Source organism: Chaetodon auriga, chromosome 19 (assembly GCF_051107435.1).
Source record: "Chaetodon auriga isolate fChaAug3 chromosome 19, fChaAug3.hap1, whole genome shotgun sequence".
In the NCBI taxonomy this organism is placed as follows: domain Eukaryota; kingdom Metazoa; phylum Chordata; class Actinopteri; order Chaetodontiformes; family Chaetodontidae; genus Chaetodon; species Chaetodon auriga.
In genome coordinates, this window is record NC_135092.1 from 12,137,826 (window position 1) to 12,239,973 (window position 102,148).

General features: G+C 41.0%; 4 protein-coding genes across 4 annotated transcripts; 1 reads left to right on the top strand and 3 right to left on the bottom strand.

The window, feature by feature from the left end:
- Nucleotides 1–590: 590 nt before the first annotated feature.
- gnaz (guanine nucleotide binding protein (G protein), alpha z polypeptide) lies at nucleotides 591–29,185 on the bottom strand. Its single transcript, XM_076757657.1, has 3 exons — nucleotides 28,899–29,185; nucleotides 11,502–12,841; nucleotides 591–2,680 (listed from the first exon to the last, which is right to left on the bottom strand). The coding sequence occupies exons 2-3, from the start codon at nucleotides 12,222–12,224 to the stop codon at nucleotides 2,336–2,338; spliced, it is 1,068 nt and encodes a 355-aa protein (XP_076613772.1). The 5' UTR covers nucleotides 12,225–12,841; nucleotides 28,899–29,185; the 3' UTR covers nucleotides 591–2,335.
- Nucleotides 29,186–36,635: 7,450 nt separating this feature from the next.
- sppl3 (signal peptide peptidase 3) lies at nucleotides 36,636–62,268 on the top strand. The gene is made up of 11 exons (XM_076758121.1): nucleotides 36,636–37,163; nucleotides 51,338–51,415; nucleotides 53,782–53,873; nucleotides 53,967–54,086; nucleotides 54,322–54,400; nucleotides 55,355–55,467; nucleotides 56,496–56,602; nucleotides 57,873–58,036; nucleotides 58,147–58,337; nucleotides 58,445–58,554; nucleotides 59,196–62,268. The coding sequence occupies exons 1-11, from the start codon at nucleotides 37,138–37,140 to the stop codon at nucleotides 59,265–59,267; spliced, it is 1,152 nt and encodes a 383-aa protein (XP_076614236.1). The 5' UTR covers nucleotides 36,636–37,137; the 3' UTR covers nucleotides 59,268–62,268.
- A 16,421-nt stretch (nucleotides 62,269–78,689) lies between these two features.
- On the bottom strand, nucleotides 78,690–86,385 carry nt5c2l1 (5'-nucleotidase, cytosolic II, like 1). Its single transcript, XM_076758122.1, has 18 exons — nucleotides 86,049–86,385; nucleotides 84,722–84,795; nucleotides 84,511–84,628; nucleotides 83,858–83,953; nucleotides 83,339–83,430; nucleotides 83,159–83,216; nucleotides 82,968–83,061; nucleotides 82,809–82,862; nucleotides 82,645–82,728; nucleotides 82,522–82,557; nucleotides 82,336–82,443; nucleotides 82,189–82,255; nucleotides 80,654–80,824; nucleotides 80,519–80,570; nucleotides 80,191–80,251; nucleotides 79,400–79,576; nucleotides 79,202–79,295; nucleotides 78,690–79,112 (listed from the first exon to the last, which is right to left on the bottom strand). Exons 1-17 carry the CDS (start codon nucleotides 86,105–86,107, stop codon nucleotides 79,203–79,205), a joined length of 1,494 nt encoding a protein of 497 aa, XP_076614237.1. The 5' UTR covers nucleotides 86,108–86,385; the 3' UTR covers nucleotides 78,690–79,112; nucleotide 79,202.
- Nucleotides 86,386–87,963: 1,578 nt separating this feature from the next.
- slc2a11l (solute carrier family 2 member 11, like) lies at nucleotides 87,964–92,242 on the bottom strand. The gene is made up of 12 exons (XM_076758732.1): nucleotides 92,219–92,242; nucleotides 91,881–91,979; nucleotides 91,558–91,718; nucleotides 91,287–91,411; nucleotides 90,933–91,062; nucleotides 90,161–90,309; nucleotides 89,874–90,061; nucleotides 89,064–89,174; nucleotides 88,729–88,830; nucleotides 88,534–88,609; nucleotides 88,280–88,407; nucleotides 87,964–88,179 (listed from the first exon to the last, which is right to left on the bottom strand). The coding sequence occupies exons 1-12, from the start codon at nucleotides 92,240–92,242 to the stop codon at nucleotides 87,964–87,966; spliced, it is 1,509 nt and encodes a 502-aa protein (XP_076614847.1).
- Between the last annotated feature and the right edge of the window lie 9,906 nt (nucleotides 92,243–102,148).

Below are 102,148 nucleotides of genomic sequence, written 5' to 3' on the forward strand. Positions count from 1 at the left end.
CATTGTCTCATGTCTTGGCTAAACGTCTTTCAGAAAACGTTTAGCATGCTAAGTGCTGCACAATTTCTCAGTTTTTATGCATGTAGAGGTTTTCAAAACCTCACTGCAAAAATATTGCATTAGATAAAACCTAATTTGTCTAGCAAATCTAACACTAACTCTTTATAGGTTAGAAAAAACTTTTATTTGGGGACTGACAGAGCCGTCAGCTGACACGTTAGGTCATCTGGGGTTTATACAGTAATTAGAGGGGAATCTGTACAGCACCGTACGCTGTCACCCCATCACACATAGACCAAGTTCATTCAGGAGTAATTTAATTGCATGCTCGATGTCTGAATTATTCTCGCCCCAGTGGCTACATTGTATGGCGAGGACAAACACTTTTTATGCCATGATTTTGGACACTGAGGACGGCAACGAGGATTTCGGACAGTACGTTCTATTCCATGTCGCAAATCATTTGATGCAGCGTAATTATGAAAGAATAGGATTTGTGGCACGGAGGCCAATCATCTATGAAAATTCCCAAACACATTTAAAGCACTTTTGACACAACCACCACCCAAAAACACATTTACTACACCATGAAAATTTGCATAAGTTGTTTTATTCATAGTTATTGTCCTTTTTATATTTCTTTTTTTACTTGTTTTGTCTTTTGTTGAGGTGGACATCCCGTAAAGTCAAGCCTGAAGCCCTTAGCTGAGTTGTTTGCACATCACCTCTGAACTGAAAAGAAAGGGTAAGAGGAGGAGTGGAGTGGGGTTTTCCTCCTTCTCTTTCTCTCGCTCTCTCTGTATCTCACTTACAGTATCCCAACTCAACCTTTATTTTCATTTGTTTGAACAAAGAGTGTACCTTACAGTATATTTACACATCATACTGACTGGCTGTTTAACAATTTCCACTTAGATAATGCAAGGAAGATTGAACTTTCAAGGTTTGCTTCTTCATTTTCTTGTTTTTCTACAGTCTTGTTCACCTTTGACCCACTTTGTCCTCTCATGCTAACTTTGTAGTGAGATTTTCGTTGTGATCATTGTGATCATCATCATCATCATCATCATCATCATCATCATCACATCATAATAACCGTCATTATATTGATATAACTCTTTTCAATAGATTCCTCTCTGACAACTGTACAATCGTACACAGTGTTTGACTTTTATATATATTTTTGGGAATATATTATTTAAACCTAAGAGGAACATAATCCCAAAGAAAATATATTAGTATCCCAAAGTAACAAAATCATGCATGTTTTAATGTATTTGTCCATAAAAACAAAACAAAAAAATTAACGTAATGGATGGGATCTGGTTTTATTTACAAATTGAACTTGGCACTGTTTTTGTTGTCTCTTGCTGGAAACTGGAATGATCATAAAGAATACTTTAGACTCTATGGAGCATAACACTCTCCTGGTATTATAAGTCAGTGACCTGCTATAAAAGGCAGGGTTGAGAGACATGTTCTTTTTTTTTTTTTAAAGCACAAAAAAAAGACAAAAGAAAGAGGGGAAAAGAGCAACGTTAGAGAGTCGACCAACGGGCAGAACAGAAATAGTGTGTAGAAAACGTACTCCACTTAAGCTTTACAATGTGGCAGTTTCCTCTTTTAGGCAGAAACCCTGTGACATCATGTCTACTGATCATTATTTTTTTCCTCAGAAATACAGGCTCTACCCACGTCTCATCAGGTGCACTCACTGGTTACCATTGCTAGGGTGAAGATCCAAAAGAGAACATTGATTCTGTCAAATATCTTCTTGAAAAGCAGCATTAATTGACTCTGGCAAATAAAATAAAGTAGACAAACGTAACTGAAAACCACCAGTACAGACCTACTACCTCAGGTTTGGCAGGCAGGTAGGGGTAGCTGTCTAAAATTTCCAGTGTTGCCTTGTCAAACAAGTGCTTGACTGCGGATCCAAGGATCTTATGTGTGAGCAAACATAAAGATGTGCGTCGGTGCGTGTTTGTGTGTGTGTGTGTGTGTCTGTGTGTGTGTGTGTGTGTGTGTGTGTGTGTGTCTGTTTGGGTGTCTCTGCATACTCAAATTCAGTGCAAACACATTGGGTAAAAATCCCATCTTGACCATGGCCAATCAGCTCTGTTGTTTCAATTGAAACACTTGAATCTACAGTATCGTCCCTCTCTGACCGTCGTACAACCTCATTTCATTTGCAGTTCTCTATTGCACCTCTTCAAAGAGATAAACCGTCAGGCAGACTGACATGCCTTTTGTTTATCCAGCCTGATGGCGGGCCAACCGCTGCCAAAGCAGCCCGCTTCGCTCACCCCCACCCCCACCCACCCAGTCTCAGGTCCTAGCACAGCCCAATGTACTTGAGATTGTTCTGGATGATCACGTCCGTGACAGCGTCGAACACAAACTGGATGTTGCTGGTGTCAGTGGCACAGGTGAAGTGCGAATAGATCTCCTTGGTCTCCTTGTTGCGGTTGAGGTCCTCAAACTGCCGTTGCACATAGACAGCTGCCTCCTCATAGGTGTTCTGACCTTTGTAGTCAGGGAAGCACACTGTCAGAGGAATGCGTTTGATCTTCTCAGCCAACAGGTCCTTCTTGTTGAGGAAGAGGATGAGTGAGGTGTTGGTGAACCAGTTGTTGTTGCAGATGGAATCAAACAGGCGCAAGCTCTCAGCCATGCGGCTCTGTTTGGATGTGGAAGGAGAGAGGAAATAAAAAAGATCAGACCACGAGGTAATGACTTCACAGATAAGAAAAATGTAGTATTTACTTTGAAGCAAAATCTGAAGTCAGCCCAATTTGTTACACAATCAAATCTTATTCACACAAGCCAGACCATGTGATTTGGCAAAACCTGAGAGAAAATTAGACCATGTAAGGTCATGGCAAGATTTGAGAATGAAAATAAAGACAAGATAAAAGGAGATCTTAAGTCATCCAACACAAGGCACAGATATCCACTTGACTAGCCAAAGGTACAGCTTCTCTGTTATGTCAACAGAGACTTGAGCCTCAGACAGATGCAGACCTGAGTTTGAACTTTCACATTCTCCTTTGAAACAGCTGATTGCATCTTTTACTATCACTCTCATTCCCCAGGGCCAAATCTGTCCATCCGTCAATGATCAACATCTTATGAAGAATAGTTGTAAATGTTGCGGTAATTATTATTGAAACCCCAATTCCAAGAAAGTTTACATGCTGTGTAAAACATAAATAAAACAGAAGGTGATAACTTGCTAATCTTTTTTGACAGGTCTCAGCCACTGACATGTTTCCAGTGCTTGATGTTGGTACATCATTGTTTATCTATAGCCAACAGGACCACATTAAGTGTCACATTTTATTCTCCAAAATTAAGTTAAAATCAAAGAATTATTTCTATACTCTAACTCTATAATGGAAGTCACTGATGACTTGGCTGGTATCAGCATTAAACTGACCTTTAACACTGTACGACACTGTACAAGGACATGACATTACAAAAACGAATTCTTTTAAATGGAAATTCAGCATGTAATATGCAGGATGGTAAAATATGCTGTCTTTGGTACAGAAGAAAAGACAAGAAAAATATATGAATCAGTGTGCATCCATAGAATTTGTGCTCATGTGACACTGAATGTATAAGAGACAAAAAAAGGAAAAAGAAAGTTGATCTGTTCATGGCAGCTGCTGGCATGTGGCAACTGGCCAGCAGCTTGTGACTGGGAGGTTGTCAGATGAAAAAATGCTCTTTTAAAGGTTACGGAAACAACATGATGCTCTGAGCGAATCACAAGATCTGCAAAGCATGAAAAAAAGGATACTGAGGCGAATAGCAAAGGATTAGCCAATCCCAGTGCAGACTCAAAGCTGATTAATCAGTAGTGTAAGTGCACTATTTTTGGGCAATGATGAAAAGGCTATAGTTAGAGAAAGCAAAGTTGCATGTCATCCATATATGTAGCCCAAAACATGTATGAAAGGTTAAAAAGACTGCATTAATATGTTGGGCTGTTTATGCCCATAAAAGCTGCCTCTTCATCATAAATGATTACTGAAAATGTAAATGTTTCTTTTAATATATATATTTTAACTTATGTTATTTTGCCATGTGGGTCCCTTTTAATAGAGGAAAGTTTTTTTGGGCAGTCTGTCAAATTTGACAGAGTATCCCGCAATAAAAAATCTCCCTGAAGGAAAACTGTTGAAGGGACAAAAGGTTTCCAAAAACACACTGAAAATAGATTTTAGGTCTGCTCAACCACAAGCACTGCAAGCTTGCCACTGGATACTGTAAAAATAAATCTCTGAAAAGACTTGGCCTGCTAACAAATGAGCTGATTGTTTAAACAACTAAATGACACACAAACTACAACAAGGTTTTTCTCAGTGCAGACTGCATAAGAGTTTGTTTGCAGAATCCATTACTTCTACACTACAACTGCTCTTTCTTCATCCATACGTCTCCCATTCTCTCACATGACCTGTGACCTGATCAGATTGAAACAGAAGCTCTCCTCTTTCTGTAAGTATGTGTGTCTGAGGACAAAGACTGGCCCCTAAACACTGTAGGCAAAGTCATGTCAGGATTTTTGACTTCACCTCTCCTCTTTCCAGGGTGTCAAAACAAAGAGCCCAGCTGCTAAGAGAGTGTCGCAGGAGACAGCCAGCTGAGCCCAGGGAGTCCACGGTCTCTTCACCTGGACACTACAGCGCAGTAAGAAACAGTAAGAATTTCTCAATGGGGGAGCGGGAGGAGGGGTAGAGCACCACCCAGGAGCACTAAAACATGCAGACCCCCTTCCTTTGCTTCAAACACCCACTGATTCACAGATACGCACACACACACACACACACACACACACACATATATATACGTACCCACACACACTGCTTTCCCCCTGGCTGCCTCCTGTCAGAATAGTCCAGAGGCGCAGGCCTTAATTAAGCTTAAGTATTAATGAGGAAGTTCATCCCGGTGTCATTGCTTTGTTTCCCATAAATACAAATCACTTAAGTGTGCAGTCACCCTTTCGTAATTCATTAAGGTTCATTTTAAATGTCAGTGCTTAGCAAGAAGGGGGTGCTTTGTGTTTATCTACAAAGGTGATTTTCTCTGTCGCCGCGTTTTTTTCTGCTGTACCTGAAAGTTACATTATTCAGGCTGCTCCCTTTCTGTTTTCGCTTGCTGATTAATTACTAATGGCTCTGTTACTGTGGGTGGCAACACCGCTGGGTTAAGATTGGAAAACAAACACAAACACATTACAATTGTACATGTGATTATTCTTGTGCTAGATTCTCAGCAAAACCACACAAGTTCACGTTTGCTCTGTCTTTATTCTTTTGTTATGCGTAAGTACGGTGAGCTACCTGAAACCTGCAGTGTGGAACTGTTGTCCCCCCCTCCTGTCAGTGAGAGTAATTACAAAAAACACAATCGACACGCTTATGACAAGCTTATAAGATTTACCTGACGGCGATGTGCTTAATCAGCATTGTGGGAACTTGTTTGGGAAACATGGATAGTTGTGTGTAGCACTAAAACTTCAGACTGGAGGTCATTGTATAGCATTTCAGTAACATTTAAGATAAACAGAATCTGGAAAACATAAGTAAATAAATAATAATAATGAATAATCTTAAGCTATTAAAGCAATGGCTTGGTAGCAAGGGGGATGCATTGAACCTGACTGCATGTGAGCCAGCTAACGAACATGACATGACAAGATTTTTTTTCACTCGGCATGTCTTTTAGCAGTTCTGCTTCCTGTTTCCTGGAAAGCCCTTTTTCAAAAAAACATTATGTCATATGAACCAATTCAATGACTTGATAGCAATGCTGTTGATATCCCACTAATTGGTTAAGATGCTGTAGCTGTACACTTTGTGAGGCACCGTTCTGACTCTTGCCTCTGTTTCTGGTTGCTGTGACTTAGAGCCATTTTACATTCAGATTCAGTTCATTTGACATGTTTTCTCTGGCTTGAAATGAAAAGTGCAGATGACAAAGTTTGACGTAAAAAAAACATGAAACAGCAGTAATTCATTTCCATTCATCTTTCATGTGACATGTAATTAATCCCTGTGTGGGGGATGAATGAAATAATAACTGACACTGCAGTCAGTGTCTGTCCTGATGTTTGGTTAACACGAGCTTAAACAACCGCTAACCTCACCTATAGGCTTTTCATTTTCACCTCACATACACACAGAGAAGTCACTGCAGTTGCTCAGCCTCTGCCAGTGCATATAAACCTGCGCTACACATTCATAATAGCGCACCCACAAACAGTCAGGCAGGCACACAATGCACGCACACACACACACACACACACACACACACACACATACACCTCGTATTTGTTCTCTTCAGCGCTGCCGTTTGTTCCCCCTCCCCTCCTCTCACCCTCCTCTCCCCTTCTCATCCTCCCTTCCCTAGTCACAGCTCACTGTCAACAGCGCAGGATTAGGAGCATTTGACTGGCCTGTTGCTAAGCAACGGTAACCATGGCAACCGATTCATTATGAAGACAGGGATGGGACAGGGAAAATGCATCAGGGAATGGGTTGATGGGCAAATGCTGTACTGTAATTATTCTGGTGTATTTTCTATCTTGTGTGAGCTGCTGCATTGAAACTGAACTGCGTGGATCTGCTCTGATGAAGTTTCTTTTCTGCTTGAGACACTGACATTGTGTAAAGCTTTGCGGGCGGAGATCACTACGATGATCACCGGACACAACAAGCCATCATTATAAAAACGACAGCTTCTCTAATCAGGACCTTCGAAGTGTTCCACATCCATTAATCAGTGATAATCATACATATCCACACACATGAAAACTGAAAAGTCCTAATGACACTTGCATGGCTGACTGAAGCCTTCAAACATTGTGCTTTTGCCACCTTTGGCCTTACTGTCCAACTTCCATAATCAGTGTTTCCAAGACAGAATTCATGGAGCCTCTACTCAGACATGCTCATGTAGAAAGCATCATGCTGCTATTGTTTCAAGGGCTTGCAACTTAGCCCATGAAATAAAACAGCCAGAGTTGCTCTTGAGCTAAAATTGATGAGTCACTTCTGGTCCAGAAAGTTGAATCAGTAGATTTGTTGTGCTAAATTATTGTTTCATCTTTTATTTCTCATCAATAATAAACTGTTCTCATCCATATATATTAAATAGAACATTGTACTTAACTCAGTTGTGTTAATGTTAATGTAAAGAAGGTCATAGAAATCTTTGCTGGAGGTTCATGTTACGCTTGCATAGGGATATGAAGGTCTCCTAATCAGATGTCAGCGTTTTCATTGAGTGAAAGAGTAAATATTACTGATGCTGGAGGGAAATTACCTCTGACTGCCCAGGCAGTTAAAACAAACGAAAACGACAGCTGGCCTTAACAATTCAGCAATGGGACTTCTAGTTCTAATGCACTGATAACATTATCGTAAAAGAGCCATTAATTAGAAATCAATATATACAACTTAATAAACACAACATTGCCAAAACCACTTTTCAGTTTAAGCTTATTTTTCAGGTTCCAGGTCAGATTAGGGTATTTTGTTAAAGATTAAGACACAATAAAGAAAAGGATGCGGTCATGTTTTTCTTCTTTATCTAAAAATCTGTTGAGTCTGCACAGTCGTCTGCTTTTTGTAAGAGCCGACCAAACAGATGGAACACATTTTCTAAGAAGTATGTACACGTTTCCCCTGAGATCAATCTGCCTAATATTCTGCTGTTTAGCAGAAGCTTTTTCGCTCTAGACAACAGTCAGTATCTGTTTTCCGGTAGATCGCAGTATGTTGCATAAGTAAGCATGTTTTCTGCCTAACATGCAGACAGCTTAGAGTTGTTCATACTGTAGGTCACTGCGACTTGTTAGTGTAATTTGTATTCATTTTTAAATTGTGTGTATATCTGCTAATCTGTTGAATTTTTCTTTTCTTTTGAATGTTTTAAACAACAGAAGTTTGCCAGTATAATGCTCTCTTTGCTCTTGAATCAGGGTTAGCTTAATGACTGAATCCATTACCGTCACATTGTACTGACCTTCAATCCTTGGAATTCATGACCTTAATTATAACCGATGCTTAACCCAACATAACAGGAACCACATTGTGTTTCCCCATCAGCTGGTATATCATGTAAAACTTTGTGACCAAACACACATAGAGTACACAGACACAGACACTCTTCTATGTCCCACATTGCAGGTGTATTGAGCATGTAGAGGCTAGACTATGTGTTAGGTAACAGCTGTTTGGCAGCGTTGTGTCAGCTGACAGTGGTTATAGAAGCGGGCTGCTCCAGGATGCAGGAATTCACTCTGCAGGCTTCTGTAGATGTCGAAAGAACAACGACATACCTACACTCAGTCCAGTAACAACTAGAATTACATTAGTCGTACAGTAGCTGTGGCTTTTAGAATTGCTGCTGCAGTGTGCCGTCTGCCTGGTGGTCCTGTAGATTTGTCAGGGTGTGGCCCGATGCCCTGTATGGCCATCAATATTTTCATTATATATGCCAGCACAGACTCTCTTTCACAGATGTGCATAGGGCTTTTGTATAAATGTTCGATCTACATTATCTCAATCAAGAGATGTAAGTGTTTCTGTACGGGTACTTTGTGACTGATGGGCTCAAATTTACACGTTCACTCAGCATTATTGCGGTGTGATTGCATCATACTAAAAAACACGCCTCACACACAGTGTGATATTCACTTTAAAATATTTGTGAGGATATAATCTCTGTAGGCCATACTTTAACAAGCCCTGCGTCGCAGTTGCAATATAATGTTTCACACTGAATATGGCTATCAAGCTAGCCTTTCACAATCACTGGATTAATTCATGTCACTGGTATTCTATCACTTGCATGTTGTCATGAATAATAAGTAAAAGTATTGGATCTGGCTCAGTAATTGGCAGTGATCAAGGTTAGGTGATGCCTGCTCAGGGTGCACCCACCTTCACTTGGTGGAATAAGATCCTAACCCCTCATTCTGAGTAAGTTGAGCAGTTTAGAAAACACATAGACAATTATCTAAAGATTCTTTTCACCCTCACACAACTGCATATCTAAAAAAAACTTCAATTATACATCTAAATCTAAAATGTAAAAGATTTACCACATGGGTCAATTCAGTTGATGTCTGGCGAGTGTCTGTGTTAATGTGGCTAATGGGAACGCAGTCTATTAAGTTTCACTTAAATCAGATATGGCAGCAAGTCATGGTCTGGTCACTAAAAATCGTAGCCAACATTAATGTCAATACTTCTAAATCGCAAGTCAAATTATGATCAACCAAATGAAAAAGCCCTGTAGGTGTGTTCAAAGATGTGTTAAAACACATAAAACTTTAAAGGCAGTCAATAATTCAGCCTCAAACTCACCATTAAAATGTCAGTATTTGCAGAAATCTTATCCATCCTCGTCAGCTCTGCAGCAGGGTGGCTGCTCTAATTTCAGGATGCGTTTCTGTCGGGTACTTAGATCCATCGCTTTCGTCTTCCTCTCCTATCTTAGAATAATAAAAGTTTTTTTTTTTTTTTCTAGCACCTGCGAGCTCCCATTGCTACACAGTGCCTTCGCAATCTACTAATTCTCACAGGTACAGCCTCACACTTCATTCTGTGAACTCAATTAACACCATACTGCATTCTTCTCCTCAGACTTTATTTTTAACCTATAAAACTAATTGATTTCATGTTCCAACCTGGCACAGTGTACACACTGCTTTATCCGGGTAACCCATGAATTATCAGGCCAGTTCAGTTACAGGAATGATAAAGTTTCCTCTGTGTTATTTCTGTAGACTGTATAAAGACATCAAGGTGACCACGGATACTGGAACCTCCTCTGGAAAAAAAATTTCATCATGTCTGTGAAGGAATAGAAAATAGCTGACCCCTCATAGTTGGTCGAGACATAAAAAGTAGAATAGTATCTATTGTTGACCTTCCATTATCAAAAAGGCAGTTAAAACAAGCAATAACTACCCAGTTATTCCAAAACACTCAGATAAGAAGACAGATATGCTATGGATAGCAAATTGTTAAAATTCCTCAACCATGAAGGGGAGATGACAAACACCAGCCATTCTCTTTATTCGGGCAGATTTAAAATAGCTTTGCTTCCACATTAAGGCAGAGTGAATGCATTTCACTCATTTCTACAAAATCCGTCTACTCATGCCCACAGCCAAAGAACTTTGGATATGGACCGTAAAATTTGGTTATGGCTCTCCATACTGCTTATTAAACAAAGCTGAATAGGGATTACAATACGTAGTAATATTATTTAGGATCTGAATGAAAAGGCTGCATAGAGTGGTCCTAGATGTGCTGTGGGGATTGTAGGAAAACCACCCCCTGCAATTATGTCTTTAGCACTTGCCTGTAACAATAGGAACATTTGATGAAAATAAGAAAAATATTATTGATAGAGTAGGCGATCAGCACATTACTAGAATAAATCCAATCAATAGTCTGTGCCATAATGAATATTGGGCAAAAAAAGGTCGCATAAATTTTCTGGCTTTCTGTGGTAAACCTCCCAATCAGGTAGACGTTTCTCCAACAGTAAAGGTCATTCACACAACCTCTGACATGTGGGTAGACATTTTATTTTCACCTGTTCACCTCAAGGTCCACTAAATAGCCACTTAGTTGAATGAACTTTAACACTGTGCATGTTTGCTTTGGCGTCTATTTTCCTACCTGAAAAGATAAGCCTCTGTGCAGTTTGGTGGTTTAAAGATTGACATTGTATTGTTCCCGCGAAAAATTAGACAGACATGATGTGTTTGATCTACTGAAATGAAATGCTGGTAAGACAACTATATTTTTAACTCGCAAATGCTGCAACTGAAATTCAATATCCAAAATCTTTCCTGTGTTCAAAAATACAGTTTTGCTAACTGGAAGTAATCACTGAACAACACAGTTCCCCAAAACGATTCTGGAAGTACCCCTAATTCATTTCAAATAGCCACTGTCTTAAAAAAAAAATACAGTATGTTGTTGCAAATAATGTGTGCAAGTGTGTGAAGCAAAAGAAAAATGCAATCCCTGTATCTTTAACCACAGCACGGTTGTATTGAAGACGGGGATGTACGCAGAGGAAATGACATGACAGAACACGCCTGTGTTTTCTTTGCTTCTCAGAACGATTAAATCATATAATACACGTTACTTGTTTGGTGGTATTAACACCTCACAGCGTCTTGCATGTCATTATCTGTCTCACTGAAGAGATATATTCTTGCCACTTACATTATCTGGTGGGATATAAAGGCTGCATTTCTTCCCACGAATGGTGTAAAAATTAGAGGGAATATTTGTGTAATTTGCACTAATTGGGGTTGATATCTGCCTTATTCCTCTTCAAACTGCTGTGTTAAGGTGATTGGCTACTATGTACAATCATGTATTTGGGCATACATGTGGGCACATGCATACATTTACTGTGAGTGAAAACATGGGCCCTTTAAAACTTATTTTTCTTACCGTCTGGTTGTCCTCGTAGAGTTTGAGGTCATAGCCACTTAGCTCGACACAGAAAATGATTGCAGTCACGCCCTCAAAGCAGTGGATCCACTTCTTTCTCTCCGAACGCTGTCCACCCACATCTACCATCTTGAAGGTGAGCTCCTTGAAGGTGAACTTGTTCTCCACAATGCCAGTCGTCATGTCGCGGGATCGCAGGATATCCTCTACAGTAGGGATATACTCAGCGGCAGAAATGCGGTCTAGGTCATTCAGGTAGTAGGCAGTGTTGTCCTCTAAGTGGTACTCATTGGATCGTTGAAAGCACTCCTGGACCCCTGAGTCAGCCCAAAGCCGTTTCATGACCCCCAGTAACTCTGGAGTGATCTCCCCCTTGCTCTCAGCCGGCCCTGTGAGGGCAAAGAGCTGCACAGCGTCATAGGCGCGATCAGGATTGTGAAAGTCGATCTTGAGAGTGGTGAGGGCACGGATGATGCGGGTGAGCGAGTCAATGGCATTGTACAGGATGAGCGGCTTGTACTCCTTGCAGGCCTCTAGGTTGAAGCCTCCGCTGTGGATGATCTTCATCTGTTTGACAATGGTGCTCTTGCCAGAGTTGCTTGTGCCCAGCAACAGTAGCTTGATCTCACGCCGCTGCCGCTGACTCTCTGACCGTAAGTGCCGGTCAATTCGCCGCGAGCGCCGCGCCGCTTCCTTCTCCTCCGAGCTCTGACGGCATCCCATGGTCCTCCACCACGTGGTGAGCACAAAGGAACTCGTGCTGCTGCTTGATGGGAAAGCAAATTATAACGAAGTGGGGTCCGCAAAGGAGTCGGTGGAGGAGTTGGGCAAGGTTTTCACTAAAGGTACGAACTTGCTGGGGAAGAGGCAGACAAAACTTCCACACAGACTAATTACAAACGAACAATAGAGCCACCACACAAAGGAGTGACTCAGGAGTATTTCATTCTTTTTTTTCAGGGGCAGTCAGTGAGTCCTGTGTGGGCAGAACCCAGACTTGTGGGATGCCCACACAGCGTCTGGCACTGAGGTTGGACTGCCTGCTGAAGCCAAAGGAGCTGGGGTTCATAGCAGGGGCTCCCCCTGAGGAAAGGCTCTGGAGGAAGGCTGGGGAATGTTCAGTGTATGTCAGTAGAGAAAGTGTTTGGGCTTGATGCGTGCGAATAACAAAACTCCCTCACTCTCCTCCCACATGGCTCTTGCGGTGCGTTGCCCTGTTTGGCTTCTGCAACCATCCACCTCAGTTCAATATTTGGCCTGTTCTGCTTGATCTTCCTGATAAAATCTTTTCTGCTTCTTCTGTGGTGTGATATCTTCCCGACAACTGAAGGCCTCCGAGTCTGCCAACACAAATGACAGAGAAGAGACATAAATAGCATGTTTAAGACAAATAAGAGCAGTTTCATCACTTCCCATCCAGTTATTAGCATATATGTCAAAGCAACAGTTCAACATTTTGGGAAAAAAAATGCATATTTGATTTCTCTTGGAGAGTGAGATGAGATGATTGATACCACAATACATCTAATGTCTGTGCATTAGGCATGGGTTGGAACTAGAAGATAGTTAGCCTAGCGTAGCAAACAAATAGCCTGACTCTCTCCAATGTCATTTCTGATGCTCACTACATGACATGTAACTTGGTTTTAGGTTGCCTGATATGGTAACATTGTGGCTGTATAGACCCACTGACAGATGTGACTGGATAAGCATGTTGTTTAACTTTCGAGAGAGCCAGGTTTGCTGTTTGCTCCTGCTTTTCAGTCTTTTGCCGTGCTAGGCTGATTACCTCCTGGTTCTAGCTACGCACTGATATGACGCTGACAACAACCATCTTATTTCAATCTTTGAAATAAAGAAAGACAGTATTTGTATTTCCCAAATTGCTGAAATATTACTTTAGTAAAAAAATCAAATTTAATACTATACCTTTATTCATCAAATGGAAAAATACCAAAAGCAGAAAGCTGTAACGAAAGCAGAAACAGTCACATGCATACTAACCTGCACACTTCCCATTCAACCACTGCCATGCTACCCTTATTCTGTGTGCACTGCCTCTTCAGATTTCTGCTCCTAACAGTCACACACCCCAGCTCTCTTCGTCTGCAGTCTTGTGTTACCATAGACTCTGAGCCAAAGCAGTTCTCAGACAACCACGCCTACCCATTTAACACCACAGCACACACAGACATAGACTCATTATATACACAAATCAAGGTCAAACATACGCATAGAAACAGGCAGAGAAAAACAAACTCCAGTATTTGAAAGGAAACTGATGTTGGATTAACACGATTAATGTGTTTCCTTGTAACCAATAGCATCTTCTGCTGCTCACAGTACAACACAGCAGCTCTGACTGTCCTCTTTTTGGCCTGACATACTCCCAGAGCTACCTGGCAAAACAACATCAGGTGAAATGCTTATTTACTATTGCAGTGGAAAATAACAGGCTCAAGTCAGCAGGTGCCTCACATGCTTTCATACCGCTGCAAAGCCCCTTCTCCTTGCTCAGACATCTGTGTTTTTATCCTTAAGATACTACACCGTGATCAGAGAAGAATAAGGTTTCATTCTGCTCTTGCTTTGATATATTCGCTGTTCAGGAGACGGCGCTTTTACTTGAATAAAACATATACTGAATTTTAATATGTTTTGTGACTTTTTGTGTAATTCGGACAAAATGTTTCATAGTAAGTGATAATTTTAAAGCTAAAAAACAAATTTGGAGCAGTGAATGCCTTTGGGATTCTGTGATAAATAGATGCACATTGAAACAGGCTGCATGCTATTGGCTGAGTAACAAATGTGAAATCATACTGTGGCCTAGTTTTGTTGGTGAAACTATACTCTGCAGACCTGTCACATAGAGAGGGAGAGGAGAACAGAGAGCATTCCTCAAAGCTCGGTGAGTTAGGTCCACTCTTCAAATGACTGAGAGGACAAACAGAGCAGAACAAAGCCATAACAAAGCATCACAACACAAACAGAGTGGAGAGCATTGTTTCCTGGCTCCAGGCACCTGACTACCCTCTTAAAATGGCATAGCCAGCCAAACTGGTTAATGCACATCACTGATTTTGTGAGCCTATGAAACACATTAAAGCTGCGTGTAAAGTCTTTTCAATTTGCTCTTACAGAAATATGCAGCACTTGCATTTCTGCACTTTTTGAAGTTATATTACTTGAGAAAATTGCTAAGGAAATAGTGTACGGGCTGTGCAAAATCAGTGTATATTATTGCCACATTAAATTTGTCATAATAATATTTCCCATGCTGTTCCACTGCATAGAATAAAACGTGGTCTGTTGCCTCCCTACACCCTAATAATTAGAGCATAACACAGCGGGATGAAATGCCTGGAAGTTAGAAAAATTCCCCCAAAAATAAACAAAAATTAATTAAGGAAGTGCCTACAGCATGAAAACTTGCTTAGTCTTTGTAACAAATTACATAGCCTAATTTAAAGTTGAAATAGATCTGGATACAAGCAGCAACAAATAACTGACTATGTAAATCCAACAAAACACTGTCTTTATGGCACGATTATTTACTTACTTGCTTTACTCAATAAGAATACGTTTCCAGGCTAACCTCCTCTGGTAACTCATATCCTCATACATGTCAAACCATCCTCCAAAAAAAGACCGTTACAAGGACATCTGTGCTAGCACACAGTTGGCTCTGGTACGAAGAAGAGGGGCGTGTCACTTTAAGAGTAAGTGAGAGGAGGTAAAGCCATGGGGGCCACAGAGAGAGGCCAGCATCTCAATGTATCATGCGGGCTGAGGTAATGTGATAGCCAAGATGAGGCAGAGTCGCTCTCCTGTCTTTCCCTCACAGCTCCTGCTGCACACGGCCCATCGGCTCTCCCTCCATCACTCTCCCAGGTGCTTAACTCCTATTATTAATTTACCATGCTGAAAATAATTACAATCACAGCCTTTATTAGACATGAGTACATGTAGTCAGTGTCTTTCTATTGTATAATGGTCTTTACTTTCCTGCTGCGGGTTTTAAGTCCACAAAATGCTATTACAAACTGTCATCAGTCACATTAGATTGAGTGGTGATTTTAATTCATCAGAGGCCCAGTGTTATTGCTCAGACACAAACGTCTTTACAGAAAAACGTATTATACGGTATCTACAGATGTCATGCCACTTTGGTCTGAATACACTCACAAAGATAGGAAGCTCACGTTGATGATAAAACACACCAGTATGTTTAAATAGTGTAACTACTTTCTATATTTCTTGCCACTTAACACCTGAACTGATAAGAAAACTTGTTAAAGTGTTCAGCCAGTTATCAAGATTATATTTAAACAACCACAAAGAGCATAACTTTTAAAAAGAGGAAATAGATAGATAGGTTGGCTGGTGCACTCTCATGTGGCGCCTCAGTGAGAACTTCACCAGGTAGATGGTGACAGTGGCCTTGGTGTTCCAGGTCAGTTCAGCCACTCTTAAGCAAATATAGAACATTCAATTGCATCTCATAGAATCTGTTTTAAAGAGCAACACAAGCGTGTGAAATCCATTATGCGTTGTGTGGAATCAATCTCAGCGTGCTTTAAATTAAATTGAATTAAATCACATATGAATGCAGGCGATGCTCTGGCGCAGTGGTATAATGTGTCATGATGAGACTGCTCAGGTGTGTCAGAGGTGAGGAAGAGCGAAGGCAGAGAATGTTTTGTTTTTATGAATGAAGCGTGCGTGCGACGTTAAAAAGGAAGGTGAAAGGCACAGGTGCACATTTAGTCCTCTTGTAATAGTTTATGAATGAGGCGTGCAGGTGTGTGTTAGTGCTGCGGTCAGCAGGCTTGCATTTCAAGAGGGATCAGATGAGGCGTTCCAGTGAGGATAATCCTGCCGTGGACAGGCAGAAAGAAGAACTCAACACTTCACAACTTCTGTCACCCATAAATAGCTGTTGTTTTAAACAGGAGGCCAGCAGGCAATCATGTTCCCCATTTATGAACCACTTAACCAGTTCCCATTTCCATCAAAACTAACTAAAGCAAATAAATAGCCCATTCATCGCAGCTAAGCAGGCCAAGGACTTTTGAATAGCAACCTGGGGACTGGCACCTGTGTTGGGAAAGTGACATTCAGTATTCTCATTAGGATTATACAGAAAGGCATATGTAAGGCCAACTTAGTCGTGACTATTCAGAACAGTGTGGTGCTAAGGAAAGGTGACTCTTTGACGACTGCAGGGTAATTCATGTCCATACGCCCCAATGCCTACCGAACTTTGTGTGTCACCATCACTCACTGTGAAGTAAACATGTTATTATTTAAATACTAACAGAAAGTCCAATGTTATTTCTGTCTTAATGATGCATGTTAGGATAACATAAAAGTGGATTCCAGCATTTAAGGGGCCCTCCAGCAAACTAACATACAATACATGCACACAGGGCAACAAAAAAAGCTCACATGCTTTACGATCAGCTGCACAGAGCTCATGCGTTCTCATCCAAAGGCAGTTGTTTTAGTGGCTGGGAGTTTGCTTCCTGCTTCTGACTAGCTCTCCCCTGGCAGCAAGACAAAAACAGGTTACTGAAAGACTTAAGGCAGTCTGGTTAGTGTCCATATACAGTGTCAGAGTCTTACTGGAATCTAGCAGAGTAATTTTTTACAATAATATCCAAAACCCCGGTAGTGAAACTGAAACTAATCCCCAGATCTGTACTAAGTCCATGCTATTGTGTCAAGATTAAGTAGTTAGAGTGAAACAGTATCAAACCTTTGGGCGGATATTTATGAGCTCTGCTGTCAACACCAACAACATGCAACTTTTCAGTTCAAGCTTCATAATCTTTGTTTTCAGAACTGTATAAAGCTGTAACTCAGTTATATACAATAGAGGCTGTGCTGTGGCAGACTAAGAGGTGTATAGAAATCAGAAGATTAAAAAAAACAGCCCCGTGAGATTCCTGGGACAGAAAGTTGCCCGGGCCGAGAAGGCCTCTAAATGAGACGCTGCTGGAGAGACATTATTAATTTATGTGATGCCACAGAGGCAGTGAATAAGCAATGCATTAGTGAGAAAATCTGAGGCCATCTGTAAGCATGCTTCTCTCAACTACTGCTGTCTTCAACAGCTCATAGTCACCACAAAGTGCTAAGAATGGTATGGACAGTCAAAGGAGGAAATTTGACCCACAGTTGTTTGAGTTGACTGGACAAAAAGGAATAAGTGGAGACCTTTCGTTTCCAAATCAAGGTATATATAAGGGAAAATCTGGTGAGAGGATGTTGGGGCAGACTAATCCTCTTTCAGACAGACATGATTGTTGGCACCTTTCCACACTGAGCGGTGATTTGAAATGTCACAAGGAAGAAAAGGCTGACGACTTGAAGACAAATGAAATGAAACAAAAATGATCCAAATGCAATGAAGTGCGCACGTGAGCAAGGCTGTTGACCCTATGTTGAGGTGGAGGTTGGGGTGACATTGACTGCTCCGTTTGAACTGTGTTGATGTTATTGAGCTACAGCAGAGCAACGGCACCACACACCTGCTCAAGGTTTAGTGAAATTTCCATTGACGTTAGCGTTTCCTTGAGAGGGGTGAGAAATTTAAACTCTGGTAGTGACACTGTTGACAGTTGAAACACACACTATCAGAATATCATCTGGAACTGCAGAAGCGTAAACAGAAGAGCACTCCTTTTGAAAGAGCAGACTTTAGTTTCATTTCATTGTGCCACCTACAAAATAAAATAAGATAAAATAAATCGCAGAATAAAATGTGTGAGGCTTAATGTTGAATGTTGGTATACGTTAGCACCGCTTGGTTGCTCATTGACAAAGCAATCATAGTCTTGAGGCTGTAATCGCTGGAGGTTTTTAAATATTTAATCAGGCGCAGACATGTTCCAGCAGCTCTTGCCTTTTCAATAAAGCACAGAAACTGTGACTTCCAATTTTCAATTTGCATATTTTGAAACAAGGGAGTCTTTATTGCTTTGTGACTGATTACTGAATGAACAAAGAGAACCAATATTAGATTCATCTGCGAACAATTTATAGCTTGCTTGAACTGAAACAAACAAAATGAAAAAAAATGTAGTGATATTATTATAGTATATTAATCAGTGGTGTTGCTGGAATCTCTTGCAGCTCCAAGCAAGAGATCCCTGGGGTCCACACCCCACCCGTGCACACCACAAAAATTTGGTTTGTGCACACACAAATGCACAATTTCTAGGACATTTGAGATGAACACTGAAAAAATAGATTAGTGGTTCTCAAAGTGAGGTCCAGGGACCAACAGAGGTCCCTGAAAGCCCAGGCCTATCAATAATCGTTGTTGTAAATAAGTGGCCGGGGCCCCCTTAGTGGCCGGGGGCTCCAAGCAACTGCCTGGCTTGCCTGTCCACAAGCCCCGCCCCTGATATTAATTGATGAGAACAATAAACCCGTTATCATAAAATGGACACAGAAGGCATCAATGGCATCCAGAAATAATCATTTCCTGTGAAATGATTATGGCCACTCACAGACTTCACATTGTCCTTAAAATATGTTATTAAACACCAAATGCCGCCAGTATATTTAGTCTAAGAGGTATATTTTGTATTAAAAGGAACTGGGGGCGAGATTGAACTATTTTGATGTGTCTCATGTTTTCATGTACTGTCTGAACATGAGGAGGACATTTGCAACACCAAAAGCATATAGCTTCTAAACTGACAACAGAGTTGAATCAACACCTGTCTGACACACTGTCAACACAACTAAACTCGACAAAGGAAGGATGTATCATAGGTTTAGTGTATTGGACTCCATTAAATACACATATACCTTCTTAACTGGTGACTCACTGTATTTTGACTGGTTGTCAGTGTCAATATTAACCAGTTTGACAGAGGGCTAATTTATAACGAAAGCTAATAGGGGCAGAATTCATTAATTTTAATTTATTTTTTAAACTTAAAAAAGGCGAAATTGTATAATAATCTGACAGATTCTGAGCTATTCATAAAACTACCCGTGGCAATTTGAGATGTCTGTCTAATATTTCACCCACATATACAGGATCTATCTATGCAATGTTTTTAAAGAACTGCGGCTATGATTCAAAATAACAAGGTCACCTTTCATTGAAAAACACGATGGTATAACTGCTATGATATCAGTAGCATTTGCTTCTGATTTAACTGTAAGCTTAGGTGAAGCCTTTGTCTCTGAAATAAGAGAATGATATTGAATCAGGCTTTGTAAAATAAAAAAAATAGAGACACCAACGCTGACAAATTAGCGTGGAGCAATATAATCAGTTATATAACCTAATCTTATAAAAGCTTAAACTCGAGGATGAACTGATTAGAGTTTGGCGGCCAAAGGTCTCCACTGCTTTTCTACAGTCTGATACAACTCACTGTAGAAAGGGCGAGATGGTTATACAAGATGGCTTTGATTTTGTCCCGTGTCCTCCTCTTAGCCACTGCCTCCACACTGCAGGGTTTGGCAATACAGTATGTTCAAGTTTTCAAACCGGTCACCATCAGCCCAGCAGCTGGTGATTGACGATATATTTGTGCAGGTATGTGTGTGGTGCACGCAGGTGGTCAGCGGAGTCCTCACAAAACATAAGAGTATAAGACAATAAGAGAATAAGTTGTTAATCCTTTTTAGATCATTATATCACATGGCACAATGGATACGCTTTCATTTCTAGTGATGACTGATAACATGGTTGCTGTTATCTGCTGCTTCTGTGTAGTTGTCTCGTACTCATAAGAAGATGTCTGTGAGTGATCTCAGTCGTCCCGATCATGGTTAGACCATGGAGGGTTGAATCTAGGGTGACTGGACTTGGTTGTCGCTGTTTGAAAACTCTCCGTGAAAGGTATTCATAAAGAAACTTCACGGTGTTCGTGGGCGAGCGGTGAGTTTGCTATGTTTCACGTGGTCTCTTGTCTTTTTTGGTCTAATAAATAAACAAAATAAACTTAAGAAAAAAAATTCATTAATTCAAGTTTATCTCTTTCACTGAATTAAACCAGGTTTGACTGCCTGTTTAACTCATCATAAAACAGGCTTCATTCAGACTCAACAAAACAAAATGAAAGTCACCAAAAACATATTGGGTAGTCTCTAAATAAACCCTTAATTCACTGAGTTAGATGTGAAGATATTCTGGCTCTGCATGCTGCTTTTCCTCGCTGCCTCTCGGCTGTTTCTGACTCTTTGTGCTACTGGGTTAGCTCATTCACCGAGTGTGTCACTCTCACTTATTCTTCAGAGGCAGACCATTAAATTAGCAAAATAAAATGACAAAAAGGGTTAGGGTTACACCCCCCCCCCAAAAAAAAAAACAAAAACCTCAACTGGCAATGGACTCAGCCAGTTGCCAATGGCCTATGTATTCATCCAATCGCTCAACCCGACCACACCGTGCATTTCCAAGCTGATCACCGAGTGGAGTACTTCCTTAAAGGCTTGTTGAGACTGCTGACCACCCCAGCACACCACCATGAAGAACACAGCACTGGCCTTTGCAAACTGATATACAATCTGCAGAGTCTGATGCACAGACTGAAGGATCTGAGACTCCTCGGGAAGAACAGTCTGCTCTGTCCCTTCCTGAAGAGGGCTTCACACTTGTTAGTCCCATCCACGTTTTTTTATTGATTTGGACCACAAAATGTTTTATGAGTCAGCCCTCTTCACTCCTCCTCCTCCTGGATAACAACTGGTGGGGCTTTTCCATTGGTACTTTTGGACATATAGAGACACATCACACCCTGTTCATTTGCCTCTGAGCGCCTCCAAGTGGATGGCAGTGACTTCAGATGGGCTTCGTCATCATTCAGGGACGATTCAGCAACATGCTTGAATAGCTTCTGTTCCTGTTCCTCAGGTTGTCCCCAACAGGTTTATTGGTTTTGCTGATATTGAGCTTCAGGTGATTGTCATTGCACCATGTGACAAAGCTCTTTATCAGTCCTCTGTGCTCCACTGTAAAAATTGTCTCTAAGTGAAGACAGCATGTCTCTTATAGTGATTACTTCCATTTTGCCAAAAAGTACACTTAATACCTTTTATTAAATCCCTTCAAAGTCTTCACTACCTATATTACAGAGTCTTGAAAGACGTGAATGCAAACTGCAACTTGTCTGGTTGGTGGAGGCATACAGCCACAAGGCGGTGATTCTAGTTTGTATGAGTATCCTGTTAAATCATACTCTCTTGCTCGTGTGCTCCCATCTATTCCAGCTCAAATCTGTTTAGGCCTGCTGCCTCAGAGTAGAGCTGAGAGCAGTCTGAATCAGTTGTTGTAGAGCTATTGGAAAGAGTACTGAAGATGTCTGACAAGGTTTCCAGGAATTCCTACATCTAGCAGCTAATACTGTACAACACAAGAGTTCCTGATAAGATGGAGGTGGCTACTTTGGTGATTATAATCTTAATCTGTCAAAATCCTTTTGCCACCCTAAACAGGGCAACCTTCAAAAATAAATAAAAAATGCCTGTTGTCCTTTAATTCCTTCCACAATGCCTGGTAATCTTTTTGCCACACCATATTTACTGTATTACTAGGTGTTGACTAAGAACAAATGACTGGTGGCATTTTGAACTGGATGTTTTGTTCCAGTTTGAAAGGGTAAAGACAGAAGCTGAATTGATTTGAATTGACAGCTGACTTTTAACTGTAATCAGTGTTGAATTGCATGTAAAGTGAATCAGTATATGCAAGGCAGTCGTCCAGCTCCACAAAACAGATCATGCATATAAAGAGGTTCCTGAGTTACAGAGGGAGGCTTTAAATTAATCTGTGGGTAATCAGAAAGACACTACACTGAATGCTGAATGCTCTTTGTGCAACTCATAAACTGGATGTAATGCAACTATAACATTGTGGAATCTGGGACTCTAAGCATGTGGTCAATTTCATGCTCCAAGCAGCACAATGATAAATCAATGTTACCCCAGTTGCTAACACAGATCCTGTAGACAACACTGTATCATGTGATGCTTTTGAAAAACAATACTGTGTCTTGATGCTAGTGATATATAAAATGCATGTTTTTCTCTGGCCATCTCAGTAAGTCCTCCAACCTGGAAGGCCTGCGTCTGTGTGGTGAGTCAGAGCTTTGTGGTCGCCCCATCCTACGTCAGAATCATATGAGATATAGGTCGCAGACAGAATGATCTTCAGCAACGTTCAACAGTTTGCACCACTTTATGCAAGATTTACCATTTTATTCTGTAAGAGCTGTATCGGGACTTTTTCCTACAATCATGCAGTCCAGAGTGAAAATTAAACAAGGAGTGGACCTTGTCCTTCAGGCTGAACAAGGATACCTAGTTAACCACGTTTATGCAGTGAAGACACATTTTAAATGTGCTGTCAAGGAGTCTCAATACTGAACCTGTCAGAAACCATGTGTCAAAGATTTCTCTACACAAAGATTCCTGGGGGAGGGTGTCTGAAAGCATCTCATGTCAAATAGCACCTTCGCTTCAAAATCATATGTCAGGTAACATCGTGTCTAATGGATTACCCTGGATTCTTGTCACAATTTAGATTTATATTGGAGAATGGCTGCAATAGTGAATCTCCCAAGATCAGTTCTGTGCACAGTCATGAAAAACACTTAAACCTGTTTTAAACTTTTGATATGAATCAAATGACTCAGTGTGATGTCAAAGTGGGTGCAATCATGGAGAACTATCATGTATCTCTGCATCTTTTATTGAATTGTTTTGGTTCTGTGTCCTGTCTATTTACTGTATGATTGAGTGTCATCCACTCTCATCAACGCCAACAGGCAAATAAATAAATAAAACTGGAAAAGCCCTGCATCAAAATGTTAGACATGCAATGTTAATGACTAGCTGGTGAAGTGAGTCAAACAACTCACAAAAAGTAGTTGGTTGAGACCAAAATGGAGCTAAAAAGTGTATCCACGAAAAGGGCAGAAACACGACAATCCATAGCATCCAAATGGATGCTGGATGTGTAAGTAAACAGCTGTTTGCTAACACTTCAGCCACAACAGCTTCATTAACAATGCTGGTGCTGTAGTGGTCAGTGTGTGGCCTAGGGCACATTTTTGTGTTCCCTTGAGGCTAAATTAATTAACGCAGCTTTAAGTGAAACAGCTTTAATTTAACCTTAAGTGCTCTTAGGTCAGGACATGTGTAACATGGAAGAAAGATATTTGTTTTTCCAACAATGTGAATCTACCAATTCCTTATTAATGCACCACATTATCTGGGAGCGGGATCTGAATCCAATATGAGCAAGTCAATTCATCATCTGCTCTATGTGATTTAATATTCAAACCTACTTATTGTAAACTCTTCATTTAGCTCGCACAATTGTTTGTTCAATGTTTTGTTTTATCGCTCCCTGACATGCTGTCCTGAATGCAGAGTTCAGAGAAAGATGCCAGTATACTGTACACATGTGAGGACACTACTCATTCATTATGGAAAACAATGATGGGCAGTGTTCTCCTGCTTACTCCCCCAAAACAGTGGGCTGTTTACAGGGTGGAGACGGGGTGGTGGGGGGTTTGAGGTCTCTTTATGCGCGATGCTTTTTCGTGATAATGCTCTGTTTAACGTTGCTGCTCTCAATGGCTGTGTTTCCCCTTCTCCAATCCAGCGGGTCACACTGAGTCACAAGGCCAGCCAGCGATGACAATGCCATGTTTGTGCACAGGCTGAGCTACGGGTAGGCCGTCTGATGTGAAGGGATGAGATGGCACAAGGTGGACACTAGAGTCTGATGTGTGTGTGTGTGTGTGTGTGTGTGTGTGTGCGCGCCTTGGTATACACACAAATGCAAGTACACGTTTGAGCCTTTGGATGTCTGCCTGTTATGTATGTGCTGCTGGTGCATACAGACGATTTTTAGAGAGAGAATTTCTCTCACTACAGTGTATATCACATAGATCAAAACAGTTCAGGTTAGTACTATAAACGTTCTAATCCACATTCAAACACTCACTCCAACATAATATTCATTTGGGTTATGACAGATAAGATAAACGCTTTCTGTACGGGAAGGAAATTGTGGGTAACAGGCACTTTCAGGCTTCTAAAACCCACAGACATTATCTGCAGTTGGTGATCCGATAACTGGGACAGGAAAAGAAAAAATATCTCATCCTGCCGCAGATGCAACAGCATAACAGCCATTAACCCACTGGATCAGCACTATAACATAAATGCTGTAGGGGCAATGGTCAGTAAAATAGGTTCCAAAAAGAGTGATAAAGAATGAAATATCCCACTTGTTGCAGCGGGGCGGAGGCCCCTGCAGAGACTTTGCAAAACTTACAATAAATGACGGAATCATCTTCCAAAAAAAGCCAAACCTATTTTTTATGTATAAACTTGCTCTATCGCAAAGCCCCCAGTAGATGCCAGCCAACAATGCCAGCACAATTTAACTATATGTATTGTGTTAACGGGATGAATATGTGTGGAAGGGAGAGATATGAGAAAAATTAGACATGAGAATATGTCACCTGTTCAAACAGGGAAAGTCAATTCTGCTGCATGTTAAACATTGGATTACTCTGAACAAACACTGTTCTATGAAAGGAATGATCCCAGAGGGCTGTGGAGGTCATTGACAAACATCACCAGCTTCACTCCAATTTCATATATTTTCTTGGAAAAACAGACCTGCACGCCCTCATCAAAACAAGCTAATTGTTGTGCTATAAACTTTATTTTTGGCTGTATAAATATCGCTGAATGCAGCTCATACCGCATGTGGGCATATAACGTGCATCCATGCATGCTTAGACAGACACACACACACACACACACACTCCTTTCATTTCTTTCACTGCAGACCAACATCCCTCACCAGTGGGTAGTAGGCCCTACACTCCCTCATCATTCCCCCCTCCCTCTTGTCCACCTCCTTGTTGTCATATGACCGCTGTTATGTGTGTGCAATGGAACACAAAGTTGCTCTGTTAGTCCCCTCTGCTCTGCCCTCTCAGATTTGAGTGCTGGAAGTAAGGCCCTCTCACTCACTCGGCCTCAGGAAAACAGACAGGCCCCTGTATGAGACTACCGGCAAAGATTAGACAGGAGGGCAAAGAGAAAGAGAGGGATGGATTGAGCTGATGTTATTTTACGTAACACCAAAAGATAACTTAATCTGTACTCATTCACAAAGCCCCGCCCAAAGATTTTGTTCAATTCAACTGACAACTTCCCTTACTGAGGCTTTACTGTTAAGTAATTTATTAGTCCTCTCTACATCAGCCCCTGTCTGAAAGAAACAGCGTCTTACAGCCGTTTGTGTGGAGATGACTCTTTGTCCTAGTACCTGGCAAGGATTATGAACCCAAAACAAACACAAATGCTGAGCCAGCTGAATCAGAGCAATGCCCTGTCTGAACATACAGAGTAACAAAGCAACTGGGAGGCCTGAACTTAATGGACACAACCATCCTCTGTGCTTTTATTGGATATTTCATAGGCACCGCATGGTGTTTAAGATCAATTTTTACGTTAAAAGCAAATGTATAAGCCTTGTGTGGTCATTCTGGTACTCCCTCTCCAGGAAATAAATGACATCTCAGATTAATCATTTTATTAAGCAGGCTGCCGAGGGAACTAGGCATGGCCCCCCTGGTACTCAACTGTAATAGAGCTGAGTTTAATTGTCCAAGTCAGCGGTGGGCTCACCTACAAGGTTAAAGATGGCTGGAAGTGCACCGGACGGTGACATTGGCCCCCTCAGTGCAAGAGCTGCTACCTCAACAGCCACTGTCACTTTAAAACCAAGTCTGTCCCTGCTGTCCCTTGCCATTATGTCAGCCAGTGGAGTGGATGTGGCAAATAACAAAAGAGGTGGAAGGAGGTCAACTCAGCATAGGTTTTGTCACTCTATTGCTCTCGTTTTGATATGCATAAAGGTAACTTGAGTGGCAGCATACTGCGTGCTAGCATTTAAACAAAAAGAGAAATAAAGCATTCGCTGTTGAGAGAGACTGTGTAGTTAATTTATGTGATGTGTATCCCACCGATTTAAGAATTCATGTTGACGTTTTTGTGTTTGGCTCAACAAAAACATTCAAAATCAAATCAAAATCACAGCTATTCTCTTTCTCCTAATGTTATGTTCAGACAGGTATCAGGGCATGATGACATTATTCAGTGTGTGCGTGTGTGTGTGTGTGTGTGTGTGAAGCTTGGCGAAGGCCCATTGTGTAAGCACGTGATTAACATTTATATTTCGCACTGGATGTTGATCATCGATCATTTTAAAGCCAAGGTCATCAGTGACCTGACATTTTTTGACATGTTGCAGTGGAAAGCATTACAGCTTTGCATGTTAAATCTAAATTTAATTCAAGTTAAATGTAACACTTAAACTTAAATTTGCAGCTCAAATGATAAAAATTGATCAGATATTAGTGCAGCTCTCAGGGTTGTGTATAGCTATTGTTACATTGAATGTGACCTTGGTTTGTCTACCAATGGTTACTAACCAGTGACTGAGACTGTAGTAGTTGATATTTAGAGATTACAACAGAACTGGACTCTGAATTGTGGGTGCAAAACATGAGACAGTAAGACACTGCAAAATGTTGTCTGAATGCAAAACATTTATTGCTATGCCCCCAGTTCTTATTCTGGTTGCTAACTGTTGCTGGATGTGATATTATGAGCCACAGCTGAACACATGACATGCATCATCTGTTGAGATGGCATCATGAAGATTTAAGCCACTGCAGATTTTGGTTACCACCTTAAATCACAACTCAGACCCCTTGAAGTTTTAATGAAACCAATATTGCTTCAAGTTATGGCCTGCTTGAAAAACACATGGATAATAAGAAATATTACATGACGCTTCTGAGCTAAGGGTGAGTTCCACATGCTGAGGAAATATGGTTTGTATTCTGCAAAAACTGCTTATCTGAATTGAGTGAGAACAGTAAATGGAACTTGCAGCTACCCATAAAGGCTTATCCCAATCTGTCAGCATTACACTGTGACAGCGATCAATATTCCTATCCCAGTTTTTCCTCACAACCTCCAATCAGGCAACATCACACAATGTTCATCATAAGTATCAATCTAATATTCCTGATCCATTTTGGTATTAGTAGTGCTGAAGAGATAAAGGCATGGTGGAATTTATCCACCATCTTTGCCTTGATGCACAGATGTCTGAGGGCCTCGATGTGAACTGCTGCCGGTGGAACTATCACAGACACATTCAGCATTCTTTCTGTGTCACATGCTCAGAAAAGCACGTCTTTCTACCCCTGTGAAATTATCACGGTCTTCCCCCCCCCCTTCATCCAATCTGTTTCAAATCTTCTCTTTTCCTTCTTTCTCTCTCTTGCTCCGTGCTGCATCAACCTCCGCCCCTCTGCCCCATCTGCCTCAAACCCCCCAGCCCCTCGACCCCTCCCTGCACTGGTTCTCTCTCTCTCTCTCTCAAACGTGTAATACAAACACACATACAGTACACACAAATTACACATACTCTCCTGATGCTACACAACCAATCCTAACCCCCATTGAAGAAAAAAAAAATACAGTCACACTCTGTTCACAATATGAAACATGAAACAGAAAATGTCACAAATCATCTAATTTTGCCTGCTGTGTGACGAACACGCTCTGCTCTCTCTCACCGTTAAGATTTACATGCATAAACACGGGCAAGCAACTGCACACAAATACATCCCAGTTTGAGATTATTAATGACTGCCGACGTAAATTTCCCCCGTAGAACAGTGGACAGCGAGCTCCGCTGTCAGGCCACAATTTGCCTGCTTATCCCAGTGCCTGCAGAGCCAGGCTCCGTGGGATTTGCACACCTCCCACTGCAAATTCACATTCAGTGTCTCGTAAAGCCAGTTGTAAGTACCAAACACCTGATCGTTTGTGATGGTGCTTTTACTCTCTCATTTCCCCCCTTACCATTTCATGGCTTATGGCTTGGACAGAAACATGCACACAAACACACACACCCACACACACACACACACACACACACACACACACACACACACATCTTTGATGCATCCTTCACTTGTCCTACATACAGTAATTACATGAACTGAGCAGTGTGTTCAGATAAAAGCATCCTATAAGAATCGAGGATGCTCTGGGGAGATGATGAGTCAAATTGCAAGCAGAGGATAGCAGCGTCTGTTGGCACAGAGCTAGCAGGGTGGAGGAGGGGACTGGACAGGCTGCCTGCCTTGGTGCCATCTCTGAACATCACCTTCCCCATTTTATCAGGAAAACACACTCGCCCTATGCAGAATGCCTGTAAATAAAAAGCATCTTGCCCCTCCTCTGTGTCCAAAGCAGGCCAGCCTTGCGGTGATTACAAAAAAAAAGCTGTGTCTGTTTGAGAGTAGTCAGGCTTACCGTGTTCACAAGCCAGCATCCATTTACAAAGGATACTGCAGACAAGCCCTTGCAAGGAGAGAAAGGCTCTGTGCAATCCACCTTTAGTCCTGCTGCTTCATCTTCACGTCTTCCTCATATTCACAGGGTCTCACACACACACATACATCTCTCTCTCTTTCAATGCCCCTCTTTCTCTGTCTTATTAACGTCTGTATTCTATATCCTCTTGTTTGCTCTGAGGCAGTTGAGACACTGCAGCGATGGGGGTGGAGGGCGTGTATATATGTGTGCGTGTGTTCGAGTGTGTCAGAGACAGAGAAGCAGAGAGAGGGAGTGCAGGACAGAAATGGAGGGAGGAGTCAGCAGGGATAGAGAGAGAAGGGGGAAATGGTCAGGATTAAATCATGAGAGTAGCAGAGAGAGAGAGAAAAACAGGCTTTGATGGGGTAGCTACTGCATCCAGTGTATCTTTATTTCATGCTGTAATGATAAAATATACATTGGCCATTAAGGAATCTGAGCCCTACCGGCTAGAATGGAGGTGAGGATGTGGTATTATATGCTTGCTGACAGGCCAGCAGCAGGATTGGTTGTGATTTCATTGATGACTGAAAAAACATACAAGATAGGGAGAGAGGGAGGAGGAGGAGGAGGGGACTAGAGAGAAGAGGAGAGGAAGGGAGGGGATGGGAGAAATGACGACAAAGGAATGGGAGGGGGATTGGACGATGGTGTAATGTGCTGTTTCTGTGCCAACTGTTTCTGTGACAGTGGAACCACTTCCTTTATTGCTATTGGCTATAACCAAGAACTGATAGAGGCTCGGGCAAATGAGGCAGCATGCCACAGGGTGTGAATGGGTGGTTCCTTTCATGTGTTTCTTCCACTTCTTGTTAACCTCTGGGAACAGCAATAAAAAGAAATTGTTTTGCTTGACTGCTGCCACAGAGAATACACATGCATGAGCACACAGAAACATAGTAATCACAGCGCTGGAGCATGATGTGAATTATCGCTTTGTCATTATGGATGCCACCAGTGTGTAAAGAGACTCCTCCCCTCCTCTTGACACACACACACACACACACACACACACACACACACACACACACACACACACACACACACACGCTGTCCTGCAGGAAAAAATCCCCAGATCAGGTTGCTCAGGGTGTGTAGTGTAATATAATTGCCTGGACACCAAACCTGTGTCATGAACTGTGAGATAATTAATCGGCTATAGGCCAGTGTGAGTGCACATCTGGTCTTGCCTCTCCCCGACCTTTCATCTGGCCCTTTTAATCCGGTCTGGCAGGCAGGTGGTGTATCGTCCCCATTCTTTCTCCCTGTCACTATCTCCCTCACTGTCTCTCTTTATCCCTATCACAACATTCAGTGTATATCATTAATTACCGCTCAATCATAACGTCCCCTCTTCTCTAGTACTGGTTTGATAAAGCAGAAATGTACCATCTCTCAATTTCGGTGTTCATGCAGAGTGAGCTGAACTTCCCAAAAATGAGTAACAGAAACCACACAACAGCGCAATAACACCATGTAATTCAGGCATATGAAACTAACACCTCCAACCACCAAAAACACACTCTGGGATGCCCCTATCTGGAGACACGCTCACAGGGCCTCTCTGATACACGGAGAAATGTATGATAGTCTCGGCTCTAAACTAGGGTGTTTCCACTGCACTCAACAGCTATTGTTGACATCTCACCTTAAATGTCAAACCTGTTATGATCTACCTGACCGCATCACACAGCAGCCAAATGTCCAGGTGTGATAGAAACATTAACATCGTGCATGTTTTGATTTGTTTGAACAGGAAAGACTTCAGTCTCTGTCCTGAATGAGAAGATGTAGTGGTGGGCTGATAGAAGTACAAAACAACCAGCAGTTAATTTCTGATAATCGTCTGTGATGATGATGGTGATATGCCAAATTGCCATGTTAAAACCCCTTTATCCCTTGAAAGGATTTCAATACTTCTTAGCTTTTTGGTAGTGAGGTCACACACTTTCGTCATCACTTGGTGACCTTAAAAACATATTGTATTTTTTATATTTAGACTGCAATGATTCCAGTCAGATTCCCTTTCCTGTTTGCAAAACTGCAGCAGCAAGGCAAATGAAGCAAATGACGAACAAAAGATGACCCCCTGTTAAGCAGCCCTACACTGGTTGCCTGTTAATTTAGAATTGATTTCAATATTTCACCATTAAAGCACAGCAGGGTTTGTCTCCCAGCTACATATCAGATTTAACTCTTTGTGAGCTGCAGCACAGCCCGGTCCTCTGGAAGATTGTCCTTTAAATCACTCCAAGAGACATTCTTTATGGAAAAACCCGTACTTTTTGTCCTCCATAAGAGTGTACTAATTTATTTGTTCTGTAAATCTCTGACTTTATTCTCCGTTCTGTTTCTCAAGATGTTCTCTGCCAGTGCCTTATGACCCCTCTGTCTCCTTCAGCATTTTTCCATTCTTTTCACTCTCACTACCCTCACTATCCCTTTTTGTCTCTCCCAGATTGTCTCTGTGCCTCTCCCAGCTTCCTGTCTCCCTAATCCTTAATCCTGTGGAAATCGGTCAGGCAGAATGAGCCAGCTTTGATCAGGCTCTCATATCAGGCGTGCTAACAGTGTCAGCACACCCGGATCCCACAGAACCCTGGAGCCCAGGGGGAGAGCTTCAAACAGGCGTTCACCCCCTGACTCTGCTTGAGAGGAAGGGGAAAGAGACGCTGCAGAGTTCCTGCTTCAACTGCCAGCTACAGACTCTGACACCAGTCTTTCTTTTTTGATTTAGCAAAGATTTGCATTGTGATTTGACACCATTTATCTTCGATGGCTCCTTTGCTTTGGTCTTTTTTTTCCACATGAACTCAACTTGCTGTGGGAAAAGAGGTCAGCAGCCACTGTTACACCATTTGCGGCTGAGAGCAGTGTTAAGTACAGAGATGAGGAAGATGCTTCGACTTTTGTCAGCGGAGTCCTTGACAGCAAGCATGGAATCTGTGTCACTGGTGTTTTGGTATTGTGATCCACGGTCAGCGATAATACCTGCCTGAGTGGGAGACATGTCACAAAACACCTGGTGATCTTGTAGCACAAATGCATCATGCAGGAAAAACTGGCCTTCCTTAAAGGTCAGCTTTGCGCAAAGTCAGAAAAAATACACAAACTGAATTATGTCAAAGCAATTTCTGCTTTGTGCCCATGTTTTAATCCAACATCCTACCTTGAAGATATGTTGGAATGGAATGGACATGCTTTTTTCACTTCATATTGGTATTTGAGGGGGCTACCATTGTAAAGCACACATTTACTGACACTGAATTGAGTGCCATGCGGTACATAAGAAAGTAACACTGCAAATACTGAAATAGCCAGTTGAATTATCATTCCATTCATTTAGCAATACTTTGCATGCAGCCTGTAAAAGGACAGTACAGACATTCTGAGTGGAAAGGTTATCCTACAGATTAGGATCATACCAAAGAATAATTTCACAGAGGCTATGATCTTGCAGAACTGACAGAGATGGCACATAAACATTTTTCTTTGTCACAACCTCGTGATCTGGAGGTCGGATCTCTCTGCAGATCTACAGCAATACTGACAGTGTAATCAGGTACTTTAAAACAGACAGAGAAATTAAGCATTCAACAGTTCATGGACAGGATGTGCAACATCTGATGTGTGACTGCATGCGATAATGGGCTCCACTTTTCAGCTGAGGATGGAAACTCTTTTGGTGATTGCATCACTATGTTCATAGTCCTGGTCTATAAAATGGAAGAGTAAGGTGTACATTTGGCAAACAATACCTCTGTGAAAGTAACCGATGTGGCGCTTGCATCAGTTATAGCACCCAATAATGTTAAAAAATAATATAATAATAATAATAATAGAAAGGTTTGAGATGAAAATGGGATCATGGCAAGAAGTGGATATATCAGAAAAAACATAAATACTCTTTATTTTTAAATATTCTGATCTGATCAGATCCTCTGTGTAGCTCATCCACTGTTTTCAAAGCAAATGCTGACATCTAGTGGCACATCCTATGCACTACATATTAAGAGGAACCATAACCTGTGTGTTTGATCATAGAAATGATTTAGTAAGAAGAAATGTAAATAATTTGAATTGTAACATACATTTTTTAGTTGTTGAGAAAAATTCTTCTGTATTCAGCAATATTTTAAATTGTGTCATTGTGCTATGCAAACCAAGCTGAATTTTGAAAGTGACAGAAGGAGGCTTGTTGGTTTTCTTTACTAAAGTGTAACACTGGACTCAGTAGTTTGTTCCAAATGTAGGACTTTATTATTTAAGTTGCTCAGGTATTGAATGATTCATTCATTGTGGCTACGCCTCTGTGCTTATCTTTAGTGTGCATTACAGTTACAGAGCTGATCTTATCTACATTTTTAATGCCTTTTATTTGGACTTACATAATAGCAATGCATTTTTGTAGCTGTTATGTAACATCAGTATGAAGTCAGCGCAAAACAAATTCAAGAGTTTTTAAAATGAATATCATCCACCTGAAGCCAGGAATCTGTCTGCAATCAAGACTTCATCCATAATCTTTGCACCTTAATTTTCTTTGTACACTAATCTAATCCGTAGCTGGTGGAAGCCAGAAGAACTGGAAGCTTTCAGTCTTCAGTATTTGATTGAGACTTTGAGGTTGAGACTTTGATTGAGACATCAGATGGTGTTTAAATGCCTTGTGTTTTTCAAATTTGTGGCTGCCTGTTCTGTATCTTCTCCTGCTTCTGTGAACAGCTTTTGGATCCAGTTAAGTTTTGTGGTCACAGCTGCTATAAATACTCCTGACATCTTTGGTATTACTCTCTTTGTAATGTTGTGACATCTAACAATTTAAATAAAGACTTTAATAATAGATCCAACAAAGACTAAATTACCAAATAAGGGGTTCCGTGATATCTAGAGTTATTCACAACTTAACCACATATAACACTTCAGTAGTTATTATAAACGCCCCTCTTCAAAACCGCCAAACATTTAGCTTTGGCTTGATGTATGATTCAGAAGAACCCTATTTGCCTTGAATGAATGAGGCCTTTGATCAATGCTGCTCCTGTATCTAGTGAATATGTGGTTCTGTTGTTGAGAACAGATTGTACATAATCTGTAAGAAAAGCAGCTCTTTGCAGGCTTTAGTAATCCCCACACTCTTTGGCAAGAAGGAATTCCATTGACCCCTTTCTAAACCCTAATGCCATCTTTATCTACAGGAAAGACACTGTCTTGTCTGGCATCAGATAAGCCCTAATAGGAAAATTTTCTATTGTCAAGTGCGATAATTATTCCACTGGACTTGAATCAGTGTGTAACATTTCCCCAAATCAATACACATATTTAGCAGCGGAGATGCTCAAAAGGAACAGCAATGGTCAAAATAGCCATATATACAGCACAGATAGCAATATATAGAAATTAGGACTTAAACACTCTAAATGTGTGAACTAATATTTGCAAATGTAATGTGAATCTGCAGCTAAATTTGAAGGTGAGTACTGAGACTTGTGAACCTTCAACCTGATATGTAAATGTGTGGACAGATTTGTAAAAGGGTAAAGTATCTCATCTCTCTATGTCTGTGTGAACTGATGCTTTCACATGTTTCAGGACACATGCTCAAATGTGGGTGCATTGCACACCCAGAAATGTCTTGCCAGGGAAGGATCTGACCTTGTTTCCATATGCGACTCGGCTGTGCTTTTCAGTTATCCGGCGTTTGTCGTATTAAATATGTCGTTTTGTTGGTTTGTCCACAAACAGGGGGCTCTTAGTCATTGCACACTTTGTGTTTAAGGATATGTATCCTTCCTTCACTTGGTCCATCCACCCATGCATCCATCTGAGCATGAGTTTGTGTATTCATTCATCCAAATCAAGATATTCCAATAGCTACTATCCAGATTACCCAGTAATACTGCATCGATATTCGAATCCGGAACAGGGAGATTCCAATGAACCCCTGCAACCTTTTGTCCAACGCTGCTATCAAAGTTTCCCCCTGACCAACCATGACAATGAATCTCAAAAACAGGTGAATTCCACAAGACTTGCTCTCGATATGATCCCCAGAGAATTAGTCTTAATGTATTTAGTGATCACTTGATTTCCGTGAAATTTCCTCTTTCTGCAGAGGATATACCATTTCTAATGTGGACACTGATTCTTTAACCTCACCCCCCAAATCATACTGTCAGTTTTATACACATGAAACTAATAGCTAGATCTGGATGAAATTTTCTGTAGACTTTCATGGGCTCCTGAGGATGAATCCTCATATTTTTGGCAACCTCTTGATCGTAACTCTCTCACCAGCCACCGGCCAAAATATCCACTCGATCTTTCTAACAGGTAGATTGTCACTGAATTCAGTGAGCACATTTATGTTGCACACAGGATAAAAGTTAGCCTTCTTTTTGTGCACTTTCAGTCAAAATTTCAACAACATTTTCCCACATTATATTTCACAATCTGATCAGTATAATGTCTGTTATGAGCTGTTATGAACCTTGGGCTGCGTTTGGAAGGCCCTGATTTTAATGGCCCCTTGATCATTTAGTTGCACACTGCACACTGATAACAGAGCAAGACAAAGAGTCTACAGCCAAACTAATTGCTCTGTGAGGCGGCAATGCTCATTGCTATGGTAAGCAAACTATTGCTCAAACTGAAACTTTGCATGTGTATGACACTGACTGGCACTGCCACCTGCTGAGGCATGCCTAGCATAAAGAAAGCCCTAAAAGCTAATAAAACACTATATGTTGTTTGTTACTTCCATCATTTTTATATTGAAGGTTGTACATTGCAGCCTCGAGGGATTCCAGTGGGGCTTTAGTCCAATTGGCTTTAGTAGAGAATCATAATGTTTGTGTAATTATTTCCTACACAAAGAGTCTCTGGCAGTGCTGATCAATATTTACAATATGTTTACTAAAGGACCTGCCTTTCTGCTGAAGGTATCTTTAGCTGGAGTACAGTGATTGGCTGCACAAGCACTCAATCAAAAGCTCAACCACCATGAAAGAACATGGTGGTTGGACGTAAACATTTTCAATAGATTTTAATTGATTAACTTATTGCAACACACCACATTCTTTTACATGTATGTGTTGTGTTTATCTCACTGTGTTTTGTTGTGTACTGCAGCCTTGCTTATCTGTCTTTTGATTAGGGCGTTCAGGCCCTGGAGCATGAATTCATCTAAAATGAAAAAAACTTAGAGATTTTAATTAACAAATTGTGAAAATGACTCTGTAAACCATCTCTGTGAGAGGACTCTGGGCCTCTTCATCTGTGGACGACTATTTCTTTTAAAAATAATAGAAAAAGATCTAAAAGCACTTCATTTACACCACTTCTTTTTATAAACCTTATCTTTATCCATTTTTTATTTTATTTTATATTTTTGGTTCTCATCTTAATAGTTAATTAAATGGGTCTAATGTGAGAAATTGTGTGTGTGTGTGTGTGTGTGTGTTTTTTTTTTTTTTTCAGTATTTGGTCAGTAATTAAAATCATGTCTCGCGATTACATCAAATGCTTCGTCAGTTAATTGAATGTATAACCATAAATTGCATTTCAGAGTAGACGTAATGCCCGCGGCTTTAGTTGTAGGTGTACATGATAGGCTGCACTGCTGCCAGCTGAGGGGAAGCCATTGCGAGCATTCTCAGTGCACAAAAGCGTTTCAGTGCACGTCCTACTTGTAAAGCTCTACAGCAGGGCGATTTTGCGCGTTCCCGTGACTCTCGCCATAGAAAACAAAGCTTGAACGTCTTCCATAACAGCTAGGGGTGCAGACTTGAGGAATATCCGAATCTATGCTGGATACATCATGTTGAATATGGATTTACAGTGGGTGTAGCATCGTTGGAGACCGAGCCTTCTCGGCTGGGGTGACGGCAGGACGTTAGCGAAACCGACGAAAATAACATCAGTGTTTTTTTTCTCGGGGTGCTTTGTCTTGTCCACCTAACGATAGCAAACCACCATTCCCATTTCAATTGCATGATATTCAGCTAGTGATTACTAGCTGCCGCCGGGATGTATCATCATGTTGTCACCTAAAAGTAACTGCTAGGACGTCGGATTGTGAAGGATAAGCAGAAAACCTCTCCGAGGTCCTGACGGGTTGTCACCGGGACCTGAATCTGTGTTAGCCACAGTCGCGGAACCCACTGTTTTCGGCGATATGGCGGAGCAAGGCTACTCATCTTGGTGAGTGCGCACAGGCATCTCGCTACCGATTAGTAGTAGCTACCTTACGTTAGCTGTTGCTACTGCCAAGCCTGATTGATATAGGTCACTAAACCAATGAATTATATATCTGACAATTCACGTTAATGCTTGGCTCTTCACGCCTACGCGCTCAGATGCATTTATCACCGTCTAGAGAGCAAAATGTCTTTCATCCAGATATATTTTCTTGCAGTTCTGATATTGCTAACAGCTAACTTGAGCTGGCTCGTTAGCTAGCAGCGGCTAATCAGCTCCACCAGCTGATGCTGTGCTAACGCTGTGTAGCCTCGATTCCAATGGGTGCTATTGTGAGCGAGTGCTAAAGAGCTAGCTGCCGAACGGTTTGCTAGGCTCATTGGGTTAGCCAGTCAGTGAATGACTCCTTTGCTCATATTATCAGCGCTTGGTTTCTGAAATTTGTAATTTTGCACAAATAGTACAACGTTGCTTCACAGTGTCAGACAGATTGGTGGACGTTAGCTGTGTCAACAAGTTAGCGTTAGCTGAGCGGACGGCTAGCATTCGTCGTCGACCCGTTCCACACAATAACAAAGGTTCTGCCGTAGTGCTAAGCTAGCTAACTGGCATCGCAGTCATGTCCCAAAATGCCAGTTCCAGGGTGAGCTTTGGCATTGTGACACACGGCAGGTTGTCACAAATTGTATTTACAGATTTGTGAGGTATACACGCTTGAAGTCAGGTCAGCGTTGTAGTTCAATTTTAGTGCTTGTTGAAGAACAGATTAAACGAAGCCAGACAGAGATGATGTGATCACTGAAATGCGTTGTCCCCATGAATGAAAATGACCTGACTTTCGTTGAGGCCTAGTTAATTATTGTAGGCTAAGTTATGCTTCTTTGATCCCAACAGCTCGTGTTGAGTTTTTATTATCAAATTTAGAACAGCATTCTCTTTCATATGACAACTCCAAACCAGTGACTCCCAAAGAGCAGACTGGGTTAATTGAATGGTGGGGCTTCAAAGAAATGTTATGTGTTGATCTTTAGAGTTTGTCTAACTCCATTTTAATGTCGTAACTTGGTGTGGTATTTCTTGGTCTTCTCACGTAGATTTTATGACTTTGATCAGTTTGGGAACTGAAGCATTTCCTGTTCTGAGGTTAATTGTAAACCCTGTCATTTTTATTTTCTCAGTATGGCTTTGTGTCATTGTAGTTATCAGAAACATTCAGCAGTAAAGGTGCACAGGTGGGGAAACTGCTTGCAGGAGGAAAAGGCCAACCACTGCAGAATTTCCACTTTGATGTATGACTGAGCCAAAGCTTTCTCATCAACACAGACAATTTACATTTATGAACCGTGTATTCGTCATCTCAGTCATCATCACCATGACCATAAGCTTGGGGCTAAACTGTTGCTAATATCCCTTGTTACTGTTAATATTAAGTATGTATGAAATGGCGGTAGTTTTTAGCAGTGAATCCAAACTGACAGCCAGAGTACTCCTTTAACATTTATTTTGTAGTGTTTGAATAATGTCGATTTTGGGGCCTTGCACTTTTTGAGAGGCTCAGTGTGTTGTCTAAGGTGCGTACTAGAAAACAGCTACCAGGTACACACTGACAAAAATGTCAAGTTTGAAATGCAATGTTAAGACTGAAACTAATGAATTAGTTTATTGTCAATAACAGGCGATTAAAATCACATTTTACATGTTTTGTTTTATTTGGATTATGTGCAAAACTAAAGGGAAACTGAAACATAAAGTTGATTTAATAATAATTTGACGCCTATTGGTTTTTCATTGGAAAAATTTGCATGCAGTGCTTCTTTATAGTGATGGATTGTGATGATCTGAGGACAAAGACAAACATTTGGGGATGCAGTCTAGCACCTGTATTAATGTGTGATCTGTACGTGGATACATTATCTGGATAATGATGTCCAATCCACAGGCATTTGCGTTTATATCAGGTATTAATAAGCATTGTTATCTCCAGACAGACTGTATCTCAAATATGGATCCCAATATGGTAATTTGTTTGGCAGACTTGTCAACAAACATGGCACGTCCCAGGTCAAGGGAAGTGATGCTATAGATGGTCATCGTTCATTTTTAAATCACTTCTTTGTGAGGGGCGACTCGTTAGTTGTGTTTTTCGAGCATACTGGACAGATTTCATTAACATTTGGTGGTGTCAACTTGTATTGATCTATATCCAGATGCTGATCACATTTTAATGTCAGGTGGAATTGTTGTCTCATATTCAAGGTGTTTTAACTTGTTAAATACGCTTATCAGATAGGAGAAGACAAAGAAAATAACTAGCCTTCATCAATGAGAAAAAAAGAGACAAACACACACTCCAACAGCTTCAAAAATGGTCTTACAGTCTACACATTTTACACACGTTCAATCTTTTCACCTCACTTTTGTTTAGACTGCAAGTGTATTTCTTAAAATGTAGGTGCTTTCCTTCAAAATCATCCAACCTCCGCTAGAGAAATAGATCCTGTCTGAATGGGGCTAGAGGGTGAAGATAATTGTGATAATGTGCAAGCTAAGCAGAAAAACATTGTTGAGGACAGTGACCATCTATTGTGCCAGAAATGGCCTAAATGTCACCTGTAGAACTGCTGAAAAGAATAATCGGTGCAGATGGCACAACAGTTGAGGCTAAATCAAAGCTTGTATGTTCATGCTGGCAAAAGGTTTGCTTTGCAACCAAACTGCGACGTCACATATGCTTTTACTCCTGCAGTGTGCAAAGACTCAGACAGCCAATCTGGTCAAATTATGGCCCGTTTTTTTACACTTCACAGCAATGTACAATCATCTGCAATTTTACGAGTGCCACATGACTGGTTGCTTTTCTTGCATGTCCTTTAATTTGGAATCTGTTTCTGGTGAGATATTGAATCGTGAGCGAGTATTTGCATTTAAAATGAATTACTTTGTTATCATGGCCATCTGTATGTTAGAGTGTGGGAAAACACTTGAAATGCTGCATTTTTGTAATTATGGTTGAGTTGGTTCAGTTAAATGTGCCATCGCCAGTTTACTTCATCACTACCAGGACTTTTTTTTTTTTTTTTCATTTTTCATTTTTCATTTTTACTAACACTCTAATATTAGGGCGTTACAAAGGACAGGCTGACATTATTCTTCTAAGGTAGCCAGCACTGTCCAGGCAGTGGCAGAGTATTTTTTATGGCTAAACTACAGTCAGACTAGTCCATATAGTGGTGGGACTTAAATCAGTGTCAATATTTTAATGTGAACACATACACAATGTAAGAGCACCCCCATCTAACAGCTAGAAATATCACACATTAAGCTAATATGGGTTAGATGATTGCACTGACTCCTTTTTTCACACGCAAATGACATTGAGAGCAACAGATGTAGACAGTTACTGCTACTATGCATTGTACATTATGTGTCACACTCGGCACAAACACACACACACAGCCGGAGGGGAGAAAGAGAGAGAGAGAGAGAGCTAGTTAACAAAGCAGAATTGGTGGATCTGAGTGAAAGTACAGCAGATACAGTCAAATATGCGACTTAGCCTACCAAGACATTTGTGAAGGAGAGCGTGAAACTGTAGCCGAGGCCACGCAAAACGTGAAAAAGTCAGCACCGTTTCCAAATGGACCCTATCATTAAAAATATCTTCAAATTCACCATTGACATTTTCAAAGGTGCACAGTCTGCTGGTTGTTTTTGAAAGGTTCTTTTTCAACACGTCCACAGGTGCTTAGAAATAAATCCATACGTGATACAATTTCCCATCTTTCTTAACTAATTCAAATGACTAATTTTAGACAGTAAAAAAAATACCATCCATGCAAGGTGTGCTCATGTGAGTGACCTTTTGTGCAACAGAGTAAAGCTTCCCCAGCTAACATTAGCTTAATAACATCAAGTTAGCCACTGCTCTCCAGCTCTGCAGGACAATGTTTCCACTCGCAGGGTTGCAACCATGTAAACTTTCAACCTGCATACTCTCAAAAAATGGTCGCATAACATTACTACCAGCTCCAAGGTGGAGGAAGTGTAAAAATTGGCATGACTACAGAAGTGTGGAAGTGGTTTGGTTAAAAAAGATCAGGTGTGCAACAAACAATGATAATAAGTACGAGGTGCATTAAGACTGTAAGAGCAAATGGGGGCAATACAACAAGCTCACGTATTTTACCACCTCAAGCAGAAGTACCTGAGTGAGTGTGAGGAAAGGCAAAGATCGATGAGGAGCGTTCAGCAGGTATCAAGAGTTCCAGTCAAAGCAGACAAACTACATTGGCTCAGAACAGCACCGCCAAAACTTTGCAAGTTGTACTCTGAATTTGGTCGTATCGTCTGCAATCATGGTGTTCTTATTCTTGGTTCTGTTGTTACTAGGGGTGGGCGATGTGGCCCTAAAACATCACCACTTCATTCTGTCCCTTTTTTTTTTTTTTTGCTACCCCACTGTTGAGAACCCAGCACACTGATCCAGTGCTTATAGGTGGAACACGAACCACTGCAGTCCATTGATTGGTCAGTGAGAGTCAGTGCAACAACAGTCATCTCATCATCTGCACACTGCTGTAGGATTTTCCAACTCTCCTGTTTTTTCTTGTATTATTATTATTATTATTATTATTATTATTATTATTATTATTATATGCTGGAATTGAACCTGGTCAGCAGCGGTAAGGACACAGCCTTAATGCATGGGGTGCAAGCTCTCCCAGGTGAGCTTTTGTCCTGTATTTTTCAGCAGACTTTTGTCTTGCTGTCTCCAGCCTTTTCTCAGACAAAGCTTTTCTCCTTGTTGTAAATAAACAACGATATACCAAGAAGACAGAACACGAAACATTCGATGTCCTCAATTGTGTTCATGTTATTATAAGTGTAGTAGCTCAGTGCTTAATGTGTGTGCGAAGGGAATGTTTGGCTGAGCGAGAGAGAGATTGATGGTGAACGTGAGTGGAGCAGAGGAAAAGGTTAGCAGTAAGTTGTCAGTCGGGCAGTAAATGTAAAGTATAGGTTACAATATGTCAGTTAAATGCTGCAGCCTCTCAAGACCAAGAGAAGTCTCTTGTTTCCCACCTGCTGGAAAAATAAAGGGGGTTACGGTACCAACCCTGCTTACCTTTAAGAGCCCTGCCTGTGGTGAATATCCAAAGAGATCTAGGTTTGGGTATGTGCGTGTATGTATGTATGTGTGAATTGGATATGGTATTTCAAGGGCACTTTGTTGAAAGTGTCAGGTGCACACGTGGCTTTAGTCTCAGTAGGAGAGTAGCAGCTAGACTAATATGTCATCTGGAGCCATTGAACGCAGACCCATGCTGCCATTACCTCGAAAGCAGAAATACAAAGCCCACACATTTAAATAAAACAATTCGACACTAAAACCATTGTGTTCAGCAACCTTGTGGTTGGAAGTAATACACTATATATATAACAATACATTGTATTAGTGGTGTTTGACTACAGCAGGTCTTGGAAGACACAATCTTGTGATGACAAAGCGTGTTCAGACATTTGGTTTGGATGCTGTGGTCGGCAGCATTTGCACGTTCTGTTCTGCACGATTAGTTTTATAACTACTATATTGCTGCCTGGATAAATTGCTAATGAGCAAACCACAGCAAGTCCTGTTCAGCCTTGTGCTAACAAATTTTAAAGGTGTCTGATGCCATTTTCAAAACCCTTCACACCAGCTAATAGCTTTGCAGCTGCCCTGGTTCCTACCATTGGTAGATGGCTTCATGTGACCGCTGTGTTCTATTTGTAAAGGGACTTGCTTTCTCCCAGTTTCTCTTCCTCATTTTCGGTTTTGCAGCTTGTCAAATGCGTGCTGTGTCAGTCAGAACTTTTGAACCATCACATTTTAGGTGAAATTGTGAAAGTACTGCTTCCTGAAGTGCACACAGTGATAGACAGCGATAGACGCAAATGCCTATATTAAGTAAGAGCAGCCTTACACAGTTGGTATTTGATTTTATGTGTCCATCCAGACAAATGTCAAATGTCTTCTTTGTATTTGTATGTAGACAACATTAATCAGCCACTGCACTTGTCATTGTCATCTTATGAAAGCTTTTATTCTGTCTTCTAATTAGAAGAGGAGAAGAAATTGTCTTTAATCATGAGACATTACATTTTGCCATTATTTGCAATCACATAGAGACCTAATATAGACATTGTGAAATATTGTCCTTCATTCTGTAATTTCATTCAAAACTTTTACTGTAGCTACTGTTCTTGCCCAGTTGTCATGTGCCTTTGTTTCGGTTGAGCATCTCAGTTGACTGCTTTGTTGAACAGCCAAAGGGTCCAGTCTGTATGATCTTCAGGGCTGGCTGTAAGAGTGCACATACCCAATTTCCCAGGAAGTTTCACAATATAATTGAGAAAAATTGGATTGTTCTGATTTGGAGAAGGAGGGAGATGGTAGCCATTACAGCCATGTCAACACTTAACGGTAAATATGATTTGATGCCTTGTGAACACTATATTGTGGTCAAAAATACACCCTTGGGAGTCTTCCTTGAAGTCAAGCATGCAGTAAATTCACCCAGTTTGTCCAGACTAAATCCTTCTTTGGATATGCAAACGTACCTGTTTACTGGGGCTTATTAAATTCACGTCACGCAAATTCTCGCAGGTACATCAATGCAGATAGTATAGATTATAAATTGGCTTTAATAAGGAGATGTCCCTTGCAATTAATTAAAAACAAATAAAGTCGAAGATGACGCTTCTGCATCACCTTGCTTCATGATCTCTCACTCTTGGTTTAGTTAATAAAAATGAGACCACAAGGTAAAAAAAATAAAAAAAATCCTATCGATAAACCACTTTGCCCACACTGTCTGCCATGAACCTCCAGCACGAACACTGCAGCAACCACATCTAAAGAACTGAAAGTGTGCTTGGCAATGTTTTCTTATCTTCTTTTCCTACACGTGCTTAATTTAAGAAATGAAGTTGGTCTGTAACATGCCAAAATTAATGATCAATACCTGCTTTCACTTGATAAATGACTTACGTGATTAATTGTTCATCAACTATTTGGAAAAACTGAATGCTCATGTTTCACGGTTAATTCTGTAGATTGTATGGAGGATTGATTTGCAAGCATTGCAATCCAGGTGTGGAGAAAATCTTTTGATGTTCAGTAACGCAGAGTGATCCCTGTTTTTCAGTGTCACAAGAAAAAACTGAGCACTTATTGAGGCTGTCTACTAAACTCAGCACTGCAGCGTCTTTTTGCAGCCGTCATAGACGCTTCCCATGGATGTTGTGCTGTATGTCTTCTGTACTGGTAAAATTACTGTAGCTTATGGACAATAAGCAGAGTAGTAGTAGTAGTAGTAGTAGTAGTAGTAATAGTAGTTTTTTTTTCTCACTCGGAAATTAGTGGATCCTAGGTGCTGCCTGCCATTAGTCGTCACTGTTATTACCTCAGACTACATTCTGATAACATGGTGTCCGGCCCCATCTGTGTAGCCACCTGCTGTAGTATATAACCAACAATTTTTGAGATGTGTGTGTAGAAAATTGTCCAGAAACTGTCATCACACTGATTTTTTTTAAAGGCTTGTCATAAAATCTAATCTTAAATAGACCCTTTAATATTACTATCAAAGAACATAAATATGTCATCATGCTGAAATTTTAAATGATGATGACTGCAGGTCCATGTTGGCAGCAGTAGCTGTCCAAAAGTATGTGTTTCCTTTCCCTCTGGCCTTTTTTTTAAATGAATTTGGGGGGGGGATCCTTCCTCAGGATACATGGTTATTAAGATATGATCCCTAATCGTATTATATAGACTATACATCCTATAATCTGATTCAAAATTGGCTTTTCTAGACACCGACCAATCAACTAATCATTCACTCAACTCACAAAGTCGGTGATGTGCTGCACATTTAAAATAATCTCGTTTGCTTAATTAACAGTAATATCTAGTGTCAAAGAGCCTTTGTATTCTAAGGTACATCAAAGGACAGAAATGAGAGCAAGCACCGTCTCTGTTAAATACAGTATGTTATAAGTATATAGACACAACTAATGCTGCTGTATTGTCAGCTAGGAGCACACATTGGTCGGCTTGAATCTGACGGATTACTGAAGCACCTGTTGCTTGTGTCCTGAACAGAAGCATGATTTAAGATTAGCCTGCAGAATTGAAAAGCCTAAGTAGGCGGTAGTCTGGAGCACCGGGAATTTTAGGGCAGATACTTCAAATTATTGTGTTCAGATTATCAAAATTATTAAATCTGGACCCTAAAGGTCTTAATAAGTGTACAGATCAGTCTTTACCCGAAAATGTTCTTAAAACACGGTGCTGCAGGGCAATCCTTGCAACTCTGAACTGAGGCGAGGGCCATTTAATTGTAATATCATGGGTAAACCCAGCCGAGGACCTCACATGCCTTCACTGTGTCAATCTTTTTTGTCCATTTCTGTGTCAATGCCATATCATCGCTCATTGAGACCAGAAAAAAATCCACAGAAGGGTGTAAACATGCCCGGGCAGCAGCGCAGGGGAGGTGTACTCTTTTCATGGAGGCAAAAAAGTCACCGTTGATCACAAATTACATTCTTGTTCCTGAAGGATGTAACCCATTACACCCATAATTGGATGAGAAAGTGGAGGCAGATAAATTTGAATTCCCAATTGAAGGTTTGGTGGCAACTCCACCCAGTGGCTACTGGAAACTGGAGATTATAGTAAAGTTAATATCTATGCTAGGGGTTTTCATTTGGAGTAATGTGTCTGCATGTGTATAATCTAATGAGACTTTTGAATAAAAAAAAAATTGCACGGTCTATATTAAATATCCACGCCTCACAGGGGCAGCATTTGCAAAAGTCTTCATTGTGGCCCAGTGACCCGGCCCCTTAGTGGTCAAGTCATGCATGCAACTGGCTTGATGGAGGACGGTATTGGGATTGTGTTATTGAAAACCTAGTCTGTCAGCGAACAAGGACGTCTTATGGCACTTTGGGCTGCCATCCAGCCCCCAACAGTCCGGGATTGTATTTTGTTTTTAAATGTTCCATTCATCTATCTCACCCATGTTCTACGGGCTTCTGTGCGCAGAATTCAGACGAAGCAGTTCGATACTAGAATATGAATTAGGCCTGTGGTAGATTAAAGTAGCGGTCTATGTGCTTACTGTGTTGACAGCGAGCTAGTGACATCATTGGTGTCTGTGTGTGAAGAACAAGGTCAGTTTCCTTAATCACTTTCTTAATGCTTTAGGCCAAACTGTTGCCAAGACTTGTAACCTGTTTAGGGAAACATTCGCCTGAATAGTGGTGTCATATTTGGATCGGCTATATTGTTAGACACTTATTATGACCTACATGTCGGGTCAAGTATACCGGTTCCCATTGTAATTAGTTGTATTGGTAAAGATGATGCCTGCTGAGTGTGTTTGTCAGTCCTTAAGAAGAGGCCTGTATTGGACAAACGAGACCGGGGCAAAGCTCCTTGATGCAGTATTGTCCTGGTGTCCTGTTTCCACAGTGAACTACATGTTAACCCTCCCCTCCTAGACACCCTGTAGTCATTCCCGTGCTACTGAATGAATGAAAGAGACAGGGGATACTTGCCCCCCCCCCCCTTGAGCATCACAATGAAAACTGTGAATTCCTGTGTCACACACGCAGCAGAATGAAAAATGATTTGGAGCACTGTGTCTTTTTTATGCAAGGGCTGTTCTCTGTGTCAGTGCTTGGAAGAAAACTAGTAATGCAGCCCAGTGATACTCCGAACTGAAACCACATTCACCGCATGCCAGCAGAAACGGGCTGATTTTAGCTGCAGGGCCTGATATTTCAACACAGAAATAGTAGCTTCTGTCGTATCTTGTTTGCTGATATTATGCAGAGGAATTAACCTTTCAGAGCTCATGAGCCCTGTTGTTATTCATGTAATTAAAACAAACATTTGAGTGATTGTTGCAAGATTTTACGCTCCTTCAATTTTTGCCCGCATTGCCACCGCAAACTGAAATGCAGCCAGCATGATATAGTGTGTTGCAGAGGAAAAACCATTTATATTCACTGTATGCAGCTTCACTCATGTAAGGACTGAGTTGCAGGCTACTGTTGTAGTAGAGTGGGAGACATTTTTGCATTCAAAAAGGTGACCCAGAGTGCAGCAGTTGGAAAACATAGCAGAGACTGTTACACATTACACTGTTATCATCACTGTTACAGATGTTGATTCAACTCGAATGTTTTTTTTTTTTAATTATAGAATTGTATCTTGCAGTGTGACAAATACCCTATTAAGTGTCATTCAGTTGGTGTTGGCAGGGGATCAGCTTGTCACTATTGTTCCCTTTGGCTAATGTGGTTTTCCTGTGTGCAGCATCTGTCACTTTGCACTCTCTGTTTATGGAGCCCTATGAAATTCCACTTGATTTTTTTTTTTTTTTTTTTTTGCCAAATTTCATGTTTTCCTTTGTCATTTTTTTCTGAACTTTGTGTTTTACGATTTAAGCTCATTTTGGCAAAAGAAAGTGTCTCTAATCATGTGGTGGCGGTGGCGGTATTTAATGAATATCAATGAGTTTGATGTAACACAACGTTGTACTATTTCCTATGAAATGGATTTTCTGCAGGGCAGCCTCCATATGCAGCTCGATCACACAGGCTAAATGTGTCTGACGGAGGCTACTCTCACATTTAGGCAAACACTCCTCCTTGTTTACAATCATTGACCAACAACGGACGTAGCTTCTTCATTTTCTCCAACAGAATATCTGACTCACACACACACACACACACACACACAGACGCACACAGACGCACACACACGGCCATAAAGTCTTCAACGAGCTTGCGCTGTGCATCTGCTGAAATGTTTGCACTTCTAAGAGTTTAAGTGATGAACTCTTGCTCTCTCTCTCTCTCTCTCTCTCTCTCTCTCTCTCTCTCTCTCTCTCTCTCTCTCTCTGTCTCTGTCTCTGTCACTCGTAGGGCCTTAGGTATACCAAAGCAGCATTTCTCTTTCTCTTCATTTAGTATTCTCAGTGTAAGAAACCCTTGCAGTACAGTCATTTCCTCTGTAGTGAGCAGCCTGCTGTCTGGAGGAGTAACTATGTAATATCGACACTAGTAACTACCTCAAACATTTTTTTTGACATTTCTGTACTGCAGTTTCTTGTTACCTGTCGGCCGACATATTCAAAGATGTCAGCGTATCTGCAAGCTATTATTGGCCAGTATATCGGTCTGACTCAACTTGTGAATCATTGTCATTTTTGTGTAATTTTGTACCTTGTAATGTGACACATTGCTTTGTGTGTTAGACGGAAAATGTGGTGTGCGTGCCTTTTTTGTTTGTTTTAAGTCCGTTGTGGGAAGTTTATGGCGCTATAGTGAGTTCGGACATTCAAATAAAATGGAGGATGGTAAATGTAGTGCACTAAGTAGCAAAATCGGGACAGTTTCATCCCATTACTGTGTTCATGCATCTGTAAACAGTATCATTTTATTCACTTGGTTGAATAGAGCTGATAAGCCTGCCAAATGGATCTGTTCATAGCTGATAGATTTCAGTCTTCGATGCATTGATGCCTTTTAAGACTGATGAAATCTGAGGTAAAATACAAACTAAGAGCAGCTTTGGTGCCTCTGCACTGGTGGAGTAGTGACGATGATGGCATTGTTGGGGGGTTGCTGTTTTTCTTTCACTCCAGCCTGCATTCATGGCCACAGAGTTTGACAGGAGACAGATAGGTCAGGATTGGGGTCAAATCTGCACCTCTCAGCTGAAGGCAGACACTTCACAATGCCAGCCTTGTCTTTGCCCCAGAAAAAGGCCTGCATTATGAGGTTGCATGTCAAGTCTGCCCCCAGATCATTGATATGGGAACAATTTGGTGCTTAGACAGCGCATCAGTCTGCACACTAGAAGTCTGATTACGCATTTTGTCTGAAAAACAAAACAGTGAGATGACTTTATGATGAAATTTTAGGATTAGTCAGATGTGTAATCTTACAAGGCTCCTGTTTCAGAGAGCCCAGAAAGTCTGTTTGTTTGCCTCATTAACAGACTAAAAAAGATCTGGATCAGCAGTGTTTTCAAGCTATTTTCATTCTTCATCAAGTACAGAACTAAAATGCCAACCACCATCAGTCTGAAGTGTATACTCTGTAACAACAACCCTCAGCTGAGGACTAGCATTATAATGTCCTTCAACAGCTCCTTTTTATTTTGTCTAGTCTGTCTCAAAAAATGCAGGAACATGCACAGATTGCATTGGAGGATGTAGGTCAAGAGGTATTTAGATTTTTACAGGGAAGTCTTTTTCGCTGTGTTACTCCAGTAATTTCAGTAAGGTCTGCAGATTGCTTGCAGTAAAGCCAGACTGGTATGCTGTATTTTGTAAAATCATGTTTGCTTTAGTAGATTGTATAGAAACGACAGCCCTTCTTGCAGGAATGTCTTGCAGGAGCAGCGTGGTTTGTATTGTGACGATGGCCGATGCATTTCAGGCATTTTAAGGCCCGTGTTGAAATTTAAGCCATAGTTTTCTCAACATCTGTGTGATGTTTCAGTACAGGATTTGATAGTTTTTCATTAAATATGTTGCCTTAACCTGCTGTATTACACAACTAATACATATCATACAATACTGATTATGATTTATATTGACTGCGAGTAGTAACAAAGTGAGTCGTAAAGCGGCTTTTAAAGGAGCAAGGTGCTGTTGAAAAGACAAGTGTTCGATCTCGGGGACAGAAAATGTTCAGCTCTGTGCAAAACAGCAGCATTTTCTTGTAGCATGCAGTATCAGTGTGTTATGTGGTGATTGCAAATGTTTTCACATTGTGTTAGATACTCTCTCCAAAGGATTTTAAAATCTTCTCCTCATAATTTTCTCTGCAGTAATAATAGTCTTTAATTGAACTGCGCACACCCAGTTCCCCCTACGTATATGCATAATGCACAGGTTGTTTGGCCAGTGTATGAAAGAGGCCACCCAGTTCGTGACCACTTGTTATACTCATACTACACTTCTTGATCTTCCTGATATAAAATTTGCTCCACCCCACATATCACTCGCAGTGGCCTGCCTTCTATGAAGGGAGGAGTATGATGTGCTGCAGAGATTCAAAGCAGCGGTGATAAAATTGCCACAACCAGCGAGAGAGTGTCAAAGTGCAGCATCTGAAATGATTGACTGAAATTACACTGGCGTAATACCCTTTTCCACTGCATGGCAGTATAAAAAAAATTCAGAGAGAACTGTGCAAGCATGATCTATTCTAATTTCAAACTGATGGTTTGTATGTCTGAATTGATTATAGAGTGGAATTGCGGAGGAAAACCACCTTTATTCCAAGAGAAAGTGATGTATGTGCAATTTAGCTCAGTCAAACAAATCCAAGGCTGGAATTTTCTAGTAAAAGTAGATGTGGCTGGAATCGGGTCTATTCTGACTCACAGCTCCTCAGTTACTCACTTAGTTTGTTTTGGGCTCCATGTATGGTTGCTGGTATGCATTAGACTGGTAGACCTATGGGTGCGTATGTTAGAAATAATTCATAAATGTGCAGTCGGGTAATCAAACAACAGTGTTCTGTAACTAAACTAAAGAGTCTGTCTTTTGGCCCTCGCTGCCCACTTTTTTTTTTTCTTTCAGAGATGTTCAGAGAAGCTTATCAAACACTAAATTACACACTGAAAAAAACTGACTTGATCTGACAGATAAGAGAAAGTCTCCGCACCGTCACATGGGGTTTGAACTCAAACAGCAAATGTGGTTTCACTCGCACCTCAGCTTGTAATGAATCTGCTCAAAAGGAAAACTGGTCAAAAATAAAACGCTTGTGTTTTTTTAGGACAAATAGCAGCTTGCGGTGTGTAAAAGATTCCAGTCGGGACCGACAAAAGGAGGAAGCAGCAGAGTCTTTTCACAGTATCATTTGTGTATTTTAAGGCTGATTTACTTTCCTGCTCTGCATGTGATGTTTAGTGTAGTGACAACTTTGTGCTTAGTAGAAAAGTAAACAGTACAAGTTGTTACAGTTAATCAGGATAATGTCAGTATGAGGGCAGCTCTTATGGAATTTTCATTTTAGCGGCAAATATTTCATTTATTGATTGGTTTCATTACACAGACGTTTGTGTCTCATGTTTCTTTTTTCCTCTCCCTCCTCTTCAGGGCATACTCCCTAGTTGACTCCAGCCAGGTGTCTACCTTCCTCATCTCCATCCTTCTCATCGTCTATGGCAGCTTCAGGTGAGTAAATGATCACTTTGCTGTCAGGAGGATCGTGGACAGCGCTACTTGCAGAGTTGCGCTGTGTTATGACCAAAATCTCACATCCTCATTTCTTATCCAGATTATGATACATAACACATGTAGCATGTTTTCTGTAAATTCAGTGAATGAATAATTTAGAAGCCTACTTCCTACTGCATTTTTAATCATATACTCGACAAATATAAAGCTATTTACTCATATTTGGTTATTATTCTCATTTTACATAGAACCTTGGTGTAAATTTTCATTAAAGCACTTAACAAAATATTAATATATAAAATATAAAAAGGTAAAACAAAAACACTTGGTCAGAAATGAATTGTAGCGGCAAACTGAAATGAATACAAGCCCACCATGACTGTACTTTAGAGGCCCTCATCTGTAGACTCGCTCTGTGCTGTCTGACATGACTGTATTTCCAGATGTTCCAAGTGTGCTACATGTGTCAAAGGGCAACTCTGGACAATGTCCGGACCTGATTCGGCGGACACTGTCCAGAGTTCATATGAGAAAACGGCCTCAGTGTCTCTGCTATATAATCAGGGGATGCAGCGCAATATAGCAATCCAGTTGCCTTGCAAGGCCACGTGATTTTGGCAGCAGGACTTCTTACCACGTGCTCATGTGACATGAGAGCAACAGTTGGTCGTCATAAAAAGCACGTTTTTTGTTTTTAGAAGCTTTTCAAGTATATGAAATGTTCTCATTTTGGGTCCCTGGCTGCAGGAATTGAGAACGCTTAAAGAACACGTTTGCCTTCTTGTAGTAAATGTGTTTATTCACCATGCATTCGATGTATGGACCCGTTTCTCTGGGTTCAGTCTAATCAAAATGTGCAACTCCTGGTTAATGTGAACTTGTTGCTGCAGCGTTGGGGACTTTCACAGGCCAAGAGTACCTCGTGAACAGTAGGCCGTAATGGGATTTTGGTGCATTTTGTACATCAGAAGAATCTATAGCCCTGCACTTAATGGGGTTTTGATTGATTTAGTTGCATTATGAAAAACAAATTTGTTTGAGAGGAGTCTTCTGGTCACTGGCTTTGTAGTGTTTGATTCTCAGGCTGAATTGAGAGGCGGCTATGTTTTCCTCATCCATCTGTTATTGGATTAACAATGCAGAATCGATGAAGTGTCCATCTCTTGGATAAATTATATCTGCATAAATATGTGGGCTATTGATGCAAGCTGTCTTATCCACCATCCAGATAGAAAGTAGTAGAGAGGACAGTGCCAATATGGTGCTCCATCGTCACTCCGTGATAGGACGGCAGGACAAAAACACGTCAGAAAAACAGTGGTTGTTGGGTGGATTGTAGTTATTATTTGGAAGTCACGACTGATCAGATCATGTTGCACTGAGCTCATTCTCATCTGGGGCTATTGCTGTCAGAAGATAAAATCATTCACAGTCAATGCTTATCCAGCCGCCTGCTTTAAAGCCTATTTTCAGTTTGTGCACACAAAACACTGCGACATATCCCCAGAAAGTTTTTACAGTTAACTGAGTTTGTGTGGCAATAAAAACAAAAATGCGACAAAGTATGATGGAAAGAGATTGAGCGAATAGATCATGATGTACATGCTTTTTGTCAGCATCTTTTCACACCCTCTGCTTCTAGCGCCACCAGCTGTTTGTCTCAGTGTGCCCAGTGTTGCCCTCAACGGAATATAACTGTATGGAGGTGAAAGGATTCTGCCCTTTGCGCTCTAAATGAAATGCTTCCATCCATTGCAGACATTTTGACTTGCAATCATGGGAAAAAGTTACTAATAATCATCAATTTTATTATTTCCACCTGTGCTTTTCTTACTGAGCCCTACGCCTGTAAGATGGGAGCATGCATGGGGAATAAAGGGCAAATTATATTTTCACAAACGTATCTGATTTTTACAAGTATTTTTATTATTGTGCTCACGTCTGTTAATGTCGGATGTGAGCAAAAAAAACATAAAAAAAACAGCAAGGAAATGGGAGGACTCTGTGGGTTGACGTGCCACTTCTGCAGGTTTCGGTTTAGAACCACAGTTCAGGTTAAGTTCACAGACCTCCTGCTGTCTGTCGCCCAAACTTTTTGCTCTGAGTCAACAATGTGAAAGAAAGGAAGATGTTTGGGGGTTTATTTCCAGAGTTTTTCCAAAACTGAGTCATCTTCCTTCAGATAAGAGCCATCACTTTTCAGCCGGAGCCATGGTCTCTCATACATTCACCATAGAATAAAGCTGTTTTTTAAGTCTCTTTCTCTTCAAGCCTGCTTTCGAGATTCTGATTATTGATGCCCAAGTCCAACACACTTTCCTGCTCTCTGCTCTCTCCTCTCTGTCTTTCCCTTCCTCCTGCAGGTCATTAAACATGGATTGTGAGAACCAGGAGAAGGATAAAGATGGTAACCCCACGACAACAGGGGCTTTCAATAACAGCAACACAAATAACAGTGAGTGTTGTCAGAGTTAGTGAAGTATGCAGTCAAAATATTTTCTTGCATTTGCAGCTAATCACTCACGTGGATGTTTGTATTGTTTTGCAGGTATTCAGACTATAGACTCCACACAGGCCCTGTTCCTGCCCATAGGAGCCTCTGTGTCCCTGCTAGTCATGTTCTTCTTCTTTGACTCGGTACAGGTGGTCTTCACCATCTGCACTGCAGGTAAGCGTCACTCTTCATCGTAACACAAAACCTCTGCAGCCGTAGAATTCCTCTAATAAGGCTTTGGCAATTGTGTTGAGTAGTAACACACTGGGGAAGGCCTCTTACTTGCCTTGATTATTGAAACTGTGAAGACCATTAACTGCACCATTAAGCTGAAAGAAAATGAGTGGAACAAGCAGTCGAGGTATATTAGGCCTTTGGTCTCACCGCTGCGCTTTGTTCTTCTCCTCAGTTCTTGCAACAATCGCATTTGCATTCCTCTTGTTGCCAATGTGCCAGTATCTGACCAGACCCTGCTCCCCACAAAACAAGTAAGGAAACCATGTGGATTTTTTGTGTCTGTGAATCGTGTCTGTTGTTGCTCAAACTGCTCCATGCTGTCATGCAATTGTAACACTATGAGATTCAGCACATGAAACCGTCTGCAAGACTTAGAACCACTGGGAGTGTGTGGGAAATGTATGTTATTGGGGTGAACTAGCCCTTTAACGTGTATCCTTTCACTTACATAGAGATCATTTGTAAAAGGCTCTGGGCTCAGGTGTCTGGACAACTCGGGCAATAATAAAGCACATCAACAACAACACAACCCTCCCAGTCAATAACCAATATGAACACCTCTGCTCTAGTTACAGATCCAGTGCCTCCTATCTGGTTTCAGCCAACCTTTGTATACCTTATGGAGCCAGCAATAAGCCAACCCCCAACCCCATACGCTTTCCTGTTCAGTGTTTAGGTTGTTATTTAGAAATAAAGACTGCACAGGCTATATTTAACACATGTATCATATATGCATGCCTTGTCTGCCTGTTCAGATTAAAGACACTTGTAGTTACACTTAAGCCATGTACGTGAATCCCCGCTGGGGATCTGATTGCAGACTGTCTAAATTGGGGTTGGTGCCACTCCAGTCCAGAAGGAGGTGGTAATGCTCCCGAAGCTGTTTGCTAACCAAATTAAAACTCAACAGAAGAAGAATAGTTTCTGCACTTAAGCTGTTTATTCACAACAGTAACAGTTAAGCTAACACGAGCTAGCTAACAACTACTCAAACACGTGAACACAAACGAGAAAAACATTTTTTTTTTATCATCACAGGCTCTTTCTCTCCGCTCCCTCACCCATACAGATCAATGCTCTCTCATCCTAGTAGTATTCAAAAGTATGCAAAAACTGCTCAGTGATAAAACATAATATTTGCCCGTAAGTAGCACATTATCTTATGATGAGTGATTTAGCAGAGTCTCTTATTTGTCTCGTTGCAGGATTTCCTTTGGCTGCTGTGGGCGTTTCACTCTGGCTGAGCTCCTGTCCTTCTCCCTCTCCGTCATGTTGGTGCTCATCTGGGTGCTGACTGGACACTGGCTTCTCATGGACGGTGCGTGTGTCTGTCGTGATTCTTTTAGAAGAAGAAGAATCAGGGGGAGAGACATTCTTAGTGTGTCACAGGAAATAGTTCTGAAGCAGGTTGTTGTACCACAAGGATGTCTTAATTAGCAAAGTAGCCCGTTATTCAGAAATGAAATGAAGTGTGTGAGGAGAAGTTTGATGAAGGTGAGAGTGTGGACAAAAGTCATTCATCATCTGTAGGGGAAGAAGGAACTTGACTCATGCAATAAGACATTTTAGCAACACTATTTTCAGGCTCTTACTGCAGAATACAGAATGGACTCATATTAGTCAGCTTCTATGTAAAAAATAACTGGCATTTAAGCCGAGTCATCTGGATCAAAATTGATATTTTAGTGCAACAAAGCAGAGAAAAGTGTGTAAGTGTGTGCACCTCTCTTATTTTACCCAGCTGACTTTGGTAATTTGAAATATATTCATGGCAGTTTTCACACATCCTGCGACAAATGGCAATACTTAGTCATCAAAAATAGACACAGTTAAAGCCCAGATGAAACTGTTTGAATTGTGAAATTGACAAAAATCCGAAAGGATTTCAACACAAGCTCGACATGCTTACTGCGTGTCCCTGCATTGAAACCAGTGAAGTAATGTTACAGTGCCCCTCTGGGTTCCTGTCACTATTACACCTGGTAGGAATAAATAAGCTGCATACACTACTTGTAGCATGGGAAACGCAGCCTTTCTAAAAAAAAACAAACCATATAGGTTTATTGAGACAAATCTTTAATGCGTGAAACACCTGCACCGCCCTCATGTTGAATCTCAGCACCATCTTGTGTCTCACCAGGTCGTAGCTTATGCACCCAAAAGCGAATTAGGACACGAGCAGAGAAATTTCATCAGAATAGTCTGACTAATTAATTAGGCCTGTGTGCTCAGTAATTAATATTTGTTAAATAAACTTGCATAAATCATTTCCCAAGTTGCTATTTCAGCATATTTCTGTTCAGCTAGAACGTGTTTTTAACTGTCTCGTCTTTTGCCTCCTCGCAGCTTTAGCCATGGGCTTGTGTGTCGCCATGATAGCCTTTGTGCGGCTTCCCAGTCTGAAAGTGTCCTGCCTGCTGCTGTCGGGACTGCTCATTTATGACGTGTTCTGGGTAAGATACGCACCCATCCATAACCTAACCTCCATCACAGCCGCTGAAATGAGATGCAGCAAATAGACGATGTATGTAAGGACGCGCTCGTTTAAAAAAAAAAAAAAAATGTCCACAAATATTATCCCGCTGTCAGACTTTGTGCATAATAGTAATTATTCAGTCTGTGAAAGCCTGTTATTGTTTTCTAAACATGCACGAGCAAACGCCTCCTGTCCAGACAGATTATTACATTTTGCAGCAGTTTATTGGAAGGAAGTGAGGAGTTAGCATGGCTGCTGTGAGCTCACAGAAACAGAACAGAAATGAACCAGATGAATTGCTGCAAAGGACAGCAGGTGTCTCCCTGAGCCAAAACTTGGATGAACATCACCATTTCCTCTGAGCAACAAAAAAAAAACAAAAACATGTATATCTTTTTCTGTTCCGTAGATTTAGGTGAGATTTATTAGCAATATCTGGCATTGTCCGCACTTTGGATCAGTGCCTGCACTGAGCACAAAATACAGAAGTAATGGCCACTTAACAGCATTAGTGTCACCAAAGTCAAGGTGAAGCATTATCTCATGAATGCTGACTTTAATATGAGTGTATCAGCGGGTTAGTGAGCGGTAGAGGCGAGAAGCCATGTTTTTCTTTGAGTTGTTGGATGAACTGCACTATTTTCCATAATTTAATTAAACCACAGAACATAATCAGTTCAGATCTGGGTGTAGTACAGCTCAGGGGGATGTAGGAGCACCTGGCGGCTGTAGATATATTATCTGTTTCATTCAGACAATACGTTTGTTCAAACAGGTGCAGCCATTACTTCTTGGAAAGGATTAAAGATGAGTGCTGCAGAAAACTAACTGTGTCACAGAGAACTGTCGCATGTAACATAAAAGCGCACAAATACAAGGCACATTCAAACAGAGCCAATCATATCTGACAGTGCACAGCGAGCTGCTTCTGGTGATGTTCTACCAGTGAGCACATTTTCTGAGATTGCTCTCATCCTGAGCATATTGGGCACAGAGAAACCTGCCAGCACATTACTGCCGTCAGTGTTATTTCCCTCATGACGCTGACCGTTTATGTTCACAATACGTGACTGGGATAAATGAATGCCTACCTTTACCTGCTTTGAGAAGCTGTTTGAAGCAGTAATTTAGTCTAATTGGACATAAATCAAGTATACATGTGATGCAACTTAAGTGATAAAACATCACTGGACACTGGTAAAGCGGACTTTGTCTGCCAGCTAAATGTCCTCCCTTTTCTCCTCCAGGTGTTCTTCTCAGCCTACATCTTCAATAGTAATGTGATGGTCAAAGTTGCCACCCAACCTGCTGAAAATCCCATAGACGTTCTGTCCAGGAAGCTCCACTTAGGGCCGGGGATGGGCCGCGACGTCCCCCGTCTCTCCTTACCTGGCAAACTGGTCTTTCCCAGGTAAGACTGGTGGAACCACAGGGAGGAGGGTCGTGCTGCGTCTGCTGCTGGTTAGCTTCAGCTATGTGTTTGTGCTAACGTAACAAAGCTGTTCTTTCCCATCTGTGCAGTTCCACAGGAAGCCACTTCTCAATGCTGGGAATAGGGGACATCGTAATGCCGGGGCTGCTGTTATGCTTTGTCCTGCGCTATGATAACTACAAGAAGCAAGCAAATGGGGAGGTCCCAGGGCCTGGTAACATGTCCGGACGCATGCAGCGCGTCTCCTATTTCCACTGCACTCTCATCGGATACTTTGTGGGTAAGCAAGCAATCGATGGACGGATGTAAAAGGTCAAGGGTTTTATTGTTTGGAGGTGATACTTTTTAAAATGTGTTCAGTGATTAATGAAGTGACTGCGTCTTCAGGTCTGCTGACTGCCACCGTGGCCTCCAGGATCCACCGCGCTGCTCAGCCCGCTCTGCTCTACCTGGTGCCCTTCACCCTGCTGCCTCTGCTCACGATGGCCTACCTGAAGGTACACTGACGGCGTGACACCGACCACAACAATCACTTATTTAACCAGAGGTTCAGCCCAGGCTGTTGGGTTCTGTAACTGTAAAGAATGATTGAACGCTTTGTCAGATGGAAATGTGAGGGACATTGTCTGGATGCAGTTGTCAGCAGTGCAGCTCAAATTCACACATTGTTTTGTTAATGGTGCGCATCTTGTTCAAGCGCATGAGATTTTTTCTAATCTTGTCAAAATGTTTTGTGCTCTCCAATGATTGTTAATTAAATTCAAGGTTAACAGTACGCCTCTGCTATAAATACTCTAACTGCAGCACAGAAGCGGCTCATACTGGTGTGTTTGATTACTTTCCTGATCTCACAGTTTGGCCTTTTTTTCCTTTATTTTTAGATTAGGCAGCAGAGTCACTAGTCATCAATGACCTTTTGTCGGAATGAATAATTATTCTGGGAATTTTAGAAAGCTGAGAACAAAGTTTGGGGCAAGTAGAATGAAAAAATATGCGAGCAGGAGGTAGAGAAGTAGTTATTTTTACTGCAGTGAAAGGTGGAACAAACGTTTTCTTGGCTGACCTGGAGACAGATCTATTGTAAACATTTGATTCAGGAGTCATGACTCGCGTCCAAACTGGTGTCTGTGGTCCACAGGGGGATTTGCGGCGCATGTGGTCCGAGCCCTTCCACACCAAGACCAGCAGCTCCCGCTTCCTGGAGGTATGATGCACCCTGGGATAAGCGACCAGTCTGGGGAGGACTGCGGATCCTTTACCTTAATTAGAGGGAAGGAGAGAGGGCGCACTCACAGTGAGGCCATGTTGTCATCACTTGTTCATGCTTTCCGCCAATCTTCTGTGAAAACCCTCAGAAGGACACCAGTGTGTGGATCACAACGCCCCAACACGACTCATCTTTGGTCCCTACATCCTCCCGCCGTTTCATCTCCGCTTCCTCGTTTCTGTTTATTTCCTCTTCATTACAGCACATCCTGCCTATGCTTTTTTTGGTCTGCCCCCTCCCTCTCTTTCTTCCTTTTCCCCTCTTCTACAGTTGCTCTCATTTGCCACTCACCCCTCATGGCCCGCTCCATTCATCAGGCCTCTTCTCTCTGCGTTTTTCTTCTTTCTCTTGCATCTTTAATTTTCTCTGCAGCTCTGTTTGTCAGCGACTCAGATGAACTCGAGGGCCAGGCCTCCCCCCTTTTTGTGGACTTAGGGTTGTGAGACATGGCTGGGGTTTATATATATTTTTTTAGCATTGTCGTGGTTGTTATTATTATTAATATTATTATTATGGAACGATTTAAACAAACAGAAGAAGCGGAGTGTTACAGTGGCACAGGACAGTGCTCGGGAGCAGCGACGCAGTAAAGGAGAAGAGTCTTCCCCCTCCATCCGTCTCCCCCCCCCCTCCCCTCGCTTTCTTCATCTGTCCCATCATCCACCCACAACGGCTTCTTCTCAGTGTTCCTCTGACACTCCCTGCGAGCCCCACCCTCCTCCTCTCTGTTCATCTGCTGTCCCCACCCTCACAGATAACTATGTATTTTATTTAGAAAAGTTTTATTCTTGGCATATACAGAAATGATGCATTATAAATTGTTAAGCTGCCCCCAGTGTTTGAGGGGCCGCTTCTATTTGTATATATGTGTATTTGCGGTATCTTGAGTTTGTATTTGTGTTTGGGAGCATGTTGAATAGGGTGGGAAACTGACGCCAGCCAACAGCTGAATTTGGGTCAATTTTGGCTGCCAGTTGGGTCAAGTCAACTGGTGAGCGTCCATCATTTCCAGGTCGTTTTCTAAAATTTGTTGCCTTGCGTAATAGAAACGTAGCTGGTGGATTTTTTTTGGGGGGGGAGAAAAAAAAAACATCTGCATCAGTGGCTGGTCGATGGAAAAAGTTAGTTTCCTGCTCTAGTGTTAAAGTGTGTGTGCGTGAGCGTATGTGTGTGTGCGTGCGTGTGAGAGCGAAACAGACAAGTGAATGGTTGTTTTACTTGGTTTTAATTTGAAATCATGAACATGTTAAAAAAAAGTGACAATAGTCAGGTTTCCATTGAGCTGTGTGTGTCATAAACACACGACACGTCTAATGGAAACAGTTTGTGTCTAACATGTAAAAATTCACAGCAAACCCAGAGGGTCGGTTTCCTCTTCATCAGCCTCTGCGGACAGGTGGAAATGTAAACAGTGTTTTTTTTTTTTTTTTCAAATAAATGAATGTTGAATTAATTTTAAGGTATGCGATGTTACTTTCCATCATGAGACCACATCTTTTTTTTTTTTTCTTTTTTTTTTTGTCTCTCCTCATTTCTCTCGCACACATCCTAAATTTACATGTTTTTATGACCATGGAAACACTAAAAGAAACTTACTTCAGCTTTCACAAGTGTGTAAAATGTCTGAGCATGATGACGTCCGGTCTGTTTTTCTACACTTTGACAAAAGACGAGTCAGCGGAGCAGCACAACAGCACATCTCACCTGAACTCAGTAAATGTCAGTGTTTGACCTCACTCGATGAAGACCTGACTATTGTGAGGGTTTGGACTCCTGCAGATGAGGGTCAGTGGGATACGAAGACGTTCTGTGGTTAGGTTCATATGTAGTTACTGATAAAGGGTTCTCTTGGTGGACGGTGGTGAAGTGTGTGTGTGTGTGTGTGCGTGCGTGCGTGCCTGATTAAATAACATGATAAAGCCTGTTTGGACCTAGGGAGGGGAGAAAATCAACTATGCCCTTCAGAAATTGAAAATGGAAATTAGAAATTGAAGCTAACCCATAGGATGTTTCTGCTGTCACCATTTGGTCCTTGACAGTCTTACAGTCTTTTTATTTTTATTTTTTTTCATTTTGTCCTTCCACTTTTTTTGTGGTGCTTGTCAGTTAATATCTAATGTATACTGGAAACTGTGCGAGTGAGTTGAGTCGGACAGACGTACAGACGACGCAGTTTGCTGGCTTTTTGTTTTGTTTTTTTTTTACTTTTTTTATGCTATCTGGCCGTGCATGTTAAGTGTACAGTGTATCATTTCTCAGACTGCATCAACAGGGCTACTGCAGTTTTGAGTCTCTGCTGGCCGACACCGAGGCACTGGACCTAATGCAGGGCAGCAGCGTCCGCGGGTGGGACAAAGACTGCAGGTCAGAAAGACTGCGATTGGTCAGCTCTGACTGATACTATGACCTGAACGCTGTCGGGTTGGGACGTCCGACCTGCCACTCTGTGCGGCCGACTAAACTTGGACACCATGAGACCACAAACCCCCTTTCACCTCTTCATGGACATGGCAAGAAAATATATAGATTTATATACATATATATATATACATATATGTGTGTATATATACATACATAAATAATTGATGACGATCATGGTGATGACAACAGAGAAGTTTTGTTTTTTTTTTATAGAAAATGGATTTCTTTTTACCCCCTTTGGTTTTTTTCCCCCTTAGTGCTTTAGTTTTTTTTATTTTTCTTTCCACCCCGTCTCCCCTCCAGCAGAGGACTCCAGCTCTGTTGGTGCATTGATATTATGGCTGAATGGATTCTGTATAGAAAAAAAGGTGAATAAATAAATTAAAAACTGTGTAGTGAAACATGAATCCTGAAGCGCTTGATCTAAAACACTTTGTCTCCTTTTAACCCCTCCCTCTGCCCTCTCCCCTTCTTTCCCCCCTCGTTCAGGATTCTGCTGTAAATAAACATGACTCTAACTGTAGCACCAGTTTGTCCTTTTCTTTGGGTCGCATGTTTGTTAGAGATTAAAAGTCTACGTAAACACATGATAAGGATATAAAATACAATTATTTGTATTTTATATTCCCACCCTTCATTCGCAGGTCAGCGCTCACAAAAATGCAGCGTCCAGTTCGGGCCCCTCGTCCTGTTTCAGTCTGTGAGTTATTAGTGATTCCATTAAGAGAGATTTCTAATTTAAACCTCTCAGATGGTTTCTGTTGAATAACTGTTTGAAGCCGGAAGAGGCGGAAAGAAATGTATTTCACCAAAAAAGGTCTTTAAGTTTTTCCTCTTTCCTCCCATTAATCATCTCATGATGTCCCAGATTTATGACCCTCAGGCTGGGAACCTCTAAACTATTTAACATTATATAAAGTAGTTAAAGCTACGCAGCTCCACCAGCTACAGCAGTGACATGCCACTTACACAGTGCTGCATGAGTGTTGACAAATTTAATTTTATCCAATTATGACATATCTCATAATATATGATAGTATGAGCAGTCAATGTCCTGCAGAATGAGTCCTTTTGCTTTTGATTCTTTGAGTATATTTTGCTGATAATTCTTCTTTATTTTTACTTAAATAGAGTTTTGAATGCAGGAGTTGAAAAATAGTATTTTTACATTGCTGTACTTTTATTCAAGTGAAGGGTCGGAATACTTCTGCCAACTACTAATGTTACCAAACTTCCTGTTCAGTCAGACTTGACTGTTGGAGAAAAGTCGGATACAACTCATGAACAAGACGTTCATGTGTGAGCAACATTCAGAAACACTGAAATAACTGAGCGAATATTGGCAGACTTCCTGAAAGAAGCATTTGGATGGTTACTTCAAACTACAGCTACAGATACTGTGTGTATAATCAGCAATGCCAAAAAAAAAGTGTCATTGAACTGAACTTCATCTACATCCACAGTGTAAGACCTACTCAAACTGATAAACAGCTGCCTGTATGAGGGACTCCTGTCGCACCTACAGTGTAACAATGAACCTCTAATATGACTGATGATGTTAACCAGGCCAGCGCTGTCACAGACTCAGTGTAAAACAGAATTCATCAGCTTCTTTTGAGGCTCCAGTAAGCTTTGATTAACTCTCAATTAGCCTCACTGGCACAAAAGGACACTAGATTACATTTGTCATATTAATATAGCCTCTAGAATGTGTGTTCGGGTCTTTTCAGGTGGTGTGAAAGGGGCGTTTTTCATTTGTGCTAAAGTGAAACAACATCTCAGCTGCACATAATGTACAGAAATTGTGCAGCCTTTTTAGAAAGTTGTAGAAGCCACTTGCAGAAATGTGTGCAAGTTAAACTTTCTCCAGCAGATGGCGACACAGTATAAATATCTGAAAACACTGTGAGAGAAGTCAGAATTATGAACGGCCTGATGTGGTTTCTGCACTCAGAAACACCAATATGGTCTCACCTTATGTGTGGAGATCTCTACTCATATCACAAGCTCATTTTCCAGAATAACCTCCTTTGAGTAGCATTGCGGTGTCTTTAAATGGAAGCAACATGCAGACGAACCACAGCAGCATAAAGTTCATATTTTCACAGCGAGCCTGCTGTGAGACATCAATCAGACAAAATGAAGGAATAAAGAAATCATTCTTTGATTGGACAGTTAACTGAAATGAAAGGCATGCTCTCATCAAAGTCAGGTAATTGGTTCCTGCGGGGCGCCGGGGAGAGATCTCCTGAGCCTTCATGGGAAAATGGCTGCCTCAATGACAGACCAAAGACGCTGAGTCAAGAGTTTGTGGAAAGGCTGCTACAGAAATGCTGAGTTCTTGCACTCTGAGCTTGGATTGTGCTCATATCTGTAATGGAAATGAAGCCTTTTGTCTGTCTGATTCACTTCAGCCGCTCACTGATAACAGGTCTGTGGACATGTCAGTGCAATGAAATGACAAATGTCGGATAAATGTTTGCATATGAGCTGAGTCAAGAATAAAGGGCGGCAGAGGGTGTGACACCTTGTCTGGTGAACGGCATTAGACTCACTGAGCATTTCCATTTAACCTCCCACGGACAGCCAGTTCAATGAAAAATGATCATGAATTCTCAGCTTGTTTTTGATGATTGTTTCCTCCTGTGAAGTTCAATCTGTGCCTTCATTCGCAAAAGAATTTCAGATTTTGTGCTTTTTGCAGGCAGACGCTCCCAAAAAAAATCCTTCAAAATGACAGACAGACGGACGGCCTGACCTACTGACTGACTGTCTGCTTCACTGGATGGATGGGTGAAGTGGACAGTGGGGGGATGAGGAGCAGGACACTGGGTGTGTAGTTGGATGGGGGGGGGATGGGGGGACTGGGAAGGTCGGTGAGGTCAAGGCAGGCAGAGTCCACCCCTCTTCACCTATTGGCCAGATCCAGAACGAGTCCTGAGCAGCTTTGAAGCCCTGAAGTGGACAGAATTCCACCACGGCCATGGGGATTGTAGCATGTCGTTTGTAAGAAATTTTGGCGAGATGGTCCTAAAAATGGAGAGGCTGGCCCACGCTTGGAATGCAGGGCTTTGTATTTAGAGTCGCTGGTAGGGTGCTCTCCTATTGATCCTGTAATTACAGATGGGCAGGTGATAGGGCAGCCAATTAGCCTGCAACTGATGCAGAAATCAGAGCTGGTTTTAATTCAGAGGGACAGGAACTGCCCCTTCTTTTCCTTCGGATTTGCAAATCAATGGCATGAATTTAGAGAATATTTTTCTAATAGGAGCGTTAATCCTGTGCACACAGGACAAAAGTCCTTTAACCCTCTAAACTTTACTGTCATTTCAAACTCATGCTGTGCAGCCAAACATCGTTCAAACTTTATTTTAAAATTTCGTAGCTGAATGGGCCAAAAATGTTCGAATATGGCTGAAATGTATATAAAATGCAGCAAATATTTCAATTTGATGAAACAGGGAAGCCGTGGAAAACACTCTCAACAAAAAGCTGAAATAAGCCAATGCAGAACATCTATGCCAGCGTCAGACAGAGGGGATTTTTCCAACCTTAAAGCAGAGGACAAATAGGAAGCGTGTACGTTTAAGGGGATGACTGCACTTCCAGGATCTTGTACCTGCACAACACATTAAACTCATCCAGTGATTTTAGCTCTTATCACAGCAGCAGCCATTTATTCCCAGTCTAACTGGTGAATATATAACCAGGAAAAGCTCATAATAAATTTCAGAGTCAGTAGCACATGAAGTCAGCCAGCGCAGGTAATTTAAAAAGTGCTGGTATTTATTGGCAGTGGCCCCTGCTCATGTTTCTTCCCCTTCTTCTTCTTCTCCTCTCCTCCAACCAGGCATTCCAGGCTTGTTTAAATAAGGCCTGCCTGCCTGGGCGCGGGTGGATTCCCCTCTGGCCCTTTGCCCTTTGACCTAAAGTGCATTCCGTATGTAAAGTGAGGAATTCCTCTGAAGTTCAGTTAATGGGGGCGAGTTTTTTCATCCCTTAGACTCTGCACTCGCCCGGTGGAAGTGGAAAAACAAGCTTGATGTACACTTATCGGGCGGCCGTGAGTTATGGATGAGGTTTGTTGTTTATCAGTGGTGGTTCAGAATCGATGCCTCCCACCAGCAGCTTTGGAGCTTCAATAAACTCCCCTAAAAATCCTCTGGGATCATGGCTGATTGATTTAATGGAGGATATTGTGGAGTGAAAGTGAGGAAGTGGAGTTTGTTTGGTTACTGGCCCTGCAACTCTGTCGGTGGAGGAACATGGTGGCTATAATATCAATGAAATTATCACTGTAATGTGAAGTCAAAGGCTTGTTTTTTATCCCTTATTTAGACTGAAGGTCTAAGGATAAAAGGTGTCGTTCACTGTACTGACTGTAAAGCTCTGTGAGGCAAATTTGTCACATTGGAGCTCAATAAATAAAATTGACTTCACGTATGAAGAAGACAAATTTTAAATCTCAAGTTATTATATGCGGAGGTTTCTCTATTTTGCAATTTAAAGATCAAACGGAAACAAAGTTATTATGCGATCCACTGACTGAGTGGACGAGCGTCATTCTCCAGTTTAATTTGTGGGGTCAGCAAAACACACGGTTGAAAGTAGAAGGGTTGAAATTTCAATAATTTAATAAGCTGGTTTTCATTTTAATCTTTCTATTTTGTTGTTTTGTTGGTTTTACTTCCTCATTGTTTGGGGTTCTGCACACACCACTGTACTACATGTATTAGAATAAAAATAATAACAACAAGGACACTTTTTCTCAGATTTTTTTTCTTCTCCTCTAACCGTATTTAAACCTAATGTGTAGAAAAGTACTGAAGTGACAACACTTAGGCTCAAACTGGGCCTGCACATTTGATGAAGGGCACAAAATACAGAAATGACCATAAAGTAATTCTGTTAAACCAAATTCAGGAAATATTTGATGTTTCACAACTTATATAGACTGTCCATGAACAAATCCATAATCCCTTTGTTTGCCAAAAAGTCAAGGTACAGTATGTTTATCCCACATACCCACACAGACGTGTTTGAGATGTTGAAGGGACAGTGCAGCATATACAGAAATATCAACACCAGCCACAGATACAGGACATGTGGAAATCTGGTGTATTTTTATATACGTTATATACTCACTTTTTATAGACTTCTGCAACATGTCAACAGCTCAAAAATCATTTTCTCACATAGTTTGGAAAATCCATGAAGGATCAAGCTGATAAAACAATCCTAAAAATGTTTTTCTTTTTCTTTGAGCCATTAAAGATGGTCTGGGGTCCCCGGGGTTAAAGGTAGAGAAGGAAAGAAATGTGTTGTCTCCTGATTTATTGTTTTACACATCGAGCTCTATGAACTTCTGGACCTTACCCATTAAATTTCCCGGGTTGAAATGGTGGAGAATGGAGAGCATGGCCGAGCTCCTGAGTGGAGAGGCGTATCTGAGGATGGATCCATGGGTCGAGGTTCCTCTGCTGTTGTGCTTTAGGAGCCCTGTGTACCGTTGGAGACGCTGTAAAAGGCTGTGCCACCCACACAGCTGGAATGTCATGCATGCAGTCCATAGAGTCTGTTTCAAGAGGGAGGCAGAGGGGGGAGGAGGAGAGGAGGGGAGCCCTCTTTGGAAGAGACAGGGTGCACAGGGGCTCGGTGCTCGAGGTGGGGTCTACTACTACTACTTCATGAAAAAGATGAAGCAGAAAACTCACTTCCCAACACCATCCCCCCCGCCCCCCCACGAAAACCTTGTCCATTAAGGTTTTTTTTTTTTTCCCTTCTTTTTGTGGGAAATTATCAATGACGATCCATCACGGTTGTTTGGTCTTTGGCCGATGAGAGGAGAGGGGAAATGTGGAGAGAGACGTGAGATGGAGGAATGGGGGTTGGGAGAGGTTAAAGGGCAGAGGAAGAAAGGAGGTACATTTTCGGAGGATGGGAGGTTGGAAAAAAACAGAGGGAACAATAACTCCCATGTTTAAAAGGCTTTTCTCAGCCCCCATGACACCTCACACAGGCAGCAGTTTAAAGTCAGGGAGAGGTGGTTTGTGGCACTTTCCCCTCAGGCTCATTTGACAAAGAAACATTTTCCAAAAGCATGAAACTAAATTCCCTTTCTCTGTTTTTCCTCCTCACTTTCCTCTGTTTATCTCATCTGCTTTCAATAAAGTACCCTTCAAAATACTGCATGTTTTTTTTTCCCCAGCTATACATTTTCTGTAGATTAAACCTGATTAAACACATCTGAGCTGCTGGTGTCCGTGTGCCGTGAATACAAAAAAAAGTAGAAGAAATCCAAACACATTATTGGCGAAATCAACTAAAATATAATTGTTTAATTTCTTCACACATGATTACAATTCTTTTTAAGAACTACAGCTCATGAAAATTGCTGATTAGTGGCATTGCATCAGTTCTTTATGCAGCAGGAATATATATAAAGTATGTTTAACAGGCAATTTTATCACTATCAGATGCCTCATGAATTGTAGTACTTATGAATTAATGTTCAGGCCTGTTTCAGCATTTTCGTCAACAGTCAAAATAGATTTACTTCCGTTGCTTCCATGACTTCCTTAGCAATGACTTTATTAATTGCTTGTTTGATTTTAAAATCTTACAGTTGTCCTGCATGTTTGAATTTGAGAAACTTCCTAAAAATAAGCCAAATGCGGCATTTAAATCAGGAAACGCACGTTTGAAATAATCATGTGAAATTGTGTTAGTGTCTTTTCAGTGTGGATTTCTGTGAGTTTGGCCACATTTTACAATTAATCATAAGAATTTTCATGGTTTTGCCATCAATTAATTTGTAGTTATTCAGTGGCAGCGTGATTTTCCTTATTTAAAGACTGAAAAATATTACATTTGAAATAAACACAAGGTTTAACTCACTCTTAAATACATATAAAGCCCTTGAAAGCAGAAATGAAAAATGATTTGAAGATACTTGTAAATTAGATGAAGAAAAAATTGCCTAATGATCTTTTTATCTCCTTTTATCTGATGATGATTTATTTAGAAATGTAAATGTAGAATTGATTTGACATCTTAATCACACAGATCTGGTGGAAAATCTTAAAATATCTCTCAGTAGGTTCATTTCTCTTTCCCAGAGCAGAAAAACTAACATCCCTGTGTAAACTTTTATCGAGTTTATTCTGTTTTAAAGACACAAAAACAAAATAGCAACTAATCATTTGAACAAATGAGTTATTCATGTTAAACAGTAGTTGTGTTGTCTGTGTGTCCGTTTCCACAGTGGGATGATTTTAACAAACAACTGCTGGTGAAGGGAAAAGCAACTAAAGCCATTTAAGAGCTGTAATCCTTTTTTAAAACTTTTGAATCACTTCTTGAACATTTTGAGGCTCTGAGAGGAAACTGGGAAGGAGGCTCTGCTGGATTATGACTGATTTTTATTCTCAGATAAATCAGATTTCAAATCTATCAACCAATCCTAAATCTACACTGAATCATTTCATGTATTTAAAGACTTTCTGAAATTGTTGCATCTCAGAAATTAATCTGATCCTGTGCAAAGAAGCTGCATCTTCTCATTTTCACACAATCTGGATTCACTCATTTCCACAGTGTGAACACCTGATTCTGCTCTCAGCCGCTCTGTGAAGATAAATAACGATCATCAGCGTCTCCAGATGATCATCGTGTGTATTTCAGACACATTTAACAACCTAACCATTCAGCCCCTGAAGCCTGAATTTCCTTTCTGTCTGTCATCTTGTGAACGTCAAATATGTACAAAAAGAGATTCAGCAGCAGTTCTGACATCTGAAGACACAAAAGCACAAAGTTTGACAAGTCTTCACGTTCAGCTTCAGAGGCAAACTTCACTTCTGTGTCACACACTCGGACGGGACATTTTTCAGTCACCGGGGAAAGCCTCTGTGTGAGAGGCAGAGGGGGCATCACTGCTCCAGACCTTCACCGGATCCATCATGCCCCGCCTTACATCAAACATTTTTTTTGCCGACTGGCTGCACAATCAGATCCCTTCTGAGTGGGCTGGAGTCGGGTGGGTGTGAGGGGAGTAAAAAGTGGGCCCTCTCCCACTGGATAATGCCATTATTTCAGCTCCTCTGGCCAGGAATGCCAAATTTCACAGCCCGCTACTCCTCTCTGTGCGTCAATCAAAGCTTCGCAAGGGGCCGAGGCGCCCACTGGGTCCGCCTCCAGCCCCGTGTGATCCGATCCAACCACTGATCCCTCAGACGGTGGATCACACACGCTCATTCTGCGTATTCTTACTCCAACTGGGACACATGAGCAACTTCTCGTATTTAATCATTATTTTCTAATTATTATTTTCATAACGGCTGCTTACGGCGCTAAATAGGAGACAAGTGAATCGGAATTAGGAGCAAAATCTATGTCTAGATGTCTATATTTATATTAAAATCGATTATGTAAAATCGATCAATACTAAAGGCCTGATCCACGCTGCCTGTGTGCGAAGATAAGCTCGGTTTAGTCCACATTTGAGCTAATGAACAGCGTAACTGTCCCTCCAGAGGCCAATTTAAGGCTAATTATAATCCCCTTTGTAAGTGCACAAAAGGGTTTTTGCGCCAAAATGTAAATAAAATAATTAGTGATCAAGTATCCAGATCCAGCGAGGCGGGGACGGGGAGAAATTTGTGAATGGGACAGTTGTCATCAGGTATTCGTTGTACGGTGTGACGCTTCCCTGCGCGCAGCCAATCCCGTGGCCGCTGGAAATGTCGAACACGCCGAAACCAAACCAATGGCTCATCATATAGCAAAGACTAGCGCAAGAAGAGGCCAATCAGTGGGAGGCATGCAAACGAGGAATTTGCTCCGGCAGGCTCTGAATGTCAAGTAGTCAAAGATGGAGTCCGGATCTGCGAGGCCGTGTGCTTGTGGGATGGGAGATTTTTTCTCACTCCTCGAGCTCCGCACATTTGATCCGTATTCGCCTCCAGCCCGTCAGGAACGACGGCGCGAAGCCACACAGCAGCGGACCGCGAGGTGTGGTTTGTGGAGAGGGTTCCTTCTCTTTGTTTTATGGACAACTTTTTTTCCTTCTCTCTCTCCCTCTCTCTCCCTCTCTCTCTCTCTCTCTTTTTTTTTTTTTCTTTTGCCTATAACGGATTGTCCCTCCCTTGGCTAGATACTATTCATGATTTTGGAGGAGGAGGTTGTGCAGAGAGGAGGAGGAGGTGGAGGAGGTGGAGGGGGAGGTTGTCCGCTGTGAGTTGTAGCCGATTTTGCGTAAATTGTCAGGAGCTCCGTGCAAACTTGGAAGTTGCAAAGGTCGAGACGCGGAGATTGGGTGTTTATTTACGCGACTTGAGGGAGGAAAACAGCGATAAGAGTTGAGTGAATCCCGAGCGCTGCGCATCTGGAAGCCCGCTTCAAAACTTGATCAGGACACCATTTAGCGCCGTGTGGCCAGATAAACGCGTCCTGCGCCTTATTGGGCTGTTATCGTAGTGTAATGGGTCTCTGAGGGGGACATTTTCCCCGGTGCTGGCGTATGTGTGTGTGTGCGTGTGCGTGTGTGTGCAGCCTATAGGCTGTTGTGCAATCTAACAAGTCGTCAGTATTGTACTGTGGGCTTGTGAGCTGGCAGGAATGGCTTGCAGAGCAGATCCAGTGCTTCCAACGCTGAGGAGGCGTATAGGCCGCTCACACTGATGTATGGCGGAGAAAACGTAAAGCTTCCAAGAACAGGTAAAAGAAAACAGGAGCACCTCGGTGTGTTTCGCAGGAATAATCAAACAGAGCAGGTATGAGAAAGCTGCATGGTGTTCGAGAGGTTTCCAGCGTCCTCTCTGCTTTAATGGTATAGATTCTGTATGTTGTGTAACAACGCGTTGACTGTGCAAACTTGCAGGAGCCACTTTGCTTTTATTCAGGGATTGAAGGTGTTATTGTAGTTTATTGCGAACTCTTTTCACCGTAAAGGAGCAAAGCAACTTTTTCTGAAGTTTTTTTTTTTTTTTTTTCCTCCCTCTTTCGAAGAAATCAGTCAGACGCCTTTATTTCGTCGCGGCCTGCTCGTGTTTTATTTCCAGCAGTAATTTGGCCGCAGAGGGCTCAATCCTGAAATGATAGAAAATGTGTTTGATAGTGGAGGTGTGGAGGGTGGCAGCCTGTAGTTCTCTGAAAGCTTTGGTGACTGTGTGTGTGTGTGTGTGTGTGTGTGTGTGTGTGTGTGTGTGTGTGTGTGTGTGTCCGTCCCCTCTCTGTCTCCAACCTCCCATTTCTCCCCCAAAATTAGAATGCGTGTCATTCACTGCAGAGAATAGTATGGGCCCACATGCTGGGAAATTCCCATTCTCCCAGGGTGAGAGTAACCAATGCTGTTTAAATTAGGAAGTTCATTTAGCTCCACCATTGAGAAGTTATATTGTTAATCTGTTATATCCTAACTTTTGTCTCCCACAGAGCATTAGTGGAAAAAAAAAAAGAAAATCGCCTCATCAGGTTGATTTTGTGCAGTAGAAATATCAACAGTTTGCAAACTTTAAAATCCAGTTTGACTTCTGCCTGATTCCTGTGATCAAACTGTAGTTGGGGTTCAGTTTTTAAAAGTAAAATCAGAGGAATTTATAATCCGTTTGTTTGTGATACCAGTGTAATTTATGGATTTTTTTTTTTTTTTTTTTTTTTAATTTGAGAAAAGGTGGATAGTTGAGCCAGTATGTGCAGTGGAGTCTGATGGTGTCCATGTTGTTGTCCACTGCCCTTTTTCTGTTGCACTACTGGACACTGAGATGAGCAGTGCAATATTAAAAGGGCATTGGCTGATGAAACAGAGACCCAGACCTCTCTTTACTGCCTTAACTCTTAAACCTGCACATGGAGATATGAGGGTTTCCTTTCACATGATTACGGGTGTGTGTTTTAGAGCATCATCCTTTTAAAAAAAAAAAAACAACTATCTCCCCTCTGTTGCTGCGCTTTATTTTGTAGGAGTAAACATGCTGTTGAATCAGTCAAATATCTGAACTTCAGATCTGTAATTTTCAGCTCACACTCAACAGCCAAACACCAAAGAAATCAACGAAATTCAGATTTCAGCACAATTTGAGCATTTCGGTACCTGTCTCCTTTTCTTTCTTTCTTTCTTTCTTTTTTTTTTTTTAACGCTCAACAGTCGATCCAGACAAACAGCATTGTTGCTTATTTAAATGTAATTGGAGTTTGGCAGTGAAGAATGGCTGTCCCCATGTCCACGTGCTGACACATGCTGAGGTCAGCTGCTTTGACAATGTTGCACTACTGTACCATCCATTCTAGCAGTGCAATAGTATTGTCATAGCATTTGGCCTCAGCTCACACTAAACTGGTGCTAAAGGGCCCGCTTCAAACGAGTTGGTGTAGAAGTGGAGCTGATGACTGATAGCAGGTGGTGGCGTAGAGCAAAGCCTCCTAAACTGTTTACCTAGTTCTGTATTTACAGAAGAGCGTTAACACACATTTGTAGGTTGAGATAACCCCTCGTGACCTAAATTTTAAAGTATGTGTGCATTTGGAAATGAGGCATTTTAAAGGAGGAAAAACAAATGACATAAGGCCGTTTTCAACAAGTACAATCTTGATTTTTGTCCATCTTGTGTGACGGTGCATTGGTCTAAAGTCACCAGTCACTCACCTTTTTAATTTACACCACATCTCATGAAAGATGTGGCTAATTATGTAAAGTGAACTGTAAGAAGCAGTGAACACCAGAAGAGCAAATCAGTCAAAGTAAAACCAGGCACAGTTAGCAAAAATGTATTTCTGATGCATTTAATAGCTGAAATCTTTCCGTGATTTGAACTGGATTTTCAAGTTTTCTAGAGCTGCTGGTAAATTGGTTCCTTGTTAAATCTACATTTTTTCAATGGAGTTTGGTCTCCTGCGCTTTTCTTTACCAGTGTGCTGTTTTGTCGTCACACTAAACACTGTGACAGTGTGCTGACGGTAAAATAAGCAGATGAAATAGAGGGGGGGAGGTTGATGTGTGTTTTTGAGCATCCTCAGTGGCAGCAGCAGGTCGATGGGGGGAGGGGAGGTTCAGGAGGAATGTAGGGAGCAAGCCCCCCCTCCCTCCCCCCCTCACGTTTTGCCTTCTCTTCTCTGTCTTTCTTTCTTTCTTTCTGTGTTGAGATTAGGTGTCACTGCTCCTGTGTGTGCCTCATGTTCGAGCCCTTAAGTAAAAGAGGAAAGGGGTTTGTTTGTTTTGATGACTGTCAGCAGACCTCTCTGGGTGGAAATGTTTAACCACAGTCCAGTTGCTGTTACAAGCTGCAGCAGAAGGACACAAGTGATTATTAAAAACAGAAAGGAAGCATAGTTCTGGGCAGAGATTAGCCGGCTGCAGTGCAATGTTTCAGGTGAAAGAACCATTGTGGTGACTGTCTTTTAGAGCCAGTTTGCAAAGTCTTATCATGTCTGTGCAGCTTTAAAAAATAGCTTTGAAGTTTAGAAGACTGAGATGTAAAAGTGCATTTATGTGATTGCACACTAAAGGGAGGGCAAGAGGAGACCTCAGTCACTTGACTGTGTGAAATTCTCCCTGAGTAAAGAACGTGACTTGTTTAGGCTTGCTTGCAATGCTTGCTGGGAAATCCTGGAATGTGTGGAATGGGGGACGGTGGTGCTTCTGCAGTTATGTGACTGCATAGAGCAGCAAGTATCCTGCAATGAAACCCAACATGTCAGCAGTGCTTTTTTTGAGCAGCTTTTCATGTGCAGATTAAACTACAGAGAATACGAGCTAATGAGATAATGACATCTGCATTTCATTAAATACATAAAACACAGCATACTCAAAGTGCTGCACATAAAACAAATGGAGTTTTTTTTTTTTGTTGCCTTTTGTAGTGTGTCTATGGGCCTGCTGTGTGTTTTCATTACACTGCAGTTAATGAAGCTTTTCTTAAAACATTAATGAATCACTGTTAGAGAATGTGTTGGAACGAGAGGTGAGCTGTTCAAACATGTGACGTTGATATGGAGTAAACAGTGTTAAACTGTTTTTAATTGTTTAGTTTTTTGTGGTTTATGAAACATTTCTGATGAAAGAAACTGCTGTTATTTTTCTCTGTTGCCTTCTCTCTGAATAAAGATGATTAAATACATTTTTTTCAATTGCGCGTCGTTATTTTCACGGAAAAACAAATTAAAAAGGCAGAATTTGATAGAAGAAATCAATTGATTGGTTATCAGGCATAATAGGATTATATAGACTTGAAATAGCCAGTGTGACACCTTTATGTCTGACTGTCATTTGTAGACAATAATTAAAAAACAGTGAACTAAGCACTGAAAAAAACGTCAACCTTATTCCACCATAAGAATGTCAATTTATCTCATCATCACACTGAAACTCTGAGATCTCGGGCCTGATAACGGCCTGCTGCTCCTACGGTTGTTCAGAAAAGGTTGTGAAAACAAACATCATGACTGTGAGGAAGTTTTGTTAAAGTGCATCTTTAATGTTCACAGATGAGCTTTGATTCAGTCACAGCCAAATGTTACTCAATAATAGTCTTTTTTGAAAGCTCAGCGCCAATTCATGATACATCTATTTACTTTAATAACTCATTATGTGCAGTCAAGCTTTGGTCAAACACACAGAAGTTTATTTTCAGCGCTGGAGGAAATGACATTTCCAAAAACACAGAAAGATCGAGCTGAATTTTGGGAAAATGTGTAAAGAAAATTATATTAAATACATCCAGAATGTGTCTGTTTGATGTACTGGCAGAGCTGAAAATACATGAGGTTTGAGTTTTAAACATTTCCCTCAGTGTAGACAGTGAATTTTATGGAAAGAGCAGACACAGAACATACTGTCACACAATGTGGAAAAGAGACATTTTTCTGAATTAAAATGAAATTTAAGGGCATGATCACAAGTTGAAAAGCTTAGAAATTGAAAATAAAAAGCTGCAACATAAAATGCTAATTGCAATATTTTGATAAAATACAACCTCTGTCTCAGTCTGTACGTTTCTGTTCACTGTAATGTCTCTGCAAAAATGCTTTCTCATGTTTAGTGACACAATAAAACAGAAATCATGTTCAGGGACATCATCAACGCTGCAAACGGCCCCCTTCTCCTCCTCCATGTTGATATCATTATTCAAGGTGTGATCAAGTCCTGTATTATTTTAAGGTAAACAGGTATTTGGTGCAGAGTGACATGTGGGTGAAACTGGAAACAACAGCACAGACAAACTGACACTTTTCACACCTCTGTGTGTGAGATGACAGCTCTTATATCACAGTGCAGTATATTGTCAGGAGGAAGAACAGGTTTGTGTGTGTGTGTGTTATGACCAAAAGTCCATTTGCAGCTCTGTGTGTGTTAGCTCCCATCGGAGGGAAAGACATTAAGACAAAAAAAAGGGAAAAATGTGTTTTTGTTGAGGGGCTTCTTTTCAGTAAGGGTTAAAGATTTCTGAAGCATTATTTACTACAGTCTGAAACAGATGCAAGGCTGCTCTGCAGACTAAATATTACAAGCAGCTGTGTCATTTCCTTCAGTCTCCTGCAACAATTTAGTTTGTTAAGAGATAAAAATACAAAGCTTCAGTACAAATCCTCCTGTATCCACATGTTCAGGTGGCAGAGTGGCAGGTTAATGCCACGCAAAGTACGCAGAATCAAAGATCTGACTGTCGGTGACTTCGACACGGTCGTCCATGGTTCATTATTCACTGATATTTACTGTTTAAATAAGAACAATGCATCAAATGAAGGACGGGGGGACTCTGAGGTTAGTTTGTGTGCACAGTGACAAAACATAATGGGGAAGTGATTTTCAAAAAAATAACAGATGAAATAGTAGAAAGGATGAGATGAAAGCAGGTGAGAAAATAAGAACACGACAAATTGAATAAATGAAAAGAAAGAAAACAAACAAACAACAATAAATCCAGGTGACAAGCAGACAATGACAAGGGAAATCCAAATAAACTGAAATAGCCCAGATACAGGAAATGAAATCATCTAGGAAACGTGTGTGTGTGTGTGTGTGTGCTTTTGTATGTGTGTGTGTGTGTGTGTGTGTGTGTGTATATGCTTTTGTGTGTGTGTGTGTGTTTGCAAGGGGGAGGATCCTAATTTGGATTTGCCTGTAATGTTTAATTTGAAAGATGCCAAAACAAGGCGGCTGCAAGTGATGAGTGTGTGGAAATCCAAAAAATCCTTCACTCACAGAAAATAATGATGCTTCTCTCACACAATCCACATTTCTGTGGCTTTTACTGCAGGTGTGTGTAAATCAGCTCTGGATCTCACTGATAACATGTTTATTTTCCTCCATTTTCCCACCTGTGAGTTTAAGCCAAAGTTTAAGCTGTTTCCTGACAACAGTGGGGCGTCATCGTCGTCATCATCATCACTGCTATATGCCAATATCAATATCAAAGATGGCTCTGATGCCGTATGAGCTGTGAACGATCACCATGAAGTGAAATGTGGGGCAGATGCTCCACAAACAAGCTGTTAATCTGCACAGGAGCACAGCAGGAAAACTGTGATACTCTGCACACTTCAAGCCTGCAATCATTTCCTGTGAGAGAGAGAAAAAAAAAACACTCATGCATAATCACATGTGAGCACTGATATGACACAGCGAGGGTGTGTGTGTGTGTGTGTGTGTGTGTGTGTGTGTGTGTGTGCGCGCGCGTGAGAGAGAGAGAGACAACAAATTCCTCTCAGCTCTCTCTTGATAAAGGTTCGGCTCTCGTGTCAGAACCAAAGCGAGAACAAGAGGGAGGTACAGACTGTGTACACTGAAGTACTACAACTGCTGCAATGTAACTGAGTACTTTTACTCAAGTGCATTTTTTAGGTACTTGTACTTCCAATTTTGTACGACTGTATACTTGTACTCCACTGCAGACCAATATTGTATTTTCACTCCACAACATTTATTTCACAGTTTTAGTTACTTTGCACATTCAAATTGTTCATTTTTTATTTTATTTTATTTTTTTTTTAACAGAAGCTAAAATTAGCACCACCTTTACTTGCTGCAACATTAGTGATGCTTACACATAAAGGTAAAACTAATTATAATCTAATAATACATGTTCTGGTTCTCCTAATGAGTACTTTTACATCAGGTGCTTTGAGTATATTTTGATGCTTATATAATTTAACTTGTGTAAAATTTTACATGCAGGACCTTTACTTGTAACAGTATTTCCACATGTATCGCTACTTTTACTTGAGTGAAAGATCTGAATACTTCTTCCACCAATGAGTACTACACAGGTGTGTGTGTGTTAGTCTGTGTGTGTGAGCGCATGTTAGGGTTCATGTGTTAAATAGCATTACAAATATCTCATTTCAGTAATGTTAATGATTGTGTTGATGGTTTTAACATTCACCTCCGCTCTGAAAAGAGCCAATAGGATTAGTTTTATTCGGGGACGACGCAGCAGTTTAACCTGCCAGTAGATGAGCTGCTGAGACAGATCCGTCTTTTCTCAGGCAAAACTGTTTTAACTTGTTTCCAGTGAACATCACTTAGTCACTTCACCCCCTTCACACACACACAGACACACACACACAGAGATCGAGCTGCAGGTCTGTTGCAGAGGTGATTCACTGCCATCCAGTGGACAACAGATGCATTACAAAAGGAGGACAGCAAAGGATCAAGTTGTTCTCTAACGGGCTTCTGGCGGCTTCTAGCATCCTTAGTTCTGCTTTTATTTGCACAGGTTTTACACGATCTGTCCCTGAGATTTCTGCCTCCACCTCACTCAAGTGTTTCTCTGGATAATCCGCAGACTTCACAGTTAACAGCTTGCATTGGAACTACTTTCTAAAAAACACCGAGTCTCCACGAACACAATGTAAAATGAGGATGTGATCAAGTCATCTGATGCCATAAACAGAGGCATGATTAGTTGAAGTTACTGGACTTCAATGAAAACAATGACAGCAAATCATATGAACTATTTATTGAAATGATTAAACAGAAGTTGCACAAACAAAAAATAAATAAACTTACTTCCTAAAAACCATTACACAAACCTGAGAATAAAAGTGCGTCTGCACCACTACATGTATATACAGCACTCGTATATACAATAACCCTGAGTCTGTTTGCTTTGAGTCCTGAAATCTCAACATATTTCACTTATAGCTTTATTCAGTGTTACACGGTGTAGCAATTCATGTCCCCTAGGCGGACCAATAGGATATTTTTTTGTAAAGGTGGCACATCATGGCTGCAGCAAAGCCTTTATACAAGCACAGGTGCAAGCGGTCACCTTCATCAGTGAGAACTGACCATGTGACACATGAGAAGGTTCCTCTGCAGCATCTCCATGTGTTCTTCTTCCTGTGAAACATCAGCTGTCTTCAGCACTGCAACACAGAGAAATGTTAACAAACTCTTTAAAAGAATTCAGTAAAGACTGAGCACAGCTCAAATACTGTTCCAGAACGATAATAACCTTAGTTTCTCTTCACCGTGACAGTATTGTTGGTGACAGTGAGCTCCGATGAAGCGAAGTCAGCTGAGTTTTGAGACGCCGCCTCATGAGGCATCTGAAAGAGTTCATGAATGAGATGAGGAACAGCTGTGAAGATAAACTATGACACAACAAAGATATATTTTCTGTGCAGGTGTATGAGTGAGGCAGACGACTGACCAGGACTGGGGGAGCCATGAAGAGGTAATTGAAGGGATAGTGCAGCAGGTTGATGCAGGTGGACGAGTAGAGATCTGCATAACGCATCAGCTGGCTGGCAAACAGCGTCTGTCTGGAGCCGCTGCGCAGGAGGCTGCCCATCTGGCCATAAGACATGTCCATTCTGTAGGTCAGCACCTGCAAACACAAACAGCAACCACGTCAGCAAAACAACCCCGGACAGAGTGTAATAAAACATTAAAAACACCTGAAACACGACTGCTTAGCTCAGCAGACCTCCTGCTTTTGGTGTCTGGTGCAAAAATGCATTTTCAGACTTTCTAGTAGTATTCTTGTTCTTGAAAAGAAAGTCCTGCACACTGCCGCTGGAACTCACTTTGAAATAGGAATAATAATATAATGTATGCTTTGTAATTTGATAATAAAGTGAGTTCGAGGTGGGTTTTCTATTCAAGTCTAGAGTTTTTCATCCTACCCACAAATGAAATGAAGGTACCCATAGTCACCAGTTGGTTATCAGCAAGCATAACACTTTATCTTATTCGTCATTATAAAGCATTTATTAATGCCTTATTCTGCATGACAATATTCTACAACAAACAGGCCATTAACGAAAAGTTTTCCCTCAATAACCTCCTAATTACTGCTTATTGATAGTAAGTAATGGTTAATAGCTAGTCAATGGTGAGTACGTGTACCTTAATACAAAGTGTCACTGTCTTCATTGAAATGATCGCTCTGGTGCAATGTACACATTTAGCATCATACCAAGAGCTCAGAGTGAAGCTCACCTTCATCCTCATCTGGATGCTGCCGATGTCGGGACACTCTCGACTGCCGCTGTCCAGGTGCCTTCAGACGACCGACACAGAAAACGTTAACAGCTACTTCAGCACTTCATGTATGCATGTATCTGTATGTTCAGATGTAGCTAATGCCTTTAGTAATGATGTAATAATGTTAAAAAAAAAATTCATTCTTAGGATATAAATGATAAATCATACATTATAATGTATTCATCAGTTCTGTGTGAACTCATGATTATTCGCCGTAAACTGGTTGTTTTTAAACTTCATAAACATTCAAATATGAAACAAGTCCGGATGGACACAAACTCACTTGTAACGCTCGGCTAAGAAGACGTCGAGACGTTTCAGCTCCTCAAACAGGTCTGCAGAACCAAGAAAGTCATCAAGACATTGAAAATCAACAAAAAGGTCATAATGCAACAAATACCCGGAGACTCTTTCTTACTCTTCTTCTCCTCCCACACTTGCAGCTCCTTGGTGAGCTCCGGCACGACCAGAAAGGTCTTCCAGCCCTGACGCTTCTTAGATTTGAGGATGTCGCCAAAGATGTGGTCGCCAACGTAGAGGATGTCCTTACCTTTGACGTCCAGCAGATCGCAGACGATGTCTGAAGATCCTGCAACCAGACATTTATTTAAGATGTTACAGAAACTAGCAGATTCACACCACAAACACGTGAAAACACACATATATATGTAAGCAAAGGACGGCCATAATTATTCAAATTCTACAAGAAACTGGATCCCTGATTGTGAGATTTAATGACTGAATTTAATGTGGCAGCATTGAAATATTGTACTTTTAAAAAGACATTTTCATTATGTGGTTTGAATTCGACATTTTGCACTTTGTTAGGGTTTACAAATTCAAACGAAAAATTAAAAGTAAATTTAAAGTGTCAAAAAAAATGTAAATAAAAAATATATAAATTAAAAAACATATTTATGTCCCTGAGATTCATTTGCTCATTTTTGGATCAAACAAGTCTAGTCAGGAAATTAATAGAAAACATTTCTTTTTCATGAGATAAATTCAGACACCAAAATTCCTCATGAAACAATTAAAGTCAAACATCTGGACTGCTGACGATCACTCAGACTTCTGTCCTATCAGGTCACGCTCTGACTGAAGAATAAAAAAAAGTAGAAATCTCAGACACTGATTTTATATCTGAATTTGTGAACCCAAAAACAAAAAGATTTTTTTTTAAATGTCATCACTTCAAATAACATAATAAATAATGATTCACAGAGTTTAAATAGCACCTTTCAAAATAATCTTATTAAGTGCTTTACAAAGGAAAAACAAAATAAAGATAAATCTGCGCAATAATCAAATAAAATCCAGCAAATAAAATAGAATCAAATACAGTAAAATAAGAGAAAAACAAAAAAATAACATATAAAACATGGAACATAGATGAAGATGATTTTCACAATAAAACATTTCAATTCTATTAATTCAATTAAGAATTTAGAATTTTACAATTAGGTTTTGAGTTGCTTATAAAAATCAAATACACATTTATTTATCTTTCTTTGTGAAAAGTGAGAATTTGTTTTGGGTTCTGATTATATTTCCTCACCCATAATCTTCATTTACAGCATCAAATCTTCACCCAAATTCCAACCAAACTGTAATAATAAACCCAGAGTCAAATCCTAGTTGCTGCACTATTATCTCTACAGAGTTCTTTCTATCTGGACCATGATAACACCACTAGCCAAAATAAGCCAAAATTGGACATAGAAATAATCTTTTAGTGTGTAAAACTGTACTATGTTACAGGGCACTACGGTTTAAATCCTGCAAAGTGTGCATAACCATAACAGAATCCTTTTACGTTTGGCTTAATAGTAGCAAAAGTATTAAGAAAGTCATCTCTTCTACGCCTCCAAATCCTTGTTCTGGTCTTATTTATTAATTCCGTAAATATTATGTGACAGTTAAAAACTCAATTAATCAGTAAATGACTCTCACCTCCGGAGTAAACAGTCCCATGCTGGAGGTCTCCTGTGTAAGTCCCAATCCGAAGCTTCCCCGTGTCCTGTGTCCAAAACACAACACACCACTGAAACCTGCTGCTGTTCAACAATAACACGCAAATCTCCAGAGACCTTTTCATACCGTGTCCACTTGTCTCAGCACGGTCCCCTCTGCAAAGAACAGCGGCTTTCTGGTGTCCACAACGACCAGGTCGAAGAAGGAGCGCCACGACTTCTTCGGGCTTCCAGACTGGAATGAAGAGTGATGTTAAATTCCACTGATTCGGTGAAATGGAAGTTTTTCTGGAATATTCAAAAATTTTCTTACCTTACAACTACTTTCAAGCAGGTATTTCATAATGGCCTTGATGAAGGAGGAGAAAAAGCAGATTTCATATAATTTGCTGTTAAGTGTTTAGTGTCTTTACACACCACACGTTCAGAAGCTCACCTCAGTGTAGCTGTAGTCACTGTTGGTGGCGAGGAAGACTTTGGCCACCTCTTTAACCCGGGTCAAGAGCACAGCCAGATTCGGCTGTAAAGAACACACTTGTTTAATATTTTCTTCATTGGGAAACAAAGACATTTTGTGCACAAAGTTGTCCGTTCACTCACATCTTTGACAACGTATTTCTCCAAGTTCTTGATGGTTCGATCTTTCAGGATTCCCTGCACAGCACACACACACACACACACACACACAGCATCGTGGTCACCATGCAATAGAGAGCCAACAGCGGGACACAATCCTGTGTCTTTTAATAAACAGCTCACCGTATCGTGAATGAAGTCCATGGCGTCTCGAACATCCTGGAACATGCTTCTGTAGGACATAAACAAGTCGCCGTGCTGGTAACCTTTCAGGAGGCTGGAAGACATTTAACAGCAGAGAGGGAACTTGTTGGTTTCCAGTAGTTCAGGGCTGACAGGTAAAAAAAACAGTACGGGGGGGGGCGTCCACTCACTTTGTGTATCTGGTGCACCTGGTGAAGAAGTCCACAAGGCAGGTGTAGAGATACGTCTCTGCAGGGTGAGTGGAAGCACAGGGGAGTTAGCACGTTCAAGTTGCTGGTATATAATCGTATTATAAAGTTAGAGGGGTTGCAAAAAGTGACGTTTAATGACTCTAAAGGCGAATTTCATACCTGAAAGATTGAAGAGGGTGTTGAGGATGTAGAAACGGTCGGTGTCGTCCCTTTGAATGAACTTGTTGGGGTAGTAGTTGTGAATGTCTGCCCTGTGGAGCACAAACATCACAGAGGTCAGCACGGCACAAACACAAGCTCGCTGTCTGAACGGCTGCAAACAAACGAACAGAAAGGAGGCTCTGTGCTGTCTTGTGATTCAAAAATAAAACAAATTACTTGTGTTTATCTGCCGCCAGGGAGCAAGTGAAAGCACACTGAGTCAGCTCATCTCAGCTGACCGTCACACTGCGCTCTGCATCAGCCGCGTGTGTTTCCCTTCTCACTGAATTACTAAGTAGCCTCCAAATGCAAAGAAACATGAGAGTTTAACTAAAGTGCAGATGTATTTTTTTTTTGTTTCCCTCCCTCTCTGTGCCTGACTGCACCTGAGCTGCAGAGTTCACAGGTAGATATGTCCGTCATTAAAAATTCAGCAGACTGTGTGAAAACATCTCTGTATTGTATCTGACCCTTTACCCTGTGAGGAAGCGGAAGCCGTGACTGCAGACTAAAATATTGCCATTTGAATCCACCTTCAGGAGGTTCCCGTAAGTGGTGTCGATCACTAACCCGCTGAGAGTGGAAAGAAAAGAGAGAGAAGGAGGTGTGAACAAAGTTATCAAGACATGACATGAAGTGAGAGTCGATATGAAGACAGAAAGGATGCAGCAATGTTTGTTCCAGGGCTGAAACTAGTGATGATTGGCCTTTATTTAACAGCTATTATCAAAATAGTTGGAGATATTTTTTCTGTCGATCGACTAATCGATTCATTCGCTTTACCTTGTTTTGTTTTTTTCCCTTGTTTGTATTTGGATTTAATCATAATGAATTTATCTATGGAGCCCTGTTGAAAACACGACACTTCAAGAGATTTATCTTTAGACTGTGAGTTAAAATAAGCCGTTATCTTTGGGAAAAGTCATGTATCATTGGTTACATTATTAGTGCAACATAATAACTTACGTCCCAAAGGCAATAATAGACAAAGAAAATAAAAATCTAGAGGCAATAAACCTGATAATGACTTTGTGCTTGAATCTCATCTCCTGTTCCTGCAGCACGTTCGATAAATGAACTGCTTTATCGTTGCATGAATCCTCAGTGACGGAGGTCGATTTCAAACTAACCGTGTAGGGAAGGTGGGGTCATACGTGTAGCGTAGAAGCTCATGAGGGTATCCAACAGACACCATTCTGTCTCTGATCAGCTCAAAGCCCAGGCTCTCATAGTCAGGAGACTTATACACTGCAAACACACACAACAATAAAAACATGACCATAAAGACGGAAAACTCAAAGCTTGACACACACGGGTGCTTCTGCTGGAGCCTTTACGTACTTGCCATCGTGTAGTCCATGTCAAAGCCGTAGCACTTGATGTTCTCCAGCGTCAGGCTTCTGTTGACGAACACCCTGAGATCAAACACAACGACAGCTGAAGTCTGCAGACACGTGACCAGGACGAGATGTTCGAGCACGAGACCTCAGAGGTGTTACAGTCCCTGTCTGAGGCGTCTCGAGCTTCAGTGTGTCGCAGCAGACACAATCAGGTTTTTCTTACCAGCTCGTACGCATCAATACTACCCAGAAGTTGTCTTCATGCAGGCCTGAGTTGAAGAGGTCACCTTTTTGTAACTCTTGTACCCTTGTGGTACCTTTTTTCCATCAATGGATGTTTTTAGAGGGTCACAGGCTTCATCTACGTTTCCACCTCAGTTACCTTGTTTTAGCTCCCAGGCCCACTCAACAAGTCCTTACAGGCAAGGTGGAGCTGGGTGGAGTGTCGAAATGTTATCATTACCCCGTGGTGGAATGTAACTAAGTACATTTACTCAAATACTGCACTTAAGTACTTTTGGAACTTTATGTACATTTCGTTTACTTCAGTAAAGTTTTAAAAGCAGGACTTTGACTTGTAGTGGAGTATTTCAACAGTGTGGAATTGATACTTTTAATTAAGTAATAGATCTGAACACCTCCACTGTCACTTCCTTCAACTAGCTCCTCCACTGTTTCCAATGACAAGTGACTAAAACCAAGGATCTTTCACAGGCTGCTGTGTGTGTAACTGTACGTGGTTTCCTGTGCTGTAGACGCTCCTCTTTATCAGTGACACCCTGACAGAGAGGCAGAGGCCTATCTGCAGCACCTCCAGTCCGGATGGGCCAGGCTCAACCCTCCCTGACACTTCATACTTACAGGGCTGCTGTAAATTATTTACCTGCAGGCTCTTGTGGCGTGAACGTGTTACTGCTGAGCATTGAGGATCTTTCCCCTGAGATCGATCAAGCAAATAGATGCTGACCAGTGTTTCTGATGCATGAGCACTTACTGCACAGGTGGTGCTGCAACTGGTTTCAGAATCTGCTGATTGTAATATTTAGTGATAAGGTGCAAACCTTCAGCGGATAGAGGCAGGTATTTAAAATACCAGCAGTTATTACAAACAAATATCTTAAACTGCAACAGCCTGATTATGAAATCACTGACTTGTTGATACTGTAGAAACAAATACAGAAACTGGAGCTTCTCCTGATTTGGTATTATGACCAGTACTACAAAATCTACAAAAAGTTTGCCCCAAAGTATAGGCATATTGAAAGCATATTAAGTTCAGGGTATGTTTGTGTATTTCACTGATATTAAACTAAATCAAATGGACTCACTTTTGCTCAAAGCTTCTCTTCATTCTGGGCTCAGGGGAGATGCTGGGATCTGTGTCCATTGTCGGCGCAGCTGCAAACTTTCAATTGAAGCCTGCTGATGTTCAGCAGTCACCCTCCGCTGCTCAGCACTTCTTGCCCTAAGTCAGCGGAGAGGCATTTAAATGACCAAATTTCCCCAAGTGTGGCTGGGTGGAGTGTGAGTTTCTGTATCGTGCGCAGGCTGAATCTCCTCCCTGCGACTTTTTGCTCGCTGCTGATGTAAAGAGCTGCAGGACGCGCGTCCAGCCGCGCTTCTCTGACATTGGTCACACACTCGTCCTGCGAGACATTTCGCTTTGAACGCGTAGATTGTCTTATCAGGGAGACACACATGTGCCGCGGCCGCACGCCTGCGTAATTGGTAGGAGTTTCCCGATGGCTGCCAGTCCCGCTGTGACGCTGACTGATTAAGTGTTTTCATTCAAAGCAATACAGGATATTTGACTGATTCATTTGTCTTTGGTTTCACCAAAAGGTGCACGACGCAGAGTGTCATAACTACAATAATAATAGTATTAATAAAGAAAAACATCTGCAGTGTAGAAACATGTGTGAAGCAGAAACTTGCTGACTTCAGTCAGACTGAATGGTGATGAAATGGTGATTTAAAGCCATAACACTTCATGTTTTCCAGTGTCAGACTCGTGTTGACGAGCAGACTGTGATCAAACACAACGACGCAGCCGAAGTCTGCGGACATGACCAGGACGAGATGTTTGTGTCTGTGGTGGGTCTGACTGAGGGAGGTTTCTTAAAGGCTTCACATTTCACGCAATGATCATCATGTCTGATGTCTTGTTGGATGATGATAAAGCACTTGAGCTGGGGGAGGCTTTTCTGTGACAGATTTCTTATGACAAGGTTTGGAGAGGACACAGTTCTTTGTTTGCAGTGTAATATTTCATATAGGAAGTTATGACTTTTCTGACAATTGCTGTTTCACCACTGCAACAGAATCTCTGGTGTCCTGTTCTGTAAGTTCTTGTGGTCTGGAACAGTTTAAAAAGGACTTTCCAGCTACACTATTTACATATAGCACAGGCAGAAACACTCCTGTCCTCACACATCAATATGTGAACTACATTTCAATAAAGTGCAACTGATCTTTTACTATTTTAATGTTCTGTATAAAGTGATACTGATGGGTAGTTAAGTCTTTTTTAATGTGTCATATTGCATATGATGACACAGTTAGTGTGTGAAATATGAATCTGTAAAGTTTCTATAGCTGTCAAATAATTAAAGTTAAAAGTGCAAAATTCTAAAATGTGGAACCGCTTTTCCAGCAGAAGATGAACACACACTTCTTGTAGGTAAGCACACACTACAATGCAAATGAACCCCCCCCCCTCTCTCGCTCACACACACACACACACACACACACACACACACACACACACACACACATGCACACACAGCATGTTTATCCAACTGGACACTGCATGCTTTGATGCCTATCTGTTCAGCCTGAGGTTAAACATGCAGACCCTACTGATAACCTCCAGCACTAAGCCTCATTTTATGCTCCAAAGATGAACACAGTCTTGTCGTTCAACTGGAGCCACTTTGGGACATTTAAAAGCTCAATAATGAGAGTCCACCTCTAAAATAAAAACACACAAACACAAAATAGGAACACAAAAATAATCAATATTTTTTGTTGCAAAAAAAAAAAAAAAACTTACATTGTCTTACAGTTCTGCAGTGGTCACATGACTTGACTGAGACTGACATAAACTGTATGATTATTTGAGTTTTATCTTATATTTCTGGTTGAGTTAAACAATTTGAATCTACTCAGTGTAACAAGAAGTGACTTCTTCATGTTAAAGCTACATGTCTGCTGTTGGACACTGAAGGACTCTGGTGAATGTAATCACAGTTTGGTCTCGTATGCTTTGCTTCCGTCGTCTTTCTGCTCATTGTTTTTTTTCCTCCGTGATTCTCCAGATTTGCTGTGCATCTTCTGAAAATCTACAGCAATCTCCAGCGCTGTCTTATTCTTGGTCTCAGGCATGTTGAACTTCACGTACAGCCCAGAGCCGCAGCAGAAAAACAGGAATATGAGAAAACAAAAGTAATCCAGCTTCTCCTGGAAAGGAAGCAACAGTGTGAGTGATGCACTTAATCTGATTTTGCTTGAATAATCTCTCTAATATGGCAAAATATGACTGAGATTGTAATGTGCTTACAACTAAGACAGGGAAGACCATCCCCAGCACAAACAGGCCACACCAGTTGAGAGTGCATGCGATGGTGTATCCAGCTGATTTGAATGACTGCGTAAATAATTCTCCTGGAAGAGGAGCTGTTCCTCCAGCTGAGAGTCAAGAACAGAGGCAGGATTATATACACTGCAATAAGATGTAATCATTCTTGATTCAAAGAGGGAATACCGAAATTGAAATCTATGATAACGGGCTGAGATCTGGAGTGATAAACCTACCTGGTCCACTGGCAAAAAAGAAAATGAAGACAAAAATGAGAACCATGCTGCAGTATGGCATCCAGGAGATATGAATCTGAGGAAGAAGGAGGTTACGAATGATCTGAACAACCTTTACTCGTCACCATTCATGTCCAAAGGATCAAAATATGCAGAAATATACTGCAAACAGTGTCTGGCTTTGTGGTGACTCACCTGCAGGTACATCGTGACGGTGAGGAGGATCAGTGTTACAGACATTCCCATGTATCCTCTAAACAACAGGACCTTTTTGCCTGTATTCTCAATAACCATGAACTGTAACATCAAAACATATTTTCAGTAGTTAACCACAGGGGGGAGCTCTAACTATACATTAGGACAGAGCTTTTTTCCATAATTGTTTTCCTAAATCACAAAGTGTAAAAAAGGAAACCAAACACATATGCTCTGTGCATACATTTGTAAGGGATATTACACTCAAAATTCACTGGTAATAGGACATAAAACACACATAAAACATGATGGGATATTAGTGAAAAAGGACTTACACATGCTAAAGAAGTGAACAGCTCACACAGACCTGTTCCTAAGGCCGTGTACCTCAACTGGTCTTCTTGGATCCCTGCAGCACGAAACACCTCAAAAGAATAAAAGTACACCTGGAGAGAAGAATCTGAATAAGAACCAAATTATATGTCTGTTTGAAAAGCCCCCAATGTTTCTAAATATACTCCCTTTTGTTTGAAATATGATTTGAATTGCTTGCGCTGATTGGAAAAGCGGGCTTTTTTGGAAAAATGAAACCAACATGAGTTTAGTTCACAATTTTTAAATCAAACTATTTTGCAAAAAAGTAATCTAACTTAAAGAAGCTTTAAATTATAACCTTTAGTGACTTTAGTTAGCTTTTTTGTACATTTTTGAAGATTTCCCCTTTTTATATTTCATTAAATAATGTAACAAAAAAAAGGACAGTTTTCTGTCACCAGTTGTTGTCAGATTTTGTTAGCTGTTTCCCTCTGTTTCCAGTCTTTGTGCTAAGCTAACATGCAGGTGGGTTTAGCCCAGGATTTAGCCTCATATTCAACAGAAAGACATTTTTGTTATCTAACTCTCTATCATCTGACACATTGGCATTTGTGCCAAATCTTTTTGGACTTAAATGGCTTTAATGTTTACCAACATGGAGCATTTTCATTTACAGCTTTAACAGGCCTAGAGCTGATCATTAACTCTGTACACTATCTCACCTGAAATAGAGGTGAGTGTCAGATTATGTAAATGAATGTACAATATTCCAAAGTGCAGTTAACATTTTACTGCTCTTATGCAAAAGAGCATGATATCATATCACTCACGGCGTTGATGCCACAGAGCTGCAGTGTGATGAAGGTAACAACGATGGTGAGGAGCTGCCAGCGGAGTGTTTGGTTCTGAATCAGCTCCATCACTGAATGGTTTTGAACACTCTGCAAAGCAGCTTTCTCCTCTAGCATCTCCTCCATCTCAATGCTGTGATCCTTGTTGCCCCATAGCCTCCTTATAGCTAGAGGGTTGCGACAAAGCAGCAGATTAAGGCAGTGATAACACCACTGACCATTATTTGTAGATAGGATTCCCTGAAGCCAGAAATGCTGTCTCACACCTTTCTCACAGGCCTGGTGGTCTCCTCTGTCCAGCAGCAGGAACCTGGGAGACTCTGGCAGGGAGGGCAGGGTGGAGAGCTGGACTAACGCAATGAAACCATTGAAACCAAGCAGCCAGGACCACCTCTCCTGAGTACCAAGTAACTCACTGCAAAGGCAACATCATCTTCAACATCATGCAACGATGGAGCTATCACAGTCCAATGCAATGTCATGCAAGCAACATTAACTGCTGTCTCAAAGGGTTTTCTTGTTTAAAGGGGCCCATGTTGTTCTATCAATTCAAAGAACATTTTACTTTCCAAGTTCATTGCTGAGTGAGATATGGGAACAGGGTAGCATGACTAAAACTTTTAAAATGATGCATAAAACCTTGAAAATAAGCTCGAGTTGTGAACAACACAAGAGCCTACAACCATGCTAATGGCTCTGTGAGGCTGTTCAAACTAAATGCTAGCACCAGCATGCTAAAATGCTAACAATGACAATGCTAACATTACGATGCTTAGCAGGTTTGTGTTTATCATATTCACCATAGTTAGTTTAGCACGTTAGCATGCATTTATTTGCTAATTAGCACTAAACACAAAGCAGAGCTGAGGCTGATGGAAATGAAAGATAAGATTCCATCCATATTGTCCCTCCCCCATACAGAGAGGACACTGTGGGTCTTTTGGACACTTCTGTTCACATGTGAGCTGTCATTTGAACCTTCCACCACCTGACCCCTCACTTGACTCTCCACAGTATCTATGACGCCTGCCACCTCACCTGATCCCCAGCAGCTGACCAATGAACTTCCCCAAGGAGATGAAGGTAGCGATGGTCACACCCACCATCCCCCGCAGCCTCTTGGGGGCACATTCAACAAGGTAAATGGGGTGAACTGTGAGACTGACTCCTAGAAGTATGCACAAGGGAATCATACATTTTGTGAAGAGTCAAGAATGATCAATAACTTGGTGACAAATGGCCCAGAGAACTTAGAAATATAATAGTGACAAGTATAAATAGAAATCGATTGTCTCTACGGTTAAATGTGGAACCAAGAGTGATGGAGCGGCCATCTGTGAAGATATTAACGAAGAAAGAGATCTAATGGGTTTCCCCATACTGTAGGTTCACCTGAATTGATGCCATAAAGGAGTCGTCCTACCATGATCATCTCAAAGGACATTGCTGTTTGGCTCAAGATCATCAGCAGAGCTCCAATTATAGCCACAAAATTGTTCAACAAAAGGCATTGCTTTCTGTGGGGAAAGGGAGATCAGGTAATTCTTTGTTGAAGCCTGGAGCCATCATTTAAAAAGCAGGAAACGAAAGATAAAAGCTTAATTTTGTTTGTCTTTGCTGGTGCTGCTTTCATGGAATTTATCTCTTTTCTGCTTCCACTCACCTGCCAAATTTTGTGAGCAGTGATGCTGCCACCAGCGAGCCCAGCAACCCCCCGATGCAGAAAATGGACACAGTGAAGGACCAGATGAGGGAAATCTGCCACTCCTCCAAGGAGACGTTGTATCGCTCCTGACATGTCTTGTTCACCAGCTGCTGTATAAACTGCACATGAACGGTTTCATTTTGTAGTTAAAATGTGGTAAGTTTTGTCATGTTTGCTTTTCATAGAAGTACCATACTGTTGTCTTCATAGCTGATGTGGACAGTGTTAATACATTTGACAAAAAATCAACTTGTATCTGACTTTTTTGTAGTTCTACTTACAGCAGATGGAGAAGTCATCACAGACACACTGAATCCATATTGAAATGTCCCGCCAATGCCAGACACACAAATGACAGCGATTACAAGAGGACAGTTTAGCTGCAGAAATGAAGCACGTGAACAGTTATGATGAGCCTCACACTGGAGTCAGTAAATGCTGAATTACTGCATTTAATATACATTGGTTTTGTTGTTTCTCCATCTAACACCAATCACTCGAGCATTTAATTAAATGTAGAATTTGGGGTATTGTTTTCATTCAATAGAGCTGATTCCAAACTTTCATCCTAAAAGAAAAAAGGAAAGTAGAGACATATAATAATTTAAATGTTACTTACCAGGAGTGTTAAATACTGTGGCATAGCTGGAGTCTGATCGTTGTCATGTCTCTGGTCTTGAAATTAGTCACACGTTAAACTGGTCTGGCAGACACTTAAGTGCACTGAAATGATTAACTTTGTGTTCAGGCCGATGAGGAAACGTAATGGAGGGCAACAAAGCAACCACCAGATATGGTGACTGTGTGTATGTGAATGAGGGTCAGTTACGTCTGCCAAATGATGAAAGACTTTGGGCAGACAAAAAAGTTAATTATTGTTTTGCACTGTATACAGTTGTGGAAACTCGGACAGGGAGACACAAATGAAGTACGTACAAAATATTTTAGGTTCCAGAAAATTCTTAAAGATCCCAAGAAATGTCCACTTCACCTTCCTGTGAATCTACAATATATACGGTACAATCAGAAACTGCATCACATTAAGACACTGTCGTCATTTCAAGGAGCATTTTGGTGACACAGGAGTCGACAGATCCATAATCCTTTTAAGAATATTTCAGTATTTTGAAAATGTGCAATAAGTAAGTGGACATTAGAGGTCTGGTATCAATGCCAGAGCTTAACCACAGTGAACGTAAAGAAGCATATTTTCAACATATCTAAGGTTTGCAGAAATGTGCAATTCAAATATTTACTGTGGTGATTGGGTATTTCTCAAAATCTCAAGCTAGTCCTTTAGGAATTCCTCTGATAACCCTGCACATGTCACTGCTGGCTTGAAACATTGGGCAGATTTATCCTCATACCAAATTGATGCATCGGGCATGTCCTCGCATGTTACCTGTGCTGACTGAATACCTAAACCTGAATCTTATGAGGATTGCACAGAACTAAAAACAGGAAGTTCCTCTGTGTCAGGCACTGTCCTGCCAGATGTCACACAGCTGACCTCCAGGAAGGAGCTGGTGACAGCTGTCCTGCATCGTCTCCAGGAGGTGGCGGCTTTGGATGACAACACACTCCAGACAGACCACTGAGAGACTGAAAATTCTACAAAGCTGTCGGGGGGGATTGTTTTCCAGAGGAGATGAAAGCCCTTACTGCTGTCGGAGAGGCTCAGTTTACAGCTTGACACAGGCAGGAATGGCTGACACTATAAAAACAGAGGCATTGTAAGCCTTTTTCACATCTGTATCAATGTATACACATCCAAATAACCATTCTCAAGTGAAAATGGCCGATGTTGCACCACTGCAGTGCACAAACACATTGCAATAATAAGTTATTCATTCTCTGTGCACCATGAATGCCTGTACCAGATTTCATCCAATCGTTGAGATATTTGGCCATCACCAAAGTCAGTAGGGTTTGTCCTCTGGGGACTATGAATTTTACTATAATTCGTCCAACAGGGGTTGAGATACAGTATTTCAGTCTGGAACCTGCTGGTGAACTGACATTGCTGTCCCTACATCTAAAACCATGCAGACAAAGAAACAAACAGATACCCTGCAAAAATCTATGACTGTTTCTTTGTTCTGGTCACAGGAAGAAAAGAAATCCTCCCACTTTCTTTCAATGTCTGTCATAATTAATGATTTTTCTGAAGGAGTCAACATTATTGACAATCACAGGAAGAAACCATTGTGTATTGTCTTTTACTTTGGAAACTCACCCAATTAAGCTGTGCACTGGCTTGTTCTCATTGTGTAAACTACACTAAAAGTGCGAGGCTGGCTGAATTCCTGAAGGCGTCTGATGAGGCACATGAAAGACATCCTGATGAACGAGCTGAAAAGTGCCACACTGTTCCTTCAGAGCCAGACTGAGAGAAACAACAGAGACGAAGAGAAGAAATTAGGGCACCGAGATCAGAGTGAGAAATACAGAGATGTGCTTCATTGTGTCTGAGGAGGGGAAAGTGAGACCAGAGACTGATTATAAATGGTAACTGGGGGATATGCTGCACCTGACAAAGGCGGAGGAGAGGGATGACTGGTTTTATAGCCACTGAGAGCAGAGCGATGAAATGGAAAAGCCTGAAACTGGATAACAAAAGAGGTCAGTTGTGAAACTGTAATGTATAAAAAAAACCTCATCTACCACAAGTTGCAATGTCATGTTTTTGGAAAACAAAAACAGTCCCTTAATGACGTTCATAATATTTTTGTAGCCATCCGCTAATGCAGGATAAAATTACACCGCTGCTAACTCCTTGAAATGCACATTTTACAAAGGTCTGGATCTCTTCAGCAACAACATGCACAACGACCAGCTGTTCAACTGCAAATCACATGAACATCGTCAACTTTATTGTCAGACTGAAGTTATTTTGAGCATCTGGAAGTCTGTTTGTCAGACCTCCCACTGAGGGCTAAACACAGAGCTGTGTGAGCTCTTCTTTTTAAAGCTCCCTATAAACCAGCGACTGCAGCTCCAGTGTGTGAAGGACGCACTGGTCCAAGACCTGTGACGATCACTGACTTTAAAGCAAAACTACATAACTTTTGAAAGAAGAAATGACACGTTCTTGATCTCCAAATGAAACACCAGCTTCAAATTCAATGAAGCACATTGCTTCTACAGCTTTAGTTGGCTTTGTATGATGAGTAGCTCGTCATAGCTAATGTTTGCTAAGATTAGCAAATAGATATTGCAGCGTAACTGCCTTTACTGAGTCACTGAACAGACTTTATGACTCTGCTAGTGCTGCTGTTAAACATTCACAAGACAATGTTTTTTGGCTTGCACTGAAATGTGAGAAACATGAAATGTGAGTATTTTGCGCTAATTGCTTTTGCATGCTAACATGTAGTCCACCACTTTGGTCCATTTAAAGATCAACAACCTTTAACTAGATTGCCATGAAATCTGGTTCAGACAATAACACCCCCAGACTCCCCCTAATGACACTCCCATCAGCCTCTACTGGTAACGTGCATTTGTAGCTGATTAGTGAATATTAACATGCTAACATGCTCGAGGTGGTGAACATGGTAAACATTGTACCTGCTGGATATCAACATGTTAGCATTACCCCTGTGAGCATGTTAGCATGCTGATGTTGCCATTTAGCTCAAAGCACTACAATAATAAAAATAAGAACACATTTTAGTTGCAGACATTTTTCATACAAAAAGAGCTCCGTGCCAAAGTACAGCCTCACGGAGCCACTAGCGTAGCTGCAGACTCTTGTTTTGATCTACCTGTTGTGAATCCCTAAGCTTAATGGAAGCGTGACATTAATCACTGGCGCACGTCTCTATTGAAGTCAGCCTGCTAAACCGCTTCATAACTTTCTTCCCGGAGACAGACAAGACAAATATGAAATGTCACTTCAGCATTTTCCATGGGAGGTCTTACTCATTTTTCCATTACAATTATCAAAATGGCATTTTCTGTTATCCAAGCATTTGCACAAAGTGTCATGATTTTTTTTTTTTTTTTTTTACCCACAGCATTGATTATATTTATATGAAACACAGCCTAATACAATTTAGTGAAAGTTAAGAGCATCTTGGAAAGGGTCATTTTCACTTTTTTGTAACAAGGAAATGATATTGTGTGGATTTGGGGCTGTCAGCCATAGAGCACTTGGTCAAGTGTGACCTAGTTCTGCATTAACAACCACCAAAATTGTTGCTGTGACTAATCAGTCACACACACATTATCCCAACATCAACCCTTCATCACCCTCTGAGTTTCTTGAACAGACTATAAATTTGCCATGAGGTGGCAGTAGCACATCTCATATTCTCAACGTATGTCTCCTAAACTCTGTGCATCTCCGAGTCTGGCCTCTTTTTTTCAGGTCATCAGAGAAACACTTGGCAGCAGAAAACAGACACTCAAGGAGTCGTGCCAAACTTGTAAGGTCCTCCCAAGTAGACAGAGAGTCATGGCAACGCTTGATCACGATGAATAATGAATGGCTCACAGGTTCACTTTACAAGGAGCTTTTCAGGTTCAGATACACACTCACTATATTCTCATTATCTGTGTGAACTGCAGTCCAGGCAGGGTGACTCATACCAACTGATGCTTTTACAACTTCTCCTGTACCCCAGCTGAATGCTTCCACAAACAGTCAGCGTGCCCTGCTGAACAGGAATCAAGACCTTTTACATGTAGTTTAAGCGAAGCTAAAATGAAAGCCACATGAATGCAACAAATCCATCAACTCTTCCACTGCACGTTTGATAAGCAGGGCAGTCAGCCTTCAAGCAGTTTCTCCAGAAATGCTCTTTTGTAACAGACACAGTAAAACAGTATATTTTCGAGGTGCTCACGTTGAGAACTCACCACAGCTGATTAACATGTGGGAAGTAAAGCACGCACAAGGGATTAGCTCTGTGCTTTTGAATCTAACTGGAGCTTTAGAAACATATGTCTTAAATGAATAAGCAGCCTGGAGGGAATTAGCATAGCTTAGCACTAAGAATGGAGACAAGGGCGAAAGCTAGCCTGTAAAACTCACTAATCAACACATTATATCTAGTTTGTTATGCAAAAAATTGTGTTGGACTGTTTCTTCACTAAGAACTTCTTCCACCATATACATAGCTGGCCTTGCTTTGTCCAAAGCTATCTAACTACAAGCACTACTAAATCTCAGTTACATGTTATGTCTTGGGAGTTATGAAGTGTGATGGAACAATTCAAGAAACAGCCCGACACAAAAGCCCCTGTGAAACCACAACTTGTCATTTTTACATTCACTTTGATATATTGTTTTAATAAGACAGCTTTAGAGGTCAGGTCTTTCCCTCTGTTTGCAGTCTTTAAGCTAAGCTAAGCTAACTGTCTGGTGGCTGTAGCTCCATATTTAGTCTACATATTCTTACATGAGACTGGTATCAATCTTCTCATTAAGGCTAATTCTCAGCAAGAATGCAAATACGCTTATTTCCCAACATCTCAACCTGTTGCTTTAATTTTTTCAATTTTAGTTCAGATCTACATTTTGTATGTTTGAACCAGTCTACACGAAGTGTGCTATGAAAGGACGAAACAGAAAAATACCACGATCATGACATCTAAGGCTAGAAAAGAGATAGTTCATACTGTGTGTTGTTTGACCTCATCAGAAATCAAAAGTGTTTACAGTCATGTCACCATCATGGACAGAATAACAGCCTCATGAAGATTAATCTTTCCAGACATGTGGCATAAATTACCATTGGTTTATGTTAACATCAGGATCTAAACATATGTAGCCATGCTAGGGCCAGGGCTCTACTGGTTGGTCCAGACTGAAATATCTCTGATGGATGGATTGCTATGAAATTTGGAGCAGACATTCAGGATCCCCTCAGGATAAGTTATAATCACCCTGCTGATCCTCCACCTTTCATCCAGAGTCACCATCAGGTCAATGTTTCAGTTTGTCCAGTACTTAAGTTTTCAACCAAATATCTGCAAAAATAATGACACCCCCTTCAGCCACAGCTGCACTTTTTGTTTTAGTGCTAATTAGCAAGTGTTAGCATGCAAACACACTAAATTAAGATGGTACCAATGTTACACTTTATAGTTGCCTGACATCAGCATGTTAGCATTGTCAGTGTGAGCATGTTATCTTTGTGCCATCGTGCCCAAGCACAGCCTAATAGAGCAGCTTTAGACTCTGTTTTTTTGTTTTACTGAAAGGCTCAAAAATCAATATAGCCACTTCAGAAGATTATCCTAAAAAACCTTCATTTAACATTTTGTGTTTTATCTGACTCTTGATAAATGTTAGAGGCATACTCCTCTGTATTTCACTGAAAGGCAGCGGCAAGACTCTGCTGAGGTGATATTTTCTCATCTCCAGGTGGATGCTGGCACACGATAATAGGCTACAGACCTAAAGAGATCAAAGAGCAACAAAGGTGAAAGATATAGGTCATGTCAGATTTTGGGATAAACCCTCAGTGCAGCAGTGAGCTAATAAACAGAGTATTGCTGTCTGTAACCATAATTTGTACTTATACAACATGACAAAGGCTCATGCATTCAGGTCCTCTTTGTCAGACACACACACACAAATCTACACACACAAAATTCAAAGATAAAACCTGCAGAGCTTGTCACATTCGTCCTCAAAGTGCCAGTCACGATGGATCAATTCTCTAATCTCCAGTGGCAGGAAGCAGACTGGTACAGCTGAAGACAAACCAAGTTTAATCAAAGAATTTTAGCAAGTATTGATGTTAATAAGAATAACATTCAGATATTTCTAATAGGTTTCTGTGAAGTAACCAGACAATCTTGTCCTTCAAAGTTGGTGTGACACCAACACACTTATCACTTTATATGATACATCCATCCTCGGTCGGCCAAAGTCATCTGGTCATAAAACACTCTGTTGTATGAAGTAACTAGACAGACAGACCAATTAAACTGTGAATTTCTGCCCATGCATGCAGGCCTGTTGCCCATTCTCCATATTATAAATGATATAATCTCAAATGAACCACCACAGCGGCAGTATATCACTTCACTCATGGGAATAAACTTGAAACCTGAGAGTCAAAATCCCATGTTTTATATCGTGCCATCATGCCCTTGAGTGTGGCACTTAAACCAGATTGCCAGTAAATCTCCAGCTCAACACAAATGGCTTTTCTGTCAGGTGCGACGTGCCTTAAAGCCTTCTGGATTCAGGTATCAGGGACATTAGAGTAGGAATTGGAGTAAAAACAGGTGCAGAATGCTGCTGGCAGGCACGTTTCTCACTCAGGTCTGGTGTCCAGTGTCCATATGACTCTAAGCTAAATAAATCATGTTCAATTATTTTCCAGCACAATGCAGGCAGGTGACATTGGATTATGGTGACTCAAATATTTTCTCAGTGAATTTATTTTACTTCAGGTTTAATCATCTGTCCCTCATTTGTCCTCATATCTTGATTGTGAGAAGATAGCAGCTTTGCTTTGAAAACTAGAAATTAAACTGAACTTAGACACAAATTGACATTGAAGAAATGATGCCCAGCTGAGTGTGGACGGTTTAAGTAAAGACTGAAACACAAATAGTCATAAATGTAAATGGTAAATGTTAGTATTTGTGCAAGTCTGTGATGACCACACCACAAAAAAAAAAAAAAAAAAAAACACGAACAAGGAGTTTTTAACTGCTTATGAAACAGTCTCAGTTTAAAACTGATGCCTCTATATCACCTAAATAAGCAAATGCAGTCTTCATTCTGAGTAAACACAACTGCTTTTGTCCAAAATCAACACATCAAAGTTCCTTGTATTTGCTTAAACAGAGTTAACATACAAACTTTTCAAGTAATGACATGACACATTGCTGTGTTTTCAGTCAGAAGACACTTAATTGTTGTCGTTTTTTTGACAGTTTGCTAATGTGTGTGCAGGCCTAACAGTCTGCCATTCATTCAGTGGGTAACTCAGTTACATTTGCTTTAATCAGTTTATGTTGTACCTTTGTTTTTTATGGATTCTTGGCAAGTCTTCCCTTGGCCAAAAGATGTGGCACCAGTTAAAATGGCTTTTATAGAAGAGACATCAGGAAATGGAAGAGGCCATGTGGGTGTGCCAGAGGGCACTCTGCCATTTAGGATCCATGTTAAATCAAATTATTTTGGGACTTTCAGTTTAGTTGCTTCTGTTTGATAGATTAGTTTGTAAATACTTTTTATTTCTTATTGTTTTAAGTTTAATTTGTTGTATATTCCAGGAAGTGTAAGGCACTTGGTCCGAGACAAAGGGCTGATACATTTACCAGGGAACAGGAGAACAGATGTGGTCAAAGGCAGGCAGGTTTTGCAATGAGAGATCAGGCCAATAGTAATCACTAGAGAGCCTTGCATGGATACAAAGAACAGTCCGGCACTGAGTGAGTGTGGGAGAGCAGCTTAAATACTAGACTGATTGGGATTGAATCTCAGGTATGTGATCAGGTGAGCAGGCAGGTGGGCGTGGCTGGCAGGGAAGAGAGAGTGGAAAAGTACTGACTGAGCATGTGAACAGATGGAGGAAAATGGCAGCAGGTAAGAGACTCAATATACTGTGATACCCAGGGGAATATAAAATAGCAAAATGTTATAATCATTATTCTGCTTTGACAGGAACAAAAAGACATTTTCTGGTGCTTTCTTTGTCTTTTAATCATTTATTTTTTTCAAGTACATGATATGAATAGAACTTTCAAACTCTCAAGCTACTATGAGGCCATTAAAATTTTAATTAGATTGAATTCACTACATTCAAATAAGACCTACAGTTATAAAGTTGTGGAAGAGTCCTGAATGATCTCTGTAGAATAAATGACTAGAACCTGAAATAGCAACCACAGAAGCTGAAGGTTTTTGTTTTACTCAAGGACTTTTCGGGAGTTTTTGGCCTAGTTATCATCATTTCAATCTGTAGGTCCTTGAAAGTGAGCTGCAGTGTTGTCTGACAACACCAATCAAGGTGGTGTTTTAATTTGATTTTTAGGCCATGAGGTCAAAGTCTAGAAAGGTCAGAGAGGTCATCACCAAAACAAAGATAAGAATCTGTCAAATCTTGATATCACATAGCTCAACCAACAGAAGACTCATGGATGCTTTTTTCTCTTGATAAACTTGTATCACGTCAGAGTTGCTTCCATACATATTGATCAGCACACAAATTCATTCAGTCTGGTGTTTTTAAAGAGGACACACTCTCTTCAAATCCCACTGAAATGGATCAAAAACTTAAGAACTACTCAATACGCTGCATTGGAGGAGGTAATAAACTGCACAAATCCATCACATAAAGAACATGAAGTGCAAACATCATTGCGAGAGAACAGCTGTAGACACCGTTCATCAAAGTTAAACCATTCATTTCAACAACTTTTAAGGTTTTAAAATGCTTAAACGTACACACATTTTACACAATGCAAGCCTGTAATTTGCTTCTGAAGTTTATTGTGATTTACATTCGTCTCATTATGTCTCCTGTGATTCAAACAAATAGTCCTGTTGATTCTTTAAGGGTCCATTGAACACCCGGCATCACTTCAAAAGTATACAAATAAAATGGAAAGCCTTCATTTACCTCCATTGTCTAACACAATAGCATCGTTTAGCATCCAGCATCATTTAGCTTCTTGATCTCAATGACTGCTTTGATCGCTCTCATCCGTGGTGTCAGAGTCATCTGAGGCTAGGAAGTTATTGAGAAGTCTTGAAACAAAACAAAACCTTTGCACATAACAAAACCACCTCATCATCATAGAAATTTAAGAGCAATTTAGGAGTTCAGTGAGTGACTATGACTGAGAAAGTTCCTGTGTCTGGATAAGCTTTTATAATGTTGTATGTTCCACATATACATGAAGAAACTGCAGAAAATGTAGCAGTATAAACATGGTAATAACACTAATGCACACACGTCTCTGAAGTGAAGAACCTGCACAGTATGAAAAGTGCCTTTAATAGAGAAGATGTGCAGTAAAAAGGTCACTAAAGAATGGCCACAGCGATCAGGAAGAAGCTATTGAGGTCAAGGGTTTTCTTGATGTTTCTGGTCTTAATGGACCAGTACCTTCACCCAGAGGAAACTGGGAAATGACTGCTGAGCATCTGAGTGGTCGTTTCTGTCAACCTAAGCAGGCTGCTCACTTTGCTACTTGCCTCACTCCGCATTTTTCAACATACTTGTCAGGATGATCAAAACACAGTCCAGTAGGTAAATACATGGAGTTGGGGAGTAATGTGGTGCTGACTCTGGAGTTGTGTGAGGAGGCATTATGTTTCCCTTTCAAGGTACATCAGAAGGAGACCGGAGAGGAGAAGGCTGTATGCAAACAACAAGAGGCGCATCAGCACGCTTGGCCTTCTGCAGGATAAACCACACTTGATCTGAATTACAGTTATAGTCTATAGGAATTCACAGTGATTTATAATAAAGAATGGCAGCTAGAATCCGTTTGTCTACCTTAGATGTTTGATAGGAATCAGCAAACAACTAACAGAGTAAAAATTCATCAGTGTAAATATGTGTATCAGAAT

What these genes read in the sequence shown, in the direction of transcription:
- gnaz (XM_076757657.1), bottom strand. Translation starts at nt 12,224, where the DNA reads ATGGGATGCCGTCAGAGCTCGGAGGAGAAGGAAGCGGCGCGGCGCTCG. An exon ending in TCTACGAGGACAACCAGACG is followed by an intron (nt 2,681 to 11,501) that starts GTAAGAAAAATA and finishes ACATCCAAACAG; the next exon opens with AGCCGCATGGCTGAGAGCTT.
- sppl3 (XM_076758121.1), top strand. Translation starts at nt 37,138, where the DNA reads ATGGCGGAGCAAGGCTACTCATCTTG. An exon ending in GAGCAAGGCTACTCATCTTG is followed by an intron (nt 37,164 to 51,337) that starts GTGAGTGCGCAC and finishes CCTCCTCTTCAG; the next exon opens with GGCATACTCCCTAGTTGACT. An exon ending in ATCGTCTATGGCAGCTTCAG is followed by an intron (nt 51,416 to 53,781) that starts GTGAGTAAATGA and finishes TTCCTCCTGCAG; the next exon opens with GTCATTAAACATGGATTGTG.
- nt5c2l1 (XM_076758122.1), bottom strand. Translation starts at nt 86,107, where the DNA reads ATGGACACAGATCCCAGCATCTCCCCTGAGCCCAGAATGAAGAGAAGC. An exon ending in TGCTTGAAAGTAGTTGTAAG is followed by an intron (nt 82,444 to 82,521) that starts GTAAGAAAATTT and finishes TCTTCATTCCAG; the next exon opens with TCTGGAAGCCCGAAGAAGTC. An exon ending in AGTGTGGGAGGAGAAGAAGA is followed by an intron (nt 80,571 to 80,653) that starts GTAAGAAAGAGT and finishes TTGGTTCTGCAG; the next exon opens with ACCTGTTTGAGGAGCTGAAA.
- slc2a11l (XM_076758732.1), bottom strand. Translation starts at nt 92,242, where the DNA reads ATGCCACAGTATTTAACACTCCTG. An exon ending in AGCTCTGTGGCATCAACGCC is followed by an intron (nt 89,175 to 89,873) that starts GTGAGTGATATG and finishes TCTTCTCTCCAG; the next exon opens with GTGTACTTTTATTCTTTTGA. An exon ending in TGTTCACTTCTTTAGCATGT is followed by an intron (nt 88,831 to 89,063) that starts GTAAGTCCTTTT and finishes TTGATGTTACAG; the next exon opens with TTCATGGTTATTGAGAATAC.